Below are 144,179 nucleotides of genomic sequence, written 5' to 3'. Positions count from 1 at the left end.
CCGTCTTGGTGCATCCCGATGTTTCCTTACCTTTTATTGTTGAGGTGGATGCTTCCGAGGTGGGTGTGGGTGCGGTTTTGTCCCAGGGCCCTTCCCCTGCCAAGTGGCGACCCTATGCCTTTTTCTCAAAAAAACTCTCCCCGGCAGAGAGAAACTATGATGTGGGAGATAGGGAGTTGTTGGCCATCAAGTTGGCTTTCGAGGAATGGCGCCATTGGTTGGAGGGGGCCAGGCACCCTATCACCGTTTTTACCGACCATAAGAATCTGGCATACTTGGAGTCGGCCAGGCGTATGAATCCGAGACAGGCCAGATGGTCTCTGTTCTTCTCCAGATTCAATTTTGTTGTTACATTCCGACCTGGGATAAAAAATGTGAAGGCTGATGCTCTCTCTCGCTGTTTTCCGGGAGGAGGAAACTCCGAGGACCCGGGTCCCATTTTGGCGGAGGGGGTAGTTGTTTCTGCTCTTTATTCCGATTTGGAGGCCGAGGTCCAGGCTGCCCAGACTGAGACACCTGCCCGTTGTCCTTCTGGGAAGTTGTTCGTGCCTCCTGAGCTACGTCACAAACTCTTTAAGGAGCATCATGATACGGTTCTTGCTGGTCACCCCGGGAGTAGAGCCACGGTAGATCTCATTGCTCTGAGATTTTGGTGGCCGGCTCTTCGTAAGTCGGTGGAGGGTTTTGTGGCTGCTTGTGAGACGTGCGCTCGCGCTAAGGTCCCTCGTTCACGGCCTTCAAGTTCCCTTCTCCCGTTACCCATTCCTTCCCGTCCTTGGACACACCTGTCCATGGACTTTATCACGGATCTTCCTCGTTCCTCGGGGAAGTCGGTGATCCTGGTGGTGGTGGACCGTTTTAGCAAGATGGCTCATTTCGTACCTTTCCCTGGTTTACCCAATGCTAAAACGTTGGCGCAAGCTTTTGTCGACCATATTGTTAAATTGCACGGCATTCCCTCTGATATTGTTTCCGATAGAGGCACGCAGTTTGTGTCCAGGTTCTGGAAGGCTTTCTGTTCTCGCCTGGGGGTTCGGCTGTCCTTCTCTTCTGCTTTTCATCCGCAGTCGAATGGTCAGACTGAGCGCCTCAATCAGAATCTGGAGACATATTTGCGCTGTTTTGTGGCAGAGAACCAGGAGGATTGGTGTTAATTTCTCCCTCTTGCTGAGTTTGCTCTGAACAACCGTCGTCAGGAATCTTCTGATAAGTCACCATTCTTTGGTGCATATGGCTTCCATCCGCAGTTTGGGACATTCTCGGGAGGGGCTCTTTCTGGTTTACCTGAGGAGGAGAGATTTTCCTCGTCTTTGTCTACCATTTGGCAAAAGATTCAGAGTAATCTTAAAAAGATGAGTGAGAAGTATAAGCGTGTGGCTGATAAGAGACGTGTGCCTGGTCCGGACCTGAATGTGGGTGATCTGGTGTGGTTGTCTACTAGAAACATTAAGTTGAAGGTTCCCTCCTGGAAATTGGGTCCCAAGTTTATTGGGCCTTATAAAATCTTGTCAGTCATCAATCCTGTTGCCTTCCGTCTTGATCTTCCACGGGTTTGGAAGATACATAATGTATTTCACAGATCTCTCTTAAAACCATATGTCCAGCCCACGGTACCCTCCTCTTTGCCTCCTCCTCCGATTTTGGTTGATGGCAATCTGGAGTTTGAGGTTTCCAGAATTGTGGACTCTCGCATTGTCCGCGGTTCTCTTCAGTACCTCTTTCATTGGAAGGGTTATGGTCCTGAGGAGAGGATGTGGGTTCCGGTGTCGGACATTAAAGCCACTCGCCTCATCAGGGCATTTCATAGGGCTCATCCTGAGAAGGTGGGTCCTGGGTGTCCGGAGTCCACCCGTAGAGGGGGGGGTACTGTCACTACCAGAGCTTTGGGACGTTCTCACAGCTCTGTTTCTCCACCCCTGTGATGATGTCACTACTAGAGCTGGGAGGAGTTCTCACTGCTCTGTTTACTTTTGGTTTCTTTCACCACAGCTGTTCTTCATGTGTTTGATTTCCCTCTCTTTATATCACCCCTCCTCCTATGATAGGATATGGATTATAGTTCTCACTTCAGTTGTAGCTCTTGCTTTAGTTTCTTCACTTGTAGCTATCAGTTCACTGGACCTGTGTTCTGCTGCAGCTAGCACTCCGGATATTGCCAGCCTGTCCTTGGATCCGTCTTCTCTGTGGCTGCAACACCTTCAGCTAAGTCTGCAGACATTGTTGTGTTCCTGTTTGTTTTCTGACTGGATCTGAGGTGGCCACGGTTCCCTCCATATACTGAGTAGGGCACTGGTGGCCGTGCCCCTTCCACTATTGTAGGGGTTACAGTGGTCATTAGTCTTAGGCACGTGGGCATGCCTCGTTCCGCCATTGGGATCCGGGCATGTGCTTTAGCAGAATAGGGAGAGCGTTGAGGGTCGGACAGGGGTCACCCTTTATCCTCCCTAGTTCTGGGTCCAGTCAGTTGCTCTGTACTGTGTATTTCTATTGTTGCTCACATACAGCCGTGACAGCGTTTGATGAGGCTTTTTATAGAGCTGTGACATCAAAGGGGATGGCTATCTGCTGATTGGCTGGCTGCATGGCATTATGGGTCATATCGCGTTCCCGGACTTCTTACTTTCACTTTGTAACATGTGCAGCAGCCATTTTAGAAAAAATCGAATTCGTTACCACGAAGCGCAAGAAAATTTGGGTTAACGGTGAATCTAACTTTTCCTAAACTTTGGATCAAATTCAGCTTTGGATGCTTCAATTCGCTCAACACTAACAATCACCTACTGTGAATGGTGGATCCTTTCTTATCTGTCATTCTAATCTGCCTGTAAAGATCCTGCACCTCTGTGTATAGATCAGCAGGGAACTACAGTAAAGTGACCTATAATTCTTAGTGATCACTGGGAAAACTGCAGGATTTTATGGTTTTTGTTTAAATATAGATATTGATATAAATAATTAACCATAACATCAAAAGTTCTTTAAAAATATGTTAAACGTAAAAACGTGATTTAACGATAGGTCATTTTCTGATGACAAATTCCCTTTAAATTTTCCAGATTAAAAAAACTATGTTTAAAAATGTTACTAGTGCTGTATAAAATTAAAAAAGCAGTACTCACCACACGGATTTTAGTACAGAAACTATTGTAAGAAACCCAATGTAGTATATAAAGTTCTGTAATTCACCATAAAATCATATTTCTGGTGTAACTTTAAAAATTCCTTATATTTGGCCTTTTATCAAACTACTAAAATTTGTAATGTGGCTACAAAATCCTCTATCAATACCTCAACAAAGATTATTTTATATGAGGTGAGACATTTACATGTAATAAATATATTCATGCCTACCATAAAGTGGTGGTTGTCTATAAAGTTGAAGTCTTTGATGGTTGAACTGAGAACTTACTGTTACACAACCACAAACCCTGTAAACATGGGTGCAGAGTGTGAAATCTTGGCCTTTAAGTCCAGCAGGCTTTGCTATATAGTTATTTTTAGCCCATTTGTAGACTAGTGTAAGCCACACCTGGCAAACCACTTCGAAGCTAGTCAATCATTAGTCCTCCACCCTCCAGCCATGAGGTCACCTCACCAATACCACACACCTTCCATTGAATCGGTGTTCATGAAGTTATTTCTGTTTGATTTGGATGCCTCTTACACAGGCCCAGCCAGAATGGTGGTTTAGACTGGGCCTACCTGGTTTCATCTACCACCTCTCAGTGTAAATTTTTGCACCCTCAAAGTCCATTAGAGGTTTGAATATTGAGTGCGTCTAGACACAAAGTGAGCGTTTCAGGTCTTGTTTTTGCATGGTATTTATTCCAGCAAACTTGTTAGCCACAGACAGGTTGAGGAGAGAGAGGAGGAAAAGAAACAGTTTGGTTTAAGAGGAATTTTATATATTTGTACAAGAAGAGCCCCCTTGAAGTGTAACTGTCATATTAAGAAAAATATTTTTCTTGATATGTTTAGAATGTGCCATTGCGTACTGCTGGTAGCATTCTGTTGCACCCGGTAGCCTGTGTCCCATGGCCTGTTATAGGTGGGGCTTACAGCCTTATCATCTCTCCCACTACCTGAGTGATCTCACTATGGAGGTATGTGGGAGCTTGGCTGTAAGTTGTATCCTAGCACCTCTCAGACCGTGTTCACACACCATAGGTAGTCTAGTGGTAGGAACCCATGCCACACTGAGATACCTTGACGGTGGTGCAAAACGGCTCTGATGTGTTCCTGACAGGAATACATTGGCTAAAGTCTCAGTTCTTAACATCAGCCTGAGGGCTTAGCCAGTGTTGTCAGTTGCATATCATTATGGTGCACCTTTCGCAGTGATTTATATAACTGTCATATTAACTTAAAAATATGCATAGGGACAGTCATGTTAATAACTGTAATATACTTTATTATGGAAATATGTGTAATTGTGTTACAAAACATTGCCTCTAAAGCAGGGGTGCACAACCTGCGGCCCCCAGAGCCATGGTTTGCGGCCCCCGTCCTGCTGGGCAGAAACACAGCTGAGCGTGTTGCCAGAAGCCGCACAATTGCAGGATTACAGCTCCTGCTCCTGCACTGTAGAGACAGCAGGGGAGCCGAGGAGAAGTCAGAAGCAGTGTATCAGCGCTTCTGCCGTCTCCTCAAACAGGTGAGCAGCGCTCTGTGCAGTTTAGACCCCGCGATCACATGATCGCCGGGTGTCAGGGGCAGAGGACTGCAGAGCCTCACCTGTTGTGCCTTGTACAAAGCCTTGCCAGGAGGCTGGTTTTCCCTGTAACTGGGGCTCTTTTGGATGCTCCAGTTACAGTGGAAATAGTGCAAAAAAAAAAAGTCTGTGTCCCCAAAGGTCATTTATGTACCTTTTGGGGACAAATTATGTGGCAATATATATATATATATAAAGAAAAAATGTGGGGGGTTGAGCCCGCACAACCTGCCTGTAGGTGCAGACGACCTTGACGCGGTGAGTGGCTTAATACGCTTTGGCCAAAATGTACACCAATGTCTCATCCAGCATGGAGGGCAGAGTGCTGGATGTAGTGTGCGATCACATTTGCATTTTCCGTTTGTATATGTATTTCGCCATAGTGATCTGCACCTACAGGCAGGTTGTGCGGGCTCAACCCCCCACATTTTTTCTTTGTAGCATATATTGGAGGTGTGGCGATCTCCTTTGAGTCAAGCACACCTGACCAGTCAATCTGTCCTGGAGGCTGGTTTTAAAGTCAGTATAAAACTGAGTCTGCTTATAAAGAACCTACCATTAGCCATTTGGCTCCAGGAGAAGTATATGGTGGGCTCAGCATGCATGTTGGTACTTGCATCCCTGGATCCGATGAAAGCTGTAATGGCACCGGACGGGGTTAAAAGCAGAGTGTACTTGGCTTGCATGCTGACCTGCATTCCCTGGACTTTATGTGGCTGTCATGGCCCATAAACAGGTAGGAACAAGAGTTAGGGACCACTCAAATGAGACGACCTTGACGCGGTGAGTGGCTTAATACGCTTTGGCCAAAATGTACACCAATGTCTCATCCAGCATGGAGGGCAGAGTGCTGGATGTAGTGTGCGATCACATTTGCATTTTCCGTATAAAAGAAAATTTTAGCAGAAAGATGTAAAATAAATAAAATACAAGTAAAAGAAAACTATAAAAAGGAAAAAGTACAAAATAAACATGTTCACTGTCATATTATGTGGCAAAAATATATTTTGAAAGTAAATAATAAAGTGATAAAAAATACTAAATAAATAAAATAGAAATAAAAGGAAATAAAAGGAAAATGTGCAAAATAAGTCCCCCAAATGTCTTTTTGTAGCATAAATATATAAAAAAAAGAGTTTAAAAAAGGAAAAATATTAAAATGCATAAAAGAAAAAAATGCCCACACCAACCAAAACTATTACAATTATCACCCCATTCATGTGAAACTATACATATTGTATAATAAAACAATCCAACACATATTGGGAACTAATTATAATCATTTGCATATTTAAATAATGAGCTATAGTTTGAATAAAAATGACTTAAAAAAAAATGTGTACAGTTTCCCCCAAATAAAACTAAAAAATATATTTTAAAAAGCCCTGTGTTATGTAATAAAAAGCTGCAAAAGTTATTTTAGTAGTTAAAAAAAAAAAAAAGAAAGTTACATAAAAAGTGTGAACTAAATAAATAAAAAAGTGACTGGCCATTAAGGCCTTTTTAGGCCTGGTCATTAAAGGGTTAACCAATAAGTGCTTTGCCGGCTAGTAAGGCCTCATACACACGACCGTACCTTTTCTCTTGGTCTGCAGGACACCAGCCATGTGTGTTCTGCATTTTGCATGTGCTGTCCGCATCTTTTGCGGCCCCGTTGAAGTGAATGGGTCCACATCCAAGCCACATAAAAAAAAATGTGGCTCAGATGCGGACTAAAACAATAGCCGTATGCGTGAGCCCTCAGGGAAAGTGCTTACTGGTTATTGCAGGACACCTACAGTATATCTGGGGGTGCAGGAGGCGGTAATAACCAGTGAGCGACGTCCTCTGCAGTGAAGTAAAGAGCTCAATTGTAAATAGGAGGCAGGAAGGAAACATCGCCATTTAAAGGAGTTTCCTAGTTAAAATGATTTTTGACAAATTCCTGCAGCATGACCCATGATACAGAAGATTCCTATTTTCCTGCTCTGTGTTGCTCTCGCTGTCTCTATCCTCCTGTCTCGGAGCACCTCTCCAGCAAATGACTGACTTTAGCGGTGAAACGCTGCTTGTGGCCACATCACCACAAGGTACAAGTGACTATGGCCATATCCAACCGGATGTAAACAGCGCCAGAACCAGAAGATGGAGACAGCGGGAGTAGGAAAGTATGAATCTTCTGTTTCAGGCCCTTGCTGCAGGAACGTGTTAAAAATAATTTTTTACCAGGAAATCTCTAAGCGCCTGTTACCCGGCACAATATTTAGGACAATTACTAGGAACAAGTGTTCATAGGGACGCTCATTCCGGATATCTGGCAGTATAATCGTGCAAGGAATCACATTTTTGCCGGCTGATTTGCATATTTTATCAGAATTAAAGATGTACAATTATCGTCCTCACATCTCACCGTGTAATCAGGATTGTGCTACCGATAATCGATAGAAGTGAATGAGGGAGGAATGACTGTGGTAGTGATCATTCCTCCTCAGTCACTTTGCATTAGCCTGATTAACTGATTACCGTATTTTTCGCCCCATAAGACGCACTTTTTCCTCCCGAAGTGGGGGGAAAATTCCCCTACATACTAATGAAGCGCTTCCATTATGGAATAGCTTCATTAGTACTCACCGCTTCCTGGTCCTCGGCTTGGCTATCGGCTGTGCAGGGCTGCACAGTGGGTTTGTTTGTTTTTATTTGCGCTGGGGGCCGATGGCTGACATATAGGGGCTAATATATGGGGGCTGATGGCTGACATATAGGGGCTGCTGGCTGACATATGGGGGCTGATGGCTGACATATGGGGGATGATGGCTGACATATGGGGGCTGATATATGGGGTCTGATGGCTGACATATAGGGGCTGCTGGCTGACATATGGGGGCTGATGGCTGACATATGGGGGATGATGGCTGACATATTGGGGCTGATGGCTGACATATGGGGGCTGATAGATGGCTGACATATAGGGGCTGATAGATGGCTGAAGGTTGGGGAGTTGATCTGAGGCATTGGGGGGTCTGACCTGAGGTCTAATTGACAATTTGGGGTCTGATTAGGGCTGTAAGCTGAGGTCTGATTAAAATTGGGGGTCTGATTGCTGGTCTGACCTGAGGTGTAATGGAAAATATATTTTTCTTATTATCCTCCTCTAAAACCTTATGCGTCTTATAGGCCAGTGTGGCTTATAGGGTGAAAAATAAAGTAACTTTTTTTTTTGCGGCCCCTTGAAATGTGCGATGTGACAATGCGGCCCACAGACCAAAAAAGGTTGTGCACCCCTGCTCTAAAGTGTCCCTTTAGCAACACTTTCTTTAAGGCTACTTTCACACCAGCGTTTTTGCTGAATCCGTCATGGATCAGCAAAAACGCTTCTGTCGTGATATTACAACCGTCTGCTTCTGTTATCAACGGATCCGGTTGTATTATCTTTAAAATGGACAAGACGGATCCATCTTAAACACCATTAAAAGTCAATGGGGGACCGATCCGTTTTCTATTGTGTCCTAGAAAACTGATCCATCCCCATTGACTTACATTATGTGTCAGGACACATCCGTCTTACTCCGCACCACATAGTGGACAGAAAAACGTTGCTTGCAGCGTTATTCTCTCCGCAATGGGGAAGTAACCAAATGGAACGGAATGCATTCTGGTGCATTCCGTTTCGTTCAGTTCAGTTTTGTTCCAATTGACAATGAATGGGGACAAACGGAAGAGTTTTCCGCCAAATTGAGATCCTATGACGGATCTGTCATAGGATCTCAATAGCAGAAAGGGAAAGCAGAAGTGTGAATGTAGCCAAACTTAATATTGCTAAAAAGAATCCGTCCTCGGTGTTATACTGAACGATAAATACGGCTTACTGTATGATACAGAGGCAGGCTTCTCAGCCTGCCTCTGCACTCTTTGCCCCAACCACTACCCCCCCCCCCCCCCCTCTCTCTCTCTCTCTATAGATATATACAGTACAGACCAAAAGTTTGGACACACCTTCTCATTCAAAGAGTTTTCTTTATTTTCATGACTATGAAGGCATCAAAACTATGAATTAACACATGTGGAATTATATACATAACAAACAAGTGTGAAACAACTGAAAATATGTCATATTCTAGGTTCTTCAAAGTAGCCAACTTTTGCTTTGATTACTGCTTTGCACATTCTTGGCATTCTCTTGATGAGCTTCAAAAGGTAGTCCCCTGAAATGGTCTTCCAACAGTCTTGAAGGAGTTCCCAGAGATGCTTAGCACTTGTTGGCCCTTTTGCCTTTACTCTGCGGTCCAGCTCACCCCAAACCATCTCGATTGGGTTCAGGTCCGGTGACTGTGGAGGCCAGGTCATCTGGCGCAGCACCCCATCACTCTCCTTCATGGTCAAATAGCCCTTACTTTCAAAGTTTTCCCAATTTTTCGGCTGACTGACTGACCTTCATTTCTTAAAGTAATGATGGCCACTCGTTTTTCTTTACTTAGCTGCTTTTTTCTTGCCATAATACAAATTCTAACAGTCTATTCAGTAGGACTATCAGCTGTGTATCCACCTGACTTCTCATCAACGCCACTGATGGTCCTAACCCCATTTATAAGGCAAGAAATCCCACTTATTAAACCTGACAGGGCACACCTGTGAAGTGAAAACCATTTCAGGGGACTACCTCTTGAAGCTCATCAAGAGAATGCCAAGAGTGTGCAAAGCAGTAACCAAAGCAAAAGGTGGCTACTTTGAAGAACCTAGAATATGACATATTTTCAATTGTTTCACACTTGTTTGTTATGTATATAATTCGACATGTGTTAATTCATAGTTTTGATGCCTTCAGTGTGAATCTACAATTTTCATAGTCATGAAAATAAAGAAAACTCTTTGAATGAGAAGGTGTGTCCAAACTTTTGGTCTGTACTGTATATATATACACTAAGAGTCCCTTCCCTGTACAAGAGTTCCTGTCTGTATCCGGCTGCAGCCTTACTCCTTTTCTGAAACTGGGAAAATGCTGCAGCGATCAGCTCCACTCTTAGCAAAGGGAAGGGACTAAGAATTATAGATGACCTTACGGTTCACCCGGCGGTCGTTTCACGGCGAACTTTGCTCGTTCGCGATTCGCCAAACATGGGAAGATATGGCGATATTCACACGCACCATATTTTTTTGAATAGCGCCGAACTTTGACCCATGACACATCCATCAGGTGGGACAGGACAGCCAATTGAGATGGTTCAGCACATGGACACACCCCCTACCATATAAATAAACCCGATCAGGCAGCCATTTTACATTCTGTTTTTTGCCAGTGTAGGGAGAGGTTGCTGTGTGGGGCAGGGACAGACTGTTAGGGACACCAAACGCTAGCTAATAGGGCCACAAAAGTCCTTTTAAGGACTGGTATAGGTGTGCTATCGATAGGTGTGACATACTGAGGGGTGTGATATACTTATAATATACTTTCTAATAAAGAAAGTATATTATAGTGCATTTGTATTGTGCAGCAGTTGTGTGCTGTTCTGCTGAGATACTGCAGCTAGATAGAGGGACAAACGCTATTGGAATAACTAATTGCAACTGGTGTGATATACCTGTTGCCCCCCCCAAAAAAACTGATTGAGGGGTGTGATATACCTATAATATACTTTGTAACTTAGAAAGTATATTATAGTGCATTTGTATTGTGCAGCAGTTGTGTGCAGTTCTGTTAGATACCGCAGCTAGATAGAGGGACAAACAGTATTGGAATAACTAATTGTAACTGGTGTGATATACCTGTTGCCCCCCCCCCAAAAAAAATAACTGATTGAGAGGTGTGATATGCCTACTATATACCTTCTAACATAGAAAGTATATTATAGTGCATTTGTATTGTGCAGCAGTTGTGTGCGGTTCTGCTGAGATGTCGCAGCTAGATAGAGGGACAAACGCCATTGGAATAATTAATTGCAACTGGTGTGATATACCTGCTGCCCCCAAAAAAACTGATTAAGGGGTGCGATATACCTGCTTCCACAAAATACTGATTAAGGGGTGTGATACACCAGCTTCCACAAAATATTGATTGAGGGGTTTGATATACCAGTTTCCAGCAAATACTCATTAAGGGGTTCTATATACCTGTTTCCACAAAATACTGATAGAGGTGATAGATATACCAGCTTACACCAAATATTGATTGAGGTCTGTGATACACCAGCTTCCAACAAATATTCATTAAGGGGTTTGATATACCAGCTTCCAGCAAATACTCATTAAGGGGTTCTATATACCTGTTTCCACAAAATACTGCCAAGAATGCGCAGCCATTCTTGGCATCGGATCAGGAAGAGGAGGTAGCAACGGCTGCCACCCAGCGGTCTGACAACAGTACCCAGATCATCCCAAGGACGGAGGTCCCCGCTGTTGCTGCCTACTGCGAGATCTCTAATGTCAGGGGTGGTGAAGGTGACAATGATGACATGTCGATGGATGTCACGTGGGTGCCCACAATAGAGGAAGAGGAGTAGAGTTCAGAGGGAGAGACAGAACAGCAGATAGAGAGTATAAGGAGGAGAAGCAGGCAGAACTCGCAGTGCACAGGAGGCAAAAAGCAGACTGCAAATGTTTCTGGAGCGAGCCATCCACCATGCACAGTCACATCTGGCGCTCCCAGGACGCTGGCACATGACTCCGCAGTGTGTTTTTTTTTTTAACGTGTCAGCTGCTGACAATAGTGTTGCCATCTGTAGCCTGTGCTGTCAACACATAAGATGCGGTAAGCCCAACACTCACCTAAGGACGACCTCCTTAAGAAGGCACCTGGCCTCCCATCACCGAGCCCAGTGGTAGCAACACCATCAGAACCCACAAAGCCACACTCCCAGCGCTCCACGTCCTGCTTCTTCTCCTTCTCCTCCCATTTGTCCTCCACCTTCAACAATGCCGTTGTCGCGTTCATCTGGCAAAAGACAGGCTTCCGTGGCCCAAATGTTCGAACATAAAAAGTTGATGACACCGGATAACCCTATTGCCCAACGGCTGACCGCTGGTTTGTCGGAACTGCTAGCCCGCCAACTACTGCCATATAAACTGGTGGACTCGGAGGCCTTTAGAAAATTTGTGGCCATTGGCACACCGCAATGGAAGGTCCCCGGAAGGAAATATTTCTCCCAGAAGGGCATCCCAGAGCTATATGGCCACATTCAGTGGCAAGTGAATGTATCTCTGGCACACAGTGTCGGTGCCAAGATACATCTGACCACAGACACGTGGTCTAGCAAACACGGGCATGGAAGGTACATAACTTTTACTGCCCACTGGGTGAACCTTCTGGCGGCTGTCAAGCATGCAACCCGTGGCACCCGTGTGGATTTGGTGTTACTGCCACGGATTGCATGCAGGCCTGCCTCTTCTTCTCCTCCTCCTACTCCATCCTCTGTCTCCTCCTCGGCTGACTCCTCCTTTTCCACTGCTACCGCCTCTTCCACTGCACCCTCCAAGCTCCCCAGAATCTATTTGCTAGGTGAGACGTTGCCATGCTGTGCTGCGGCTGTTGTGCCTGGAAGACAAGAGCCACACCGGTCCTGCACTGCTTTCAGCTCTGTGGTCACAGGCCGATCAGTGGCTAACCCCGCTCAATTTGATAGTTGGTAAAGTGGTGTGCGACAACTGTGCCAATCTGCTGAGCTCGCTGAAACAGGGAAAAATGACACAAGTGCCATGCATGTCAAACGTCCTGAACTTAGTTGTGCAGTGATTCATTGCCAAATACCCCGGGGTCCAGGATGTCTTGCGGCAGGCCAGGAAAATCTCTGTCCATTTTAGAAGATCTTACATGGCCATGGCTCGCCTTGCTGACGTTCAGCTGCGACACCACCTGCCCATCAGACGTCTGATTTGTGTCAGCCTGATGCACTGGAACTCCACCTAGTATATGCTTGATAAGCTGCTCCAGCAGCGACGTGCCATTAACAACTACCTGTACAAACTCTGCAGCAGGACAGGTTCTGGGGAGCTTGGTTTCTTTCCACCGCGCCAGTGGCTGCTCATCCGCGACGCATGCAGACTTCTGCGGCCATTTGATGAGATCACCAAAATGGTCAGTCGCAGCCAGGGCACCATCAGTGACATTGGGCCATACGCCTTCTTTCTGGAGCGTGCATTGTGTCGTGTCATTGAGCAAGCCGTCGAGGAGCAAGAGCTGGAAGATGAGGAAGTCGCAATGCTGAATGAATTCCCAGGGGGCTACTCCATCTGAGACAAGTCAGCAGGAGTCTGAAGAGGAGTCAGAAGAGGATGGTGGCTTGGGGGAGAAGTAGGAGGAGGAGGAGAAAGAAGAGCAGGCTTTAAACTGGAATCCCTGGTGTTGTCCGTGGCTGGGGGAGGAGGCCGAGGACGACATTCTCCTGGGCGATGAGCAGGAGCCAGGGCTCCACCGCTTCCAATTTAGTGCAAATGGGGGCCTTCATGCTCCAGTGTTTGAAGAGGGACCCCCGTATAAAAAGCATAAAGGTCAAGGACCAGTACTGGGTGGCAACGTACTTAGACTGTACTTAGGGCTGTCAGAATGTAGCATTTCCAGGGCTTGCTGCAAGAGATGCTGCATTCTGCTGTTGCGGGCGCTGGCAGAGGAATTTCCACCCACAGAGAAACAGTTGCGGGTACCAATCCTACCGCGCATGCAAGAAGAGGGCGGTTTGAAGATGTGTTGGTCACTTCGGATATGAGATCATTCTTGCAACCAACCCATCGACAGCCGCCCTCCGGATTTAGCCTCAGGGAACGCCTAGACCGTCAGGTGTCCGGCTACATCGGGTTAACGGCCGATGTGGACACTCTGAGAAACGAGGAACCCCTGGACTACTGGGTGTGCAGGCTTGACCTGTGGCCAGAGCTGGTACAATTTGCCATGGAACTCTTGGCTTGCCCCTCGTCGAGTGTCCTGTCCGAATGGACGTTCAGCGCAGCAGGGGGGATCGTGACTGATAAGCGCACATTTTTAAAAATGAATGAGGCATGGATCTTGGAGGAATTCAACACCTGTGATGACCACGTTTAATTGAATTTCCTCATGCCAGCCCACACATATCCGCCACGACCCAGAACAAATCATGGTTTCTGTCTTATGTAAATACAGCGGCATAAAAGGCCTTTTCTGTCCGGTAAATGCCTAATGCTTGGGGCCTGTACTCCACTGGCCTGCAGTAAAATTGATATCCAATGACCATCTAATACAGTATACCTTCAGCCACATAATCACTTGATGTTTTCTGTCCGGTGAATGCCTAATGTTTGGGGCCTGTACTCCACTGGCCTGCAGTAAAATTGATATCCAATGACCGTCTTGTTGGGGCCTTGGAGGAATTCAACACCTGTGACGACCACGTGTTATCGAATTTCACCTATTATCATTTGGGGTTTATCAAGAGGGGGGATTTCGTTAGCCATGTTTTTAATCCAATTTTATATTTTTAGTTCCTTTAAACATATGTATTTGACATTATTTGTACTGGCCTGCAGTAAAATTGATATCCAATGACCGTCTAATATACCTCCAGCCACATAATCACTTGATCTTTTCTGTACGGTGAATGCTTAATGTTTGGGGCCTGTACTCCTGTGGGCTACACTATTAACATGAACACCTTCCCATTATTCTAAAATATACCTTTTAATAAACAATCATATAAAAACTGGCCTACGGCCGGACTCAGTACCAAGGGTCAAGACAACACATACAAATACTCACTATGCAGTTGTCCTCAGTATTAAAGATACTCAGTAATTACTCACGGTTAGCTGAAATCACGTCAGGTAGGGTGATTTTTGACCGAATGGAGGGATAGAGATGATGAACAAAAGATGGTCCAGGGATAAAGATGATACACAGGTCCTTTATAGATGGTGTCAGAGATTGAGAATTACCAATATTGTATTTGATATATTAAACACAATGAAAGACCTAAAATATTCCCTGTAAGTCCCTAAATAGGCTAAGCCCAGGGACACCTCTTGAAGGTAGGGGCTCCCTGTCCTCGTACCTAATCTAGTATACCCTAGATAACCCTATCCTATGGTAAGCTGAGCACAACAACATACAAAAAGGACATACTGAAAAATAAACAACACAAACAATTCCCAACGTTACGTTTCCCTAGCCATTATATACCACGACTGGTTCGTCAGGGGAAGAGGAGGGTGATACTCCAACAACAAGGTCCCACAATGGAGATTTTACGTTCAATGTCCCACATTCGAGACCCTCTAGGAACAGAAGTCTCAGGATGTAGGCTCAAGATGATCGGTGTCCCCATGTCTGTTCAAAAACTGGCGCCTTATAACAGGTCCACCCATGATTAGTCCCTCCCCCTTAATTAACCCCATCAATCGTACCTCCAATGTTAATCCCCAACTCATTCATATAGAGAGCCCACTCATCCATCAGCCATATAATATGTATAATCAGACCGAAATAAATGGGCTGCAGTAAAATTGTTATTCAGTGACCGCATAATGTACCTCGAGCCACATAATCACAATTGCTTTTATGTCAGGTGAATGCCTAATTTTTAGGGCCCGTACTCCCGTGGCCTAAAATAACATTTTTCTAGGCTCCAGCAGGGCACATTTTTGAGAAATTCACTTTAAGACGCATAAAAATGGCCCATGTTTAAAATACATATTTTTGGTGAGAATTTTTGTCATTGATCCCCCTCTAGTACAATATGTCACTGTTCATGTTGTGGGACTATTTGTACACTTCTAGTAAGTATTTGGTGGCTGCAAATATGACCTGAAGGTTTTTCAGGTTCGCCTGCCATTAAAGTGAATTGGGCCCGCCACGAGCTTGCGGTTCGCGAACATTTGATCTCGTTCACGCGATCGCGAATTGTCCCCGCCGATGTTCGTCCATCACTACTAACAATAGGTTAGTTAGACATAAAGAGGCAGTGGCTGGGGCAGAGAGAGCAGATAGAGGCTGAGAAGCGGGCCTTTGCATCTAATAGAGTTCTAAAGATGTATTCTTCTTAGCAACTTAGCTACCGGAACACTTTAGAGGCATTTTTTAAATAAAATTACACATATTTCCCTAATAAAGTATATTACAAAAGTTATTAACATGACTGTTCCTACACATTTTTTTGGTTGACATGACAGTTACACTAAATATATATATTTCATAAGAGCCATGTATGGAGAAGAAGGCTTCATGGCAGAAATCTTTAACCAACTCCCTTCTCCCTTATTTTCTGATGGTATGCCTGTAGTGAAAAGGAGCAGGTTTACATTGCCCTTGAAGGAATTAGGATGGGACTTTTCCTCTCAATTGGCCCCATATCAGTACACTAACTTGTGCACCAATATAGTATCCAAGTTTTTGGTAGGATATAGTTAAGTATGTTCTAATAACAGGTGATATGACCAGACAGTCCTGGTGTCCTTAAATGGATATTGATTACGAAACAAGGGTTCCCTGTGAAACAACCAAAGGTTCCCTGCTTCTGTCTTTGCCCTTGTAGAAATCAATCTTGATCACATTTGCTGCAAGCCCTGGAGGATCAAATGCTGGGAATGGTAGTGGCTCTGGCTGTAACAGTCAATTACAGTGGCAATCATCACACTGATGCTCCCTTGGGCCAGGGCAGTGTTAGTAGAGTGCACCCTTTTTTCCCTCAGGGAAAACCCTGATGTTGGGGCTTCTGTCTGATGGTAGTTGGGTTGCCCTTGATGTTATAAGTTGCTTGTGGGTGCACGGCAGGAGATGTAGGGTGCAATGGCCTGCGTATGGTGCAGGAGTCAGTAACCAGGCCAGATGCTGAAAATAAACATCTCTCTTTACTAAAGTTCAGAATGAGAGTTGTAGTGTATCCAACAATATAAAAACACAGTTCCAAATAGTTCAAAGAGCTTCCCAGGTAGCAATATATGGATTTGAGCAAGGACAGAAATTGGAGTACTTCTTTCTTTTATCTGTCACGGCCTTTGGTGTGCACTTATGGTGGCAGCATGTAGGTGCCTCCTCCTTCCTCCTGGGGCCTTCCCTGTCTGGTGCCGGAGGGGTTAATTATCTAGCTGGTGGGGATTTAGGTGTGTCCTAGGTGTGGCCACGAGGTTTATATTGCCTGTGGCCTGTTGGCTGGGTTCAGTGTTCCTCCAGCCTTGCTGTGTGCTGGAGCTGTGCTCCTGTCTGGCCTCTACCCTATGCCCAGTGCTTGAGGGCCACCTTGTGAAACATCAAGGTCTCTTCTATGTTTTCCCTGTGTCACCTTCCCTTCTCTACCCCTCTTATATGTGTGGTGTTGTCCTTATGGTGGGTGTTGTCTTGTCTAGTGTTGTTACATGTCTGGTCTATTGGTGTCTGTAGTCCAGCATGTTGCTAGACATTTTCCCTGAGTGTTGTGCCTCCGGAAGGGGGTCTCAGGGTTCCCCGGAGGAGGAACCACTAGTCAGTGTGCAGCTCTGCTGGGGACCGCCATACATCCTGTCTGCATGGGGTTCCGGTCATCGTTGTTTGCCGAGGCAGGTAAGTGCGAATTGTTTCTGGGCTCTTACCTGCCGATGCATTAGCTATGTACTGTCTTTCCTTTCCCTTGCTGCTAGGCCTGTGGGACTCCTGTTCATCTGTGTCATGGAAGAACAGGTCGTCTCTCCCCTGCTCCTATTCCAGGGATTATCAGGACGACTTAGGGTCCGAGGTTCCTGGGTATGAGCGGTCCTACCATCTGGGTCCGCTCATACTTTTAGGAGTCAAGGCGAGGATTAGGGAAGCTGTAGGAGGTGACCAGCTCCCTTTTCCCGGTGTCCAGACTTAGCTGCTTCCCCATTTTCCTACGGTATACGGTGGGAAGTTTTCCCCACTCCCCACCGTGACAGTATGTTTCACAAGGTGGCCCTCAAGCACTGGGCAGATGGTAGTGGCTGGACAGGAGCACTGCTCCAGCACACAGCAAGGCTGGAGGAACACTGAACCCAGCCAACAGGCCACAGGCAATATAAACCTCGTGGCCACACCCAGGACACACCTAAATACCCACCAGCTAGATAATTAACCCCTTCGTCACCAGACAGGGAAGGCCCCAGGAGAAAGGAGGAGTGTCACGGAACCATGAACCAGACGTACAACAAGGGATAAGTGAAAATAAGAAGGCTTTATTGAAAATAAAGCTGTAAAGCAAAAGTCCAAACGGATGGTGAAACCGAGCAGAGTCTTAGCGAAGCCAGAGGTCAGGAACCAGAAGGGTAGTCAGACGAAGCCAGGATCAGGAACCAGCAGGGTAGTCAGACGAAGCCAGGATCAGGAACCAGCAGGGTAGTCAGACGAAGCCAGGATCAGGAACCAGAAGCAGCAGCAGTCTTAGAAGCATGTGAACACAAGAGGACCAAGCAAGGAACTGAAGCCACAGACCTCCTATATATATGAGCTAGGCATCCAGCTCCTCCCAGTGGGAAGGAGGAGCCGCAGGGTGGAAGGCTACAAGAAACCCAGAAACCAAGATGGCCGCCAGCACATGTCAAACGAAGGAGAACAGCAAGAAGGTAAGACCATGACAGTACCTCCCCCTCAAGGGCCCCTCCTCCGCGGAGCACAAAACGGTTTCTGAGGGAAGCGTGCGTGGAAGGCTCGGAGCAAGGCAGGAGCATGGACATCTGCGGAGGGAACCCAGGAACGCTCCTCTGGACCATAACCACGCCAATGGACCAAAAACTGCAACCGACCGCGGACCAGGCGTGAGTCCAGGATATTGCTCACCTCATATTCCTCACGATTTCCCACTTGGACCGGACGAGGCCGAGGAACCGAGGAAGTGAAACGATTACACACCAGTGGCTTCAACAGGGAGACATGAAACACGTTGGAGATCCGCATGCCAGGAGGAAGCGCAAGGGCATAGGCTACCGGGTTTACCCTGCGAAGCACTCGGAAGGGACCAACAAAGCGAGGCGCCAGCTTGGGAGTGGGCACTCGAAGGTTGAGGTTGCGGGTGGACAACCATACACGGTCTCCGACCTGGTAGGAAAGAGCAGGCGCTCGTCTGCGATCAGCCTGGAGTCTCTGGCGCTGCGCAGAGACCTCAAGGGACTTCTGGATCTGTACCCAAGAAGCACGTAGGACGGAAAGGTGATCCTCCACAGCCGGAATATCCTGGGGAGAGAATACCTCCGGTAACACGGCAGGTTGGAACCCATAATTGGCCATGAAGGGAGACGTCCCAGAGGAAGAGTTCACCGCCGTGTTCCTGGCAAACTCAGCCCAAGGCAGGAGGTCAACCCAATTGTCTTGGTGATCGGAGACATAGCAACGAAGGAATTGCTCCAAGGCCTGATTGGATCGTTCTGCGGCCCCATTGGACTGAGGGTGGTAGGCCGAGGAGAAGGAGAGATGAATCCCCAACTGGGAGCAAAAGGCGCGCCAGAACCTGGACACAAACTGACTCCCCCGATCCGACACAATCTCCTTGGGCAAACCGTGCAACCGGAAGACCTCCCTGGCAAAAATCGTGGCCAACTCTTGTGCAGAGGGTAACTTCTTGAGAGGAACACAGTGGCACATTTTGGAAAACCGATCCACAATCATGAGAATGACCGTATGGCCTCGGGATGCAGGGAGGTCCACAATGAAATCCATCCCCAGGTGTGACCATGGGCGCTCCCCGGTGGCTATGGGTTGCAGAAGGCCCAACGGAAGGTGCCGAGGGGACTTACTCTGGGCACAAACGGAGCATGCCGCTACATATGCGGCGATGTCGGAACGTAGGGAAGGCCACCAGAACAGACGTGAAACAGCCCAGGACAGCTGATTCTTTCCAGGATGCCCCGCGGTCTTGGAGTTATGGTAGGTTCGCAACAACCGAGTGCGCAACTCCTCAGGCACAAAACATCTGCCGTTGGGTCTCCCAGAGGGAGCACCAGATTGAGCCCCTAAAATCTGCTCACCCAGGGGAGAGGTCAGGCTGGTGCGAACGGCGGCCAGGATCTGATTCGGAGGTATGACCGAAGTCGGAATCGACTCCTCCCTGGACAGCTCGGAGTACTGCCGTGATAAGGCATCCGCCCTGATGTTCTTGGAACCGGGTAGGTAGGAGACCACGTAATTAAAACGTGACAAGAACAGAGCCCATCTGGCCTGACGTGGTGTCAATCTTTTGGCCTCAGAAAGGTAGGTCAGATTCTTGTGGTCCGTCAGGATGAGAACCGGAACCACCGAACCCTCGAGCAAGTGCCTGCATTCTTTAAGGGCCTGCACGATGGCCAATAACTCCCTGTCACCAATCTGATAGTTGCACTCCGCGGAAGACAGTTTCCGGGAGTAAAACCCACAAGGAAGCAGAGGACCCTCTGGTGTTCTACGCTGAGACAGAAGGGCGCCTACTCCCGTCTCAGACGCGTCCACCTCGAGGACAAAGGGCAACCCAGGGTTGGGATGCGACAGAATCGGAGCCGACACAAAGGCGGACTTTAGGGCCTCAAAAGCTCGGATGGCCTCGAGCGGCCAGACCTGGGAATTACTGCCCTTCCTGGTCAGATCCGTGAGAGGCTTGGCCAGCATGGAAAAGTCCCTGATGAACTTCCGATAATAATTGGCGAAGCCCAAAAAGCGCTGCAGGGAACGAAGACCACTGGGCTGGGACCACTGTAAGACAGCCGAAACCTTCTCAGGATCCATGGAGAACCCCTCAGCGGAAATGATGTAACCTAAGAAGGTTACCTGGGATCGGTGAAATTCGCATTTCTCAAGCTTACCGAACAGCTTGTTCTCTCGTAACCGTTGCAACACTCGTCTGACATCCAGAATGTGGGCCTCCATGGATTCAGAATATACCAAGATGTCATCCAAATAGACCACCACACACTGCTGCAACAGGTCACGGAAAACATCGTTGATGAATTCCTGAAAGACTGCGGGCGCATTGCACAACCCAAAGGGCATAACCAAGGATTCGTAATGACCGGTCCTGGTGTTAAACGCGGTCTTCCACTCATCGCCCGCCTTGATCCTTACCAGGTTATATGCCGCCCTCAGGTCGAGTTTGGTAAAGACCGTGGCCCCTTTAAGGCGATCGAACAGCTCGGAAATCAAGGGTATCGGGTAAGCGTTCTTGATCGTGATGCGATTGAGACCCCTGTAATCGATGCAAGGCCTCAACTCACCGCCCTTCTTTTTCACAAAGAAAAATCCAGCCCCTGCCGGGGACGAAGATTTGCGAATGTGTCCGCGTGAAAGCGCCTCCCTCACGTACTCCTCCATGGCCTCATTCTCCGCTACCGACAGTGGATAGACTTTGCCACGAGGAGGAACGGCACCAGATTGTAACTCTATGGCACAATCGTATGGGCGGTGCGGAGGTAGGGCAACCGCGCGCACCTTATCGAATACATCCCGGTACTCCTCGTATTCAGGAGGCAACAGAGAGTCCGAGGAAGTACACAGCAACTTGACAGACCCATGGATGCAACTAGCCCCACACTGCGGTGACCACGAGAGGATCTCGACCGATCTCCAATCGAAAGTCGGATTATGCTTCTGGAGCCAGGGGTACCCCAAGACCACTGAGTAGTGTGGAGACGAAATAACCTGGAGGCAGACCGACTCTCTGTGAACGGCACCAATGGCTATCCCCACTGGAAGGGTCTCATGAGTCACGTGTGGCGGCAGAAGGGGTCTGCCGTCTATCGCCTCAAGAGCCAGTGGGGAACCTCGAGCCTGCAGAGGAATGGAATTGGCGGCAGCGAACACACTATCAATGAACAAACCACCAGCACCAGAGTCCACCAACGCCTGGGTCGTCACCGAGCCCCCGACCCAGGAGAGGACAACAGTGATCAGTGGTTTGTCAACACGGGAAACCGGGGACGAGGAGACTCCACCCAAGATCTGCCCCCGACAGGATCTCAGGGTACGAGCGTTTCCCGGACGGTTCGGACATGCCAACCGAAAATGCCCACCGAGACCACAGTACATGCATCGGCCCTCGCGTCTCCGGAGTGCCCTCTCCCCCTCTGACAGGCGAGCAAACCCCAGCTGCATGGGTTCGCCCCCAGACAAGTCATCCCCAGGAGGCGTGGGAGGAGAGGGAGGCACGGGTGGGACAGCAAACGTAGGCACCAATCTGTTAGAAGACCTCCTCAGGTTCTCCTTAAAGGAAGGTCTCTCCCTGAGTCTGGTGTCAATCAAAATCAGGAAAGAAATAAGAGACTCGAGCTCAACTGGTAGGTCCTTAGCTGCAACCTCATCCTTCAAGGCATCCGAGAGACCATGAGAGAAAGCAGCGACCAGAGCCTCATTATTCCAGCCCACCTCTGCTGCCAGGGTACGAAACTCAATGGCGTATTCAGCTACGGATCGTGAACCCTGTCTGATGGACCTAAGGAGCTTCGCAGCAGAGGCAGCACGAGCCGGCACATCGAATACCTTCCGAAGAGAAGCAACAAAACCGGAAAACTCGGCAACCACCGGATTGTTGTTCTCCCATAAAGGGCTGGCCCAGGCCAAGGCCTTGTCCGAGAGCAGCGAGATCAAGAAGCCCACCTTTGATCTCTCAGTAGGAAAGGCATGTGGCAGCAACTCAAAATAAATGCCCACCTGGTTAAGGAAACCTCGGCACTGAGTTGGCTCTCCCCCAAAGCGCTGTGGAAGAGGGGCAGAACCGGTCATACCCCGAAACACCGCAGGCGCAACAACAGGTGTCGGGGTAGACTCTGGCGCAACAACCGGAGCGGCAGTAGGAGCGAGCCCAGGAGCGACAACCGACCCATCGGCAACGGGAGCGAAATGAGCCGTGCGTTCAAGCAGGGTTTGCAACGCCACAGCGAACCGACCCAACAGGTGATCCTGCTGATCAAGTCTGGCAACCAGCGTGGGTAGCGAGGATGGCCCTGTACCGTCAGAATTCATGGCTTGGTCCTAATGTCACGGAACCATGAACCAGACGTACAACAAGGGATAAGTGTTTCTTCCCTCTTCCTGGCTAGGAAGGCTGTAGCATTGAGGTGGATGGCGGATAGAGTCCCCACAGTGAACCAATGGAAGACCTTGATGAACCATGCAATGAATATGGAAAAAGTAGTATACATACATAGAAAATGCCCAGGGAAATTTCAGAAAGTGTGGGGAGAGTGGTGCTCTTCAAATCATTCCTTGCAACCTGTGCACTTGCACTCTGTGTCGGAGGGTAGCATTGCATTAAATGTCTAAACACCAGAAAGTAGATATGCTGTATTGTTTGATGCCAAGTAGCGAAATATTGCTGAGAATCACCTGACACATTATGTATCACGTCTGTACTATGCGGAGCTGGAGACCCCCCTGCGTGGGGTGTCAATGCTCCAAAATATGCTGAACCATGCTTATTGTTAATTTTCAATAAAACGAGTTAAAAAAAAAAAAAAAACAAGGGATAAGTGAAAATAAGAAGGCTTTATTGAAAATAAAGCTGTAAAGCAAAAGTCCAAACGGATGGTGAAACCGAGCAGAGTCTTAGCGAAGCCAGAGGTCAGGAACCAGAAGGGTAGTCAGACGAAGCCAGGATCAGGAACCAGCAGGGTAGTCAGACGAAGCCAGGATCAGGAACCAGCAGGGTAGTCAGACGAAGCCAGGATCAGGAACCAGAAGCAGCAGCAGTCTTAGAAGCATGTGAACACAAGAGGACCAAGCAAGGAACTGAAGCCACAGACCTCCTATATATATGAGCTAGGCATCCAGCTCCTCCCAGTGGGAAGGAGGAGCCGCAGGGTGGAAGGCTACAAGAAACCCAGAAACCAAGATGGCCGCCAGCACATGTCAAACGAAGGAGAACAGCAAGAAGGTAAGACCATGACAAGGAGGCACCTACATGCTGCAACCACAACACGTTGCCGCTGGCAACAGCATGCACGGCAACCGTGTCACGGCGCAAAGGCCGTGACACTATCTCACCAAAATCTCATTCTACAGAATCTGTGGGATGGTAATATTAACCACCTCCGGACCGCCTAACGCAGGATTGCGTTCCGGAGGTGGCAGCGCTGCGCAGAGTCACGCATATACGCGTCATCTCGCGAGACGCGCAAAATTAAAAGAAGTATTTCGTCACCAGCCTGCCAGCAACGATCATTGGCTGGCAGGCTGGCGATTTTCAAAAAATCCAATCCAAAGTCATATAACAGATCATATTAGTAAATATGATCTGTTATATGGCTTGTCTGCTCCTGTGCTGGTCCTTTTCGTCGGTTGGATCCAGCACAGGAGCAGACTGAACTGTGAGTAGCACCAACACTACACCTTAGCCCCAGATCACCCACCTGCACCCCAATTAACCCTTTGATCACCCCTTTGATCGCCCCTGTCAATCACTAGTGAAAGGAAAAAAAGTGATCAGTGTAAACTGTCACTTTTTTTTTTTAACTGGTATTGGCTGTTAGGTTTTAGGGATAGTTTAGGACCCTTGGTTAGGTAGTTAGCGTCAGTTAGCGCCCACCCCACCGCACCGCAGTCACTTTTATTCGCTGTTTAGCGTATCGCTAATCAGCATTTGTACTTTTATAGTATCTGTAAGTGATCAAAACTGATCACGGTCAGATCTATAATAGTATTAGTGTCACTTTAGTTCGCCCTCCACCCAAAACGCAGTGTTTGCCCGATCAGGCCTGATCGGTCGCCCACACGTGCGTTCACCCACGCCCGCCCCACCGCAGTGACAAAAAAAATTCATTTTACACGCACTGCGGCGATAAAAAAATCAGTTTTGATATTTTTTATCAACCGCAGCGGCCTCCGGTACTTCGCTAGCCTCCCCTTTGTAAGACAGGTTTGCTTTTTTTCTTGGGTAGTCTCAGGGAATACCCCTAAATTTAGTAGTCCAAAATGTCAAACAGGGGGTATTCTTCTGAAGAGGCCTACAGGATTCTGACCCAGTCGGATGAGGAGTGGGAACCCTCATCTGACGAATCTAGCGGGTCAGAATATGAACCTGTGGAAAGCAGTGGCTCTCTGACCCAAAGTTCGGACGAGGAGGTGGAGGTCCCTGGCAGCACCAGGCGTACCCGGCCCCATGTCGCTAGACCACAGGTTACGCAGGATCCGCTTCAAGAGCAGCAGAGTGGGGCTGTCGCTGCCGGATCACGTGGTGAGGCATACACCAGCAGCGCAGCCCTTCCTGGACCTAGTACCAGCACTGCCGTACAACCTGGTGAAGTAGCGAGCACCAGAAGGGCAGTTGAAGCTGGTACGGTGGCACGTGCAATAGTTACCCCGTCGCAGCCACCGCACAGACAGGCCCGTAGAGCCCCTAGAGTCCCTGAGGTGCTGGCAAATCCTGATTGGCAGTCACCAACTTCAGTCGCACCAGTAGTTCCCCCTTTCACCGCCCAGTCTGGAGTTCGGGTTGAGACGGCTCAAATCGGTTCGGCCCTGGGATTTTTTGAGCTGTTCTTGACTGCGGAGCTCTTGGACTTAGTCGTGGCAGAGACCAACCAGTATGCCACACAATTTATAACCGCTAACCCGGGAAGCTATTATGCCCAGCCTTTCCGGTGGAAACCAGTCCAAGTTTCCGAACTTAAAATTTTTTTGGGCCTTCTCCTCAACATGGGCCTGACAAAAAAGCATGAATTGCGGTCATATTGGTCAACGCACCCAATTCATCACATGCCCATGTTCTCTGCTGCTATGTCCAGGACACGATTTGAGACCATCCTGCGTTTCCTGCACTTTAGCGACAACACCACCTCCCGTCCCAGAGGCCACCCTGCTTTTGACCGGCTCCACAAAATTCGGCCCCTCATAGACCATTTCAACCTGAAATTTGCAGATTTGTATACCCCTGAGCAAAACATCTGCGTAGACGAGTCCCTAATACATTTTACCGGGCGCCCTGGCTTCAAACAATACATCCCAAGCAAGCGTGCCCGGTATGGGGTCAAATTGTATAAGCTCTGTGAAAGGGCCACAGGCTATACCCACAAATTTCGGATCTATGACGGAAAAGATCAGACCCTGGAGCCGGTCGGTTGCCCTGACTACCTGGGGAGCAGTGGGAAGACAGTCTGGGACTTGGTGTCACCCTTATTCGGCAAGGGGTACCATCTTTATGTGGACAATTTCTACACAAGTGTGGCCCTCTTTAGGCATTTGTTTCTAGAACGGATTTGCGCCTGTGGCACCGCGCGAACTAGTCGCGTGGGCTTCCCCCAACGGCTTGTAACCACCCGTCTTGCAAGGGGGCAGAGGGCTGCCTTGTGTAACGAAGAACTGCTCGCGGTGAAATGGAGAGACAAGCGTGACGTTTACATGCTCTCCTCCATTCACGCAGACACGACAATCCAAATTGAGCGAGCAACCCGTGTCATTGAAAAGCCCCTCTGTGTCCACGACTATAATGCGCTCATGGGAGGGGTGGACTTCAATGACCAGATGTTGTCTCCGTATTTAGTTTCCCGCAGAACCAGACGCTGGTATAAGAAGGTGTCTGTATATTTAATTCAATTGGCGCTCTACAATAGTTTTGTTCTCTACAGTAAGGCTGGGAGAACAGGATCCTTCCTCAAATTCCAGGAAGAGATCATCGAGAACCTCCTTTACCCAGGAGGTTCCGTGGCCCCATCCACCAGTGTAGTTAGCCGTCTACACGAGCGACATTTCCCCAGTGTCGTTCCTGGTACCTCAACCCAACCGTCACCCCGAAAAAGATGTCGTGTCTGTAGCAGGAGTGGAATAAGGCGTGACACCCGCTATTTCTGTCCTGACTGTGCTGACCACCCTGCCCTATGCTATGGAGAGTGTTTCCGGAAGTACCACACACAGGTACACCTAGCATAGGGATCACATCTCACCAGGACAGGCACACAGGGCTATTAGGGCCCATTCACTCACAGCTGCTGCAAACCTCTCCTTTCACCTGGGATAAAGTGCATAACGTACTTCGCCACATCTTTGGGCGATTTGCGCTTTGCACATTGTCCCATGGGGAAGGAGAGGTTTGTTCTATAAAGGTAAAAAAAAACTAAACAAAAAAAAAAATACCGGTAAGTAAAAAAGTTAAACGTTCAGTTAAAAAAGTTTAAAAAAAGTTTCTATGTTCTGTTCAACAGTTAATAAAGTTATTGCTTTGCGGCCTGTTTTTTTTTTTTTTTTTTTTTTTTTTTTACCTTTCAGGTGGACCAACCGATCGACCAGCTGCAGCACTGATGTGCATTCGGACAGAAGCATTGCGCTGCTTTCAGATTACACGCAAGTCGGTGTATGCGGCGCTGCAAGACGAGATTTCTCCTCTGCAGTAAAAGATACGTTTGCCGAGGCATATGAGCTGAGGAGGTGGCGGTGTTCATATACTTTGGCAAACACTTTGTATATATAAAAAAAAAAATCCCGGCAATGATTTATTCATCCACATCGATTGATGTGAATGGAGAAATCTGGTTTGCCAGGGCATACGAGCTGAAGTGGGTATGGATGTTGGGCGGAGCTCCTATGTCCTGGCAGACGCCTTTCCCCTCCTTTTTCTTTTTTTGGCAGAGATTTTTTCATCCACATTGATCGATGCGAATGAAGAAATCTGTGCCGTTCATTTTTTTCTTTCAGCCCAGAGGCTGAACGGAAAAAAAAAATCTCATTACCCGTATGCTCAATATAAGGAGAATAGCAGAAACTCCTAATGCTGGGCATACATGTAATGATTGCGGAGACCCTCAAATGCCAGGGCAGTACAAACACCCCACAAATAACACCATTTTGGAAAGAAGACACCCCAAGGTATTCGCTGAGGGGCTTATTGAGTCCATGAAAGATTGAAATTTTTGTCCCAAGTTAGCGGAAAGGGAGACTTTGTGAGAAAAAAATCAAAAAAATCAATTTCTGCTAACTTGTGCCAAAAATTTTTTTTTTCAATGAACTCGCCATGCCCCTCATTGAATACCTTGGGGTGTCTTCTTTCCAAAATGGGGTCACATGTGGGGTATTTATACTGCCCTGGCATTTTAGGGCCCCCAAAGCGTGAGAAGAAGTCTGGTATCCAAATGTCTAAAAATGCCCTACTAAAAGGAATTTGGGCACCTTTGCCCACCTAGGCTGCAAAAAAGTGTCACACATGTGGTATCTCCGTATTCAGCAGAAGTTGGGGAATATGTTTTGGGGTGTCATTTTACATATACCCATGCTGGGTGAGATAAATATCTTGGTCAAATGCCAACTTAGTATAAAAAAAATGGGAAAAGTTGTCTTTTGCCAAGATATTTCTCTCACCCAGCATGGGTATATGTAAAATGACACCCCAAAACACATTCCCCACCTTCTCCTGAGTACGGAGATACCAGATGTGTGACACTTTTTTGCAGCCTAGGTGGGCAAAGGGGCCCACATTCCAAAGAGCACCTTTCGGATTTCACAGGTCATTTACCTACTTACCAGACATTAGGGCCCCTGGAAAATGCCAGGGCAGTATAACTACCCCACAAGTGACCCCATTTTGGAAAGAAGACACCCCAAGGTATTCCGTGAGGGGCATGGCGAGTTCCTCGAATATTTTATTTTTTGTCACAAGTTAGTGGAAAATGATGATTTTTTATTATTTTTTTTTTTTCATACAAAGTCTCATATTCCACTAACTTGTGACAAAAAATAAAAATTTCCATGAACTCACTATGCCCATCAGCGAATACCTTGGGGTCTCTTCTTTCCAAAATGGGGTCACTTGTGGGGTAGTTATACTGCCCTGGCATTCTAGGGACCCAAATGTGTGGTAAGGAGTTTGAAATCAAATTCTGTAAAAAATGACCTGTGAAATCCGAAAGGTGCTCTTTGGAATATGGGCCCCTTTGCCCACCTAGGCTGCAAAAAAGTGTCACACATCTGGTATCTCCGTACTCAGGAGAAGGTGGGGAATGTGTTTTGGGGTGTCATTTTACATATACCCATGCTGGGTGAGAGAAATATCTTGGCAAAAGACAACTTTTCCAATTTTTTTATACAAAGTTGGCATTTGACCAAGATATTTCTCTCACCCAGCATGGGTATATGTAAAAAGACACCCCAAAACACATTCCTCAACTTCTCCTGAGTACGGGGATACCAGATGTGTGACACTTTTTTGCAGCCTAGGTGGGCAAAGGGGCCCACATTCCAAAGAGCACCTTTCGGATTTCACAGGTCATTTTTTACTGAATTTGATTTCAAACTCCTTACCACACATTTGGGCCCCTAGAATGCCAGGGCAGTATAACTACCCCACAAGTGACCCCATTTTGGAAAGAAGAGACCCCAAGGTATTCGCTGATGGGCATAGTGAGTTCATGGAAGTTTTTATTTTTTGTCACAAGTTAGTGGAATATGAGACTTTGTATGAAAAAAAAAACAAAAAAAAAAAACATCATTTTCCACTAACTTGTGACAAAAAATTAAAAATTATAGGAACTCGCCATGCCCCTCACGGAATACCTTGGGGTGTCTTCTTTCCAAAATGGGGTCACTTGTGGGGTAGTTATACTGCCCTGGCATTCTAGGGGCCCAAATGTGTGGTAAGGAGTTTGAAATCAAATTCTGTAAAAAATGACCTGTGAAATCCGAAAGGTGCTCTTTGGAATATGGGCCCCTTTGCCCACCTAGGCTGCAAAAAAGTGTCACACATCTGGTATCTCCGTACTCAGGAGAAGGTGGGGAATGTGTTTTGGGGTGTCATTTTATATATACCCATACTGGGTGAGAGAAATATCTTGGCAAAAGACAACTTTTCCCATTTTTTTATACAAAGTTGGCATTTGACCAAGATATTTATCTCACCCAGCATGGGTATATGTAAAAAGACACCCCAAAACACATTCCTCAACTTCTCCTGAGTACGGGGATACCAGATGTGTGACACTTTTTTGCAGCCTAGGTGGGCAAAGGGGCCCACATTCCAAAGAGCACCTTTCGGATTTCACAGGTCAATTTTTACTGAATTTGATTTCAAACTCCTTACCACACATTTGGGCCCCTAGAATGCCAGGGCAGTATAACTACCCCACAAGTGACCCCATTTTGGAAAGAAGAGACCCCAAGGTATTCGCTGATGGGCATAGTGAGTTCATGGAAGTTTTTATTTTTTGTCACAAGTTAGTGGAAGATGAGACTTTGTATGAAAAAAATAAAAATAATAAAAATCATCATTTTCCACTAACTTGTGACAAAAAATAAAAAATTCTAGGAACTCGCCATGCCCCTCACGGAATACCTTGGGGTGTCTTCTTTACAAAATGGGGTCACTTGTGGGGTAGTTATACTGCCCTGGCATTCTAGGGGCCCAAATGTGTGGTAAGGAGTTTGAAATCAAATTCTGTAAAAAATGACCTGTGAAATCCGAAAGGTGCTCTTTGGAATATGGGCCCCTTTGCCCACCTAGGCTGCAAAAAAGTGTCACACATCTGGTATCTCCGTACTCAGGAGAAGGTGGGGAATGCGTTTTGGGGTGTCATTTTATATATACCCATACTGGGTGAGAGAAATATCTTGGCAAAAGACAACTTTTCCCATTTTTTTATACAAAGTTGGCATTTGACCAAGATATTTCTCTCACCCAGCATGGGTATATGTAAAAAGACACCCCAAAACACATTCCTCAACTTCTCCTGAGTACGGGGATACCAGATGTGTGACACTTTTTTGCAGCCTATGTGGGCAAAGGGGCCCACATTCCAAAGAGCACCTTTCGGATTTCACAGGTCATTTTTTACTGAATTTGATTTCAAACTCCTTACCACACATTTGGGCCCCTAGAATGCCAGGGCAGTATAACTACCCCACAAGTGACCCCATTTTGGAAAGAAGAGACCCCAAGGTATTCGCTGATGGGCATAGTGAGTTCATGGAAGTTTTTATTTTTTGTCACAAGTTAGTGGAATATGAGACTTTGTAAGAAAAAAAAAAAAAATCATCATTTTCCGCTAACTTGTGACAAAAAATAAAAAGTTCTATGAACTCACTATGCCCATCAGCGAATACCTTAGGGTGTGTACTTTCCGAAATGGGGTCATTTGTGGGGTGTTTGTACTGTCTGGGCATTGTAGAACCTCAGGAAACATGACAGGTGCTCAGAAAGTCAGAGCTGCTTCAAAAAGCGGAAATTCACATTTTTGTACCATAGTTTGTAAACGCTATAACTTTTACCCAAACCATTTTTTTTTTACCCAAACATTTTTTTTTTATCAAAGACATGTAGAACAATAAATTTAGAGCAAAATTTTTTTTGCAAAAAAATCGTTAAATTTCGATTAATAACAAAAAAAGTAAAAATGTCAGCAGCAAAGAAATACCACCAAATGAAAGCTCTATTAGTGAGAAGAAAAGGAGGTAAAATTCATTTGGGTGGTAAGTTGCATGACCGAGCAATAAATGGTGAAAGTAGTGTAGGTCAGAAGTGTAAAAAGTGGCCTGGTCTTTCAGGGTGTTTAAGCACTGGGGGCTGAAGTGGTTAAATTTGCAATGGTGACTATAATTCCCAGCGGAGGTATACAGGATCAAGATACAACTGGCCAGGACTTGTCCAAGTGTGAATTGTGTTTTAGCAATGTCTCTGTCACTGCAGTAAAGTCGGTAGGAGTCTTAAGCAGCAAAATACCTTACTGACTGACTCCAGTCCTCGGCCACACAGATTCTAGACCTTCTCGGTTCCTGGAGTACTGTAAAATAGGGATGGCTTGCTTTATGCAAATATCTGATTCCTCAGAGACAATAAATCTCTGAAACTATAGTACTGTGAGTGAGGTGTTGAGCACATATTACAGCTTTCATTTCCTCTGTAAATTGACTACACACTAGACTGAGCAAGGGACTTAAGCCCATACTTAACATCCTGCAGGAGCTGAGTCTATATTGTTAACCCCAACCGATCTATGCAAAAGCTATACTGGGTACATTACGAAGACATTAACAGATAAAACAACATTAAATACATACCTGCCAACAGTGGCGTTGCAAGGGGGGTGCGGGCCGCACTGGGTGACACCAGTCTGATGGGGTGTCACCCGCCCCCACCGGCAGCCGGACTGACTTACTGCAGTGCAATTTAAATGTGTTAAATTCATCACCTAGGTAGGTCTGGCTGGCGGCTGCTACAATGGGGTGTCACCCGTCCCCACCGGCCGCCGGACTGACTTACTGCAGTGCAATTTAAATGTGTTAAATAATTTATTTAATCACCTAGGTAGGTCTGGCTAGCGGCTGCTACTGTCTTGTCTGGCCAGTCTACGTGTGTGCCAAAAAATCCTTGCACCTGCCCTGGTCATGTCCACGTGACAGCAGTGACTCCCTCACACAGGCGGCCCGCCCAGTGTCTTCAGCTTGTCCTCCTCCTCCAGTGGCCAAATCCCGTGCCTGTGCCGAGGATCCGGATGTCCGCGCCTGCGCACTGGTTTGCCGATTACTGGCAGAAGCACCGGAGTATCCAGTGCGCAGGCGCAGGCCTGTACAGTGACACTCCTGCAGCGCCCCATCGGAGAGCTGTTCAGAGCTCCACGAAGAGGCGTGCCGTGCTGGAGCTGCCAGCCTGCCTACCTCATGACTTTGGCAATAGCAATATTTTTCACTGCACAGTACGTGTCCTATATATTTATATGTAATAAATAGAGTCCCACAGTACATAATGTGGGCAAAATATACCTAATTACATAACATTCCCAATAAATAAACTTATTTTTATGTGAGAAAGGGCTATTTTACATTTTTATTAGTGATACTCTTTGGTGCCAGGGGGTGTACCCTGGCATTTTTATTATGGTACACCACCTGGCACCAAAGTGTATCACTTTAAAAAAAAAAAAAAAATTGCCATTTTTCACATAAAAATAAGTTTATGTATTGGGACTGTTATGTAATTAGGTATATTTTGCCCACATTATGTACCACATTATATAACATATTTTTGGTTATATGACTAAAAAATTATTGCTTCAGGGGGGGGGGGGGGGGGTCTGACACCATTTTCCACCGCGCCGGGTGACACCAGCCCTAGCAATGCCACTGCCTGCCAACTGTCCTGTATCCGGCGGGACAGTCCCAGATTGTTGAGGTATGTTCCGCTTTCTGGCAGCTGTCCCTGCTTCAATAGGAAGCAGAGACAGTTGTCATCCGCTCCCTGCTTCATCAATCCTCCCCCCTGCAGGCTCTCCAGATCACTTGTCATGTGGGGGGCGGGGCCGGCCGGCAGTCAGCCTTCCCTCTGCCTCCTCCACAGTCAGAGCAGCCGATGTCCTGCTGCTGGGAACAAGGTAAGTATGTGGTGTTTCTTTTTTTAACTTTCTGTGAGGGACACATAACAAGGCATATTACTGGGGGCACATAACAGGGCATATTACTGGGGGAACATCTAGGCATATTACTGGGGGAACATAACTGGACATACTACTGGGGGCACAGCTGGGCATATTACTGGGGGCACATAACAGGGCATATTACTGGGGGCACAGCTGGGCATAATTCTGTGTGGGGGCACATAACTGAGCATATTACTGGGGGCACAGCTAGGCATAATTCTGTGAGGGGGTGCAAAGGGGGCATAAATACTGTTCGGTGGCATGAACAGGGAATAATTACTATGTGGGGACATTAAGAGGACTGGTTGGGATTAGGTGCATAGTTATATTTTGGGCGGAGTTAGAGGCGTGGCCTAGTGTGGAAGAAACTTGCTGCACGATGTGTCCCTCTTTGTTTATTTAGAAAGTTGAGAGGTACAGTATGTAAATAGCATTAATTAACAAGAACAGTTTGAGGGTACCATGGTCTGGGGTACAGCATTATCATACAAGGGGTTAAACAACTGAAACCAGGGGCTTCTCTGATCATCAATATTTATTAGAGTGGGGCCTTATGCCTAACTGCATATACATGGTTACAGTCACTGCCTGCCACTCATGATAAGCACACTCTGCTGAATCAAGACCTTCACATACTTCACTCTATCTTGTTATTATTGCATTTTGAGCAGAACATTTTGGAATCAATTTCCTAAACCCAAACATACAATCCACACCAATCGACTCCAGCACTATGATATAATTTTCTCAAAGTTTCCATATGCTTTAAAAAAAGTTTTGATATGTCATAGCAACAAATTAAAGGTTTTGATTGATTGAAATCCGAGCACTGAGACGATCTCTAGAACGAGAAGAAAGAAGCTCATTGCAGAAGATGGGTGTCACGGCGTAGTGTGGTAAATACACTCAACACTGAAGGGAAGAGAAAAGGTATTAGGCCTGGAACCTAAGGAAAGGGAAATGGTCACACCTAGTGAGTCCCTACGCTGAGCCCTGACTGCTATCAGTATGAACAGACCTTGATGGTAGGAATGTTCATACGCAGGAACTTAAGCCCAATCTAACCCTAACAGGGCCCTGCAGATAGTTTAAGGACACTGATGGCCTATTCCTTCCCAGATAAAAGAATAGGAGACCCCCTCAGGCCTAATATCAGGAGGTAGGGGAAAACAACAAAGAAGATACACTTAACTTCCAGAAGTATGCGGATGAGCAGGAACTCAGAGAGAACCAACACCGGGACTTCCACAAACAAGGAGCTATCAACCGCATAGCATGATGGGTGAGGCCAGACTAAATAGAGGAGAAGGAATGACCACTTAAGCTACACCTGAGACAAGAGGTGTGGTCCTCCCCAGCAACAACACAGAAAGGTGAAACCTCGATCTTCTAGTCCCTGTCAGAGGCGGGACTGTGACAATGGGCTTAATAGAAAATCTATGAGTCAGTGTCCAGTCCATCTCCTGGGTACTCTTTCTGAGCACTTATATCTAGTAATCAGTGGGGTTCTCAGCACTTGGACCCTCACTGATCAAACCCTTTGATGTGTCCCTATGACATATTAAACATTTTTTTTTAGGTCCACGGACACTTTAAGTCCTCCTGCCTGTCTGGGTCAGGGCTTTCTGTGTTTGTTTTCACTGGTTCCCTTTCATTGTATCACTCACATAATCGTATTTTATTGCAGTCACTTTTTGGCTGTCAGTGATTCTCGCTCTCTACAGATGCTGTGTGCTTTGGCAGACGTTCCAGTCTGGACTGCTGCACTGCAGGATATTACACCTGGCGGAAACACAAAGTCTACCAGTTCTTGGAATTCAGAATGACTGAGAGAGGGCTGATTAGGTGGACTTTCAGCATGCACCACATAACAATGTACTGGAATTGTGCACCAGCTTACGTTACAGTCAAAATCCCCAGCTCTGTGCAAAGCAGAACATCTGGATTTACATTAACACTTTAATCACCAGAAAAGAGTGTAGCTAAAGTCAGTGTAGATATACCAGTAACATCCAGGCCCTGGTGCTTTAAGGGCCCTGTACCCCACCAGTATTATAAATGGCACAGTGTAGGTAGGGACCCTATGACATATTTTACAGTACGTTGAGCTGCAAGTTTGAAAAATTATAAAAAATATATATATATTTTTTTTTTTATAACAAGTTCTTAATGGGTAGTCTGTCTGCAGTTTTGGCCGTACTAAACTGCTCACAGCACTAGGTAGGAGTGTTCTAGGGAAGACCTGGAAAAACATCTTTGTGTAGTTATTTTTTATCAGTAGTGTGAATACCTAGTTTTATTCTGCCAGATTCTTCTGCTCTTCATTGCTAATGTGGTTCACTGCTAATGTGATTTACTGTGCATTATATATATTATAGGGTTTCGCTCTGGTAGATAGGGTAAGCGAACGCAGTACAGAGGCAAAATACAAGTTCTTAACTCAAACTTCAGTGTTTATTCACACTTGCGGCAGTTGCACAAAACAACACGTCACTTTGCAGTCTTTGATGTTAATTCACACACAAACGGAAAGTTCAATTTGCACAGAACAACATGTCACTTTGCAGTCTTTGGTGTTAATTTACACACAAAGGAAAGTTCATATTGCACAAGTCACCTTGTTGGCAGTTCTGCCTCCAGTAGTCCCTGCACATGGCTCTCAGCCCTCCAGTCTGGCACAAAACCTCAGATCCCAACACAGAGACTCAGCTGCTGAGCCCAGCTGCCTATTTAAGGACAATCAGGTGCTGACCTCACCTGGCTGGAAATCAGCCCAGCAGCAAATGCTGGGAGGAAAATACCTGCCTTCCCAGACAAAACCCCTCACTGTGTCACTATATATATATATATATATATATATATATATATATATATATATATACAGTGCAGACCAAAATTTTGGACACACCTACTCATTTAAAGACTTTTCTTTATTTTCATGACTATGAAGACATCAAAACTATGAATTAACACATGTGGAATTATATACATAACAAACAAGTGTGAAATAACTGAAAATATGTCATATTCTAGGTTCTTCAAAGTAGCCACCTTTTGCTTTGATTACTGCTTTGCACACTCTTGGCATTCTCTTGATGAGCTTCAAGAGGTAGTCCCCTGAAATGGTTTTCACTTCACAGGTGTGCCCTGTCAGGTTTAATAAGTGGGATTTCTTGCCTTATAAATGGGGTTGGGACCATCAGTTGCGTTGAGGAGAAGTCAGGTGGATACACAGCTGATAGTTCTACTGAATAGACTGTTAGAATTTGTATTATGGAAAGAAAAAAGCAGCTAAGTAAAGAAAAACGAGTGGCCATCATTACTTTAAGAAATGAAGGTCAGTCAGTCAGCCGAAAAATTGGGAAAACTTTGAAAGTAAGGGCTATTTGACCATGAAGAGAGTGATGGGGTGCTGCGCCAGATGACCTGGCCTCCACAGTCACCGGACCTGAACCCAATCGAGATGGTTTGGGGTGAGCTGGACCGCAGAGTAAAGGCAAAAGGGCCAACAAGTGCTAAGCATCTCTGGGAACTCCTTCAAGGCTGTTGGAAGACCATTTCAGGGGACTACCTCTTGAAGCTCATCAAGAGAATGCCAAGAGTGTGCAAAGCAGTAATCAAAGCAAAAGGTGGCTACTTTGAAGAACACTTGTTTGTTATGTATATAATTCCACATGTGTTAATTCATAGTTTTGATGCCTTCATAGTCATGAAAATAAAGAAAACTCTTTGAATAAGAAGGTGTGTCCAAACTTTTGGTCTGTACTGTATATATATATATATATTATATATGGATTTATAGCTATATATGGAAGTAAGGGTTCATTTACCAGTCCTAGATGCAGTTGCTACCGTGGGCTTGTTTCACCCCTCTGATCTGGCAGCTGTAGTGAGAAACTACAGTGTGTTTGTGCCTGGAGGAGAAGTAGCAGACAGAGACACAGCAGCTCAGACCTAAACAAGTGTCAGCCTCTGAGGGACAGAAGCACTGAAACGTACAGAAGGTTGAGCTTTGTTTAAAGGGACATTATTACATGGACAAAAAGCCAATGAAGATAATGCATATAAGTGGGCTGTGGACTTCACTGCATTTGGTTGGGGTGAGGAACTTCAATTCCCTTACTATACTGTCACAGACATTCCTGCGACAGGTGGCAGGAGATCGGTGAGACTGGCAACACGTGGTTTGATCTGACATGTTTTCTGTTTGGATCAAATGACGTCTGTGTTGTTTTTGGTGCTTGCCACACCTTCTATCCCCAGGTGTGGCTATTATGGTCATTTAATCTTCTCTATTTATTGTTGTTTCTCCCACTATGCTATGCGGTTCATTGCTTCAATTTGAGTTGTGGATAGCTGGTGTGTGGATCTCGGCTGAGTTCCTGGTGCTGCCATAGCCACTTGAAGTTAAGTATTTTCTTTCCCTTTTGTATTTTGTTTGGATTATTTAGTGTTTTGCATTTCCCTGTCATATGTATTTAGGCCTGAGGGAGACTCCTGTTCGTCCTTCCTTTTGGAGGAACAGGTTGTCTCAGTCCTGACATTAGTACCAGGGTCCTATAGGGTGAGTTATGACATTAGGTATTCCTGTGTATGAACTCACCTACCTCTGGGGTCTGTTCATACTGGTAGTTAGTCAAGACTTTGATTAGGGTTTTACTAGGAGGTGTCCATCTCCTTTCCCTAGTCTCCAGGCCTTATTCCCTCACCCCTTTTCCTCCTATGTTCGGTGTAGTGTTTCCCTCCCACACCCGAACGTGACATTATAAACTGCCAAAACCGTCATTTTTTTTTTTTTGCTTGTTTCAGTACAGCCATGGATCCTACTGCGGCACTGGCCGGACAACTGCAGGAGCTGTCTTTGGAGGTAGCTGACCTCCGCACGACCATCTCGCAGATCCAGAGACCACAGGCTACTGTCCTAGTGGTGGTTACCAGGCCTGTCTCGAGCCTAGAGTTGCCCTCCCAGACAGATTCTCTGGGGGAAGTGATAATTTCATTTTGTTTAGGGAGGCGTGCAAATTGTATTTTAGGCTACGTCCACACTCATTTTGGGATGATATTCAGAGAGTTGGTGTGGTTATTTCGTTGCTTAAAGGGGATGCTCAGTCATGGGCTTTTTCTCTTCCGACCGGATCGCAGTCTCTCCGGTCGGTGGATGAATTTTTCAAAGCTCTGGGGCAAATCTATGATGACTCAGACCAAGCTACGTGGCCTTCGTCAGGGCAGGGAGAGAATTCTGCTGAGATATATTGAGTTTAAGAGGTGGGCTACGGACAGTGAGTGGAACTGGCTCTCCATAGTCAGTTTTGTCAGGGATTATCCGAGAGGCTGAAGGACACTTTGAGAATCCTGAGTCTCTGGAAGCCACTATGTCTCTTGCAGTACGCATTGATAGATGCCTGAGAGAGAGATCTTGGGGCCCCCACTCTCAGGACGTACTATCACATAACGTATCGTCTTCCTCTGACACTTTGGGTGAAGATACTCCTGGGTTTATGTCTGGGGACGAACCCATGCAATTAGTGAGAGCTACTCCTGGACCTGCTTTTAAGCGTATTAGTTATAGGAAGGGAGTGTTTTTTCTGTGGACAAAAGGGACATTTCATTGATGTATGTCCATGCATTCAGTGTCAAAAAGTAAAAAAAAAGGGGATGTCTAATTCCAATCTGACTCTTGAAAAGGTGAGTAGGGAGTCAGAGAACACCCGATTTCTCCTGACTGCCGAGGTGGCGCTAGAGTCCAAGACTGTGGGGATTGAGGTGTTTATCGACAGTGGGGCAGGGGTGAACCTGATTGATGCTCAGTTCGTCCGTATGCACGGGTTGTCTCCAAGTGCATTAGAGAAAAACATTTAAATTTTTGCTATTGATTCTGCACCTCTAACTCAGAAGTGTTTATCTCAGATGGTGCATGACATCCGATTAAGAGTGGGTGACTTTCATCAGGAATTCCTCTTGTATTTTGTGTTGGAGGGTCTCCCTGCTCCGTTGGTTCTGGGTTTACCGTGGTTAAGCAAGGATAATCCAACCATCGATTGCCAAGCTAGACAGATTCTGGATTGGGGTGATTTTTGAGTTGACAATTGTCTTAATACATCTTGTTCTGCTTTAACCACTAAAACATTACCCTCTTTTATATCTGATTTTACCGATGTATTTTCTGAAAGTAGGTGCCAAGATTTACCTCCGCATCGGGAATATGATTGTCCTATCAACCTTATTCCCGGAGCTAAATTGCCCAATCTAGGTTGTATAACCTTTCTGGACTCGAAAGAACAGCCATGAGAGAGTATATTACCGAGATTTTGGCTAAGGGACACAGAAGACCTTCCAAATCTCCAGTGGCAGCAAGATTTTTATTTTTTAAAAGAAAGGACGGAACTCTTAGGGCTGTTTCACACGAGCGAGTCCATTGCGGGAATCACGCTCCGTGTGTGAGTGTGACCCTCCGCTCTGGATTGCAGGAGCGCACGGCATTATCATGATTTATAATGCTATGTGTCTCTGCATGGCCTTTTTTCCACAGAATCATAGTGACATAAAGCTGTCAGTATGATTCTGTAGAAATAAGGTCAAGCAGAGGCACACAGCATTATAAATCATGATAATGCTGTGCGCTCCTGCAAGTCCAGAGCAGAGGATCACACTCACACACGGAGCGTGATTCCCGCAATGGACTCGCTCGTGTGAAACAGCCTTTAGACCATGTCTGTATTTCTGTGAGCTCAATCAGATTACTGTCTGTGACCCTTACCCCCTTCCTTTGATTTCAGATTTGTTTAACCAGATTGTTGATGCCAAGGTGTTTTCCAAGTTGGACTTTGTTGGATCAAGGAAGGGAATGAATGGAAGATGGCTTTTAATACCCCAGAGGGTCACTTTGAGAACCTGGTCATGCCTTTTGGGTTGACCAATGCTCCACCAGCATTTTGTGAATGACATTTTTCATCACCTGGTGTGGAGGTTAGTTGTCGTGTATTTGAATGACATACTAATTTATTCTCCAGACGTGGAGACTCATCAGGATCCCGTTAGACAGGTGTTACAGATCCTAAGAGATCATAAATTGTACACAAAATTGGAGAAGTGTGTTTTTGCTGTAATTGAGGTGCAATTCTTGGGCTACCTGCTGTCATCTTCAGGTTTTCGAATGGATCCAGAGAAAGTCCGTGCTGTATTGGACTGGGATCGACCCGAAAATCTGAAGGCTCTTATGCGGTTTTTGGGGTTCACCAACTATTACTGGAAATGTATTCAGAACTATTCGACAGTGGTAAATACCCTTAACTGACATGACTAAGAAAGGGACGGATGTTTCAGTGTGGTCTGATTCGCCGTTGCGAGCCTTTTCTGCGGTTAAGGAGTGCTTAGCTTCTTCCCCTATATTGGTACAGCCGGATGTATCACAGCCTTTCATTGTGGAAGTTGACGTGCCCGAGGTGGGGGTAGGAGCAGTCTTATCGCAGGGCCCGTCACCTGGTAAATGGCGCCCATGTGCATTTTTCTCTAAAAAACTCTCTGCCGCAGAGAGAAATTATGATGTGGGTAACAGAGAGTTGCTGGCCATTAAGTTGGCTTTTGAGGAGTGGTGTCATTGGTTGGAAGGGGCGATTCATCTGATCACGGTGTTCACAGATCACAAAAATCTGGCTTACCTGGAGTCGGCTAAACGACTGAACGCGAGGCAGGCCAGATGGTCTTTGTTTTTCACCAGATTCAATTTCATTGTCACTTATCGTTCTGCGGTTAGGAACATCAAGACAGATGCCTTGTCACGTAGTTTTCCTGGAGGTGGTGATTTTGAAAACCTGAGTCCGATACTCTCGGAGGGGGTGGTGATATCCGCTCTATACCCTGACCTAGAGGTGAAGGTGTTTGCCCCTCTGGGAAATTGTTTGTTTCATCAGAATTGCATATAAGGTGTTTGAGGAACATCACTGTATGGTTCTTATGGGACACCCTGGGAGTAGATCCACTGCTGACCTCATCTCTCGTATATTCTGGTGGCCGGGGTTGCATAAGTGTGTTGAGGACTATGTGTCGGCCTGTAGTATCTGTGCACGAGCTAAGGTGGCACATACTCGACCTTCTGGATCTCTGCTTCCATTGCCCATACCGTCCAGAGCATGGACTCACTTGTCTATGGATTTTATTACTGATCTGCCTAATTCGTCTGGAAAGACAGTTATTCTGGTAATAGTTGATCGTTTTAGTAAAATGGTGCACTTTATAGCATTGCCTGGCCTACCTAATGCTAAAACACTTGCGCAAGTGTTTGTTGACAACATTGTGAAACTTCATGGCATTCCCTCTGACGTGGTCTTGGATCATGGGACTCAGTTTCCAGATTCTGGAAGGCGTTCTGTACTCGGCTGGGGGTACATCTGTCTTTTTCTTCTGCTTTTTATCCTCAGACGAATGGACAGACAGAGCGCACTAATCAGAGTCTGGAGACTTACTTAAGATGTTTTGTCTCTGAGAACCAGGAGGAATGGTCCTCGTTTTTGTCTTTGGCAGAGTTTGCCATAAACAATCGTAGACAGGAGTCCACTGGTAAGTGACCATTTTTTGGGGCATATGGGTTTCACCTGCAATTTGGCACATTCTCTGGTTCAGATACTTCTGGTATCCCTAAGGAGGAACGTTTTTCGTCATCATTGTCTTCTATATGGCGGAAAATTCAAAATAACTTGATGAATATGGGCAACAAGTATAAACGTGTGGCTGACACGAAACGTGTGAATGGTCCGGACCTAAGTGTGGGTGATTTTGTGTGGCTGTCCACAAGAAATATTAAGTTGAAGGTACCTTCTTGGAAGTTAGGTCCAAGGTTTATTGGTCTATTTAAGATCACTGCCATTATTAATCCTGTAGCTTTTCATCTTGAACTTCCTCAGGCTCTGAAAATTCATAATGTGTTTCATAAATCTTTGTTGAATAGATATGTTGAAACTTTGGAGTCGCCCCCCTTGCCACCCGCTCCTAGTGGATGGCAGTTTGGAATTCCAGATCGCCAAGATTATTGACCGTAGATCTCTTCAGTATCTTGTTCACTGGAAGGGTTATGGACCAGAGGAGAGGATGTGGGTACCGGCATCTGACGGATAAGGTTAGTCCTGGGTGCCCGGAGGTCACCCGTAGAAGGGGGGGTACTGTCACGGACGTTCCCGCAACAGGTGGCAGGAGAACGGTGAGACTGACATGTTTTCTGTTTGGATCAAATGACGTATGTGTTGTTTCTGGTGCTTGCCACACCTTCTTTCCCCAGGTGTGGCTATTATGGTCATTTAATCTTCTCTATTTATTGATGTTTCTCCCACTATTCTATGCGGTTTGAGCTTCAGTTTAAGTTGTAGATAGCTGGTGTTTGGATCTCGGCTGAGTTCCTGGTGCTGCCATAGCCACTTGAAGTTAAGTGTTTTCTTTCCCTTTTGTATTTTGTTTGGGTTATTTTGTATTTTGCATCTCCCTGGCATTTGTATTTAGGCCTGAGGGAGACTCCTGTTCGTCCTTCCTTTTGGAGGAACGGTTGTCTCAGTCCTGACATTAGTACCAGGGTCCTATAGGGTGAGCTATGACATTAGGTATTCCTGTGTATGAACTCACCTACCTCTGGGGTCTGTTCATACTGGTAGTTAGTCAGGACTTTGATTAGGGTTTTACTAGGAGGTGTCCATCTCCTTTCCCTAGTTTCCAGGCCTTATTCCCTCACCCCTTTTCCTCCTATGTTCAGTGTGGTATTTCCCTTCCACATCCGAACGTGACAGGTACTTAGAGGACAGATTGGCCATCTGATAAAGGACTTCACCCAGCAGAGGGTATTGTAGAAATATGTATTGAATATAGAGCGAGAGGAATTGCACCCCTTGTCTGAAGTGGGAAGATTACTTAGACTAACCAGAAAATGACTTAGAGAACCACCTTATTACCCATTCCTTTAGTAAACTATCTATACTGTCTATACACCTTATAAAAACGGTGTCTATTTTTGCAAGTGGTTGTGTGTATCATCTCCCAAGTTGATCAGTAAAGTACAGTTGATTTGTTTTAACTTAAAACCGGCCTCATCATTGTGCTGCATCACACTGTGCTCTGCTACTACATTTAATCACCTTATACACCAAGGGTACTACACTCACCACCAGGCAGGAGACCTCAGACCAGGGTGTGCCCCGAGAAGACGGATGCATACCTCTCTTTACTGCATGGCCCAGGGAGCAGAAGAGCAAGGATTGCCACTGTGAGTACCACTACCACATTTTTGCCTCTACCACTACCCCATCCTCTCTCTTGCCCTCTCCTGGGCTCACTGTACATTGAAATTTAGAATGTAATAACAGATGTTACAGATAATAGGCAAGTAATAATTAAATTAACATAAGTAAGAAAGAGAAATGTACGTGCTTTTAAAATTACCTTTATTTATATATTATGGGTAACAGGACAAACCTGATGATAACCAAAATGTGAGAGATTGGCACTCGCCTAACAATAAAAATGTGTAAAATAGATAAGTTAACAGGGACAGTGCAGGTATTTAGAGGTATCTCTGGGGTGACAGAGGTTAGGAGACTGGGTAGATACAAAATCTATCCCTATCCAACCTTAACGGTAATCTCTGCCCAGGGATGCCCCCTGATGGTGGAGGCACCCTGTCCCCGTACCCAAACCCTGAACAATACCCTGTTAAAACCCTACATATAAGTACATAACCAAGGTGTATATACTACTTAACAAATTTAGATATACAGATAACCTGGAATATAGCGACCCCAACGCATTTAATCCGCAACTGGCGGTTCATCAGGGGGTGATCACTAAAGAAAATCGTAGGGATAAAACAATAGATAAGAGGTTACTTAGCTCCCTGAGGTCACTTCTGGAGTTTAAATGAAGCGCACCATGTCAGTGGATACATATAGTGGCATGGGTAACCCACAGCGCCTGGCACACCGATATTCGGGGGAGCTATTGTAGCTGTACATCAGGGGTGTCAAACTCAAATTCATCGGGGGCCGCATCAACAGTTTGGTCACCCTCAAAGGGCCGGTTGTATCTGTAGGACTTTGTGTCCACTCTTTATTATCATAAATTATTGTCACTGCATTCAATTGTTACTGTTTTTTGTAATAATGTAAGTAATAACTAGCTCTGAAAGCAGAAACATAGTCAGAATAATGGCAAGTAGATATTCAAATGTACAATTATTGTACAATTTATTGAAAAATGATTTTTGGTAACAGACAGTAATTATTTTTTTTTTAAACATCTGTGGATGACGGACACTGTTATGGGGGGATCTGTGGATGACGGACACTGTTATGGGGGGATCTGTGGATGACGGACACTGTTATGGGGGGATCTGTGGATGACAGACACTTATGGGGGGATCTGTGGATGACAGACACTTATGGGGGGATCTGTGGATGACAGACACTGTTACAGGGGGGGGATCTGTGGATGGCACTGTTACAGGGGGGGGATCTGTGGATGGCAGTGTTATATATGTGCCATCCACAGACCCCCCACCCCATAACAGTGCCATCCACAGACCCCCCCACCCCATAACAGTGCCATCCACAGACCCCCACCCCTTAACTGTGCCATCCACAGATTCCGTGTAACCCCCCCCCCCCCGCCGCCGCCCCCCCCCCCGTATACAAATATAAAATGTATTATTGAATTAAAAGTTATTAAACATGCCCCCCTCACTCCTAATTGTACCGTATATCCTAATTGCTTGTGTATAATGCCGGCAGGCAGGACGGGCGGCCGGCGCGTCACTCACTGACGTCACTTGCCTGCGCCGCCTGCTTCATTCATAAAGGAGGCGGTGCAGGCACGTGACATCAGGGAGTTACGCTGCCGTCCGCCCGGCCTGCCTGCATTCTACACAAGCAATTAGGATATACGGTACAATTATTTCCTGTGTAGAACGGCCGGCGCCGCTAGAGGGCAGACGACAAAAAAAGGTGAAGGCTGGCGGCCGGCAGCGGCTGCGCGGGCCACATGACGAGGTCTGGCGGGCCTTGTGTTTGACACCCGTGCTGTACATTGAGCTGCTTCACAGCTCCTCCCCTCTTCTCTGTGTGACAGCAGTAACATCCAACCAGGAGACCAGTATATCTGTCACCCAGAGCAGAAGGGAGGGGTTCTGAAGCAGCTCAATGGAGAAGACTTCACAGTAAAGCTCTATCTCCAGTGAGCTTGCAAGAGCAGAGTCTGGCAGAATTAAATTCCATATTCTCATTACTCCTTGTTAAAAAAAAATCCACAAAAGATGTAGTATGTTTGTACTGCTCTTCTCAGCCCCTTCCTAGTGTTGTCAACAGTTGGTCAAAACTGATAACAGACTCCGTTTAAATAGTATTGCAGGATTATGATAGGTCATCAATGTATCATTGCGGGACTCCTACCTCCGGGACCCCCCGATCAGCATAGCAATGGGGCAGCAACACTCACAGTAGCACCGCATACCACTTATTGTAGTATCTGACACATAGCCATTTATAATATTGATGTGTGTCTGGTACTGGAGTCATCTCTGTTTACTTTAAAGGGTTGCATTGAATTACTGAATACGGCAACATTTGTATGGACGTCAATATGTTGGCTATACTGGGTACGGCAGTGAAGGGGTTGCTGTGCTCCAGTGAGTGCCCCTTCCCTCTACTAATGAGAATGTTGCCCCCAACAATACATTCATGGCGCCAGAAAAACCATTTAAAGGCAATAACAATTTTACATGTAAGAGGGCCTAATAATTACAATATCTTTAGGATAGGCCATCAATATGAGATTGTGAGGGTTCAACTCTCAGCATCTCTACCAATTAGCAATTTATAGGGATTGCGGTGCTTGAATGACTGGTGCAGCCTCTTCATTGTTTACACTGTCTACTAAGTAGCAGTTGTGCAGGGTAATACAGCCTTTTCCTAATAACATGAATGGGACAAAGCTGCAATAACCTATAGATCTTCTGCTCGATATCTTCTTGAAAAAGGTGTTGGAATGGGGGGACTGAGGGCTACTGCATCAGTTGCTGTAAGTGGTGAACACAGAGATGATGGGGCATCATGGTGAAAAATATGGTAGCACCTCGTCTAATGCAAACATTAACAGACACACAAAAAAATCTCAAAGGTTTTTTTCTTCAAAGCTTTTTAGTAGACTGTCTATAAATTTATGGACAGGTGGGAACAGGCAGTTAGATTTTGCCATATTCTAAGGAATGGTTTGGCACCCATCCGTGGTTCAACATCTAGAAATGTATGAATGTATTGCCAGCAGCCTGCACTAGAGGTCCATCTGGGTGCTACTAGTTGGGGTTGAGTAGAGGAAAGGCACAATGTAAAGTTGTATGGAAAGATCTCCAGAATTGTTATTACATGGAGGATATAAGTAGTTACTGAAACAGTCATGCCAGGCCCTCTTTAAGTCTTCAGAGTCCCTTTAAATCCAACCCATAATTATAAAACATTTTCATGATAAAAAATTATTATATCTCCAGGTTTGCCAGCAGTGCCACCTGCTGTTTCTGTTGAACAGCTTTTGGTGTCCACCTCAGTACATGTGATGAAGTAGTCACACATGCTCAGTCTTGCTTCTTTCTCTGGTCTTTCATATAGAGGGATCTCTAGTGTGGATAATCCAGTTGCTTTTGAAGCTGCAATGTCTTCTCTGCTTGTCAGAGATGCTGAGTGAGAAGAGAAAGACAGCATTTCTGCAATTCCACTCATTCAGCGTTTGCTCTGACAAGCAGAGAAGACACTAGCAGAAGCTGCTAGCTCACCAGTTGCCTGCCCATTGGAGTAGAGGGAGAGACAAGACGGAGCATGTGTTCCTGCCTCAACACATTTATTGAGGGACACAGAAAGTTTGTTATAGAAATGCAGCAACAAGGCCGCATGTGTGTGAGTGACCGGATAGGTGTAGTAGTTGTACTCACGGTTCTGAAGCTCCCTGGGCTGGAGTTCACTGAAAAGGGAATATTGCCCATTAATACCATGTGCAAGTACATACAGTAAAGGCAATATACATATCAAAGCATATACATTTTGTTAACCCTTTCTTTTGCACTTTGCAGTGTACTGACACTTTGGAGCAGTGAACGCGATACTAACATTATCCCTGGACTATTTTGGGATATAATCATTATTTTTACCAGGTGTAAATACAAAAATGTTTATATTTATGGCCTGATTTAAGCCTAACCAATATTCTTCGTGGGGCAACCCTTTTAATGTTAACCTGGGGTGCATACCCTCAGTGAATGGGCCAAAAAGTAGCTATATGGGCTGTCTCTGTGGTATACACTCACCTAAAAAATTATTAGGAACACCTGTTCTATTTCTCATTAATGCAATTATCTAGTCAACCAATCACATGGCAGTTGCTTCAATGCATTTAGGGGTGTGCTCCTGGTCAAGACAATCTCCTGAACTCCAAACTGAATGTCAGAATGGGAAAGAAAGGTGATTTAAGCAATTTTGAGCGTGGCATGGTTGATGGTGCCAGACGGGCCGGTCTGAGTATTTCACAATCTGCTCAGTTACTGGGATTTTCACGCACAACCATTTCTAGGGTTTACAAAGAATGGTGTGAAAAGGGAAAAACATCCAGTATGCGGCAGTCCTGTGGGCAAAAATGCCTTGTGGATGCTAGAGGTCAGAGGAGAATGGGCCGACTGATTCAAGCTGATAGAAGAGCAACGTTGACTGAAATAACCACTCGTTACAACCGAGGTATGCAGCAAAGCATTTGTGAAGCCACAACACGCACAACTTTGAGGCGGATGGGCTACAACAGCAGAAGACCCCACCGGGTACCACTCATCTCCACTACAAATAGGAAAAAGAGGCTACAATTTGCACGAGCTCACCAAAATTGGACTGTTGAAGACTGGAAAAATGTTGCCTGGTCTGATGAGTCTCGATTTCTGTTGAGACATTCAAATGGTAGAGTCCGAATTTGGCGTACACAGAATGAGAACATGTATCCATCCTCTGATGGCTACTTCCAGCAGGATAATGCACCATGTCACAAAGCTCGAATCATTTCAAATTGGTTTCTTGAACATGACAATGAGTTCACTGTACTAAAATGGCCCCCACAGTCACCAGATCTCAACCCAATAGAGCATCTTTGGGATGTGGTGGAACGGGAGCTTCGTGCCCTGGATGTGCATCCCTCAAATCTCCATCAACTGCAAGATGCTATACTATCAATATGGGCCAACATTTCTAAAGAATGCTATCAGCACCTTGTTGAATCAATGCCACGTAGAAATAAAGCAGTTCTGAAGGCAAAAGGGGGTCCAACACCGTTTTAGTATGGTGTTCCTAATAATTCTTTAGGTGAGTGTATATGTCCTTGGTCTGTGGCTGAGTATGATTATTGATTGTTGAATTCTTGGGGCCCCAAGACATAGAACTGATTGCAACCTAGTCAGCCCTTATGGGCTATTTTTCTGTAACCCCTATTCATTTCAGCGATAAGTTACCATGCCTTTTCAGCCAGCCTCAATTGACAGGCCCCACAGGTCTATTAGCTGTACGGGACAGCGGCTACAAACTGTTCTTTCTCTCTGAAGGGTTCTGGTCATCCATGCCTGATTGGAGGTCAGGAAGGAATTTTTCCCCCTAAAATGAGGAAAATTGTCTTCTTGTTTTTTTTTGCTTTCCTCTGGATAGGTCTATCTTTTTAAACTTTACAAACTATTGGCGTCATTTATCAAACTGGTGTAAAGTACAACTGGCTTAGTTGCCCATAGTAACCAATCAGATTCCACCTTTCGTTTTGGACAGCTCCTTTGAAAAATGAAAGGTTGAATTGAATTGGTTGCTATGGGCAACTAAGCCAGCTCTACTTTACACCAGTTTGATAAATGACCCCATATGTTACTAATTTGGGTTCAGTCACAGATTACTGCCAATTGCTGCGGGTTTTAGCAGCAGGACCTCCTGCGATCTGCTTATTTTCAAGGAGGACAAGTGGACAACCCCTTTTAGAGTCTCTGCCTAACTACTCTAGTGGCCTCAATATTGATTGTGTTATATAATAAATTCCAGAGCCAAATATAATAGGCTATAACAAATTAATGAATTTAGCAGTTGGAAGATAATTGAAATATGAACTGGCAGTAATATTGGCCAGTTAAAAGATTGCTTCAAGGAGTCTAAAAGATGCAAGCATTGCCCAGTCATGAAACTGGCCACTGGGGACCATATAAAGTTAGACTTTCTGACTAAAAACATAATTTTTGTAAGTTGAGGAGGCTTCAAGGATTCCAAAATCAATCTATTATTTTCTAATCCATCATCGTCCAGTCAAGTCAACATTGTGAAGACCTCCGCCAAGACTGAGTTATTTTAGCTAAAAAAAAACTGTTGATTATCTGGCTCGAGGATCGTTATTTGGCCGTTGTATATTCTGAGAATTTTATTTGGACCTAGCCTAAGCTACTGTAGTTTGTAGGTATCTGCAGATACCATTTGTTGGCCTGGATATAGAACAAGAGCGCTTCTGGTAAAATGTTATATTTTGTTTCTTTTGACAAAAATTTTGAGGATGATCTCCCCCCGTCCCCCAGAAAAAAATTAATTTCCTTTTCATGAAATAATCTATAAAAATTTGAGTTTGAGCTGATCTGCCAAGGCTTTTCTAACCTATTTACATACTCTTCTGGTTCCATTTACGGGATATTTGGATATTTACAATGATGTTAGGGTCATTTAAGGGGAAATACAATCGTCATATAAAAAAAAAAAATTTGAAAGCCGTACAACAAAGGATTTAACTTCACTCTGGTGGAACATTACTGAATTTCTAATGAATCCCAGTCTGTGCTCTACACACTGGGCTTACTACAGCAGCAGAAGCATGCTCTGGATCTGTGTGCATAGATGTGTGTGTCACTGTTTGCTAACACTGAGCAGGCACTAAATCACCCACCCCATCTCCTCGCCAACTCCAAGACATTCCCTGGGGGGGAGAGTTAAGGTGTAGATTCAGTAGCAGATGCCATCAAAGACTTAAAGGATTTGCCGCAGTCACAGTTCTCTCTGCTTCTAGTGGATGAGCAGGTTACTTTCTAAGGTCAATCTTCCAGTTCTCCTGCTTCTTCTCAGCTGCTTCTGACTCAAGGATACAGGTATGTGGATGACTCTGCTGTACTGCGCCGATCTACAGCTCCTAATATTCTATATATTTTATGTACTATAATATATAGATGCATTGACTGCATGTAACCAGATTTTCTTGAAAGTAAAAATAAAATAATAATTTTATTATTTAAAAAAAACGTGTGAAATTATTCATTTATATAGTATGTATTTTAGGAGTCAAAAAATATTTATTGTTTTTTAATCAATTTAGTTTTATTCGTTTAATATTTTATTTCATTGGTTACATTTTTTTATTGCATGATGTAATTTTATTTTGAAGTTTGCTTTTCATCTTTATTGTATATTCTGTGTAGATGGTCATTACAACAGAAATTCGATATAATAGTAATATTTATATATATTTTAATGTTAGTATTATTACTAACAATCATAAACGTATACTACATTATATATATTATACATGTTCTATTATTAATAGTAATAATACAGCATCATATAATGCAAGTCAAAATTAAAAATATACATAATCTAGTAATAGTAAGAATGAAAAAGAACAGTACATTCTGTCATTCTTATTTGATGTTATTACTATATTTATAGCGTATCGTTATTATATTAATGTTACTACAATACTATAAAAATACTATACTATTGTTTATAACAATGATAGATAATACATAACAGCTGCTGTGACCATCATGTTTCCATAGAATTATAATTGCATGCATGGCCAATATTTGCCTAAGGGCTCATAACGAATTTTCTTTCCGTGTCCGTTCCGTTTTATTTGCGGACCCATCCAATAGGTCTGCAAAAAAAACAGAAGGTACCCCGTGTGCATTCCGTTTCCGTATCTCCGTTCCGCAAAAAATAGAACATGTCCTATTATTGTCCGCGTTATGGACAAGGATCCGACTGTTCTATTAGGGGCCAGCTGTTCCGTTCCGCAAAATATGGTATGCACACGGACGTCATCCGTATTTTTTGCGGATCCGTTTTTTGCGGACCACAAAATACATACGGTCGTGTGCATGAGCCCTAACCGTGTGACAGCCGCATCCCATACAGGTCCCTGCTATGAGTATGTGGCTTCTATGGAAACATGTAGGGTGAAAAAATATGATGCACTAGGTGACGCAGGTCACTGGCCCACATTTATTATATAGTTTATGACAAGACCAATTTGATGTAAAATTGCAACTTTGCTAAATTTGAAAAGTGACAACAAATGTAAGCATGGTCTCCAAGGGGGCGGAGTTTAGGCAACGGAAAGCAACACTGGTCAAAATGGCACAAATTTGGAGGAACATCTAAACCTGCATCAGTGCACCACGTCAGTGTTTTGGTCAGGGATTTCCATCAGTGATTGTGAGCCAAAACTAGGATTGGAGCCTCTACAGACATAAGGTATAAGATCTCATGCACACGAATGTATTTTCTTTCCACGTCTGTTCTGTTTTTTTTTGCGGACCGTATGCAGAACCATTCATTTCAATAGGTCCGCAAAAAAAACGGAAGGTACTCCGTGTGCATTCCGTTTCCGTATGTCCGTATTTCTGTTCCGCCAAAAAATAGAACATGTCCTATTAGGCTCCATTCACACATCCGTAATAATGGGCGGTGACCGTTCCGCAAATTGCAGAACAGGTGCGGACCCATTCATTCTCTGAGGGGTCGGAATGGATGCGGAGACTACACCATGTGCTCTCCGCATTCGCATTTCCGGGGCGCACCGCCGATCTTCCGGTCCGCGGCTCCGGAAAAAAATAGAACATGTCCTATTCTTGTCCGCAATTGCGGACAAGAATAGGCATTTCTATGGGGGTGCCGGCCGGGTGTATTGCGGATCCGCAATGCACTACGGATGTGTGAATGGACCCTTAGGCTACATTCACACGACCGTATGTGTTTTTCAGTCCGCAAAACACTGATCCGCAAAAAATAAACGGATAACGTCCTTTTGGCATCTGTATTGCATCCGTTTTTTTTGCGGATCCATTGTAACAATGCCTATACTTGTCCGCAAAATGGACAAGAATATGACATGCTCTATATTTTATGCGGGGCTACAGAACGGACATACAGATGCGGTCAGCACACAATGTGGTGTCAGCTTTTTTTGCGGACCCATTGAAATTAATGGGTCTTCATCCAATCCGCAAAAAAATGGAACAGACACAGAAACAAAATACTTTAGTGTGAATGTAGCTTTATTGTCCGCATTACAGACAAGGATAGTACTGTTCTATTAGGGGCCAGCTGTTGTGTTCCGCAAAATACGGAATGCACACAGACGGTATTTTTTGTTGATCCGTTTTTTGCGGACCGCAAAATACATACGGTCATGTGCATGAGCCCTAAGGCCCCTAGTATACGACTGTATGGCTTTTTCAGTATTTTGTGGTCCAGAAAAAACGGATCCGCAAAAATACGGATGATGTCCATGTGCATTCCGTTTTTTGCGGAACGGAACAGCTGGCCCCTGATAGAACAGTACTATCCTTGTCCGTTATGCGGACAATAATAAGACATGTTCTATCTTTGAATGGAAAAACGGAAATACGGAAACGGAAGGCATACGGAGTACCTTCCGTTTTTTTTGCGGATCCATTGAAATTAATGGTTCCGTATACGGTCTGTATATGGAATGCAAAAAACGGAAAGTAAACGGAACGGGAAACATCTGCACCTGTTCTGTGTTTAAAGCCGCACCTGGTTTTGGCTCACAATCACTGATGGAAATCACTGACCGAACACTGACGTGTTAATGAGGCCTTACTGTGGAGAGACGGATCCGGCATTTCAATGCATTTGTCATACGGATCAGGATCCAGCAGGTAGTTCCGGCGACGGAATCCTCTGCCGCAAGTGTGAAAGTACCCTTATAAAGTGCAGTATAATGGTACATTTCTGATTTCTAGGAAGAGGTCATCAGTTGCCGGAGAGTACAGACATGACACTGATCCACATGCATCCCTTCCTCCCTGGCTTGCTCCTGTGGATTATACAACTCTCCATTACTTTTGTGCTGGCCAGTGCTACTGAACTGCTGCATCCTTCCAACAGCCCCGACACTGACCTCATGATTGGCATTGGGATTCCTAGAAACAGGAGGAAACGTTACATATCTCCCAGAGACATGAGCGCCTTGTTGGACTATCATAACCGAGTGCGATCCAAAGTCTCCCCTCCAGCTGCTAACATGGAATATATGGTAGGTGCCGAGTCCAGAATAGGATACAAAAGATGTGCCGGTATAGCAGGGCTGAGTGTGTCCTTTGACAAATCTTATTGCAGCAAGACCAGGCGTTTTCTGTGTTTTGTGCCAGTTTTTGTTATATGGCAAATTTTGTTCTGCTATGTCTGTAATAATCTATCAATCGCGTATAAGTGGCTCTACATTAATGATTTTCTGGAATTAGAGAATTAGTTGACCTTTTCCCAGAAACAGCGCCACTCTTGTCCATGGGCTGAACTCCATTTACGGTAAGTTATGCAGTACCAGACACAGTCTATCGACAAGAGTGGCGCTGCTTCTGGAAAATGATCAGACCAAGACAACCTTTACCTTTAACACAAGTAACCTGCTGTCTATACGGAACATCCTGGATAGTAGCTAGCAGTTCCACTTCTGACCACAAGGTGGCAACGCACAAATTTCAGTGATTGAGTTCTTGATGAAGAACAACAACAAATACAAAATTAGTAATGTACTTTTTGGACAAGGGAGTTTTTGCGAATCTTAACACATACTTTATAAATTTTTAGGTTGTCCGGGACTTAAATATTGATGACTTATTCTCAGGATAGATCGTGCATAATAGAATGGTGGGGGTCTGACTCCAGGTACCCCCGTTCAGCAGCTGTTGGAAGAGGCTGCTGTTATCCGGCAAGTGCTACAGCCTCTTCTTTGACCTGTGACCTCACATCCATCAGTCGCATGACCTTTCTGAAGCTCGATCCCATTCAAGAGAGTTTGACTGAGCTGCAGTAACAAGCACAACCAACAGGGGCGCACACAAATTTAATTCTATGATGGAAAAAAAGGAACAAGTGCTTTAAAACTATGGTGCTTGTTCTCATTACCATATTTCTCTACCTATTTACACCAGACAATTGGCATAAATACATTGTTAAATCTCTTTACGGCTCTTTACGGCTATTAATCTGCTTCCTTTCAGTGCATGAATAAACTGGCTGATTGAAGCCACCAGTAGGTGGAGCGTAGTGCATTGGATCTTATAAAGTTACCAGGCTATAGCTACTAGAGAGGGGTCGTTGATCCAGGGAGTTATTCTTATTGCCTGATTGGAGTCGGGAAGGAATTTTTTATTCCCCTAAAGTGGAGAAAATTGGCTTCTACCTCACAGGGTTTTTGGCCTTCCTCTGTTTCAACTTGCAGGATAACAGGCCGAACTGGATGGACAAATTTCTTTTTTCGGCCTTATGTACTATGTTACTATGTTACTATGATTTGAATAAAATCTGTAAAAAATCTCTTTGCACTGAACTCCCCCTAGTGGCATCTGGAGCAAAATCCCGCGCATCGGCGCATGCGCGGGATTACGGACGGGAGGAGGGAGGTTAGAGCAGAGACTAAGGGCGGGCAGACGCGGCGGAGGGGGAGTGACTTCGTATGAAAATGACCCAGGGGCCTGGGCACCGGCTGTTCTAACGCCGCCCCTGGGCACCTTCACAGCCTCATTTGCATACAGATTAAAAGTGTTTTTCTGCACAACGATGCTAGCAAGGAACTAACGGTAAGCACAGTTTTAATAGGGGGTTGTCACTACTGTGACTGATCCAGACAGGTCTGGGAGGAGAAGGTCGCAGCGACTTGCTACTCGCGATAGCTTGTGAGTTTGCTCCGTGGTTCAGGGTATGTCATCTGGGTTTTGCCTTGTGAACCTTTTTGTCCTGACTGGGAGTTTGTAGGCATCCTTCTCAGGTGAGTCCTGTCTGCCACTCACAGCTACTATATTAGTTTCACTTTCACTTGCAGTCATTGCCAGATATAGTCCTTACTTCCAGTGCTACTCTGACCTTGGAAGGAGATCGTTTGATGGTGTTGCTGTGGAGCTCTTGTCCGGCGTGGACTGTCGTGTTTGGGATCGCCTTCTCTGCTTGTGACTGGATAAGTCTATCTCTGCTGTTGTTTGTTTGTTGCTGTCTTCCCCTGTTGTTTTCCTAGACATGAGTGATGGTGACTAGCGCTCCCATCGGCCTTTCCCCAGTCCAGTCTTGTTAGGGCGACTGAGGGTTTAGGCATCCTGCTCGCCGCACGGGTTCACACCCCGTCTAGGGTATCAGGGCAGACAGGTGCCAGCTTAGGGTTAGTCAGGGGTGGCCATTCTATTTCCCATCCGTAGATAAGGGTCCCCCTTCCCCTCCGTCTGGTGCGACACGACTGCTGCTGGGATAGCGGTCGTGACAGGGGGATGCCGTGGACATAACACTGTTATTAGGTTAATAGGGTGAATCTGCGTGAAAGACTCCCTTTAAAGGGTCATCCTATGAATCCTGTCGATAAAAAAGTCCCTAAAGGTTGTCAGTAGCCTTTTTAAAATAATATGCAACGTTTTTACCTCCCTTATTAAAATATAACTTTTATTGAATTCAAGCATTAAAAATGTCTTTTGAAAAAACCCTAACGATAATATAATCTTAGATCCTTAACAAATATTCAATATACCATCTATGTAGAGTCAATATCTCAGGCAGGTACAGTACAGACCAAAAGTTTGGACACACCTTCTCATTCAAAGAGTTTTCTTTATTTTCATGACTATGAAGGCATCAAAACTATGAATTAACACATGTGGAATTATATACATAACAAACAAGTGTGAAACAACTGAAAATATGTCATATTCTAGGTTCTTCAAAGTAGCCACCTTTTGCTTTGATTACTGCTTTGCACACTCTTGGCATTCTCTTGATGAGCTTCAAGAGGTAGTGACCTGAAATGGTCTTCCTACAGTCTTGAAGGAGTTCCCAGGGATGCTTAGCACTTGTTGGCCCTTTTGCCTTCACTCTGCGGTCCAGCTCACCCCAAACCACCTCGATTGGGTTCAGGTCCGGTGACTGTGGAGGCTAGGTCATCTGGCGCAGCACCCCATCACTCTCCTTCATGGTCAAATAGCCCTTACTTTCAAAGTTTTCCCAAATTTTCGGCTGACTGACTGACCTTAATTTCTTAAAGTAATGATGGCCACTCGTTTTTCTTTACTTAGCTGCTTTTTTCTTGCCATAATACAAATTCTAACAGTCTATTCAGTAGGACTATCAGCTGTGTATCCACCTGACTTCTCCTCAACGCAACTGATGGTCCCAACCCCATTTATAAGGCAAGAAATCCCACTTATTAAACCTGACAGGGCACACCTGTGAAGTGAAAACCATTTCAGGGGACTACCTCTTGAAGCTCATCAAGAGAATGCCAAGAGTGTGCAAAGCAGTAATCAAAGCAAAAGGTGGCTACTTTGAAGAACCTAGAATATGACATATTTTCAGTTGTTTCACACTTGTTTGTTATGTATATAATTCCACATGTGTTAATTCATAGTTTTGATGCCTTCAGTGTGAATCTACAATTTTCATAGTCATGAAAATAAAGAAAACTCTTTGAATGAGAAGGTGTGTCCAAACTTTTGGTCTGTACTGTATATCAAGAGGTGGGACAGTTAATGTCCTTCTTACTCACGATCTGTTGATAGAAGGTGGGACAGTTTGTGTACTTCTTGTTCACGGTTTACTGACATAACATATATCCCAAATAACTCCAGTCCAGGTTTGTGGGAATAAAACATCTATCCCTACTCTGTCCCTGGATCTCACTCTGCCTACAGGCAGAGCACCCGCCCTGAAAGGGGCGACCCCACCTCTCGGTGGCTAAACCCTTTTAAGCCCCTGCCCTTGCCCTCAAGATTGGTTGTTGTTTTTCCCAAAACAATATGTTGTTAAAAAAAAGTCCCAAAGAAAAATGTTGATGAAAACAGGTCCCAATGCTGCGTTTCCCCAGTATTGCCACTGCTTCTTCAGGGGACACTTGCAATATATGGGAGACCAACCGGTAATAATACGATGATTCTGTTCCCCAGCCTGGTATCTCCAAACAGAAGTCCCTATGGTTAGGGAATACGACCTCAGATGTGGGCTATCAGATCAATGACTTCTATGTACTATTCAAACTTAGCGCCTTAAAAAGGTTACATCCCTCCAGACTCCTCCCCTCCATTTCCTGCCTCTCCTCTCACCTTCCAAATCCAGAAATCCATACTTATTAATCATGAATCCCTTTTTACAGATGACGTCCATCATGGGAATTACTTGCCAGAGTAGTCGAGGCGACCACTTGGGGTGTCGTCTATATTCATCAGCTAGAAAATAGCGCAGACGGAGGCTAAAAGAACGTTTTTCATACTTCTGCCTCATCAGAATGCAGTAAGAAAATCATCATTAGAAACTCACTGCTGGCGGTTTGGGATGGCTTTTGCCGCTGACAGTTTCCTTTTAAAAGACACAGGGTTAATGATGTCAATAATCTCATAAGGGTCAATAAATCGAGGTGTAAATTTACCCGAAGGTACCTTAAGACGCAAATTCTTGGTGGATAACCATACCTTGTCTCCCAACCCAAAATCCACCCCTCTAGAGCGCCTTTTGTCAACATTAATCTTTTGAATCTCCTGGGCTTTTTTCAGGTTGGACTGAACCTGGGCCCAGACTGTGCACAGTTCTTTAACTACTAAATCCGCTTCAGGAATATGAGAGGAAGATGGCTAGAATGAGCTAAATCGCGGATGAAATCCAAGAATACAAAAGAAGGGGAGACATACCAGTAGACTAATTCACTTGATTTTTAATGGCGAATTCAGCCAACGACAAATGTTTCACCCAAAGATGTTGGTTGTCGGAGACGTAATACCTCAAATACGGTTCCAGAGACTGGTTTAAACGTTCAGTTTGACCGTTGGTTTCAGGATGAAAGGCCGAAGAAAAAGACTGAGAAATATTCAATTTATGACAAAAGACCCTCCAAAATTTGGAGACGAATGGAACACCTCTATCCGAAACCACATTCTCCAGAATTCCGTGTAGGCGTATTACATGGTCCACGAAAAGGGAAGCTAAAGTTTTAGCATTGGGTAATTTTGACAGAGGAATGAAAAGAACCATTTTGCTGAACCTGTCAATGGTTACCCACACAACCGACTTACCCTCCGAATCCGGTAGGTCGGTAATAAAATCCATGGAAATATGGGACCAAGGTCTACTAGGTATGGGCAGCGGTCATAACTCACCCATCAGATGGGACCTAGGAGTCTTGGACCTGGCACAAACCTCACAAGAGGATACATATAACTGGATATCTCTACACAAGGTGGGCCACCAGTAGAACCTGGAAACTAGTTCCTTGGTGGCATTAATGCCAAGATGGCCACTGAAAGCAGAATTGTGGCACTCACCTAACAGTCGGAGACGCCGATGACCAGGGACAAACAACTTATCTTTAGGGGATTGTACCGGAGCCAAGTGTTGTCCCGCAGTAATCTCGGTCATCAAATCGGAAGAGACCGCAGCCAGAATGATACCTGCCGGCAAAATAGGTTCTGGTGGAGTATCAGAAGACTGAAAGGCATAAAAACTCCGGGATAGTGCATCAGCTTTGACATTTTTACTTCCTGGCCTGAAAGTAATGCAAAAGTTAAAGCGTGTAAAGAACAATGCCCACCTAGCCTGTCTGGGATTCAAACATTTAGCAGACTCCAAAAACATTACATTTTTATGATCAGTAAGTACCGTAACACAACGTTGAGCCCCCTCTAAAAAATGACACCATTCCTCAAAGGCCCATTTAATAGCAAGTAACTCTCGATTACCAATATCATAATTTCTGTCAGTAGAAGAGAACTTACGAGAAAAGAAGGCGCAATGCCTCAGGTTCGTGAGAGTTGATGACCCTTGGGATCGTACTGCTCCTACCCCATCCTCGGAGGCATCAACCTCAATCACAAAAGGCCTTTCTTGATCTGGTTGAACCAACACTGGGGCGTTACCGAACCACTTCTTGAGTGTATCAATAGCTTCCATGGCCTCAGGCAACCAATTCACTAGATCTGCCCCTGCTTTGCAATAATATAATTTTTTTTTATAAACTTCCGGTAATAATTAGAAAAGCCCAGAAAGTGTTGTAATGCTTTAAGAGAGGAGGGTCTTACCCATTCCAAAATAGCCTGCACCTTCCCCGGATCCATCTTAAAGGAGTAGGGTGTGAGAATATATCCAAAAAATGAAATTTCCTGCACTCCAAATATTCACTTCTCACCCTTCGTGAATAATCGGTTCTCTCGAAGAATCTCCAGTACCTGTCACGAGGGTGTCAAGAACCACGCCTGACTCCGTTATACCCGGGGTCAGGAAGTCGCAGCGGTTGGCTGCGCGCTCTATGTAAGATAGGGCTGTTTCCTTATGGTAGCTTTCTGGGTTTGCTTTGCAACCCTTTTGGCTCACTCAGGGATCCGTAGCTCTTTCTCCTCAGCTGTTCCTTGTCCAGCACTCCCAACCTCCTTATATTCCCCTCTCACACTTCTCTGGTTGCCAGATATAGAGCTTCCTGCCTGGACATCTATTCGGACCCTCTGGAGCTGTGTTGCTGCGTTCTCTGGTTGTTGGTCCAGAACGCTACCCTCCGGATCCCTGTTGGACCTTTGTGGTCTGCTGTGGTCGCCCACCTGGGTGTATGTGTTTGTTTGTATTGTCTGTCCTCTCCCTGGTGTTTCCCTCTTAGTGTTAGTGGTGCGGACTAGCGATCCCACCGGCCCGTTCACTATCTAGGGCTCATTTTAGGGAAAGCCAGGGTTTAGGCACATGATCGCTGCACGGGTGAGGAACCCGTCTAGGGACGTCAGGGCCGTCAGGTGCCAGCCGCAAGGTGAGTCAGGGGTCACCACCTTTCCCTCTCCCTTGGGCAGGGCTTTCCCTTTTCCCTCCCTGTGCGTGACGCCGATCATTACATTATATCTGGCCCTTATTTTGTGTAGGTAAAAAAAAATATATATATATTTTTACCTACTTAGAATCCAGTATGGATCAAATTGCTGCTCTGACCAAACAATTTCATGGCCTGTCTTTGGAGGTGGCAGGATTGAAGGCGTCGGTCCTCCAGCAACAGCAGCAATTACAACAGACCGCAAGCCCAGCGGTTGCTACTGGTAACCAGGTTGTTGCGGAACCCAAGGTCCCTCTCCCTGACAGATTTTCTGGGGGAAGGGACAAGTTTTTGACATTCCGTGAGGCCTGTAAATTATATTTTAAACTGCGCCCTTACTCCTCTGGTAATGAAGAACAGCGGGTGGGGGTTGTTATTTCCCTGCTGCAGGGGGACCCGCAGTCCTGGGTGTTCTCTTTACCTACTGATTCCCAGGCTCTTCGGTCAGTGGATGAGTTTTTCGGGGCCTTGGGTCTCATATATGACGACCCTGACCGAGTCGCACTGGCTGAATCAAGATTACGGAGACTCCTACAAGGAGAGCGGCCGGTAGAGGAGTATTGCTCTGACTTCCGTAGGTGGGCTACGGATACCCAATGGAACGACCCGGCTCTCAGGAGTCAGTTCTGCTCTGGGTTATCCGAAAGGGTTAAGGATGCGCTTGCATTATATGAGACCCCCTTTTCCCTTGATGCGGTTATGTCCCTTTCTATCCGGAAAGATAGACGCCTTAGGGACAGGTTGAAAAAACTGGAGCAATTGGTAACCCCTCCCAAGCAGCAGTTAGTCTGTACGGACCTAGACGAGCCTATGCAGCTAGGAGGAACTACTCGTCATGTCCGTCCTCCTGAGGCTCGCCGTAGGCGTGGGGTTTGTTTTTTTTGTGGGGAGAGGGGTCATTTCATTAATGTCTGTCCTTCTTTCCTCAGAAACAAAAGACCGTCGGAAAACTACTAACCCCAGGCTGTGTGGAGGATGTCAGCCGGGGGGTATACGTTTCCTCCATACGTACATCGCAATTTGTGTTGCCAGCGGTTATTGTTTTTGGTGATAAGACTGAGACTATTTCTTTCTTTCTAGACAGTGGAGCAGGGGTAAATTTGATAGATGCCCATTTTGCCCGCACTATGGGTTTGTCTCTCTGTACGCTACAGAGACCTATTCCCATATTCGCTATTGATTCTGCTCCTCTGTCTCAGAGAAACCTCACCCACATTGTTCATAATTTACACCTTCGGGTAGGGGACCACCATAACGAGATGCTTTCATGTTATGTTCTGGAGGGGCTTCCCACTCCGGTAGTGCTGGGTCTTCCCTGGTTGGTAGCGCACAATCCAGTGGTGGATTGGCAGGCCAGGGAGATATTGGAGTGGAATTGCTTAGTCGCCTCCATAACTACCCTACCTACATTTATTTCGGATTTTGAGGACGTTTTTTCTGAAAAGGGTTGTCAGAAGTTACCACCTCATCGTCCTTATGATTGCCCGGTTAACCTTATTCCCGGCACAAAATTACCCAAGACCAGGTTATATAATCTTTCAGGTCCAGAGAGACAAGCCATGAAAGATTATATCTCCGAGAGCTTGGCTAAGGGACACATCAGACCCTCTTCTTCACCCGTGGCTGCAGGGTTTTTCTTCGTTAAAAAGAAAGATGGGGGACTGCGTCCTTGCCTAGATTTTCGCGAATTAAATCGGATAACCATCCGAGACCCATACCCTCTTCCTCTCATTCCTGACCTGTTTAACCAGATTGCGGGTGCTAGGTGGTTCTCCAAACTTGATCTTCGGGGGGCCTACAATCTGATTCGTATTAAGGAGGGGGATGAGTGGAAAACAGCTTTTAACACCCCTGAGGGGCATTATGAAAATCTAGTTATGCCTTTCGGTCTGACCAATGCTCCTGCCGTCTTTCAACATTTCGTTAATGACATTTTTAGTCATCTAATCGGCAGGTTTGTGGTAATATACCTAGATGATATTTTAATTTATTCGTCTGATCTGAGAACACATGAGGTGCATGTCAGACAAGTACTGCAGGTCCTACGGACGAATAAATTATATGCTAAAATTGAAAAATGTGTCTTCGCCGTTCAGGAGATACAATTCCTAGGTTATTTTTTATCTGCTTCAGGTTTCCGTATGGATCCTAGGAAGGTCCAGGCAATTTTAGATTGGGATCTTCCTGAGAACCTCAAAGCACTGCAACGGTTCTTGGGCTTTGCGAATTTCTATAGGAAATTCATTAAAAATTATTCACTTATTGTAAAACCCCTTACTGACATGACTAGGAAGGGGACTGATTTTTCTAAATGGTCTGACGCCGCTAAAGTTGCTTTTTCCTCTCTAAAAGAGAGGTTTACCTCAGCACCTGTACTAGTCCAACCTGATGTCTCTCAGCCTTTTATTGTTGAAGTCGATGCGTCAGAGGTGGCAGTGGGGGCGGTGCTGTCTCAGGGTCTGTCTCCTGGCAAATGGCGTCCTTGTGCTTTTTTTTCTAAAAAACTATCTGCAGCAGAAAAGAACTACGATATTGGCAATAGGGAACTATTAGCTATTAAACTAGCGTTTGAAGAATGGCATCAATTTTTTAGAGGGGGCAGTCCACCCGTCACTGTGATTACGGACCACAAAAATCTTCTGTACCTCTAATCAGCTAAGCGTCTCACCCCTAGACAAGCTAGGTGGTCGCTATTTTTTACCAGGTTTAACTTTGTGATTACCTATCGTCCTGGGGCAAAGAATACCAAGGCTGATGCACTATCTCGTTGTTTCCCTGGAGGGGGTAATGTGAGTGATCCGGTGCCCATTCTTCAAAGAGGAGTGGTTGTTTCTGCGGTACACTCTGTTCTGGAGGGGAAGGTGTTAGAGGCCCAGGGGGACGCCCCGGTCTCTTGCCCCTCAGAGAAATTGTTTGTACCGTTGAACCTGCGTTTCGAATTATTAAAGGAACATCATAATTCGGCACTTGCTGGGCACCCGGGTAGTAAAGCAACCTTGGAGCTATTGTCTCGTCGTTTTTGGTGGCCAAGGTTGCGTCAGGATGTATTGGATTTTGTGTCTTCTTGTTCTACCTGTGCGCGCGCAAAAGTTTCACATACACGTCCTGCAGGGTCTCTATTACCACTCGTCATTCCCAATAGACCATGGACACATCTGTCAATGGATTTTATCACTGACTTACCTTTGTCGGTTATTTTGGTAGTAGTGGACAGGTTTAGCAAAATAGTACACTTCATTGCGTTTCCCGCACTACCTAATGCTAAGACTCTTGCTCAGGTATTCGTCAGTGAAATCGTGAAGCTTCATGGGGTCCCCTCCGATGTTGTTTTGGATCGGGGTACCCAGTTTATTTCTAAATTTTGGAAAGCTTTTTGTTCCCGTTTGGGGGTACACTTGTCCTTTTCCTCAGCTTTCCATCCTCAGTCGAATGGACAGACTGAGCGTACCAACCAAAACCTGGAGACATATCTAAGATGTTTTGTGTCTGAAAACCAAGAGTTGTGGTCATCATATTTACCGTTAGCTGAGTTTGCCATAAATAATCGTCGTCAGGAATCCACTGGCAAGTCACCATTTCTTGGTGCATATGGTTTTCATCCCCAATTCTGTACTTTCAAAGAGGGGGGGTCTTCTAGGGTTCCCGAAGAGGAACGGTTTTCGTCATCTCTTTCATCGGTATGGCAGAAGGTGCAAGCTAACTTGAAAAATATGGGAGGTAAATACAAATGCATGGCTGATAAGAGACGGTCGCCAGGTCCGGACCTAGGAGTGAATGACTATGTGTGGTTGTCTACTAGGAATATTAAATTGAAGGTTCCCTCTTGGAAACTGGGTCCTAGGTTTATTGGTCCTTACAAAATTGTAGCCATCATCAACCCCGTGGCTTTTCGCCTGGAGTTACCTCAGACTTTTAAAATCCATAATGTTTTTCATAAGTTGTTACTCAAAAAATATGTTCCACCTCTAGAACTGTCACCGCTGCCACCCCCTCCTGTTGTTGTGGATGGTAATATAGAATTTCAGATATCCAAAATTGTTAATTCTCGTCGGGTCCGCCTCTCTCTTCAATATCTGGTGCATTGGAGAGGTTACGGTCCCGAGGAAAGAATGTGGGTTCCTGCGTCTGAGGTAAACGCCGACAGGCTAGTTCGGGTTTTTCATGCCTCTCATCCTGAGAGACCTGGTCCTGAGTGTCCGGAGGCCCCTCGTAGAGAGGGGGGTACTGTCACGAGGGTGTCAAGAACCACGCCTGACTCCGTTATACCCGGGGTCAGGAAGTCGCAGCGGTTGGCTGCGCGCTCTATGTAAGATAGGGCTGTTTCCTTATGGTAGCTTTCTGGGTTTGCTTTGCAACCCTTTTGGCTCACTCAGGGATCCGTAGCTCTTATTCCTCAGCTGTTCCTTGTCCAGCACTCCCAACCTCCTTATATTCCCCTCTCACACTTCTCTGGTTGCCAGATATAGAGCTTCCTGCCGGGACATCTATTCTGACCCTCTGGAGCTGTGTTGCTGCGTTCTCTGGTTGTTGGTCCAGAACGCTACCCTCCGGATCCCTGTTGGACCTTTGTGGTCTGCTGTGGTCGCCCACCTGGGTGTATGTGTTTGTCTGTATTGTCTGTCCTCTCCCTGGTGTTTCCCTCTTAGTGTTAGTGGTGCGGACTAGCGATCCCACCGGCCCGTTCACTATCTAGGGCTCATTTTAGGGAAAGCCAGGGTTTAGGCACGTGATCGCCGCACGGGTGAGGAACCCGTCTAGGGACGTCAGGGCAGTCAGGTGCCAGCCGCAAGGTGAGTCAGGGGTCACCACCTTTCCCTCTCCCTTGGGCAGGGCTTTCCCTTTTCCCTCCCTGTGTGTGACGCCGGTCATTACAGTACCTGTCTAGTGTGAATAACGTGAGAATCCCACTCATCCCCCTCCTTAATTCAAATAAGATTATAGGCCCCCCTGAGATCAAGTTTAGTGAACCAGCGAGCTCCCATAACTTGATTTAACAGGTCTGGGATTAAAGGCAAAGAGTACTGGTTCTTAACAGTAATCTTATTTAACTCTCTATAATCAATACATGGTCTCAATCTACCATCCCTTTTTCCCACGAAGAAAAATCCTGCCCCCATAGGAGACACCGAGGGTCTAATATGTCCATTTTATAAGCTCTCCTTCAAGTAATCCCTCATAGACTTCCGTTCCGGACCGGACAGATTATAAATACGACCCTTAGGGTACTTAGATCCCTGAACAAGATTGATGGCACAATCATTTGGTCTATGAGGGGGAAGGAAATCAGCATTGGACATGGAAAAAACATCAGCAAAGTCAGTGATATACGTGGGAAGAGTTTTCGACTCCGTAGTGACTCCAGCCTGAATAATAGGTAGACAGCATGAATCACATTTTAACCCCCATTTCTCTTATTCACTGTTGATGACTGGGTTATGAACCTGGAGCCAAGGCATGCCAAGAACTACCTCCACAGGTAAATTCTTTAAAATCAAAAAAGAACGAAACTCTGTATGAAGAGCCCCCACAGTTCCAGCCAGAGAGAACATACCATTTCTGGAATTTGGTGCAGTATTCCTCCACAGGTCTGTCTCCCTGGCTAAGAGACTTTAATTGAGACTCTGCCGCAGCCGAACTATCGGGTTCATCATAGAGTACACTTAAAGCCTGAAAAAATGCTTTAACAGTAGCTAGGCAAGGGGAATCTGTGGGGAGAGAGTAAGCCCATTCTTGTGGGTCTCCCTGAAACAAAGAGATAATAATGCCTACTCTCTGTTGTTCGGAACCCGAAGAGTGTGGGCGTAGACGAAAATAAAGCTTACAGCTCTCCTTAAATGTCAGAAATTGCTGCTTACGATCCTCTGAGAAATGAACCGGCAACTTAACATGAGGTTCAAGATTCTGAAAGGAAGAGGCCGCTATAAGTGGGGTCTGAAGTAACTCCTGCTGCTGTAGTCTCTCTGCCGTTTCCTGCCCCATTTGGGCGAGATTATGTACTTGATCCATAAGGACTCACGTAGGGTCCATTTTTAGGTAAGGCCTGTGATTCTGTCACGAAAGCTAGGTGTGAAGAAATCCCCCTTTTTCTAAAGTGACCGGCAAAAACACCCAAACTTATGGAACTATTTTGGGCAGCACACCCAGGGTGAACTGGTCACAGAAGACTTCCATGTCTCTTTGAGAACCCCTAAACCGATCTGGGTGAAATTTGAATATGTTGATCACCCAGATCGGGGCTATCAGGGGACATATGATTCGTGGGGATACCTCATGTATAAAGGGGTGTTCCAGATATTGGGGAAAACTGTGACTTTTCTGCCTAGAGATAATCAAGTTGTTACTTTATCAGACTTGATTATCTCCAGGACTAGGGGAAGGCATTGTATGTTTATGCTGGAAGGGTTTTATGTTTCCATTGTACTTGATTGGCTATACTGTGTCCCTCCCTGTGGGATATCCCCTTGCATGGGGACTTGCATAAAAGCCTGTGTGCGATAATTAAAGCGTGTTCTATTTATACCCTTCTTCTTGACTTCGGCTGATGTTTGGGTATTCGTATGCTTTATCAAGGGAATCATCTAATAAAGTTATTGGCATTTCATATGGAATTCGTCTACTTCAACTGCCGAACGGAGCGTTATATTCACCAGGCGCGGGCGGTTCGGGAGGAAACTACCGAATGTGGTTTTAAATATACTTGGTTTCCTTACAACTGGTGGCAAGCAGAGGGATTCGAATCCCGAATGGACGTCCTGAACCAAGCAAGGGAATGAATGGCTCAGCAATACCAGCTACAGTACTTAAGAGGACCACGCTAAAGGATTTACTGGAAGCTTGAGGCGTATTGGCAAGTAACAAGACAAAAGCCACGTTAATTGCAGAATTAATACAGAGCGACGGAACCAGCAATACAGAAATGGAGCACGAGGAAGAAACCGCAATGCAGAAGGATATCAGATGGATGCTCAGTGTATTGGGACCCAATCCATCAACAGAGGCGGTTCTGCAGGTCATGGCACAAGCCAGGCAATCGCAAAAATAGCTAGAGGACCGAGACAGACCGACACAGGGACATTTGCTTCACTCCCCGGGAAGTACCAATGACCTACCAAAGAAGGTAAATTACGCAGCGTTTAAAACTTTTAATGACAATGAAATGGAAATTGACAGTTATTTGCAAGACTTTGAACGTCAATGTGAGCCGGAGGGATTAGACTCCACAAAATGGGCTGCAGTACTTAGCAGCAAGTTGTCAGGAAGAGCAGCAGAGGCGTTGCGAGCAGTACCTGATGGGGACATACATAATTATGTCCAGATAAAAGACATTTTGTTAGCCAGATATGCGGTAACCCCGGAGGCATACCAGAATAAGTTTCGGGAACTTCGGAAGACCGGGAGAGATTCACACACTGAATGGGCTTTTCGGCTACACAGGGCAGCCTGTAATTGGATACAGGGCTGCAAAGCAACTACCCTGGAGGATGCCTTACAGCTCCTGCTATTGGAGCAATTTTTCAATCACACTGCAGAAGATATAAAAGATTGGGTAAAGGACAGAAAGCCTAAAACGGTGGAGGAAGCCGCCAGACTAGCAGATGAATACCAGGACAACAGGAGGAGGGAACAGGGGGTGAGCAGACCAACTTTTAAGCCCAACTACCCGGCTCCAACAACATCTGCAGCCCCTAGGGCCTCCATAAACCACCCGCCGCCGGGCTCCACAGCAACCCCTCGACCCCCTGCAGTGTGCCATTATTGTAAGCAGCCGGGACATTACAAACACCAGTGCCCTCGTTTGAACCGGGGAGGCTGGGAAAGGCAACCACCACAACAACCCAGGGCAGCCGCTCATTGTGTCCAGCAAGAAAGTACAACCTACGTCCCTAATCAAGAAGAGCAGTGGAGTGTACTACACGAGGTTAATCCAGTGCAAGCGGGAGGTGACAACCGAGACCACCACCGGCAATGGATTACAGTGGATGGCATGGGGACACGAGCTATGAGAGACTCTGGGGCCACACTAACCATGGTACAACCACACACGGTCAAGGCCCAAGCTTGCACCGGTCACACCATAGCTGTAAGGGTAGCTGGGGGCACTATACACAAGTTACCTACAGCCAGTGTCCTTGTGGACTGGGGTTCTGGATCCAAACAGTTGGAGGTTGGCATTATGCAGGAACTGCCGGCAGAAGTCCTACTGGGCAATGATGTAGGCTGTTTAACCTCCCAACTATCACGGGACACCACTTCAAAAGCATACCCGGTTACCACCCGGGCTCAAGCCAGACTGGAAGCACCGCTGCACTCTGAGGAAAGCCAGGTAGGAGTTGAAATACCCCCTTTACCCGACCACCCATCCCCTTTCTGGGATACGCCACAGGGTTTTGAACAGGAACAGAGAACCGACCCCACACTAGAAGGGTATAGAAAGGCAGTAGACGTTACCCGGGGGGAAAGCACCCACGAAAGATTTGAATGGCATAAGGGGCTATTGTACCGAGTGACAGGAGGGGTGAGACACGGGGTTATTAAAACTCAGTCATGACATCCCCCTAGCAGGACATCTAGGGGTTAAAAAGACAAGGGATCGGTTGACACAAACATTCTTTTGGCCTAGGGTCACGCAAGATCTGAAGTATTATTGTAGGACGTGTGACATATGTCAAAAGGTAGGGAAAAGGGGTGACCACCAGGTGTCTAATATACAGAATCCCTGTTATCCCTATCGAAGGCTGAAAATTATAAAGATCTAATCCAACCAAATAAAAAATATATAAATTGTTAATTAATAATGGATTAGCATATCTGTACAGGGGAGGGAGAAAGAGTGGGTGGGGAGTAAAAACAGGTCCAAGGGCTATTCTTTTATTGCCCTCTCAAAATAGGAGTATCCAAAAGATATGCCCAAATATTATTATGGGCCAATTTCATAATGATAGATAATATATCCTTCACTGAACCTATTATGGTCCGATGTGTATGGGCTGCTGGTACATGATATTATTATTAACTCAAAACAGAAAAATGGCTAAAGAAAACAAAATCAAAATATAGAGAAGATTAGTATATCTCAAAGTAAACAACTGAAGGAAAGCTGTTCGTTTAAACCTTCTGGGTGTATTGTTTTTAAATAATAGATTCATTTGGTTTCCCTTTGTAGGATCTTTTTGATCCAATCCCCTTTCCGGGGAGGGAAGTTGATCACCTCAATTACCTGGAATTTTAAGTCATGTGGATTGCCCTTATGGACCCGTAACACATGATTGGCTATTGGGTATCTCTCTTATGTTTAATATCACCTAGATGGTCCCCAATCCTTCTCCTCAGTTCACGCTTTGTTTTTCCCACATAGTTATACGGGCAGCTACATGTAATCAAATACACTACCCCAGATGTTTTGCAATTGGAGTAGTCTCACATCTTGTATGACTTTCCTGTTGTAACACTATTAAAGGTCTTAGAGACATTGATAAAGCGACACACTATACAGCCTCCACATTTATAAGTCCCCAACGGTTTTCGGTCAAGCCATGTCCCTAAGGGTTGTTGTTTCATGTACATGCTATGAACTAAATGGTCCCTAAGTGATTTTCCTCTCCGAAAAGTAACTGCTGGGTATGGAGTCAGGATATCTACCAGATCTTGGTCCGAGCAGAGGATGTTCCAATGTCTCCTAAGAATCTCGAAAATTTTACCATGTGCATTATCAAACGTTCCTATTATCCTTATGGGATTCTTTGAATCAATCACTTTTTGGGGTTTTAAATGTTCTCTCCTATCCATAGTTAGTGAATGTTTAAAAGCCTCTTTCAGTATTCTTTCTGGATAGCCCCTTTCGAGAAATATGTTCTTAAGGTCCCTTGATTGTTGAAGGAACATTGGAACATCGGAACAGTTTCTCCGAATTCGAATATATTGCCCCTTTGGTATTCCCTTTTTAAGGGTTGGGGATGATGACTCTCCCAGTGGAGCAGACTATTCCTGGCTATAGTTTTTCGGAACGTTTCAGTGTGCAACATGCCTCGTTTCTTCGAGATCCTTAGATCCAGGAGAGATATCACATCTTTATTGGCTTCCCATGTAAAATGCAAGTCTATAGGGTTTACATTGAGGATTTCTACAAAAGCTTTAAAAGAATCCACTGGGCCATCCCACAATGCCAAGCAGGGCTGTCTTTAATGCGGGCAAAAGGGGCAGCTGCCCCGGGCCCAGTTGCTCCTGGGGGGCCCAAGGCAGCTGCCTCTTGAACCCTGCTGGCCACTACCCCAAATTCAATGACTGTACTAGTACACAACTCACTATCAAAGTAGCGCAGCAGGCAGGCCGGCCCGGATGGCAGCATAATGTCGCTCACTTCGTCATGTGCCTGCTCCGCCTGCTTCATTAATAAAGTGGGAGGAGCAGGCACGTGACGCCGTGAGTGAAGTTACGCTGCCGTCCGGCCGGCCTGCCTGCTACGCTACTTTGATAGTGAGTACTAGTACAAAGCCGGTACTGGGAGGCTCCCCCATTTGCAGACGATCGCAGCTCAGCAGACACTTGGTCCTTTCAATCACCGCCTCATCTAGTTGGGCCCCTTGAAGCCCACATTGATCCCCGCATCTCAGCTGGTCTCCACGGAAATCCTGGAGGCTCTGCAGCGCCCCCCAAAGTTTATCCCGGGCCTCCGATCACTGTCCGCGGGAAAAGAGAGAGACCCCATCCCAGAGCAACTCATCAGGGGGCTGCAGGGTGAGGGAGTGGATGAGCCCCAGGCTGAGGAGCAGCAGAGGGGCCTGCAGGCTGGGGGGCTGCCGGGGAAGCATGCGGGACAGGCCCCGCCAAATATGACATCCCAGGCAGAGGAGGAGGAGAGGTAGGGCGCAGGTAGGTCGGCAAATGTGGACGAGGGGAACACAGAGAGCCCAAATCTGCCATACAATGCCGTATACAATGTAACAATCTACAGGTCAGAGAAGACTGCAGGACACTGTTATGGGGGGGATCTGTGGATGACACATATATATGTGTCATCCCCAGATCCCCTCAATAACAGTGTCATCCACAGATGCCCCCATAACAGTGCGTCATCCACAGATGCCCCCATAACAGTGCGTCATCCACAGATGCCCCCATGACAGTGTCATCAACAGTTGCCCCCATAACAGTGCGTCATTCACAGTTACCCCCATAACAGTGTGTAAGTATTTACAGAAATTCACTGTAAGCTATATTATATATATTACTTGTTTTATGTGACTAAGGGTGCTGGGTGGTTGGAGAAGGGGGGGGGGGGGTTGTGGTGGAGGGCGTGATTGCATGCTAGGGTGTGGGAAGGCGGGATCCAGGGGGCCCAAGTAAATTCTTGCCCAGGGTCCAATCAATATTGAAGACGGCCCTGATGCCAAGATATCATCAATATATCTTCCCCAAAAGAGAATGTGGGTGGTCCAGTGGTCCTCCTCCTCCACAAAGATAATCCTGTCCTCTCACCAGCCCAGGAGCAAATTTGCTTAAGTGGGTGCACATGGGCTACCCATAGCGGTGCCCCTGAGCTGGTGGTAGAACTTTGATCTAAAGAGGAAGTAATTGTGCATTAGAATAAATCTAAGTCGATTTATTACAAACTCATTATGTGGACGAAAGTTAATGCCTCTGGTATCCAGAAAATATTAAACGGCTTTTAAACCCCACTCATGAGGTATACTGCTGTAGAGGGCCTCCACATCAATTGATGCCAGCAAGGTCTGTTCCTCCACAGCAATATCCTGAATTTTGAGTATAAGATCCGTTGTATCCCTGTTGTAGGATGGTAAAGAGGTAAAAAACAAACCCAAAACCCTATCCACATAGATGCTAATATTCTAAAATAGAGAATACACCCCTGAAACTATCGGTCTACCCTTCAAAGGGGTAGATCCTTTGTGTATTTTGGGTAATGAGTAAAAAGCCTGGATCTGTGGGTTATTTGGGGTCATAAATTTTATTTCGTCCTTTGATATTAATTTGCACTCAAATGCTTCCACAAGAATAGATGTGATTTCCTCAATATAAATATCTGTAGGATCAAATTGTAACACCTCATAACAGGAACAATCATCCAGTAATGAGTGACACATTTTCAAATAAGTATCATGATCTAAAAGTACTATATTCCTGCCTTCATCAGACAGTTTTACAATTATCTCTTTAACCCTTTTCAAAGGTGGATAATGCTTCTCTTTCCTCCAATGTTAGATTAAACAATTGGTCTCTACTAGTGTTGGGTGAGCATGCTCGGCCGAACACTAATTTTACTCGAGCATCGCGATGCTCAGCACATCGTGGTGTTCAGCCGAATACCGCGTGTGCTCGAGCACGATGCTCAAGTCTCCGCCCCGCACGTTTTGTTGGCTGCTACGCTGCCAATTAATGTGCAGGTGAGTACTGGCGCTCACTGTAATGTCGTAGCCATGTTGGCTACTGGCATTACAGTGATTGGCTGGCCGGAACGCGTCATCGGGTGCTATATAGCACCCGATGACACATGTTTGGCTCAGTCTTAGTCAGGGAGAGCTGGAGAGCAGAAGGGAGAGATAGTGTAGGGAGTGAAATAGGAATATTTTAGCTTTTATACTTGTTATAGACCCAAAAGTCCTTTTAAGGACTATTGTTGTGTGTGGCAGCGATATATATTTTTTGTGCAACCTGCACTAAATTGCTAAAACTTGTTAGAGACCCAAAAGTCCTTTTAAGGACTATAGTTGTATCTGGCAGCAATATATATTTTTAGCGCAACCTGCGCTAAATAGCTTGCAATTGTTTGGCCGCTGCAGACAGCGACATTATCTGCACTACATCTCCTGTCTAACGTGTGCGCAGCCTAAAAATATTTGACATCCAGTGTACTTTTTCCATAGACGGTGTCCGCTGTGGACAGTTACATTACCTGCGCTACATCTCCTGTATAACGTTTGCGTATCCGAAATATCAGTGACATTCAGTAAAAAAAAATTTGCTGCTGGTGGCAGCGACATTACCTGCGCTACATCTCCAGTATAACGTTAGCGCATCTGAAATATCAGTGACATTCAGTGTAATTTTTTTCGGCGCTGCAGACAGCAACATTATCTGCGCTACATCTCCTGTGTAACATGTGCGCAGCCTAAAAATATCTGTGACATCCAGTGTACTTTTTCTGTAGACGGTGTCCGCTGCGGACAGTTACATTACCTGCGCTACATCTCCTGTATATCGTTTGCATATCCGAAATATCAGTGACATTCAGTCAAATTTTTTTGCTGCTGGTGGCAGCGACATTACCTGCGCTACATCTCCTGTATAACATTTGCCCATCCTAAATATCAGTGACATTAATTCAGTGTAATTTTTTATTAGCCGCTGGCGACAGCGACATTACTTGCGCTACACCTCCTGTATAACGTTTGTGCATCCTAAATATCAGTGACATTCATTCAGTGTAATTTTTTATTAGGCGGTGGTGACAGCGACATTATGTGCGCTATACCTCCTGTGTAACGTGTGCGCATGCTAAAAATATCTGTGACATTCTGTGTACTTTATTTGCGCATACACTTACAAAACCTGCGCTACTGTACGTGTGACATACTTGCAAGCATATATACCATTTAATATGCGCAAGGCGAGCAGTAAGGGACAGGGAGGTGGCCGTGCTGCTGATGGTGCACGCAGAGGCCGTGGCCCTGGGCGCAGTGAAACTGTGCCTGCTGCCAGAGCACAAGAAACACACTCATCCACTATACCTAGCTTCATGTCGCAGTTTGCAGGGCGGCGCAGGACACCAGGACCAGTGCGACCAGGTGGTCGGTTGGATTGCAGCAGATAATGCTTCCAGTCGGTTAAGCACCACCCTGTCTTCCACAAAGTCTAGTCTCAGTAGCCAAGAGTCTGGTCAACAGAATCCTCACCCTGATACTCCTTCCACCCACCATGGAGAGTTTTGGCAAACAAGTGATCCCACACTTGGATATTCCGAGAAGCTGTTTTCATCACCATTCCTTAATTTGGGCCTCTTGCCAAGCCTTGAAGAGGGACATGAGATCTTGTGCCCTGATTCCCAAACTCTGGAGCATCCACAGTCAGAAGAAGATGACGGTGGGGAATGGCAATTAGTGTTTCACGAGGTGGATGATGATGATGATGATGAGTCACAGTGGCCAATAAGTCGATCGCAATTAGTGTCTCAAGAGGTTCATGATGAGGATGAGACACAGTTGTCAATAACCGAGGTTGTTGTTAGGTCAACGAGTCAGGAGAATGACCAGAGTGAGGAAGTGGAAGAGGAGGTGCTGGACGATGAAGTCACTGACCCAACCTGGGAAGGTGGCAAGCCGAGCGAGGACAGCAGTACAGAGGGGGAGGGATCCGCAGCACCGCAACAGGCTGGAAGAGGCAGTGGGGTGGCAAACGGGAGAAGGCGGGCCACATTAAACAGGCCCGCAACTGTTCCCCGGCGAACCCCCTTGCGGCAATCTCCCTTGCCAATGGGTAGGTGTTCTGCAGTCTGGCGCTTTTTTGAGGAAAGTGCGGACGATAAAATAATTGTCATTTGCAACCTGTGCCGTGCCGAAATTAGCAGGGGCGTGAACACTAGCAACCTCACCACCACCAGCATGATCCGCCACATGGCATCAAAGCACCCTAATAGGTGGGCCGAACGCCTGGGTCCACAACCAGTGTCTGCGGGTCACACCACTGCCTCCTCTTCCCCTGTGTTACGTGCTGGGCAACCCCTGTCCAAGACGCAGGCCCGGATGCCTCCCGCCATGCACCTGGACCTTCGCAAGCACCATCAGCTAGCACATCCACTTCTGTGTCCCAGAGCAGTGTACAGATGTCTATACCCCAGGCCTTTGAACGAAACCGCAAATAACCATCCACCCACCCACAGACCATAGCACTAAATGTGCACCTTTTCAAATTGCTGGCCCTGGAACTGTTGCCATTTAGGCTTGTGGACACTGAGGCTTTCCGCAGCCTGATGACGGCGGCTGTCCCGCGAAACTCTGTCCACAGCCGCCAATATTTTTCACGGTGTGCCGTCCCAGCCTTAAACCAGCATGCGTACCTTAACATCACCCGTGCCCTGACCAATGCAGTTATTGGGAAGGTTCACTTAACGACTGACACATGGACAAGTGCTTTTGGCCAGGGACGCTACATTTCCCTGACGGCACACTGGGTGAACCCTGTGGAGGCCGGGAGCGAGTCGTACCCTGGGATGGCACAGGTACTACCGACGCCAAGGATTGCAGGCCCTGCTTTCATTAGGGTTTCCGCCGCCACCTACGTTAGTGGCTGCAACCCCTCTGTCTCCTCCTCCGCTTCCTCCTCCACTTCCACCTCTGAATTATCATCTTGCAGCACCAGTCAGCCATAAGTCAGTAGCTGGAAGCAGTGTAGCACTGCAGTGGGGAAGCGGCAACAGTCTGTGCTTAAACTGATCTGCTTAGGTGACAAACAGCACACCGCCGCAGAGCTGTGGCAGGGGATAAGGGACCAGACTGAGCTGTGGCTCTCGCCACTCAACCTACAACCAGGCATGTTTTGTGTCTGATAATGGCCGTAACTTGGTGGCAGCTTTGGAGCTTGGCAAGCTCACACACATACCATGCCTAGCCCACGTGTTCAACCTAGTGGTTCAGTGGTTTCTCAAAACCTACCCCAATTTTGCCTAAGCTACTGGTGAAGGTGCGGCGCGTGTGTGCCCATTTCCGCAAGTTATCGTCAGCTTCCGCCGGTCTGGCAACGCTGCAGCAGCGCTTGCAATTGCCAGCTCACCGACTGTTGTGCGACGTGAGCACGCGCTGTAACTCTGCGTTCCACATGTTGGCCAGGCTTTGTGAGTAGCAGAGGGCAGTAGTGGAATACCAGCTGCAACATGGTCGTCGCCTTTCCAGTCAGCTTCCGCTCTTCACAAGCACGAGTGTGCATTGATGTCTGACCTCTGTGAGGTTTTACGCAACTTTGAGGAATCAACACAGATGGTGAGCAGCGATAACGCTAATATCAGCGTAACCATCCCACTTCTGTGTCTACTCAAACGCTCGCTGCTCACAATTAAGGCGGACGCTTTTCATGTGGAAGAGGTGGAAATGGGGGAAGAAAACAAACAGGATGATAACCAGACCACCCTCAGTTCGTCTTCTCAGCGCGAATTGGATGAGGAGGAGGAGCAGGAGACGGTTGCCTCCGCAACAGAGGGTATTACCCATGGAAGTTTTATTCCATCTGTTCAGCGTGGATGGGTAGAAGAGGAGGAAGAGGATGAGGACAGCGAAGTCTTCTCTGTTGGGACTCTGGCACACATGGCTGACTTTATGTTAGGCTGCCTTTCCCGTGACCCTCGCGTTGTACGCATTTTGGCCAACACCGATTACTGGTTGCTCCTCCTTCTCGACCCCTGCTACAAAAAGAACTTCTCATCTCTCATTCCTGTGGTGGAGAGGACGAGCAAAATGGTGCAATACCAGAAGGTCCTTGTGGAAAAATTGCTCCAAAAATTTCCAGCTCACAATGCTGGCTGCAGAGTACGTAGTTCCTTGGCCAGCCAAGGAGGGGAGACGAGGGGAAAACACAGCAGTTCCAACAGAGGCAGGGCAACACTCTCCAAAGCCTGGGACAGTTTTATGACACCCCGCCAGCACCCTCCACCTGATGCGCGGCCTAGTGTCACAAGGAGGGAAACATTTTGGAAGATGGTGAAGGAGTACGTAGCAGACCGTGTCAGCGTCCTCAGTGATCCGTGTGTGCCTTACAACTATTGGGTATCCAAGCTGGACACATGGCACGAACTGGCGCACTGCGCCTTGGAGATTCTGGCCTGCCCCACTGCCAGCGTTTTGTCAGAGCGTGTATTTAGTGCTGCTGGGGGCATAATATCTGATAAGCGCATCCGGCTGTCAACTGAAAATGCTGACTGGTTAACTCTTATAAAAATGAAAAAGGCCTGAATTGCCCCTGACTTCTCTACTCCACCAGAGGAAAGCGGCTGAACATAAAGGCACTCTAAATGTGGCTTTTATGGTGTATTGTATACACTGTATTCCCATGCACCCCTTCTACCACTTAAAAGGGTATATGGTTCAAGCTCCCTTTTCTCGTCCTCCTCCTCCTCCATCATATCAACATGCTTATTAGGCTGCCCTCGCTCCTAATGTTTTAGAGGGTCAGCTCAGCAGCGGGCCCTCACCCATAATGTTTTAGAGGGTCACCAGCAGGCCCTCACCCATAATGTTTTTGAGGGTCACCAGCTGGCCCTCAACCATAATGTTTTAGAGGGTCAGCTCAGCAGCAGACCCTCACCCCTAAATTTTTAGATGGTCAGCTCAGCAGCAGGCCCCCGCCCACAAAATGTTTTAGATGGTCAGATCGGCAGCAGGCCTTCGCCCATAAACTTTTTTATATGGTCAGCTCGGCAGCAGGCCCTCGCCCACAAAATGTTTTAGATGGTCAGCTCGGCAGCAGGCCCTCGCCCACAAAATATTTTAGATGGTCAGCTCGGCAGCAGGCCCTCGCCCCTAATGTTTTAGAGGGTCACCAGCAGGCCCTTGCTCCTAATGTTTTTGAGGGTCACCAGCAGGCCCTTGCTCCAAATGTTTTTGAGGGTCACCAGCAGGCCATCAATAATAATTTTTCAAGGGTGTGTATGATGCTCTCCTTTATGTGTAATAAAGGGTGTATTGGAGTGCCGGTTCCTTGTAATTTTTGGCAGCCCTTTCCCTTAGTGCATAGGCTTTATGAGTGTAGGAGTCCCACTACCTGAACAATTGTACCACAATGTGAATGAGGCCCTCCTTTATGTGATATACAGGTTGTATCGGAGTGCCTCTTCCTTGTAATTTTTGGCAGCACTTGCACTTTATATACAACTAAATATACAGGAAAGAATGTTTCCTAACTATTTTTCCTCTAAAATCGATTTTATCTTCGGTTTGGTGCGTATTATTGTCAGTGGCGTACTACTCAGACAATATTGTTCTCAGCAGCGACCTGGAAGTCCAAGATGCATCCAGAAATCCTCCCCATGCTGTTCCCGAACCATTTCAGTGGTGTTTCCATCAATTTCTGACCTTTTACTCTGATCCAGACACTCTCCCCTCTTCAGAGCAGGGGGTGCCTGGTTTAATGCTCGGGTTCTCCCATTGACTTCCATTGTGCTCGGGTGCTCGATAAAACACCCAAGCATCCCAAGGTGTTCTACTCGAGCACCCGAGCACTTTGGTGCTTGACCAACACTAGTCTCTTTTCGTCACCAACCTACAAAATATGTCAATAGCGGAAGTATCATGTTGTGGTGACATTCTTTTACTTTTCATGCTTAAATCAGTAAACGGGTCCTGTCCTACAACTCTCTGTTCTTCCCTCATTAATAATTCAAAAATTCTGGTACCTTCCAAACAATCTAGGGGGATGCCCAATTTGGCATATTCTTATCTGTCATTATTCTTATAGAATTTATACCACTTTAACCTGCGTACAAATAAATTAATATCCTTCACCCAGGAGAAAGTGTCAAAGTTGACAGTTGGAACAAAAGATAAGCCCTTGGAGAGTACTCATTGGAGGAAAGAGTTTTCCTTGTAAGATTAACCACTTGATTTTCATAAATTTTTGTTTTGTCTTCTCGTTGTTGAATATCCCTGTTCCTTAGGTAGTAAGGTGAACCTGCCTGATTCCCCCCTTCTCTTGATAAAAAATTGGAAGAGGAGCCACCCAATGAGGATCCATTTGAGGCTTTTGAGGTTTCTCCATGTAATCTCCCTTGATTTCGATTGGGCCATTTTCCACCCCTATTGCCCCTATTACGTCCTCTACTTGGGGGTTTACTGTTAGTGCTCCTATCAGTATCAGATGAGTCTGTCAGTGGTGGAATAATCCTTGTTTTCTACAGTGAATTTTTTATCCTCCTTAAGGAAATCAAATGCTCTTTTTCACGGAAGGTAGTGAGATCCCTAATAAACTGTTTATGTTTCCGTTCCTTGAGTGTCATTTGGAAACGTTCAACAGATGTTTGTAAGATTGTTTCCCTTCTATTGAAATCTAGGTCACCCCTATATGTCAAGGCTAGTTCAATCTGACTATTTAGTTTTTCACAGGTATTCTTGAGGATCTCTTTTTCTTCCTCCAGTAACAATTGCATAAATCGAATTGAGCTGTCCACAAGGTCCTTTTCCCACTTCTTTAGGAGTTTTTTGTGACTGAGATCTTGCAGCAGGAATAACTCGCAACCTCAAACTTTTTGGTACTATTCTGTGCTTAATATAGTTTTCCAGGGTGCGTGTTTCCCACCAAGATTTCAGGTTCTTGTAACTATCATAGAGCTCCTTATATATAATACCACCTTCAATGTTGGAGTGTTACCCCCAAATTCAACATCTTCCTTCTCTGAAAAAACCTCCTCCCCTTCCTCTAGCCAATGGTCTGCACTTATTGGTCCCTTCAAAAAAAACAGCCATAACCCTCTACTAAAACTTCAAAACCAAAAAAAATAAAAAATATTGAATAATCATCAGGAGTATTAAACCACAAAAACTAAAGTATTTACCTCCATTATTAAAATATACCTTTTATTGAATTCAAGCATTAAAATGTCTTTTGAAAAACCCCTAAAGATAATATAATCTTAGATCCTTAACAAATATTCAATACACCATCTACGTAGAGTCAATATCTCAGGCAGGTATATCAAGAGGTGGTACAGTTAATGTCCTTCTTCGCGGTCTCTGGTTTATAGATGCTACAATACTGAGAAAGCGGCGGACTGTAATTATTTGATGATATAGAGGTCCCTCCTCTTTTTAATGCAGACCTAATAAAGATTTTGGAGTTTTACTTCTTATTCAACGTTTCTAACTACCGTGAGCTCCATTATGTTCTACACTGTAGTTCTGCTGCTGGGAACTGTACCCTGCACAGTACAACAAACCTAAAGCTGCTCCCAAAACAGGGATCATTTTTTTGACAGCTTTTGTAAAAAGCCATTGCTTCTTCATTTTTGACATATTTGACAAAATATATTTTGTCAAAATAATCTGTTGCTACTTTCCAAAAATTGGATAATTTTTAGACCATTTGTTAACACCAGCCATTGCTTCTTTTCATACTCTTGTGTGTGTATAAATACCAGCCAAGGTATTTTGGCTGTTAAGGCTATTTGTTACCACCAGCAAACATGTGTTTACCCATAGCCATATATGTCACTTTGACATTACTTGGCATGAACGTGTTTGAAAAGAGTTGGATACAATCCAAGGAAACCCCATAGTATAATACACAGCTTTTTATGGCAACCTGAGCACTTTTGATACAGGCCACATTTTTTCTTTGGTGTGGGTTATGTTCAGGGTCTATTGTATGTCTAGTTGTTGTTCCATGTCTGGACTGTCATTGGTGTATATTATCCTGCATGGATGCTAGGTGTTCCCTGTCTGTCTGTGCCTTCGGTGAGAGGGCTCTTGGGTTCCCTGGAGTGGGAACTACAAGTCAGTGAGCAGCTCTGCCTGGTGCCATCATGTATCCGGTTCGCATGGGGGTCCAGGCAGTTTCTGGTGTGTTACTGCGGCAGGTAAGTGCTAGTTGTTCTGGGTTGTTTTTCACTGTCTTCCCCTTTCCTTGCAGCTAGGCCAGTGGGAGACATCTGGTTCATCCGTGTTTTGGAGGAACAGGTTGTCTCTGGTCCTGACTATTCTAGGGATCTTAAGGGTTTGTAGGGCTCGAGGTTCCTGTGTATGAGCCCTCCTACCATCTGGGTCCGCTCATACAGTTAGGAGTCAAGGCGAGGTTTAGGGATGCATTAGGAGGTTCCCAGCTCCCTTTCCTCTGTGACCTGGCCTAGTTGCTATTCCCATTTTCCTTGCGGTGTTTGGTGGGGAGTTTTTCCCCACTCCCCATTGAGACAGTATGTCAAACTAGGTGGTGTCATGGTCTTACCTGCTTGCTGCTCTCCTTCGTTTGACATGTGCTGGCGGCCATCTTGGGTTCTGGGTTTCTTGTAGCCTTCCACCCTGCGGCTCCTCCTTCCCCTGGGAGGAGCTGGATGCCTAGCTCATATATATAGGAGGTCTGTGGCTTCAGTTCCTTGCTTGGTCCTCCTGTGTTCACATGCTTCTAGACTGCTGCTGCTTCTGGTTCCTGATCCTGGCTTCGTCTGACTACCCTGCTGGTTCCTCATCCTGGCTTCGTCTGACTACCCTGCTGGTTCCTGATCCTGGCTTCGTCTGACTACCCTGCTGGTTCCTGATCCTGGCTTCGTCTGACTACCCTTCTGGTTCCTGACCTCTGGCTTCGCAAAGACTCTGCTCGGTTTCACCATCCGTTTGGACTTTTGCTTTACAGCTTTATTTTCAATAAAGCCTTCTTATTTTCACTTATCTCTTGTTGTACGTCTGGTTCATGGTTCCGTGTCATTAGGACCAAGCCATGAATTCTGACGGTACAGGGCCATCCTCGCTACCCACGCTGGTTGCCAGACTTGATCAGCAGGATCACCTGTTGGGTCGGTTCGCTGTGGCGTTGCAAACCCTGCTTGAACGCACGGCTCATTTCGCTCCCGTTGCCGATGGGTCGGTTGTCGCTCCTGGGCTCGCTCCTACTGCCGCTCCGGTTGTTGCGCCAGAGTCTACCCCGACACCTGTTGTTGCGCCTGCGGTGTTTCGGGGTATGACCGGTTCTGCCCCTCTTCCACAGCGCTTTGGGGGAGAGCCAACTCAGTGCCGAGGTTTCCTTAACCAGGTGGGCATTTATTTCGAGTTGATGCCACATGCCTTTCCTACTGAGAGATCAAAGGTGGGCTTCTTGATCTCGCTGCTCTCGGACAAGGCCTTGGCCTGGGCCAGCCCTTTATGGGAGAACAACAATCCGGTGGTTGCCGAGTTTTCCGGTTTTGTTGCTTCTCTTCGGAAGGTATTCGATGTGCCGGCTCGTGCTGCCTCTGCTGCGAAGCTCCTTATGTCCATCAGACAGGGTTCACGATCCGTAGCTGAATACGCCATTGAGTTTCGTACCCTGGCAGCAGAGGTGGGCTGGAATAATGAGGCTCTGGTCGCTGCTTTCTCTCATGGTCTCTCGGATGCCTTGAAGGATGAGGTTGCAGCTAAGGACCTACCAGTTGAGCTCGAGTCTCTTATTTCTTTCCTGATTTTGATTGACACCAGACTCAGGGAGAGACCTTCCTTTAAGGAGAACCTGCGGAGGTCTTCTAACAGATTGGTGCCTACGTTTGCTGTCCCACCCGTGCCTCCCTCTCCTCCCACGCCTCCTGGGGATGACTTGTCTGGGGGTGAACCCATGCAGCTGGGGTTTGCTCGCCTGTCCGAGGGGGAGAGGGCACTCCGGAGACGCGAGGGCCGATGCATGTACTGTGGTCTCGGTGGGCATTTTCGGTTGGCATGTCCGAACCGTCCGGGGAACGCTCGTACCCTGAGATCCTGTCGGGGGCAGATCTTGGGTGGAGTCTCCTCGTCCCCGGTTTCCCGTGTTGACAAACCACTGATCACTGTTGTCCTCTCCTGGGTCGGGGGCTCGGTGACGACCCAGGCGTTGGTGGACTCTGGTGCTGGTGGTTTGTTCATTGATAGTGTGTTCGCTGCCGCCAATTCCATTCCTCTGCAGGCTCGAGGTTCCCCACTGGCTCTTGAGGCGATAGACGGCAGACCCCTTCTGCCGCCACACGTGACTCATGAGACCCTTCCAGTGGGGATAGCCATTGGTGCCGTTCACAGAGAGTCGGTCTGCCTCCAGGTTATTTCGTCTCCACACTACTCGGTGGTCTTGGGGTACCCCTGGCTCCAGAAGCATAATCCGACTTTCGATTGGAGATCGGTCGAGATCCTCTCGTGGTCACCGCAGTGTGGGGCTAGTTGCATCCATGGGTCTGTCAAGTCGCTGTGTACTTCCTCGGACTCTCTGTTGCCTCCTGAATACGAGGAGTACCGGGATGTATTCGATAAGGTGCGCGCGGTTGCCCTACCTCCGCACCGCCCATACGATTGTGCCATAGAGTTACAATCTGGTGCCGTTCCTCCTCGTGGCAAAGTCTATCCACTGTCGGTAGCGGAGAATGAGGCCATGGAGGAGTACGTGAGGGAGGCGCTTTCACGCGGACACATTCGCAAGTCTTCGTCCCCGGCAGGGGCTGGATTTTTCTTTGTGAAAAAGAAGGGCGGTGAGTTGAGGCCTTGCATCGATTACAGGGGTCTCAATCGCATCACGATCAAGAACGCTTACCCGATACCCTTGATTTCCGAGCTGTTCGATCGCCTTAAAGGGGCCACGGTCTTTACCAAACTCGACCTGAGGGCGGCATATAACCTGGTAAGGATCAAGGCGGGCGATGAGTGGAAGACCGCGTTTAACACCAGGACCGGTCATTACGAATCCTTGGTTATGCCCTTTGGGTTGTGCAATGCGCCCGCAGTCTTTCAGGAATTCATCAACGATGTTTTCCGTGACCTGTTGCAGCAGTGTGTGGTAGTCTATTTGGATGACATCTTGGTATATTCTGAATCCATGGAGGCCCACATTCTGGATGTCAGACGAGTGTTGCAACGGTTACGAGAGAACAAGCTGTTCGGTAAGCTTGAGAAATGCGAATTTCACCGATCCCAGGTAACCTTCTTAGGTTACATCATTTCCGCTGAGGGGTTCTCCATGGATCCTGAGAAGGTTTCGGCTGTCTTACAGTGGCCCCAGCCCAGTGGTCTTCGTTCCCTGCAGCGCTTTTTGGGCTTCGCCAATTATTATCGGAAGTTCATCAGGGACTTTTCCATGCTGGCCAAGCCTCTCACGGATCTGACCAGGAAGGGCAGTAATTCCCAGGTCTGGCCGCTCGAGGCCATCCGAGCTTTTGAGGCCCTAAAGTCCGCCTTTGTGTCGGCTCCGATTCTGTCGCATCCCAACCCTGGGTTGCCCTTTGTCCTCGAGGTGGACGCGTCTGAGACGGGAGTAGGCGCCCTTCTGTCTCAGCGTAGAACACCAGAGGGTCCTCTGCTTCCTTGTGGGTTTTACTCTCGGAAACTGTCTTCCGCGGAGTGCAACTATCAGATTGGTGACAGGGAGTTATTGGCCATCGTGCAGGCCCTTAAAGAATGGAGGCACTTGCTCGAGGGTTCGGTGGTTCCGGTTCTCATCCTGACGGACCACAAGAATCTGACCTACCTTTCTGAGGCCAAGAGATTGACACCACGTCAGGCCAGATGGGCTCTGTTCTTGTCACGTTTTAATTACGTGGTCTCCTACCTACCCGGTTCCAAGAACATCAGGGCGGATGCCTTATCACGGCAGTACTCCGAGCTGTCCAGGGAGGAGTCGATTCCGACTTCGGTCATACCTCCGAATCAGATCCTGGCCGCCATTCGCACCAGCCTGACCTCTCCCCTGGGTGAGCAGATTTTGGCGGCTCAATCTGGTGCTCCCTCTGGGAGACCCAACGGCAGATGTTTTGTGCCTGAGGAGTTGCGCACTCGGTTGTTGCGAACCTACCATAACTCCAAGACCGCGGGGCATCCTGGAAAGAATCAGCTGTCCTGGGCTGTTTCACGTCTGTTCTGGTGGCCTTCCCTACGTTCCGACATCGCCGCATATGTAGCGGCATGCTCCGTTTGTGCCCAGAGTAAGTCCCCTCGGCACCTTCCGTTGGGCCTTCTGCAACCCATAGCCACCGGGGAGCGCCCATGGTCACACCTGGGGATGGATTTCATTGTGGACCTCCCTGCATCCCGAGGCCATACGGTCATTCTCATGATTGTGGATCGGTTTTCCAAAATGTGCCACTGTGTTCCTCTCAAGAAGTTACCCTCTGCACAAGAGTTGGCCACGATTTTTGCCAGGGAGGTCTTCCGGTTGCACGGTTTGCCTAAGGAGATTGTGTCGGATCGGGGGAGTCAGTTTGTGTCCAGGTTCTGGCGCGCCTTTTGCTCCCAGTTGGGGATTCATCTCTCCTTCTCCTCGGCCTACCACCCTCAGTCCAATGGGGCCGCAGAACGATCCAATCAGGCCTTGGAGCAATTCCTTCGTTGCTATGTCTCCGATCACCAAGACAATTGGGTTGACCTCCTGCCTTGGGCTGAGTTTGCCAGGAACACGGCGGTGAACTCTTCCTCTGGGACGTCTCCCTTCATGGCCAATTATGGGTTCCAACCTGCCGTGTTACCGGAGGTATTCTCTCCCCAGGATATTCCGGCTGTGGAGGATCACCTTTCCGTCCTACGTGCTTCTTGGGTACAGATCCAGAAGTCCCTTGAGGTCTCTGCGCAGCGCCAGAGACTCCAGGCTGATCGCAGACGAGCGCCTGCTCCTTCCTACCAGGTCGGAGACCGTGTATGGTTGTCCACCCGCAACCTCAACCTTCGAGTGCCCACTCCCAAGCTGGCGCCTCGCTTTGTTGGTCCCTTCCGAGTGCTTCGCAGGGTAAACCCGGTAGCCTATGCCCTTGCGCTTCCTCCTGGCATGCGGATCTCCAACGTGTTTCATGTCTCCCTGTTGAAGCCACTGGTGTGTAATCGTTTCACTTCCTCGGTTCCTCGGCCTCGTCCGGTCCAAGTGGGCAATCGTGAGGAATATGAGGTGAGCAATATCCTGGACTCACGCCTGGTCCGCGGTCGGTTGCAGTTTTTGGTCCATTGGCGTGGTTATGGTCCAGAGGAGCGTTCCAAGGGTTCCCTCCGCAGATGTCCATGCTCCTGCCTTGCTCCGAGCCTTCCACGCACGCTTCCCTCAGAAACCGTTTTGTGCTCCGCGGAGGAGGGGCCCTTGAGGGGGAGGTACTGTCATGGTCTTACCTGCTTGCTGCTCTCCTTCGTTTGACATGTGCTGGCGGCCATCTTGGGTTCTGGGTTTCTTGTAGCCTTCCACCCTGCGGCTCCTCCTTCCCCTGGGAGGAGCTGGATGCCTAGCTCATATATATAGGAGGTCTGTGGCTTCAGTTCCTTGCTTGGTCCTCCTGTGTTCACATGCTTCTAGACTGCTGCTGCTTCTGGTTCCTGATCCTGGCTTCGTCTGACTACCCTGCTGGTTCCTCATCCTGGCTTCGTCTGACTACCCTGCTGGTTCCTGATCCTGGCTTCGTCTGACTACCCTGCTGGTTCCTGATCCTGGCTTCGTCTGACTACCCTTCTGGTTCCTGACCTCTGGCTTCGCAAAGACTCTGCTCGGTTTCACCATCCGTTTGGACTTTTGCTTTACAGCTTTATTTTCAATAAAGCCTTCTTATTTTCACTTATCTCTTGTTGTACGTCTGGTTCATGGTTCCGTGACAGGTGGCCCTCACACTGGACAGATGGAATATCCAGGAAAGAAGCAAGGCTCCAACACCAACCAAGGCTGGAATACAACTGACCTCACACTCACAGCAACAGGACAAGTAGAGCCATGAGACCACACCCAGATTCACACCTTAACCGCATAACCACCAGATTGGGGAAAGGCCAGGAAACAGGAGCAGTGCACACACATGCAGAAACAACACGTTGCCCTAAGCAACTGCATGCACGGCTGACGTGTCACGGCAAACTACATCAGGACCAAGACACAGCCGTGACAGAAAGTGAAATGAGCATGTGTGTCCACCAGCACCAAGCTCAGTGGATGAGCACATTGCTTTACACCAGTTGACGCCGTACTATGTACATAACTGTCATAACTTTTCATAGGATCATGCCTTAACAGCATAACACTGTTCATTATTTATGAATCTTAGTACAGTGTCTACAGCAGGCATGTCAAACTCATGGCACCCCAGCTGTTGCAAAACTACAACTTCAATCATGTTCGGACAGCCTGCAGTTATCAGGGTTGACATGAGGTTGACATGCCTAGTCTACAATGTCTACAGTGGCATAACTTCCAGGGAGGTAGTCCATGCCACTATTATGGTGAACCGGGGAGAGGAGGGCCGAGTGTTGAACGCCCTTCTGTTCCTGAAATAAAAACACTGTATTGTCCTGCAGCCACAACAATGGAGAGCGTGGTGCCAAGAGATTATCCAGTTTCAATGGTAACTGTATAAATTCCTGTGCACTGAGCTCCCTCTAGTGGTGCCCTCAGGCAGACAGTTTTATAATATACTGCATGAATAAAGCTGAAAACTTAGAGATGTATTTATGCCTGTTGTCTGGTGTAAATGCATTGCGAAATATGGTATTCAGAATAAGTGCTGTATTTATGAATCCCATACTAAGTTTATGGGGCCCTTTGATATCTGTGTACACCCCTAATACTGAGAATATGATATCTAATTGTTGGATAACCCCTTTAATGATAATGTGACATTTGAAGATCATGGAATAATGACACACTGACTATAGACATGTGGGGCAGGTCTTCTACTTGAGTCCACCCTCTATGAGCCTTTGTGGAAAATTACAAATTTCATGGAAGGCATCTCATGAAATCTGCAGCAAACCCCAACTTCCCCCTGCAAAATCAGCTATTTACTGTTGATCCCGGGAGGCTGCGTAGGCTCCCATAGAAAAGGTTGTGTTCAAAATAATAGCAGTCAGACATCACTAACCTGATCAACCACTGTTTTTGGTAGAAATAATATTTCTACGTGGCAAATAATTTACTAGCAGGTGTAGTAGAGTAATAGAAACCCAACAGACCCAACAGTCATGACATGCATGCTTCTGATTCTCTGTAATCCAATCACTTATTTAAAGGGGCATGTTAAAAATAATAGCAGTGTGGAGTTCAATAGAGATGGCCCGAACTATCCGACGGCGAACAGTTCCCGGCGAACATAGCTTGTTCGCGTTCGCCTCTGCCGGGCGAACACATGCGATGTTCGGTCCGCCCCCTATACATCATCATTGAGCAAACTTTGACCCTGTACCTCACAGTCAGCAGACACATTCCAGCCAATCAGCAGCATACCCTCCCTCCCAGACCCTCCCACCTCCTGCACAGCATCCATTTTAGATTCATTCTGAAGCTGCAGTCTTAGTGAGAGGAGGGAGACTGTAACTGCTGCTGATTTAATTGGGAAATCGATAGCTAGGCTAGTGAATTCAGTGTCCACTCCAGTCCTGAAAGACTCATCTGATCTCTGCTGTAAGGACAGCGTCCTGACAGCACCCCAAAAAGCCCTTTTTAGGGCTGCAACATTAGTCTGCTTTTTTTTTTTCCTTTATATACATATTGCAGTTGCCTGGCCTGCCTGTGTGTGAGGAGCTGCAGGCCCACAGACTGTAGTGTGCCCACTGCCAGTGCTCACCCCTGTCATTCCGTGTGGCACAGGACTTTGCTTAAAAAAAGGCACTTAATTTTTACACTTTAATCTAAGGTTAGTTGCCTGCCAGTGTGTGTCAGGCTGACTTCCACTGACTGTAGTGTGCCCACTGCCAGTGCCCACCACTCATACCGGCTGGCACAGGACTTTGCATAAAAAAGGCATTTAATTTTTACACTTTAGTGTAATTTCAGCTGCTTGCCTGCTGCTAGTGTGTGTCAGGCCGACTTCAACTGACTGTAGTGTGCCCACTGCCAGTGCCCACCCCTGTCATACCGAGTGGCACAGGACTTTGCTTAAAAAATAGGCACTTAATTTTTACACTTTAATCTAAGGTTAGTTGCCTGCCAGTGTGTGTCAGGCTGACTTCCACTGACTGTAGTGTGCCCACTGCCAGTGCCCACCACTCATACCGGCTGGCACAGGACTTTGCTTAAAAAAGGCATTTAATTTTTACACTTTAATGTAATTTCAGCTGCTTGCCTGCTGCTAGTGTGTGTCAGGCCGACTTCAACTGACTGTAGTGTGCCCACTGCCAGTGCCCACCCCTGTCATACCGAGTGGCACAGGACTTTGCTTAAAAAATAGGCACTTAATTTTTACACTTTAATCTAAGGTTAGTTGCCTGCCAGTGTGTGTCAGGCTGACTTCCACTGACTGTAGTGTGCCCACTGCCAGTGCCCACCACTCATACCGGCTGGCACAGGACTTTGCATAAAAAAGGCATTTAATTTTTACACTTTAGTGTAATTTCAGCTGCTTGCCTGCTGCTAGTGTGTGTCAGGCCGACTTCAACTGACTGTAGTGTGCCCACTGCCAGTGCCCACCCCTGTCATACCGAGTGGCACAGGACTTTGCTTAAAAAATAGGCACTTAATTTTTACACTTTAATCTAAGGTTAGTTGCCTGCCAGTGTGTGTCAGGCTGACTTCCACTGACTGTAGTGTGCCCACTGCCAGTGCCCACCACTCATACCGGCTGGCACAGGACTTTGCATAAAAAAGGCATTTAATTTTTACACTTTAGTGTAATTTCAGCTGCTTGCCTGCTGCTAGTGTGTGTCAGGCCGACTTCAACTGACTGTAGTGTGCCCACTGCCAGTGCCAACCACTGATACCGGGTGGCACAGTAGCTTGCCGATAAATAAGGCATTTAATTTTTAGACAGTAGTCTAAATTCAGTTGCTTGCCTGCTGCCAGTGTGTGTCAGGCCCGCTTCCACTGACTGTAGTGTGCCCACTGCCAGTGCCAACCACTGATACCGGGTGGCACAGTAGCTTGCCGATAAATAAGGCATTTAATTTTTAGACAGTAGTCTAAATTCAGTTGCTTGCCTGCTGCCAGTGTGTGTCAGGCCCTCTTCCACTGACTGTAGTGTGCCCACTGCCAGTGCCAACCACTCATACCGGGTGGCACAGTAGCTTGCCGATAAATAAGGCATTTAATTTTTACACTTTAGTGTAATTTCAGTTGCTTGCCTGCTGCCAGTGTGTGTCAGGCCCGCTTCCACTGACTGTAGTGTGCCCACTGCCAGTGCCAACCACTGATACCGGGTGGCACAGTAGCTTGCCGATAAATAAGGCATTTAATTTTTAGACAGTAGTCTAAATTCAGTTGCTTGCCTGCTGCCAGTCAGTGTGTCAGGCCCTCTTCCACTGACTGTAGTGTGCCCACTGCCAGTGCCAACCACTCATACCGGGTGGCACAGTAGCTTGCCGATAAATAAGGCATTTAATTTTTACACTTTAGTGTAATTTCAGTTGCTTGCCTGCTGCCAGTGTGTGTCAGGCCCGCTTCTACTGACTGTAGTGTGCCCACTGCCAGTGCCAACCACTGATACCGGGTGGCACAGTAGCTTGCCGATAAATAAGGCATTTAATTTTTAGACAGTAGTCTAAATTCAGTTGCTTGCCTGCTGCCAGTGTGTGTCAGGCCCGCTTCCACTGACTGTAGTGTGCCCACTGCCAGTGCCAACCACTGATACCGGGTGGCACAGTAGCTTGCCGATAAATAAGGCATTTAATTTTTAGACAGTAGTCTAAATTCAGTTGCTTGCCTGCTGCCAGTCAGTGTGTCAGGCCCTCTTCCACTGACTGTAGTGTGCCCACTGCCAGTGCCAACATCATACCTGATCGTATACACACACTGGATGTTTTAAAGCACGTTATTCCAAACAATTTAGGAATGTTAGTTGATTTATGCCCTTTATGGATTAAAACCCGACTCTGCGTCCACTACGTAATTTTCCATGGGAGTTTTGCCATAGATCCCCCTCCGGCATGCCACAGTCCAGGTGTTAGACCCCTTGAAACAACTTTCTCATCACTATTGTGGCCAGAAAGAGTCCCTGTGGGTTTTAAAATTCGCCTGTCTATTGAAGTCTATGGCGGTTCGCCCGGTTCGCCAGTTCGCGAACATTTGCGGAAGTTCGCGTTCGCTGTTCGCGAACTGAAAATTTTATGTTCGCGACATCACTAGAGTTCAATGAGTGAGGTCATTCATTCTTTGAAAAACAGGTGACAATTATTGCCCTTATTTAAAGGGGTTATCCAAGTTATATTTATTGATGACCTATCCTCAGGATAGGTCATCAATATCAGATCGGTGGGGGTCCGACACCCGGCACCCCCTCCGATCAGCTGTTTGAATAGAAGGCATGTGCGGTGTCAGCGCTGCCTCCTCTTCACTGTTTACCTTCTAGCCGTTGCATCTGCAGTGGTGAGCAGGTGTAATTACACCCAAGCCTTCCTATTGAAATGAATGGGACGGCTTGGGTGTAATTACACCTGCTCACCACTGCAGATGCAACGGCTAGAAGGTAAACAGTGAAGAGGAGGCAGCGCTGACACCGCACATGCCTTCTATTCAAACAGCTGATCGGAGGGGGTGTCGGGTGTCGGACCCCCGCCGATCTGATATTGATGACCTATCCTGAGGATAGGTCATCAATAAATATAACTTGGATAACCCCTTTAAGGAAGGAAGGCAGCAAATGTTGTACATGCTGGTTACAGTGCATTTCTCTCTGAAATTCTGAGGAAAATGTGTCGTTCCAGACATTGTTCAGAAGGACAGCGTACCTTGATTAAAAAGTTGATTGGAGAGGGTAAAACATGGGCCTATTTATCGCATACCAGGGATCATGGATCAGTTTGAATAGATCAGAATACTTGAAGAGGTCATGCTGCCTTATGCCGAAGAGGAAATGCCCTTGAAATGGGTGTTCTAACAAGACAATGACCCCAAACACACCAGTAAACATGCAACATCTTGATTCCAGACCAACAAGATTGACGTTATGGAGTGGTTAGCCCAATCCCCAGATCTTAATCCAATAAAAAACTTGTGGGGTGACATCAAAAATGCAGTTTATGGGGGCGTGTCTGGACACCGCAGGAGATGGCCGCTTGAAAGACCGGCTCCTGCCCGCACCGCAATTAACTGGCCTGCAGCTCTCCAACACCGGCCCACATGGGGAAGAAAACTGGACCCAGGAGAACCCCTCTCCCTCCTCGGTCCCCCTCACCTGCCAGGACCATCCATCAGTGCTGGGAGCGAGCGCCCAGATCGGCGCTCCCGCCGCGCCACACCAGGACACAGAGGGCCTCCCGCCATTCCTCCCTCCCTCCTCCTGTCTCCCGCGCTTCAGACAGTGAGCGCAGATCAGTACAGCAGTGGTCCTCTGCTAGTTTTACACAGGAGTCTGAAGCCTCACCCGCGGCTCCCCCGTGTGGAATATCGGCTCTGCAGCTCCCCCCTGCTGCCCTGGAGTCTCTGCCGCCCGCCGATAACAGCGTGGACACTATCATGGCGACCCCTGGATCCGTTCCGCATAAAGAGGCGCAGGTACCGGGTCTTCCCTTAGGGTTTGGGATCCTACCCCTGTGGCCCACACACCTAGCCATATTGGGGCTCCCCTGCAAAAACCCCGGCCTGACAAGCCTCCTATGTCCCCCCCTGTGCTGGATCAAGGTGATAGCAGCTCCCCTCTGCCCTCTGACATGTGGGCCAGATCACCAAGCCCTCCACCACTCAATGTTACGGGCCCATCAACCTCACCTGAGCCCCCACAACCTTGGGCGAGCTACTTTAGCCGTTTCCCTACAAAGGAGGATTTTCGGGCCCTTATCTCTGAAGTTACAGAAGCCTGCAGGGCCGAGATTGCAGCGGTCCGCACTGATATCAAACTAGTGGTGGATCGGATGGACTCTCTGGAAAATGCCCATGATGACACCAGGAAGTACGTTTCTGCTCTTCATGAATCTATCTCTGCCCAAACAGCTGTAGTTCGGGGCATGGGACGGCACTTGGAGGACTTAGATAACCGGGGCCGTCGCAATAATATCAGGATACGCGGCCTACCAGAAGCATCCGGAGAGGAAGACCTCTTTGCCACGCTAGAAGCCATGTTTAATATGGTCTTGGGGCACCCACCCTCGCATAAGATCAAGCTGGACAGGGCGCACAGGGCACTCAAGCCCAAGGGCTCTGCTGCCCACCCCAGGGACGTAATTTGCTGCGTCCACGACTTTGCCGTTAAAGAAGCCATCATGGCTAAAGCACGATCCCTACGCAACCTTGACTTTTATGGCGCTCCTGTGCAGCTGTTTCCTGACCTATCCTGGTTTACGCTCCAGAAAAGGAGACACCTTCAACCTCTTCTTGCATCACTCAGGAACCACCAGATTGCCTATTGCTGGGGATTCCCATTTGCCCTGGTGGTCCGTCATCAGGGAAGAACAGAGACTCTCCATTCCTTCACGGATCTTCACCCTTTTTGCAAGTCGCTGGGAATCCCTATACCTGACATCTCTGATTGGGAGTTTGAGTCCCCAGCGCCTCCGCCACCACGCACTTGGTCACCTGTCGCCAGGAAAAGAAAACCAGGTTCAAGTGCGTCCTCTTCCCCGCGGTCTCCTCTGTCATCAGGACAACGTCCGCCTGCCTGACCGCTCCTTGCCTGGAGGAAATGGTTGTCCTGAGCCATGCTCTTACCCCCTCTAGGTTCACAGGGACATTGGACTGATGAATCAGTATATGGGTCTTCTATCAGTATTGTTTGGCCAGTTGCTGACTACTTTTTTCTGCTCCTTTACGGTGCGGGCTCTCCGTAGGGCCCTTATAGTTCTTCGTTTATTATATACGTTTTCTGAGATTTACTCTCTGACCGGCCTTGACCTGCTGGTCTCCGACACTCTTACCCCCTGAGGGGATTTTTGTTTTCCCCTGGCAGGGACTCCCTCCCTGGGAATAGTTATTTACAGTTACTTATTTGGCTGATTTTGTGTTGTCTTGTCCTGTCTCCCTCCCCCTCCTTCTTGTTCCTTCCATTTTTCTCCTATTATAGGTGCCTGAACTCCTTTGTCTGTGGGGATCGTACACCTCAATTTAACCCGTGACCTGTTGCTCCATTAGTGCGACACCGTTGACGCACACGGATTATTCTGGTGAGCTGTATCTTGCATTTAATATATACCATCACATATCCTCATGTTGAAGTGCGTAACTCTCAATGTCAAGGGGCTCAACTCCAATGCCAAGAGGAAGCTCTTGCTTTTGGAACTGAAATCCCTTAAAGCAGACGTTGTGTTCCTGCAGGAAACACACTTTGATGGCGGCTCCTCCTTCCGTTTTGCCTCTCACTTGTACCCTATTGCTTACTCGGATACTCATTGCCGTAGGAAGGCGGGGGTCGCCATCTTGATATCCACGCAGTGTCCCCTCAGAGTTGAATCCTCAACGCTGGACCCCCAGGGGCGTTATATTATTCTCCGTGGTCACTTAGCAGATAAACCCATCACTTTATGTAACATTTATGCCCCAAATACTTTGCAGATCCGCTATCTCGGCTGAATTTTCCGCAAGGTTTTTGTTGAAGGAGTGGACTCTCCGGAGCCTTTGGTACTTCTGGGCGGGGACTTTAATGCCGTTTTCTCTGATTCAATGGATCGCCTGGCTTTACCGGGTAGGCCTATGCACGCGACACAGCAGCGCTTGGCTAGGGACTTTCGTAAATTAGTGCGGAAGTATTCCCTGTATGACCTCTGGCGTCTCTCCCACCCAACTAACATATCCTTCTCCGTTTGTTCTGCCCCACACGGATCCCACACCCGTATCAACTATCTTTTTGGTACAATCTCGACCCTCCGGTTATTGGAGGGGCGGATATGGGCCAAATCACCTGGTCCGATCACGCCCCAGTAATGATCAACATTAGTAGTAGATCGGGTCATGTTCGCCAATGCCACTGGAGACTTAATGACTCCCTTTTGAAGCAGCCCATTACTAGGGAGGAACTTTGCGAACATTTGAAGTCCTACTTTGCTTTGAATGAGGGGTCAGTGGTAGATGTTCGTCCTCTGTGGGAGGCCCATAAGGCGGTCATGAGGGGTCATTGTATTGGGATAAGCTCTAGACTAAAGAGGGACTCAGTTGCCCTGGTCAAGACTCTTACCTCCTGCCTGCGAACCCTAGAGGGCAAGATGGCTGCTTGTCCCTCGCGCTCCACACTCAGACGAATTGTCGACACTAGAGCCCAACTAAAGAGTCTAGCTTTAGGTCGTGTCAACAAGCTATTGCTTTACACGCGACAGCGTTACTATGCCTGGGGGAACAAACCACACATGCTACTGGCCAGACAACTCAGGAACCGCACTCCCCAAACGAGTCTGAGTGCTATTAGGGGGCAGATGGAACAATTCACTATGACCCTGTTACGGATGAGAGTTGGGGAAACCCTCATCCGTGTGATGTTAAGGAATAAGTAGGCTGCTTGACCAGGACAACAGAATTAGGGAGCAGGTCACCTCCTAACACATCCCTAAATCTGACCCTGACTCCTAGCTGTATGAGCCAACCCTGAAGGTAGGTAGGAGGACTCATACTCAGACAACCTGTTCCTCCTTGACACGGACGAACAGGAGACTAAACTGGCCAAACTGCAAGGAAGGGGAAACATAAACAGCCTATGGATATGGCAGGTGAGTAAAACCACTTCCACCCCTACCTGCCACAGACACACTGACTGGATCCCGTGCTTAAATGCTGACGTCCACACCAAACATAGAAAGGACACAACACACAAACAAAAACGCACAGGAACCCAGATCCATAGCTGCAGTAAGAATAAACACCACACACACTAAAATAACATCGTGACATAATATTTATGACCACAAGGGTGGCCCTCACTGGCAGATGGTATAAGAGACCAGGAGGATGACTCCAGCTTACTGCAAGGCTGGAGTACCCCTCAGCTACAGGTCTCAGCAGAGGCTAAATAGCCCAAGTGGCCACACCCACACAAACACACACTGGAAAGGGAATTAATCCCTCCAAGGCCAGACAGGGTAGTGAAGCCACTTAAAGGGAAAAACACACATAAACACCACACTCCACCTGTTACCACCAGCAACGGCATGGGTGGCAACCATGTGCTGGGGAACAGCCAGCAGGCTGAGACACTGCCACCACATGCACACAACACCACACGTTGCCGCGGACAACCGCAAGTGAAGGGAAGTGTCACAGTGCACACATACATAAACCTCATGCACCACAAACAGGGAAAGTGCACACATACAAAAACAGATTGTCAGGTGGAAACCGCATGCTCATAACAGCAAGCTGCCCAGCAACAGCTCAGGCCGCTATACTGTGAAAAACATCATGTTGCCAGCGGCAACCACACGTGAGGCCACATACTTCAGCCCTCACCTGTGATTGATAAGAAGACCAGACCGCGGCAACAGCATGCGGGTCCAGGAGTCACGACCATGAGCATGGTCGTGACAGACCCTAGGGTGATAGCGGAGAGGTTCTCAACCTACTACACTGCCCTGTACAATCTACCCTCCAACCTCCCCTCCGATGAGGGACTCAGGGACAGTACACTCCAGTCGTACCTAGCCTCCTGTCACTTTCCTACCCTGACAGCCTCCGATCTCTCCATCCTTAATGGTCTGGTCACTCCTGAAGAGATAGGGGAAATAGTAGACCAATTGCCTGAAGGTAAATCCCCAGGACCTGATGGCTTTTCATATAAATACTATAAGACTTTCAAGACCGAACTAACCCCTCACTTAGTGACCCTTTTTGACCATTTCCTAGCCGGCAATGCAGTACCTGCGCCGATGTCCCACTCTTATCTTACAATGATCCCGAAACCTGGGAAAGATCCCCACGAATGCCAAAATTACAGGCCCATTGCCCTGTTTAACTCAGACCTTAAGCTCTATACCAAAGTCCTGGCCTCCCGACTAAATGTTTTCCTCCCCGCCCTGATCCATAAAGACCGAGGCCGCCAGGGAGCTGATAAAACCAGCAGAAGCATTGACCTGATAGATGTTGTATCTCGCTCGGGGGAGGAGGCGCTACTTCTTAGTTTAGACGCCGAAAAGGCGTTTGACCGTTTAAGCTGGCCATTCCTCTTTGCTACACTGCAAGCATATGGTCTTTCTGGCCCCTTCGTTCATGCAATACATAGCTTATACTCCTCCCCCACAGCGACAATCAAACTCTCTCATGCTCAGTCTCGCCCCATACGCATTGCCAACGGGACGAGACAAGGGTGCCCCTTGTCTCCTCTATTATTTGCTATGTGTATCGAGCCCCTGGCGGCCAAAATCAGATCCTGCCCGGATGTCAGAGGGGTTCAGTTTAGAGACAAGGAATTAAAATTGTCTCTATACGCGGATGACATCCTCCTTACCCTTACCAAACTTCATGTTTCCCTACCAAATCTCCACTCCATTCTACAGGAATTCGGTCGGCTATCAGGGTATAAGGTCAACACCCATAAAACAGAGGCCCTCCCCCTCAATGTTCCTTAGGCAGTCCTGAACTCTCTTAAGATGAACTTCCCATTCCAATGGAAGAGGGATTCCTTGCAATACTTGGGTGTTGATCTTACGCCCCGATATGGGGATCTTTATAAAGCAAACTTCCCACACATATATGCAGAAATCAGGGGTCTACTGGATAAGTGGCACTCTCTCCCGCTGTCTCTCCTTGGATGCATTGGCGCGACTAAAATGACAATATTGCCCAAGCTACTATACCTCTTTGAAACTATTCCGATTGCTGTTCCCCCTTAGGGACCTGAGATCCACCCAATCTCAGCTCCTTAGATTCATATGGGCGGGGAAACGTCATAGAATCCCAAGGTCAGCCCTCCTATCAAGTAAGCACCAGGGTGGGTTAGGGGTACCGGACCTGTCCAAATATTATTGGGCAGCCCAATTGCGCTATGTCACGACCTGGGCTTCTCTGCACCCGTACTCTGTCTGGGTCCAGATAGAAAGACTCTGGCTACCCCCGATTCATCCCAACTCTATGCTATGGTCAGGATCTCATGGCGCCCTGCCAAATAGGGATCTTTTAGGGCCCATGGCCTGCACTAGATCCATATGGCAGCTATGTAGTGGTCGGTTCCCTCTAGTGTCTATCCACTCCACCATGACCTCCTTTCTATATCACCCTAAGCTCCCCGCGATTCTTACCGCATCCACGACGAGACCATGGTTTCAACGAGGGGTGTTCAGGTTTGCAGATATTGTAGACCCCTTCACTAGGGACCTTTTGCCGTTTCCAACCCTCCAGACCAAATATGATCTCCCCTCCTCCTCCAATTACTTTTATATCCAAATTAGTCACTTTGCCCGGTCTATTTTCTCGGTGGTTACAGTCTCCCTCCCGAATGCCTTTGAATGCCTTTGTAGGGAAGGGGTACACACGAAGGGTCTGATTTCTGAAATCTATTCCATATTACTGACCCCCTTTCCTGATCGGGTCCAACAGCACTCCTACATGGTACGGTGGGAGGAATACCTGGGGAAGACTCTGCCGGACACACTGTGGCGCCTTATATGGAGGAGGGCAGCGAAATCCTCAATGGCGGTACTACATCAGGAGAACCAATATAAAATTTTGATGCATTGGTATCACACTTCTGACCTCCTCCATAGAATGAATCCCGTAGTTCCGAGAGAGTGCTGGAGGTGCGGGTTACATAGGGGTACACTGCTTCATATCTATTGGGACTGTCCCAAGATACGCCCCTACTGGACTGGAGTAGGCACCCTTCTAAGTGACATTTTTGCAGTGGAGATCCAGCCTGACCCTATGTCCTTCCTGCTTAATGTGGTACCTCGTCAAGTTAAAAAACACTCACTTAAGTTACTACTAATGATATTTACAGCAGCCCGTTGTCTAATACCTCGATGTTGGAAAAGCCCTGAACCACCAAGGGTCTCTGATTTGTATGCTAGGGTGACGGAAGTCCGAACCCTGGAATACTCCATAGCTATGTTTCAGGACAAAATTGCTCTCTTCAATGCCATATGGGATCCCTGGGACGATTACTGGGCTAGGAGACATCCTTAGAGAGCTGGCGAGAATGGTGTATCTCCCCCCCCCCCCCCCCTCCCTATTGTGTTTTTGTCTTTGTCGTTTGTCTTGTCTCGTTGTTATTCAATGGTCCTATAATGGACTGATTAAAGACAGGCATAGTTTACCTTTCTTCTGTGCACTTTATTGTCATATTAATGCTTGACATTCCTCTTTCTGTTATAGAATATTACTGAATGTTATTAATGCCTAGTTACTGTGAATACGATGCTTTACATGTTATACCTCATACTTTGTACTAATGTGCATAGATCTGTTGTGGATATGCTTCGTCATTTCTTCACTCTTTAATAAATATACAATTATTTAAAAAAAAAATACAGTTTATGAGGCAAAACCAAGAAATAGAGAAGATCTGTGGAATGTAGTCCAATCATCCTGGGCTGGAATACCTGTTCACAGGTGCCAGAAGTTGGTTGACTCCATGCAACACAGATGTACAGCAGTTCTCAGAAACAGTGGTTATACAACTAAATATTAGTTAAGTGATTCAAAGGAAAGCAAAATCTTCAAACGTTTTTCAGTTTATAAAGTGCATGTTTCGCTTTGTAAAGAAGAATACAAACACTGCTATTTATTTGAACAGTCTAATATTCACTTTTCTTCCATTTTTTTAGAGGAACAACACAAATGTGTATGGAAATAAAAGCTATTAGAAGGATTTTGAGTTTTTTTCACTTTTTTAAACACACTGCTATTATTTTGAACACAACTGTATAACATCTGTTGTTAACCAATGTGTGTTCTAATTTATTTCCTTCAAAAAGGTGTGGGATGAACGATTAGCCAAGTCTGCTGAGTCATGGGCCAACCAGTGCAAATGGGACCACGGACCTAACCAGCTCATGCGCTATGTGGGTCAGAATCTCTCCATTCATTCTGGAAGGTAGTTCATTTTCCACATAGATAAACATAGGAGTCCAGTCATATAACTTTTTGGAAATAGCCAGAAGTGTGACCAATTGATGCCCCTGTGCACACTACAATATATGTGAAGGTTTCTCCCACCTACCATATGCCATTTATAATACTGGTGTCTTCTTATGTATAGACACCATTCCCCTGCTGCGGGAGCTAACTCTACACCCCTATTGATACAGCTCTGGAAATTGTGTATCAATTGGAAATGATGTATCAATAGCTCCCCAATAGTTAGGAATATTAATGCAATGGTGGATACATGAAATAAGAGGATAAACAGTGACAAGGGTTAACCATACTTGCCAAGATATCTCCAGGAGAGAGTGGTGTCAGGAGAGAGTGGTGTGCATCACGTAAAATTTTTGGGGCTAGACATGCCCCTTTCTCCAAGCCATGCCCATTTAATTTCCTGAAATACCCCTATATGACCCCAACCCTTTGGCCTTTGTAGCCCTTGCTTGTTATTTGCCCCAGTGCCACACCCAGCTAGGGGCAAATCTTTGGTAGGTGTCAGTAGTCTTCTCTGTCACTTGGAAGATTTGCCAACTCTTCCAGGAATCCATGAGGTCTCTCCTTTTTCCGAGAGCCTCACGGACATTCTTGGAGAGTTGACAAGTGTGGAGTTAACCAACATTCATGGCCATTTAAAGGCTCTGAACAGGTACCCAGATCGGTGATAATGGTTTCTTTCCTTCTTAAAATCACCGACCCATCAGATCAATGAAAGAGAAAGTGCCATGACTGGCAATTAATGTTTACCTCAGTGATTTGTAGGACTACTGTGACAACTGCTCTAAACACCATCTTAGGCTACTTTCACACTTGCGTTCGGTGCGGATCCGTCTGGTATCTGCACAGATGGATCCGCACCTATAATGCAAACTATGGTATCCGTTCAGAACGGATCCGTCTGCATTCTATGTAAAAAAAAGTCTAAGTCTAATTGTTAGTCAGACGGATTCGTCCTGACTTTACATTGAAAGTCAATGGGGGACGGATCCGTTTGCAATCGCACCATATTGTGTCAACGTCAAACGGATCCGTCCCCATTGACTTGCATTGTAAGTCAGGACGGATCCGTTTGGCTCCGCACGGCCATGCAAGCAGCGTTTTGGTGTCCGCTTACAGAGCGGAATGGAGGCGGAACGGAGCCAAACTGATGCATTCTGAACGGATCCTTATCCATTCAGAATGCATTGGGGATGAAACGGATCTCACAAGCGGAACCCCAAACGCAAGTGTGAAAGTAGCACTTCACTGCCCAAATCATCAGTTGTCACTTCCTACACCCATCGATTAAAGAGACACGGGAGGCCAAATTTATCAAAGCCATCTCATAGAAAAACTACCTTGTTGCCCATAGCAGAAATGGGCTTACATTATGGAACTAAGCAACATTTTAATGAAAATTTTTATTTTATGAAATTTGTATTCTATTAATCCATATCCTTTGGACTGAGGATAAGTTTAAAGGGGTTATCCAGGAATTTGATATTGATGACCTATCATCAGAATCGGCTGTTTGAAGAGGACACTACACTCACAGAAGCTCAGGTGAGCGATGCATCCTCCTCACTGCTTACAAAGGGACTGAGCTGTGCCTAGGCCACGTGACCGATGTACAGTGACATCACTGGACTAGGAAGAGACCTAAGCGCTCACAGACTGCCGCAGCCTCTTTATAAAGCTGTTCAGTGGGGGTGCCGGGAGTCAGACCTCTACCGATCTAATATTGATAACCTATCAATATCAAATTCCCGGATAAACCCATTTAACTTTTGGGACAACCCCTTTAAATCCACCATCAGATCGCACCTGTGACTATCAGTGTTCCAGCTTGTCCTCCCTGTATAAGTAAATAGAGGAAAGCAAATAGTGATGCAGTCAGAGTGGCGGATGTAAGACCAGAATTCTGCAGCTATCCTCAGAAAGACCTCAGAGCAGGCGGATGATGAGGGTTTTCAGTCTTATTCTGAGAGTCAATTCACCCCACACTACTTTCCCATGGAACCTGTGGCTCTCCAGCTGTTATGAAACTACAACTCCCTGCGTGCCTTGACAACGGCAGTCTGTTGGATGTTGGGAGTTGACAGTTCAAAACAGATGAGGCTTATTGTGTATTCCAGTCTTTAAGGTTTCTACCTATAGAGGGTGCAGTGATAGCTGTAGCACCCAGAGTCTCAAGTGAATCCTCTTCCATCTTGTATGAATTTGTCTTGCAGGTATAGATCTGTAGTAGATTTGGTAAAAGCATGGCACGACGAGAGGCAGCATTACTCCTTTCCTTACCCGCGAGAATGTAATCCCAGCTGTCCTAGTAAATGCAGCGGCTCCGTCTGCACCCACTATACACAGGTATGTTACACATATGTTACATTGTTTCACTGGTTTTCTTGATGCCCCTTTTAATGGGATGCCCCTTAAGAGTATATGCACACGGTGCATATTACTTGAGGAATTTCAGCGCAGATTTTGTTAAGGAAATCCCCAGCATAATACAGTACCAGCTAAGTAGATAAGATTTAAAAAATCTCATGAACACTGTTCGGAAATTGTCCTGCGGTATGGAGTTTGAAATTTGCAGCAGGTCACCAGATTTTGCAATGCAAAGGGTGACACTGGTAGGCTCAGACTGGCCCAAAGGAGTACAAATAATTCCCCAGGTGGGCACCAAGCAAGTGTGGGCCTCCGGTTCTCCACCACTTGCACATGTGGTACATAGAATGACTGCAATACTTATGAATAGGCAGCCTACAGACTCTCACAAAGTCAGTGGGAGATGTAAGGTCCTTAAAAACGATTTTAGGAAACTAGGTGAGAAGCTCAAGTCCAGGACCTCCAAGCTGGTGTTTTCAGAAATACTACCAGTGCAAGGAGCGTCACCAGAGAGACAACGGGATCTTAAAGAGATAAATAAGTGGCTCAGAAGCTGGTGCAGGAAGCAGGGGTTTGGGTTCATGGAGAACTGGGACGACTTCTCGGTCGGTTACGGGCTCTACAGTAGGGACGGGCTGCACCTTAATGGGTAGGGTACAACTGCCCTAGGGGAAAAAATGGTTAGATGGCTGGAGGAGCTTTTAAACTAGGATCTGGGGGGGGAGGTGGGAGGTCATACTAATAAGGGGGTAGATAGTGTAGATCAGGGATGGCCAACCTGTGGCTCTCCAGCTGTTGCAAAACTACAACTCCCTGCATGCCCAGACTGCCTACAGCTATAAGCCTACAGCAGGGCATGGTGGGAATTGTAGTTTTACAACAGCTGGAGAGCCACAGGTTGGCCATTTCCGGTGTAGATAGAGAGTGGGTTATAGAAGGGGACAGTGGGGATTCAGTGGGGGCTGGGGTTAGCGAGGAAAATAGGGAGAAGACTGGGCAGAACTATACATTTCTAAAAAAAAAAATAGAACTTCTGGTAACAAGAACCTGTTACATACAAAAATCAACCAAGGTAACCCAAAAAATCCCGGATATTCACTTTACAGGTAATAGTAATTTAAAATGTATTTTCACAAATGCCAGAAGTCTAGCTAGAAAAATGGAGCAGCTGGAGGCTATGGTACTAGAAGAACACATAGATGTAGTTGGTGTGGCTGAGACATGGTTGGACTCTTCGCATGACTGGGCTGTAAATATTGGGGGTTTTACACTATTTAGGAAAGACCGGGTCAATAGAAATGTTGGTGGTGTGTGCCTGTATGTGAGGAGTGATCTGAAGACAAGTGTGAAAGAGGCAATTGTGGGTGAGGATGGTGAGGATGTGGAAACTTTAGAGGTGAAAGTTCAAAGGGATATAAACACTGAAAAAATAATACTTGGTGTAATCTATAGACCCCCTAACATCACAGAGGAGATAGAAACGCAACTGTATAACCAAATAGAGCGGGCGGCACAGGCTGGTACAGTGGTCATAATGGGAGATTTTAACTTCCCAGATATTGACTGGGGACATGATTCTGCCTCAACTGCAAAGAAGAGAAAACTCCTCAACTTGCTGCAGGACCATTTTATTGGCCAGTTTGTAGAAGCTCCCACTAGGGGCGATGCTCTGTTGGATCTGGCAATTTCTAATGATGCAGAGCTTGTTGGAAATGTTACCGTTCGAGAAACACTAGGTAATAGTGACCACACTATAATTATATTCCCCCTAAACTATAAGAAGCAAACTCTGTCAGGCAGAGCAAAGACACTAAATTGCAAACAGGCTAATTTCCCTGGGTTGAGGGCAGCATTTCAGGGCATAGACTGGGAGCAGCTACTGTACTGAGGATAAATGGGAGAGCTTCAAATCCACATTGAGTAATTGCACAAAAAAATGTATCCCTGGGTGGGTTATTCGGTGCACTCCGTCTTCTCCTCGCATTCCAGGGGGGTTAGTATCCTGGTCCATAAAAATATTATATTTGAATGCCTTAGGGTATGTGTGGATGAAGAGGGAAGGTTTATAGGAGTGCATTGTGTGGTCCAAGGGTTGAGAACGGTGTTGGTGAAGATCTATATACCCCCACCATTTTCCTCGGTGCCTTTAAGAAAGCTTATGGAGTTTATGGCAGAGTTTTCTGAGCTTCCAATGCTAATAGTGGGAGATTTTAATAATGTGCTCGACAGCTCGCTTGATAGATGCCAGGTCACATCTAGTGATAGTAATACGGGTGAAACTCCGTTTGCAAGGCTACTGAGGGAAGTAGGACTGACGGACATATGGAGGGAGACCCACCCCTTAGACAGGAAGTACTCGTGTTGCTCCTCGACTTATGGCTCCCTGTCACGCATAGATTTGGGTTTGGTGAATGCTCACATGTTTCCTCTTATATGGAACTTAGAGTATCTTGCCAGGACCTTGTCGGACCACTCCATATTTAGTGTCGTCCTTCACATTTCTGAGACAGCCAGACCGGGGGTTAAATACTGGCGTTTGAACGCTTTCTGGCTAACACTGATGGGTGATATGTCTGATACGCTTCAATCCCTTAGGGAATATTTTCGCATAAATGAGGGGACTGCATCACCGATAGTTGTTTGGGAAGCGATGAAGGCCTTCCTCAGGGGCTCCCTAATTAAAACAGTCAGTCGGATTAAATCTAAATCTAGAGAGCTTGATATACAGAAACATAATAATATGAAGCTAGCGGAGGAAGCCTTTGTGCTGAACCCATCTAACCTAACAAGCAATGCTTTAAAGACTAGGCAGGAGGAGCTGAGATGTCACCTCTTGGAGGTAGCGGAGAGGAAACGGCTGTTTTACAAGCAACAGTTTTTTACAGAAGGGGAGAGTGTAGGTCATATGCTCTCGATTATAGCGAAAGCTCAGCAAGGTTCGCAATGTATTACTGGCCTGATAGATTCCAATGGCGTCTTGAGGCGTGATACTGAAAACATCTTAAATATACTAAATAATTTTTATTCCTCTCTGTATACTTCTAAGGTGTCATGTTAAGATGAGGAGATCGACGCCTTTTTGAATACATTGAATCTCCCTAAGCTGTCAAGGGAAGATAGTATGCGGTTAGAGGAGCCGATTGAGTTAGAAGAAATGAGGGCGGCACTGGGTGCGATGGCTAACGACAAGGCGCCAGGTTTAGATGGGCTTCTGGCGGAAGTATATAAGACCTTTGCGGAAGTGCTGCTCCCGGAACTTTTGAGGGTATTCATTTATTCTAGAGAGGGGGGGTGTTGCCTCCGTCTATGCAGGAGGCGCTCATTGTCGTCATTCCTAAGCCGGACAAGGATCACTCTCTCCCGGACTCATATAGACCGATCTCTTTGCTCTCCACTGATGTTAAGTTGCTTGCGAAGGTATTGGCCACGCATCTGTCTAAAGTGATTTTGTCTATCATACACTCTGATCAGACTGGCTTCATGCCTCAGAAATCTACGTCAATCAATGTAAGAAGAGTGTTTGCCAGTATTCAACTCCCAGCTGAAAATGTTGGAGATAGAGCTATCCTTTCTTTAGACGCGGCCAAGGCCTTTGACAGCATCGAGTGGCGATTCCTGTGGAGAGTTATGGCGCATATGGGATTTGGAGATGAGTACATATCCTGGGTCCGAGTATTGTATTCTAGTCCCAAAGCATGTATTAGGGCGAATGGTGGGGTGTCCCCCAAATTCTGTCTGGGCCGGGGCACTAGACAGGGGTGCCTGTTGTCGCCTCTGTTATTTGCAGTTGCGATTGAGCCGTTGGCTGCAGCGATTCGCAGGTCGTTAGACATTCGGGGGTTCCAATATCGAACAGTTAACAATAAAGTGGCGATGTATGCGGACGATACTTTGCTTTTTCTAGGGGACACTGGTCCATCCCTGGCAGCGGCTATGACAATTATTGACCGCTTTGGTGCCTTGTTGGGTTTGACTATAAATTGGGGTAAATCGGCAATTATGCTGCTTGACGGGCAAGTGCAGTCGCAGACAGTGCGAGAAAGAAATATCCCATGCGTAGCAACCTTTAAGTACTTGGGTATTCATGTATCCCCTAGAATTCGGGACTTTGAGCGCCTTAACTTTGACCCGCTGGTTATTAAATTTCGGAATAAAGTCAAGGCATGGTGTAAACTGTACCTGTCGGTGGCGGGAAGAGCGAATCTTATTAAAATGGTGTTGATGCCCCAGCTACTCCATGTTTTACACAATTCCCCGGTCTGGCTGTCGAAGTCTAAATTTGATCAGATTAATGCTACCTTCAGGGAGCTCATATGGCGCAAGGGGTAACCGAGAATTAAACTTGAAACGTTGCAATATCCTAAAACGGAAGGGGGCCTTGCAGTGCCGAACCCCTGGGTGTACTTCCTGGCTGCACAATGCCAACACTTTAAAGGGTGGATAGACCCGGAGCCGAGTGAGGTGACATGTCAGCTGTTTGCTCATTGCTTGTCGTCTAGTGACCTAATGTTGCTCCTGGAGACTAGGGGTGCCGGGAAAAGTGGTCCGATGGGGGATCTGGGATACTTGATGCAGTCCGCATGGAATAGGGTTAAGCAGCTAAGAGGTGTTGTCGGCAATACGGAATACACTCCACTGTGGGACAATCCCGTGCTGCCGGAGTTCATCTCTTTGTCTGATTTTGGAGCATGGAAAAGGAAGGGTATCCTGAGATTAGGCCACCTTCTGGAAGATAAAAATGTCATGTCCTTCGCCAGGCTGCAAGAAGTATATGAGTTGCCTAGGACCCACTTCTATAAGTACCTTCAGGTGAGACACGCATACAACTCCACATTTAGGGGTCCGACTGTGGTGGCAGGGAGGGATATCGCATTGCACCAGATTCTGTCCAAAGGGGCGAAGAGAGGTATGATCTCCTGTATATACAAGCTGCTGCTCGATAAGTTTTTACTATTACATCCGCTGGCGGCTAGGGGTAAGTGGGAAAAAGATGTAGGCAAACTAACAGATGACCAATGGTCTGACATACTGGAGGCGATACCTCTCTCTTCCTTGAGTGAAGGACGTAAACTCTCGCAGCTGTTTATTGTCCACAATTTGAGTGCTAATTACTGTTTGGTAACCTGTCTGCTGTCAGCCTTATGAAAGCTATGTCTGTGTATCATATCTGCTTATGATCTGTACAACAGTGTATTTACATTGTAAATGCTCAATAAAAAAGATCTGATTAAAAAAAAAAAAAAATGTATCCCTTTAGGTAACAAGTATAAACGGCTAAAATTAAACCCCCCATGGCTTACAGCTACTGTAAAAAGGGTAATAAAAGACAAAAAGAGAGCATTTAAAAAATACTAATCTAAAGGGGTCAGCTGTAGCGTTTGAAGATTACAAAGGGCTTAATAAAATCTGTAAAAATGAGATAAAATTAGCATAAATACAAAACGAACAGCAGGTAGCAAAAGACAAATCCCAAAACATTCTTTAAATATATAAATGCTAAAAATCCTAGATCTGTGCTGGTAGGTCCACTAAATAATGGTAAAGGGGGGGTAGCCACTAAAGATAAGGAAAAGGCAGAGTTACTAAATGGTTTTTTTTAGCTCTGTATATACAAAAAAAGAGAAAGGAGATGATATCTGTGGCACCGGGGCTGTTAGTACATCCAGTAATATACCGTATTTTTCGCCCTATAAGACGCACCGGCCCATAAGACGCACCTAGGTTTTTGAGGAGGAAAATAAGAAAAAAAATTTTTTTTACCAAAAGGTGTGCTTTTGGTGGGTTTGAACTAATGGCGGTCTGTGCATGACACTATTATGGGGGATCTGTGGATGATGCACTGTTATGGGGTGGGGGATTTGTGGATGGCACTGTTATGTGGTGGATCTGTGGATGGCACTGTTATGGGGGGAGCTGTGGATGGCATTATGATGGGGGGGTCTGTGGATGGCATTATGATGGTGGGGGGGATCTGTGGATAGCATTATGATGGTGGGGAGGATCTGTGGATGGCATTATGATGGGGGGGATCTGTGGATGGCACTGTTATGGGGTGGTGGATCTGTGGATGACACTGCTATATGTGTCATCCACAGATCCCCCCATAACAGTCCCATCCACAGATCCCCCCATCATAATGCCATCCACAGACCCCCCCCCCCTCCCCATCATTATCCCATTCACAGATTCCTAGGGAGGGACTGTAGTAGGCGGGGGGAGCGGCGGAGCCGTGCATGCACTGTACTCTGGCCCCGCAGCTCAGTATGTACTGTATTATACGTAGTGTTAATCATCAGATCTAAACTAAATAATGATGCGCTCCCCCTGCTCCCCATGGGCTTACCGGTACATGTCACGCTCCTGTAGTAAGCACTATCAGCTAGCAGGCAGGCCGGGCGGACGTAACTCACTGAGGTCACGTGCCTGCTCCGACTACTTCATTCATAAAGTAGGAGGAGCAGGCACATGACCTCAGTGAGTTACGGCCGCCCGGCCTGCCTGCTAGCTAATAGTGCTTACTACAGGAGCGTGACATGTACCGGTAAGCACATGGGGAGCAGGGGGAGCGCATCATTATTTAGTTTAGATCTGATGATTAACACTACGTATAATACAGTACATACTGAACTGCGGGGCCAGATGACAGTGCCTGCACGGCTCCGCCTCTCTCCCCGCCTACTACAGTCCCTCCTCCCTCCTCACTAATACATTGCAGTCTGCGATGCTGCAGCATCGTAGACTGCGATGTAAATTGCCAGCATTCGCCCCATAAGACGCAGGGGCACTTTCCCCCCACTTTTGGGGGGGAAAAAGTGCATCTTATGGGGCAAAAAATCTATTGGCTAACTGTAGATATGGTCCAAGAGAAGTTAAATAGGGTAAATGTGAACAAAGCTCCGGGTCCAGATGGATTACACCCAAGAGTGCTTAAAGAACTCAGTTCAGTCATTGCTGTGCCCCTGTCGCAAGGCAAACGTGGTGCCCATATTCAAAAAAAGATCAAGGTCCTCCACAGGTTATTATAGACCAGTTAGTTTAACTTCTGTTGTGGAAAAAATGTTTGAAGGACTCTTAAGGGACTATATACAGGAGTATATGACTGTAAATAATATTATAAGTGATAACTAACATGGGTTTACCAAGGACAGAAGATGTCAGACTAACCTGATCTGTTTTTATGAGGAGGTGAGTAGTAGCTTGGACAGAGGGGCGGCTGTGGATGTAGTGTTTCTGGATTTTGCAAAGGCTTTTGATACTGTCCCTCATACTGTAGACGCTTAATAGGTAATGTAAGGTCTATAGGCTTGGAAAGTATAGTTTGTATTTGGAGTGAAAACTGGCTGAAGGACCGTGTCCAGAGAGTTGTGGTCAATGATTCCTATTCAGAATGGTCCCAGGTTATAAGTGGTGTACCCCAAGGTTCAGTGCTGGGCACTTTATTATTAAATTTATTTATTAATGATATTGAGGAGGGGATTAATAGCACCATATCTATTTTTGCAGATGACACTAAACTGTGTAGAACTGTACAGTGTATGGAAAATGTCCAAAAACTACAAGCTGACTTTGAACACTCTGAGTGATTGGGCATCAACTTGGCAAATGAGGTTCAATGTGGACAAATGTAAAGTTATGCATCTTGGTAGTAATAATCTCCGTGCTTCATATCTCCTAGGTGATGTAGCACTGGGAGAGTCACTTATAGAGAAGGTAGATTAAATTATAGTATACAATGTCAATCAGCTGATTCTAAGGCCACCAGGATATTGTGAATCTGTGGAATAGACTTCCTCAGGACGTGGTCACAGCAGGAACAGTGGACAGTTTTAAAAAGGGCTTAGATGTAAAAGGGACTATATACAGGAGTATATGACTGTAAATAATATTATAAGTGATAACTAACATGGGTTTACCAAGGACAGAAGATGTCAGACTAACCTGATCTGTTTTTATGAGGAGGTGAGTAGTAGCTTGGACAGAGGGGCGGCTGTGGATGTAGTGTTTCTGGATTTTGCAAAGGCTTTTGATACTGTCCCTCATACTGTAGACGCTTAATAGGTAATGTAAGGTCTATAGGCTTGGAAAGTATAGTTTGTATTTGGAGTGAAAACTGGCTGAAGGACCGTGTCCAGAGAGTTGTGGTCAATGATTCCTATTCAGAATGGTCCCAGGTTATAAGTGGTGTACCCCAAGGTTCAGTGCTGGGCACTTTATTATTAAATTTATTTATTAATGATATTGAGGAGGGGATTAATAGCACCATATCTATTTTTGCAGATGACACTAAACTGTGTAGAACTGTACAGTGTATGGAAAATGTCCAAAAACTACAAGCTGACTTTGAACACTCTGAGTGATTGGGCATCAACTTGGCAAATGAGGTTCAATGTGGACAAATGTAAAGTTATGCATCTTGGTAGTAATAATCTCCGTGCTTCATATCTCCTAGGTGATGTAGCACTGGGAGAGTCACTTATAGAGAAGGTAGATTAAATTATAGTATACAATGTCAATCAGCTGATTCTAAGGCCACCAGGATATTGTCATGCATTAAACGAGGCATGGACTCGAGGGGCAGGAATGTAATATTACCACTTTACAAAGCGTTGGTGCGGCCTCATCTGGAATATGCAGATCAGTTCTGGGCACCAGTCCATAGAAAGGAAGCTCTGCAGCTGGAAAAAGTACAGAGGAGAGCAACTAAACTGATAAGGGGCATGGAGGGTCTTAGTTATGAAAAAAATATTAAAAGAATTGAATTTATTTAGTCTTGAGAAGAGACGTCTAAGGGGGGACATGATTAACCTGTACAAATATATAAATGGGCCATACAAAAAATACTGTGAAAAGCTGTTCCATGTAAAATGCGCTCAAAAAGGGCTCAGTCTCCGGAAAAAGTTCAGTCTCCGGAAGCATCAAAGCTTCTTTACTGTAAGAACTGTGAATCTGTGGAATAGACTTCCTCAGGACGTGGTCACAGCAGGAACAGTGGACAGTTTTAAAAAGGGCTTAGATGTAAAATTAAAAGTAAATTACATTAATGCTTATGAAAACGCGTTGAAATCTGAGTCTCACTTCCTTCTGGGATTCACATCCCCACCTATCCCTTGGTTGAACTTGATGGACGTATGTCTTTTTTCAACCGTATTAACTATTTAACTATGTAACCGGCCTATGAAAACAAGTTAGATTATTTAAGACACTACCACATTTATAAATGCATTGGGTGGTGGAGAAGACTTCTAGAGAGACGGGCCAGCCAGTATCCTCTTTTCTCAAAGACCTACCTTCTCAAAGATGCTGCAGATATAATCAGAATCAGAAGGAATACTACAAAGGGTTATTTACTATTGAGAGAGTTAATGCAATTTTTTTTAGTTAAATGTTGTGATTTGTTATGTAGATGCACTTAAAGGGGTTGTCCTGGTTCAGAGCTGAATCCGGACATAAGCTCCCCTTTACACATTTAGCCTGTATCAGTGCAGCATCGAAGCATTTCTTGTTCTGATGCTCCCCCTTGCCCAGCGCTGCAAGGGCTGTTTGTTTTCTGCCGATGACATACCTGGCATTTTTTCAGTATGCTAGGCAGAGGCTTGCATCTAGCAGTGATCCCGTTGACGTCACGGCACTAATAGGCGGTCTTTAGCGCTGCCCCACCCTGTAAAACAGCCAGTGGTAGTGCTAAAGACTGCCCATTTGTGCCGGTGACGTCACCGGGCTTACTGCTAGGTGGAAGCCCCTGCTTAGCATGCCCATGAAAAGCCTGGAAACATCACCGATAGTGAAGAAAAAGCCCTTGTCCTGTGCTGTGAAGCAGAGGGCAAGGGCGAGCATCGAAGCTAGAAATTCTCCAATGCTATACTGATATAGGCTAAATGTTTGAAGGGGATCTTATGTCCGGGTTCAGCTCTGAACCAGGACAACCTCTTTAATGGCATTAAATGAACTAGATTTGGTTAACAACTTAGCAAAGTTTGTTTAGTTGTAAGGAGATGGACTAAGTTCGCTCCCTGACTAGTTAGTGTTGAGGCAGTCAAGTCTGAGCAGCCTGGGGGGAAGACATGTCTGTTCAACCTGCTGCACAACTAGAGCCAAGTTCAGAGAACATTAATCTGTGACGCTTCAACTGTGCAAAAAGAGGCCATACTATCAAGGTACTCCTGAGAGAGACCAAACATCTGAGAAGGTCTAGAACTCACAAGGCTATACATTGGACTTAGACAGCAAAGTATTGTGCTTGTTTATGGCACCAAGGCTTTGCTGCTGTGGAAGGAACTATTGCTAAGACTACTTTCACACTAGTGGCAAGGAACTCCGGCAGGCGTGCTGCCGCTAGTGCATGTGTGCCCCCGGACTACCGCTCTGGCCCCATTGACTTTTGCAGAACCATGGCAAACATGCCGAGAGGCGGCCGGAATAATACTACGACATGTCATAGTTTTATTCCGGCCCCCTCTCGGCATGTTTGCCGTGTTGCCGCCTGAACTCCGGCCCGCCCCCATTATTGTCAATGGGGCCGGAGCAGTAGTCCGGGGGCACGCATGCACTGGTGGCAGCACGGATCCGACAGGCTGTTCACCCGCCGGAACAGCCTGCCAGAGCTCCTTGCTGCTAGTGTGAAAGTAGCCGGATTCGCCTCCCGTATCTCAGAGAACCCTATTGCATGCTTGTGATTCTGCTGAGAGACTACAAAGTGTTTTTAGGGAGAGGGAGTACTATAATCACCATCAAATGCTGTCCAAACACTGCTATTGAGAGAATATTACACTGTGACATATTGTGTGGTATTTGTACTATAACTTCTATAAATAACTTATAAAGAGAGATATTATTTATTACAAACAATGGGCCTGATCACTGTCTACACTATCCATTAGTTCTGCTTTGCACCCCGCAAATCATCCAAAATCAAGGGCACCCCTATCTACACAGTAAAGGTCCCCAATACTAGGGTATGCCCAGAGGGGAGAAAGAATGTGCTCTCCAGTGACTGCACAGCTCTAGGGAGCATAAGTGTGGATATCACTACCGTGATCTGCGAGTACAACCTCCATCCTCAGAGCCACAACTATCACTCCCATTCTCCACGCACTCCCCAGCAGTCCGCTGCCCAGGGACCCCATAATCAATCTTCCTGAGTGTCTTGTTGCTGTCTGCCGCTGTGTGAGAAGGAAGTATTTGCATGTTTGCTGTACATTGGGCCCCTGGAATGAATTTTACTGGTAGGCCCGAGGGACCTCAGTCTGACATTGGAGACTGGGGCAAATCTGCTTCAAAATCCCAGACAAAATCCACTAATAACACATGTGGAGTTTATTGTGGATTTGGAGAGGAAACGCAATGGAAACTGCATTAAAATCCATGCAGAAAATCTGCATAAAGTACACTGCTTTGTGCATATAGCACATATAGCCTTACTGTACGGCACGTCAATTGTTTGGGAGGTCTCTACATAAAGAAAAACATCTGGGACTGCAATATTTGGGCAGGAGGAGGTCTCATTTTTGGTATTCTTCTTAGTTGTCAATTGGGGAAATCACACCTTCAGGTATCTCTATTAGATGGTAAGGGCATACCTCCCAACAGTCCCAGATCCAGTGGGACAGTCCCATAATTTGGCACCTGTGCCAGGAGGACGCAGATACAGTTGAATGCAGTAATGAAGCAGGGAGCCGAAAGGCATGATGCGGTGCCATTTGATCTGTGCAGGAGAGTGCACAGGCCGGTACACTCTCCTAGTCAGCTCAGTAGGCATGATGATGTCACAGCATCATGGGGGGACCATGATGTTCTCTGTTCATCTGGTCAACAGGGTAGGTGAGTATTACTTTTTTATTTTTATTAACGCTACAGGGGCTTCACTATTTTAAGGGGTCACTTAAGGGACAACAGCACTAAAGGGGCAGCACTACTGTAAGTGGGGCATAACTACTGTGTGGGGCCATAAGAGGTATAACTACTGTGTGGGGGCACATAGCAGAATTCTACTGTGTTGGGGCACTGTGCTGTTCCTTTCATATTGAATTTCTGCACTGTATTATTTCTTGTTTTACCTATGTTGTTTAAGTCTATTGTTCTCTGCTGCCATCTGCTGGCCGGAATTTGTATGCTGCACGCTTCGTTCGTTGTCTATAAAGTTTATGTCTGGGCGTGGTTTTAGCAGCCTTGGGCCTGGTCACTTCCTGTAGCCTTTTTCAGTGCTGCATCCTTTGTGACTGGAGACACACACCTCGGCTTGTGAAGGCATCAGTTTTTGACCAGCAGTTGCCTCAGCAGTTGCCTCAGCAGTTAGCCTCAGAAAAGACATCCACATGACAGCATCTACTGCATTCCTGTATTGTATCACCGTATGTCACTGCTCTGGATCAAATAAACCCACGTTTGATTGCATCCTCATGTCCACGTCTGGATCCATCTAACCTGAGCATCTGCCGGTCCGGTCTGCTCCACTGCTTGGATACGAAGGTAGGCCAGTCACAAAGTCATTATCATTTACACCTTCAATCGCCTTCATGTGGGGACAGAACAGTCAAAAACTGCCTTAAAGCCTTATACCCCAGTCAATATCCGTCTGAATGTCCAATGCCCGGCTACAGGTTCCCTCAGAACCCAGCGCCACACTCAGGAACCTCCCCTGCAACAGGCCCACTCCCAGCAAATCTGCCCGGCAACAGTGCACGTCCCATAAGCCTAAGGGGAAGCACGGCGTGTCCGCAGTAGATATATTCTCGCCTGGAAGTCCTCCACTACTCGCCAAGCCACTTTCTACATCCGATGTTAACCCTTGCTCGCATGATATAAGAACTGTTCATGCACGCGGGGCCTCCCTTATACCAAAACCCCGCAATTCACTAAAAGGACTTTGGGAAACTCATCAGGGTGCCTCATCTGAGCCGCACTGCAATTTTCAGCCCCCAATTCAAAAGTTCGATTTCTTAAAGAGACAGCGCACCTTAAATCAAAATGGCCGAAAAGGACCTCGTACAGTTCCCCAGTGATGAAACAAAGCAAATGCAACCCGATACTGATCATTATGAAGAGCTGGAGGTAGAAACCACACTTCCAGCAGACCAAGTCACGCGACCAACGCGCTCTCTCAAACCAACTATAAAGATCACAGAAAATTATCACACCAGGAAAGATGAGCTATGTGACAACCTGGAAGAGCTATGGGAACGAGTTTCCTCCCTCATATCAGGATTTAAGTCCTCCTCAGGCGATGCCACCAGTTTACAAGTTGCCGTCGGGCGGCTGAACGCAGCCCATGAAAGATACAAGAGACTGTCCACAAGGTATATAACCTTTCTAAAAGACTCTAATATTGAAGAAGCCCCGTCAGAATTGTGCAAGGCAGAATCAATAGACAGACAAAGAGACGCCATGGTGCTGGATGCTAAAGATAAAGTGGAACTCCGTATATCTCATTTGCAAGAAACTAGATCACACAGATCGCATTCATCCAAACATTCCTCGCGGTCCTACAGATCATCATTCTCTAGAAGCTCCACCCTGAGCGAAAGATTACTAGAGGCCCGCATAAATGCAGAGCAATCCAAAGTGAGGCGTTCCTTCACCGAAAAAGAAGTCCTTGCGAGGGCAGAGGCACAGACGGCGGCCAAGAGGGCTGAAGCGGAGGCAGAAGCCAAGAGGGCAGAAGCAGAGGCGGCGGCCAAGAGGGCTGAAGCGGAGGCAGAAGCCAAGAGGGCAGAAGCAGAGGCGGCGGCCAAGAGGGCTGAAGCGGAGGCGGCGGCCAAGAGGGCTGAAGCGGAGGCAGAAGCCAAGAGGGCAGAAGCAGAAGCCAAGAGGGCAGAAGCACAGATGGCGGCCAAGAGGGCTGAAGCAGAGGCGGCGGCCAAGAGGGCTGAAGCGGAGGCAGAAGCCAAGAGGGCTGAAGCGGAGGCAGAAGCAAAGAGGGCTGAAGCGGAGGCGGCAGCTAAGAGGGCAGAGGCAGAAGCTAAGAGGGCAGAAGCGGAGGCGGCGGCCAAGAGGGCTGAAGCAGAGGCAGAAGCCAAGAGGGCAGAAGCGGAGGCAGAAGCCAAGAGGGCAGAAGCAGAGGCTCGAATAAAGATCCTTGAATCAGAGAGGGAAGAGGAAATAGCATTAGCAAAAGTAAGACTACTTGAGCAAGCATTGAGCCAAGGCCTTGATTCAGTCTGCTTACCACCAGAGGAGATAGACGATCCAGCTGATCGCACCAGCGACTATGTACTGAAACAGTTATCTGCACCATCCCCAGTGTGCTGTACTGTCCAAGCCAACAACACTGAAACCTCCAAGTCAGCTCTACCTGCAGGGCCAGTGATACCCACAGCACCCGAGCAATCCAATAACAGTCGCCCAGACGCGCCCTCTCAAGGACAGTTATTACAGCAAGATGGCTACCAGGTGTTTCCTGGCCTACCTCCACAGCTCAAGCAGCAGTCATCAGAATCTACAGAGGCTAGACCACAGCTCAACCCTGCAGCAACATCATTCTACCCGGAAGCATCTCACCCTTTCACGCCACGCAGCCTATACGCCCCAGGGGCATCACAAGTTGTCATGGCAACAAGCAGTGAGAAATCAGATATGTCTGAGTTTGCCAGGTTTATGGTGAGCAGAGAGCTAATTAACACCAGTCTCTCAAAATTTGATGACCATGCGGAGAGCTACAGAGCCTGGAAGGCAACCTTCAAAGCCGCCATCGCCAACCTCAACCTAACCGCAGAGCAGGAGCTCGACCTCTTGATCAACTGGCTGGGCCCAGGCTCCACAAATCGCATCAAGAGCCTTAGAACTGTCTATGTGGGACAAGCAGAAGCAGGTCTCGCTGCAGCCTGGCAGAGACTCGAACGCACCTTTGGCAGTGCAGAAGCAATAGAGAAGGCACTATTCAGGAGACTGCAGAACGTCCCCAAGATCAGTCTCAAAGATGTCCATAAGCTTCAGGATTTAAGTGATTTGCTCATGTAACTGGAGCTTGCCAAAAGAGACCCTCGTCTGTCCGGGCTGTGCTACCTGGATACAGCCCATGGGGTGAACCCAATTGTCGTGAAGTTACCATACAGCCTGCAAGAGAAGTGGGCGGCATCAGTCTCAAGGTACAAAAGAGTGCATGACGTCACTTTTCCCCCATTTATTCATTTCTGCAGATTCATCGATGAACAGTCCCAGATGAGGAATGACCCCAGCCTCGACTTCCTGGAGTTCAATACTACAGCCTCAGTGACACCATCATCAAGGTATGAAAGTATTGTACATAAACACAGAGACTTTAAGAGCAGCGTGAATGTTAGAAAGACTAACCTACCATCATCTGCAGTACCCACTGGTAGACAGTACACTACCTCATCAGGAGACAAGGCCTTCAATCGTGAATGTCCCATTCATAAAAAACCACACTCACTGAACAAATGCAGAGGATTTAGATCCAAAACAATACAGGAGCGCAGGAAAGTCCTGACCGAGCTTGGGGTATGTTTCAAGTGCTGCGCTTCATTGGAGCACATGGCTAAGGACTGCAAATCCATTATCAAGTGTGAGGAGTGTCATAGTGATAGACATGCCTCAGCTATGCACCCAACTCCACTCACAAGGGATTCCCCTGCTGCCGTCACCACCAGTCCTGCTCCAAGTCATGGCGGGGAGCCCCAGAACCACGCTAACACAGCCACTGCTGTTTCCTGCTCATGCTTGGACGTATGTGGGGAGGGCCAGAGTGAGAAATGTTGTGCCCGCATATGCCTAATCAAGGTCTACCCGGAGGGGCTACCAGAAAAGGCAGTAAAAATGTATGCCATCATTGACGACCAAAGCAACCGCTCCCTAGCAGGACCTAAATTCTTTGAAGCCTTTGGTATAAAGGGACCGTCAGAACCCTACATCTTAAACACCTGCTCGGGCCGCATAGAGACTAGCGGCAGGAGGGCACAAGGATTCATCGCTTGTTCCGTCAGTGGAAATACGGAAATACCTCTACCGACTCTGATCGAATGCGATCAAATACCCAACCATAGGGATGAGATTCCTACCCCGGAAGCTGCATTTCACCATCCACACCTAAGGCACCTATCCAACGTTATCCCACCTATGGACAACAACGCTGAGATTCTACTCCTGCTTGGCAGAGACAATCTAAGGGTACACAAGGTGCGTCAACAGTGTAATGGTCCCGACTATGCACCATATGCCCAGAGACTGGACTTGGGATGGGTAGTCATAGGAAATATATGCTTGGATCAACCAAAAATCCGCTCATTCAAAACGTACGTGCGTGGAGATGGACGCACAACTTGCATTAAGCCTTGCCCTCATCACTATGAGGTGAAAGAGAAGCCTCCAGACCTCATACAACCACCTGACGACATTCCTCCCTTTGCTGACAACTTGGGAAGATTAGTCTTTCACACAAGCAAGGACGATGATAAAGTAGCTTTGTCAGTAGAGGACAGAGAATTTATCAAGATAATGGACAATGAGTTCCTTAAAGACGAAACCAATCACTGGGTTTCTCCATTACCCTTCCGAGCTACCAGGGTGAGACTCCCGAACAATAGGGAACAAGCTCTGTCTAGATTTAACTCTCTTCAGCGTACCATGAACAGTAAGCCTGAGATGAGAGAACACATCGTTGCCTTTATCGACAAAATATTCCGCAACAACCATGCAGAACCAGCTCCATCCTTAGGGAAGAATGACGAGTGCTGGCACTTGCCTTCATTTGGAGTGTATCACCCACGGAAACCTAATCAAATTAGGGTTGTTTTCGACTCAAGTGCCAAACATCAAGGTGTATCGCTTAATGATGTCCTTCTCACAGGTCCTAATCTGACGAATAACCTAGTTGGAGTGCTGATGAGGTTCAGAAAAGAGCTTGTTGCCATCACCGCCGACATTGAACAGATGTTCCACTGTTTCGTAGTCAGAGAGGACCACCAGAATTTCCTCAGGTTTCTGTGGTACAAGAATAACGACACCAACGCAGAGATGGCAGAATATCGTATGAGGGTACACGTATTTGGAAACAGCCCTTCACCTGCCGTGGCAACTTACGGCCTTCGGCGAACTGCATTAGAGGGAGAATCCGAGTACGGTAAAGACGCCAGAGACTTTGTAGAAAAGGACTTCTACGTAGACGATGGACTCAAATCACTACCGACTGAAGAAGCGGCTATCGATCTGCTCAAAAGGACTCAAAGTATATTGTACCAAGCTAAACTTAGACTACACAAAATTGCTTCAAACAGCCTGGCCGTTATGAGGGCCTTCGAATCAGGCGATCATGCACCAGGATTCAAGGACATTAACTTGGGACTGGACAGTCCACCTGTGCAGAGGAGCTTGGGCCTCAGATGGGATCTCTCGGCTGACTCCTTCGGTTTTCAGATAAGTTGTGCAGACAAGCCATTCACAAAGCGAGGCGTCCTATCAGTGGTAAACAGCCTATTTGATCCGCTGGGATTTGTAGCGCCCATTACCATACAAGGTAAATCTCTACTGAGACAGTTTTCTGAAACAGTCAAGGATTGGGATACCCCACTTCCCTCCGAGAAAGAGCAAAAATGGGAAGCCTGGAAGCGATCTTTGTGTGCCTTGGATGAGATCCACATCCCGAGATGCTATATTAAAACCTCACTTTCCTCTAGCATAAAGAAAGAACTCCACGTGTTCTCAGACGCTTCCACGGAGGCCATTGCAGCGGTTGCCTATCTGAAGGTGACAGAACCCAACAACCAAAACCACGTTGGATTCGTCTTTGGTAAGGCTAAGTTAGCCCCCAAGCCCGATCATACTATTCCCAGACTCGAACTTTGTGGGACCGTGTTGGCAGTCGAGATTGCGGATTTCATACAACAAGAACTGGCTGTCGACATAGCTGAAGTCCAGTATTACACCGACAGTAAGGTCGTTTTAGGTTACATCCACAATCGGACCAAGCGATTTTATGTGTACGTTAGTAACCGCATAGAGAGAATCAGGAGGTCCTCCAAACCTGAACAATGGCACTACGTACCATCCGAACTTAATCCGGCAGATCATGCCACTAGGCCTATGTCTATAGGTTCCTTTATTAACTCTACTTGGCTTACAGGTCCAGAGTTTCTGCTTGAAGAGGCGGACGAATGTGTACAGGAAGTTTTCAGCATCCAGGACCCGGATAATGATCCAGAAATCCGCGCTGAAGTTAGTGCATTAGTCACTGGAACAAAGCAAACCGCCAGCTTCGGTTGTCAGCGCTTTGAACGTTTCTCCAGCTGGATGAGACTCGTCAGAACTATTGCAAGGTTAGTGCACATTGCAAGATGTTATCATAATACTCACCAAGATAAAGATTGTCATGGTTGGCATGCCTGTCATAAACCCTTCTCTGCTGAGAACATCTCTCATAGTGAGTACCTCATAATACGTCACGTCCAGCAGGAAAATTTCAACATAGAATGGAAGTGCTTGCACAACAAACAGCAGATTCCTTTAAAAAGTCCTCTTGCCAACTTAAATCCAGTTATGCCAACTTAAATCCAGTTATCGACAGTTTTGGCCTGCTGAGAGTTGGTGGTCGTTTGAATCAAGCCCACCTGGGAATTGCAGAACAAAATCCTCTCATCATTCCCAACAAACATCATATCACCGTCTTGCTAATCCGACACTACCACGAAAGGGCCGAACACCAAGGCAGGCAAATTACTGAGGGCAAATTACGGTCTGCAGGCCTTTGGATTATAGGTATGAAAAAACGTGTGGCCCAAGTACTGCATGAATGTGTGCACTGTCGTAAAGCAAGAGGAAAACAACTACACCAACAAATGGCCGACTTGCCTGCGGATAGACTATGTACAGAGCCGCCTTTCACCTATGTTGGCCTAGATGTCTTTGGGCCATGGATGGTATCCGCACGCAGGACTCGCGGCGGTCACGCAAACAGTAAGCGTTGGGCTGTACTATTTACTTGCATGAGTGTGCGAGCAGTTCACATAGAGGTGATAGAATCTATGGACACATCCAGCCTTATCAATGCCTTAAGACGGTTCTTCGCAATCAGAGGACCAGTAAAACAATTGAGGTCTGACCAGGGAAGCAACTTCATCGGAGCTTGTAGAGAACTTAACATCGACACCAAGTCCATTCAAGATCAGTTGGCGGAAAAAGGTTGCACCTGGATTTTCAACCCTCCTCATAGTTCCCACATGGGAGGCTCCTGGGAGAGAATGATCGGCATCTCACGCAACATCTTAAATTCTATGCTGATGGATGTAAACTCGTCAAGACTCACACATGAGACTCTTGTCACCCTTCTTGCCGAAGTTTCAGCCATTATCAACTCAAGACCCCTTGTGCCAGTGTCTATGGATCCTGAAACACCAGCCATACTGACTCCGGCTATTCTACTTACCCAAAAAACTGAGAGTACGCTAATACCTAGTGGAGAATTTACTCATGCCAACATCTATCAAAAACACTGGAAACGTGTACAATACCTAGCAGATTACTTCTGGAACAGGTGTCGAAAGGAGTACCTCAGTATTCTTCAAGGAAGAAGAAAATGGCAACACAACAAACCAAACTTGAAGGAAGGAGACCTTGTATTGATGAAAGAGCAACAAACCGAAAGGATTGACTGGCCTATCGGACTAATTTCAAAGGTTTTCCCTAGCAAGGATGGCAAGGTCCGGAAGGTGGAGTTGAAGATCTTCAGGAAAGGCGAGCTTAAAACGTTCTCAAGACCAATCAACGAACTCATTTTAATATTACCCATCGAGAACGTCCCTGCTGGGTGAACAGGACTGTATCTAGCTTCGCAGATCTTCTCCATTCCAAGTTGGAAAACAGGACTAATCTATGTTTGCATTCTAACATGTTTTCTTTTACAGGTTGTTTATATTTTATGGACATTCGTCATAGTGAAATCCCCAAAGTGAATTTCAGACGGGGAGTGTGCTGTTCCTTTCATATTGAATTTCTGCACTGTATTTCTTGTTTTACCTATGTTGTTTAAGTCTATTGTTCTCTGCTGCCATCTGCTGGCCGGAATTTGTATGCTGCACGCTTCGTTCGTTGTCTATAAAGTTTATGTCTGGGCGTGGTTTTAGCAGCCTTGGGCCTGGTCACTTCCTGTAGCCTTTTTCAGTGCTGCATCCTTTGTGACTGGAGACACACAGCTCGGCTTGTGAAGGCATCAGTTTTTGACCAGCAGTTGCCTCAGCAGTTGCCTCAGCAGTTAGCCTCAGAAAAGACATCCACATCACAGCATCTACTGCATTCCTGTATTGTATCACCGTATGTCACTGCTCTGGATCAAATAAACCCACGTTTGATTGCATCCTCATGTCTACGTCTGGATCCATCTAACCTGAGCATCTGCCGGTCCGGTCTGCTCCACTGCTTGGATACGAAGGTAGGCCAGTCACAAAGTCATTATCATTTACACCTTCATTCGCCTTCATGTGGGGACAGAACAGGCACTAAGGGGACATTTTACTGTGAAGGGGGCACTAAGGGTGCATAACTACTGTGTGGAGCACTAAGAGGGCATAACTACTATGTGGGGGCACTAAGGGGGTAAAAATACTGTGAGAGGGCACTAAGGGTGGCATAACTACTATGTGGGTACTAAGGGGGCATGAGTACAGTGCTTGAAAAAGACTCTGAAGTCAAAACATCGCACAGTTGGTGAATAAACTATACATGACTGAAGACAGAGAGTGCTGCGGTAATTATTTTCTTTTATGGATTACTGAGGACCCGTCGGGCTTGGACGTAACACTGCTGGCACCGCCACCATTGGGACAGATTTTTTTGAATACATCCAGTGAGTAGTGCTGTTTTCTTCTCTAACTAATATACAGTGAGGGGGCACTACGGGGCATTTTACAGTGTAGGGGCAGTAAAGGGGAACAACTGCTGTGTGGGGCACAAAGAGGGCATAACTACTTTGAAGGGGCACTAAGGGAGTATTCTACAGTGTGGGGATGTTAAGTGAGAAAAACTACTGCTGATGTCCCTCCATGGGATTTTCAAAAGTTGGAAGGTACTGTATGAACAAGGCTAGTTTCACACTAGTGTTTGGGAGATCTGGCAGGCTGCCAGAACAACCTGCCCGATATCCCAAACACTAGTGTGAAACTAGCCTAAGAGTAGTAGTACAAACTACCTACAAATTCATTCATACAGAAATATTAGGCATTCTACTACCCCAAAAATGCACATGGGATACAGAAACGTAAGAAATAGTAGTATACACCACAATCTAGCTACTGGTCACATTATACCTTTTAGAATGTGGCAGTGCAAAGAAAAGAAAAAAAATCATTGAATCCTGGAATAGTACAACAGATAAAGCAAAAATTTCAGAATGTTTGCAATTGCAAAAATTACACTTTCTCTTTCTATACCTAGAATCATCCAAAATTCCCTGTAACATTCTTCCCACTTTGGCAGAGAAGTCTGCCAATACTTTCTAGTAACTTCACTGCTCACCGCCCTCCCCTGTCTTAGCACCTCACCGTCCATCTGCAGGCAGTTAAATATTTTTCCATAAACGGTTTTCTTGTGTCCGATCTTAGATATTTTTTTTCTAGGGAAGAATGGCTTCCTCTCACATTTCACTTTCCCTTCAGCAGAGAAGTGTTAAGTGACAGCTGGCAATTCTTCTAGAAATACAGATGTTTTTTAGTGGTCGGCCCGGAGTCTGTTGCGTCCTGTGATTCTGCTGAAGGAGTTTGCAGATGGTGGAATTGGAGATGTAAAAAACACACATCTGCAGTGATGTGATTCAGTTGAATAAAAATACATCTTAAACCACAGTGTGGCAGGACACTTGGACATTCTATATTAAGGGTACTTTCTCACTAGCGTTATTCTTTTCCGGCATTGAGTTCCATCCTAGGGGCTCAATACCGGAAAAGAACTGATCAGTTTTATCCTAATGCATTCTGAATGGAGAGCAATCCGTTCAGGATGTCTTCAGTTCAGTCTCTTTGACTTTTCAGGACGGAGATTATACCGCAGCATGCTGCGGTTTTATCTCCGTCCAAAATACCGGAATACTTGGTAAAAATTCCGGAATACTTGGATCTGGCATTTTTTCCCATTGAAATGCATTAATGCCGAGTGTTTCGGCAAAACGGATCCGGCATTGCGGTCTGCGCATGCTCAGACCGCAAAAAAAAAAGAAAAAAATGCCGGATCCGTTTTTCCGGATGACACCGGAGAGACGGATCCAGTATTTCAATGCATTTGTCATACGGATCAGGATCCTGATCCGTCTGACAAATGCCATCAGTTTGCATACGTTTTGGCGGATCCGGCAGGCAGTTCTGGCGACGGAACTGCCTGCCGGAATCCTCTACCGCAAGTGTGAAAGTACCCTAAAAAGGTTTTATTTTTTCAGGATTAGTTAAGAATAAAAATGTCAGATATTTCCCAGAAACAACGCCATCCTATTTTTTATTTTTAATGGACTGTGTAGGGTCAGACACTGCATTCAGTTGTTCCTTGTGCCCACTAGACAAAATTATTCTATATCTTGAATAAGTTTTAAAAAAGGAAGACATAGGGTCTAGTGCCAAGTGATTTTATACTGAACCTTTGTGGCCTACTATTGAATCAGAGCCTGGGTCCACCGGAGGATACTCTGGTACGCTGGTGAGCCAGTCTGATTCTAACTGCCTTGCATCCAGAGGAAAACGTAAAGGTAGGAGCCTGAGAGGATAGAGCAGGGACTTTCTATGATGCCTAGGTGACACTGTGACAAAAATTTAGCTCCATCTCTGTTGAAAAAACGTCTGCTGTGTGGTGGACCCAACTAAAGGTATAGAGAAGAATATAAGATGGTAGGAGTAGAAGAAACCTCAGTTCCGACTTACCGTTATAAAATAATCCCCATATGCCTAAAGTGATACGTTTTTAAAAGCAGACATATTGCAGCGTCCCACTCAGGACACGTGGGAACTGCAAAATTACTGTGAAACGGCATTATCATATTTTATGTCATTTTGTATTACAACACCTGTTGTATCCCTGTTCATAGGCTGGTCTGGTGAATTTATGCATCCCACCACTAGATGGGGATAGCACTTAGGTTATATAAATACTTAGGTCAGGCCTAGTGGGAGAAGTTAGAGAAGGTTTGGGAGATTAGTAGAGAAGGAGAAGGTAGAGGAGCAGAGCCAGTTGGTTAAGCTGAGGCTACACACCACGGAGTAGTGGGTGAAACCAGCTGCAGAAATGAGGTAGAGCCAAGGTATGAGGCACAGGAGAGCGTTTTCCTTCTGTGATCCTCTTAGTTCCTACAATCAGAGGATAGTGTTTTCGTCCCGGGAAGAAGACCAAGCTAAAGAGAGACATCGGTGATAACAGCCACTACTTAAGGCTTATTGGGCACCTTTGCACATGGTGGAGGACAATCTAGCTACAGGAAGCCTCACCATATATTGAAGACTACAGATTAGCTACCTGTTTAAGGGCTTGGAATATACAGAAATAATAGGACTAAGCATACCAAATAAGTATTACAGGCAACCTCACCAAATTCTACTGGTTTAAACAAGGGCCTTCAAGCTAAGTTAAACCCAGCCAAACCTATTAACAGTGGATCAACAGAATTCCTCTAAATTGCAAGAGACTGTATTCTGTCCGGATGTATATGCCACAATTGGAACCAACCTCAGTAAAAGTTGTGAGTTGTATCCTACCACTGTCTACTTCATTCTTCAATACTTCTACAACTGGTCGTACCACCATTAACGGTACTGGCGTCACGACAAATAACACCAAGGGACCCAGCCGTCACAAGCACCCTAAACACCACTGCCATCAAGGGCACCTCAACCTCCATCTAGGCTGGTGCTTCCCTACCACAGAGTGTGCCCCAGAGGATTTTGTGCTGTCTTCCTCAAGACTGTGCTGCCCGCCCAGGGAGGCTTTCTGCTAACCGTGAGTATACCGATGAACTGTGTTATTATTTGGCCCCTCATCGGTCCACCGTGCACCTCACGTGTTGCCCCTGCGGTTCTGGTTGGCTGCAATATCAGTCTGGTTCAACCATTTATTCCACTGGCTAATAAATCCCAATAAGACCTCCACCAATTCCTATTTTGAAAATGCTGCGGCGCTCTCAAAAGTGCTCTTCTCCTTTGGCTCTCCTTAAATTTGCATGACTTTAACCTGAGCTATTACTAATTGAGTCCCTTCCACTTAAAAAAAAGTCCTATTGTGCCAGTGAGGAGCACTGAATGAATTCACATTTTGGTATTTGTTGCTCATTACACTTAAAGCAAGTGAGGAGTCTAGGTGCTTCTAGTAGGCCTATAGGACCTACTGTTATTCAAGATCATATACGATTTAATTTTCAGGGTTCATTTATTAGGACTTTACAGGTTTTCATGGCTCTGCCTAGCGACAAGTTCCTTTAAACACAATTGTGATATTTTGTTAAGGTTGGCTACTCGTCCTCTCGGAAGTCATCAAAATCCAACACTTTTTCAAGCAGCTAATTTTTCAGCAATTCTTCCCATGAACCTAAAAAGGAATAGAAAACATTTGCTTTGGCTCCTGGAAAGAAATCGTCTTGTAGGAATTATAAAACATTATTATTTTTGAGCAGTCAGATTTTCTGTTTTTAGTTCATTTCTGGGGATCAAATATTTTAACAGCAGGTTGAAAAAAACACAATTACAACATGAAATCAGCAAGTACAGTTCTTGACGCATAAGTCTTGGGTCGAAGTTCTGTGTTAGGTTTCACATTGATGTATCTATTGCAATATTTGTGTTGGACCCTGTCCTTTAACCAACAGCTGGATCTTCTGACTTTTACCTCTTGACTAACTGTTCCACTTCTCCAGAGCTGCTCTTCAAACTGACCTCTTGCTCAGTGAAGCCAAACCGACAATTAGACTTGATGGACTTGTTAACGTCAGTGGAGATCAGGTTCTGTTTTTGTGTAGGAAACCAACCACGGTGGTTAGAGTCAGAGTGACAGATATCTGCTTATATAATATCCAGTAAAATTTCAAGGGGAATTTGTCAGATCAGAGGCATAAATTGAAGCTCTTCGGCCCCAAAAGCTATCCCCCAGAGTTAGGAGTAATTAAAGGGAAAAAGGATAGAGAGAGAAATGGAAATTAGACCAGCTCTGAACTTTCTAGAGAACTATCCTCAACCATGGCCAAGTCTTCAATTAACTTTTTGTAATCTTTTTAGCTGCTACAAAAGTGAATGGCATGTACATTTCACTACAATGCACCCCAACAGTGTCAGGATGTAACAACACCCACTTAATCACTTCCCAAACTCCTGATCAGTGGGCCAAAGTGGCCAACATGTTGGGTAAATTTCATCGAAAACCCTGGCCAGTAAGCAATTTTGTAGGTAAATTTTGTCTTATCTGACATTCAAGGGACATGTTCTATAATTTGACATACGAATCTGCAAAATCCTTTGTGGGTCCACAAAAAATGTGGATGGCACATGGATGGTATCTGTATTTTGCAGGTCTGCAGTTTATGGACCGCAGAATACATATGGTTGTGTTCATGAGACCTAGCTGGGGAAACTCATTGAAAAAAATACTGTGAAGGTAATCCTTTTACTAATACTAGTCACACTAGTTTTTCAATGTTGGCAAAGTGTATTATGATATTATATGAACATATCAAAGGACTGTCATAAGTTTATTTTTGAAACCACTAAAAACTGAGTGTCCTCTTTTGCAGATGGTGTGGGCCTCATCCAATAAAATTGGCTGTGCCGTCAACACTTGCAATAACATCAAAGTGTGGGGAAGTACATGGAGACAAGCTGTCCTTCTGGTTTGCAATTATTCCATAAAGTAAGTGGAAATTTCTCCAGGGTTTGACTATTTTCCATTTAATCTGGAGGAAATCAAAAGTCCACATAAACCAATCATAACAGGACAGTGTTTAGCCCTACTACATGGAGTGATGGCCAACAAGGCCCACGTCATTCATTACTGCAGTCAGAAAAGGAGGAATCCGGCATCCATGGTATCACGGTTTATATAAAAATTCTTCAGATGCATAACTTTGTCCATAGGATGCAGTATTGTAGTAGTTATAGTCTTGTAGAAAGGAGGTAGTATTATATTAGTTATATTCTTGTACATAGAGTGTCGTATTATAGTAGTTACATTCTTGCACATAAGGGCAGTATTGTGAAAGTCTTATTATTGTACATAGGATGCAGCGTCATAGTAGTTATATTCCTGTACATAGGGGCAATATTATAATAGTTATATTTTTGTAGATAGGAAGCAGTATTGTAGTAGTTTTATTCTTGTACATAGGGGCAGTATCATAGTAGTTATATTCTTGTACATAGTGTAAGGGATCGCTCTTTCACAGGGGGTCGTAATCACAGACTTCTCCTCTGACAACAGGGTTCAAGTCCAAATGGTGCTTTATTTTGGCACTTCAGCACCAGCACAAACATAATGAAATAAACCCCTGCCACTAGGTGTTTATTAGGCACTAGGTAATACAGAGGTCTTCTCCCTGACTCACCTCTAAAGCACAGTTCACACACGGAATTAGATCCGGCTTTCCTCAGCCAAACAGTCCAGCAGCCTCCAGGCTGTGACCACACCAGTACCTTTAGGCGATTATGGTCCAGAAGTCCTCGCAACTCTGACCATGCGACCCTCTTTCCACAGGCATCGCTGGGCCCCCAAACTTCAGGCTTTCACACAGCTGGCTGAGACCACACAGAGCCTCTGCAGGCTTCCTTCCAAGTCCTCTCTCTGCCATATACAGAGGGTTGTTTTATCCCTACGTGATTACAACAGCAGGCCTCACTTGTGATCTTCTCAGCTAAAGGTAATACAGGTGCTGGAAGGGTGTCGACTGTCAGATCCCACTACCAAACCTATCCACCAGACCAAATAAAATCCAGCCCAGAACAAACTTTAGACAAAACTGTCTCAGCAAACTACACTTTGCTGAAACCACTGCAGCTTTCTGGATTTTAGTTATCTCACCCAGCTGAGGTATCTGGGTGGGATATACACGCCTTCCAGCACTGTACACATTACCACAATAGGGAACAATATTATAGTAGTTTTATTCCTGTAAATATGAGCAATATTATAGTAGTTATAAATTTTTGTACATAGGATCAGTATTATAGTATTTATATTTTGTACATAGGAGCAGTATTATAGTAGTTATATTTTGTATATAGGAGCAGTATTATAGTAGTTGTGTTATTGTACATAAGAAGCAGTAATATAGTAGTCATATTCTACTACTTACTATTCCTACATAGGAAGCAGTGTTATAGTGGTGATAATACTGTACATAGGAGGTGGTATTTTAGTAGTTATAAACTTGTAGTGGTATTCTTGAAGCAGAATTATATTCTTGTACATAGAGGGAAGTATTATGGTAGTTACGGTATATTCTTATACATTAGAGGTAGTATTATATTTTAATATTAATGATATTATTATCTAAAATATAATATGTTTATATATATATATATATATATATATATATATATATATATATATATATATATATATGTTCTGACACAGTGAGAGGTTTAGTCTGGAAAAACAGGTATTTTCCTCCCAGCATGTGCTGCTGGGCTTATTTACAGCCAGGTGAGGTCAAATACCAGACCGGATTTTAAATGACGGTCCAGGTTTTGGCAGCACCTGGCTGTCCTTAAATAGGCAGCTGGGCTCAGAAGCCATGTCTCTGTGTACGGATCTGGGAGCCTTGTGTCTGGATGAAGGCTTGCTACCTGTTTGGCGTGAAAACAGGTTGGTGCTGCTATCAGCAAGGATTCTTTGAGGCAGAATTGCCGCATGGTGTGAATTAGCACCAACACCGCAAGGTGACTTTTTGTTTGAATATGACTGCTTGTTTTGTCACTTGCCTAAAGTGTGAATAAAACACTGAACTGTTTGATCCAAAGAACTTGTTGTTGTCTCTATACTGCGTCCGCTAATCCTGTCTACCAGAGCGAGTCCCCACAATATATATATTGTGGGGGATTAGCTCTCTTTCGGGGGTCATTCTCACAGGTATCTTTGCCAGACACCAAGTTTAAGGTCCAAACACTGTGCTTTATTGCGGCATACCCGCGTAAACATAAACAATTATACAAAATAATAAACACTCGCCCGGCTGGGCTCTAACTAAACATAACATATCCCTGACTCACCTAAAGCACCGTTTACACACAGTCATAACATGCGGCTTTCCCAGCCTAATGCCCATCAGCCTCCTGGCTGTACAGAGCACCGTTCACACACGGTCTCAAGTCCAGTACCTTTATGGGGGAGTGTGACCCAGTAGTCCTCCCGACTCCGGCCTCGTGACCCTTGCGCCCAGGCGTCACGGCGTCCCCCAATGTTCCAGCTAGCACCTAGCCCCGTGGCCCCTCAGCCAGCCCGGCTGAGACCACTCGTACAGAGCCTCCAGCAGGACTCTGTTTCACAAAGACTCTCTCTCTTTGACTGACAGTCTGGGCTAGGCTCTTATCCCAGACTGATTGTGTCACCTTGTGCTGCCTCAGACCTGATGACTGACGGGGAAGAGACAGAAACTCCTGCCATGAATCTCGCCTAGCAGTTATGAGGCCTTCTTCTTTAAGAGGCTACTCTGTCCTCCCTTTGGAGGGAGTTGAAAGTCTGTGTTGCCCAACGACAGCCCCAAAACATCACTGCTCTAGAGGAGATCTGCATGGAGAAATGGGCCAAAATACCAGCAACAGTGTGTGAAAACCTTGTGAAGACTTACAGAAAACGTTGCCAACAAAGGGTATATAACAAAGTATTGAGCTGAACTTGTGTTATTGACCAAATACTTATTTTCCACCATAATTTGAAAAATGCATTTTTTTAAAATAAGACAATGTGATCTTCTGGATTTTTTTTTTCTCATTATGTCTCTCATAGTTGAGGTATACCTATGATGAAAATTACAGGCCTCTCTCATCTTTTTAAGTGGGAGACCTTGCACAATTGGTGGCTGACTAAATACTTTTTTGCCCCACTTTGTATATATATATATATATATATATATATATATATATATATATATATACAGTACAGACCAAAAGTTTGGACACACCTTCTCATTCAAAGAGTTTTCTTTATTTTCATGACTATGAAAATTGTAGATTCACACTGAAGGCATCAAAACTATGAATTAACACATGTGGAATTATATACATAACAAACAAGTGTGAAACAACTGAAAATATGTCATATTCTAGGTTCTTCAAAGTAGCCACCTTTTGCTTTGATTACTGCTTTGCACACTCTTGGCATTCTCTTGATGAGCTTCAAGAGGTAGTTCCCTGAAATGGTTTTCACTTCACAGGTGTGCCCTGTCAGGTTTAATAAGTGGGATTTCTTGCCTTATAAATGGGGTTGGGACCATCAGTTGCATTGAGGAGAAGTCAGGTGGATACACAGCTGATAGTCCTACTGAATAGACTGTTAGAATTTGTATTATGGCAAGAAAAAAGCAGCTAAGTAAAGAAAAACGAGTGGCCATCATTACTTTAAGAAATCAAGGTCAGTCAATCAGCCGAAAAATTGGGAAAACTTTGAAAGTAAGGGCTATTTGACCATGAAGGAGAGTGATGGGGTGCTGCGCCTGATGACCTGGCCTCCACAGTCACCGGACCTGAATCCAATCGAGATGGTTTTGGGTGAGCTGGACCGCAGAGTGAAGGCAAAAGGGCCAACAAGTGCTAAGCATCTCTGGGAACTCCTTCAAGACTGTTGGAAGACCATTTCAGGGGACTACCTCTTGAAGCTCATCAAGAGAATGCCAAGAGTGTGCAAAGCAGTAATCAAAGCAAAAGGTGACTACTTTGAAGAACCTAGAATATGACATATTTTCAGTTGTTTCACACTTGTTTGTTATGTATATAATTCCACATGTGTTAATTCATAGTTTTGATGCCTTCATAGTCATGAAAATAAAGAAAACTTTGAATGAGAAGGTGTGTCCAAACTTTTGGTCTGTACTGTATATATATATATATATATGTGTATTCTTGTACATAGTAGCAGTATTAGTATTAATAGTTATACAGTATTATTGTACATAGGAGGTAGTATTCCACTAATTATATCATTGTACAAAGAGGACAGAGTTTATGTTATATAATTGTACAAATGAGACATTATTACAGTAATTTTATTCTTGCTCATAGGAGACAGTAATATAGTAGTTATAATTTTGCAGATAGGGAACAATATTATAGTAGTTATATACTTGTACAAAGGAGGCACTATTACAGATGTTACATTCTTGCACATAGGGAACAGTATTATAGTAACTGTAGTCTTATACATAGAGGTTAGTATTGTATTCTTGTTTATTTGGCCGATGGTATACAGGCTGCATTATTGTTCGTGGGGGCATTATTATAGTTCTTTATGTCTGAGTGGTACAGTGCCTCAGCAAACACCAGATTAACCCTTCACTGGCATTTTGTAGATGCCCTGCTTTAAAGTGCACCTATCTGTGATACGTATTTTTAAAGTGCATGCATATTAATATAATATATAAAATTGTATCTAATAATAATCCCCTCATTTTCTGTTTCTAGGGGTAATTGGATAGGAGAAGCTCCTTACAAATTGGGAAGACCGTGCTCTGCTTGTCCCCCTAGCTATGGAGGCATATGCAGCAATAACATGTGCTTTTCTGGTGTGAAGTCTAATAAACTCAGCTGGTTTTAGATCTGTGATTGCAGAAGCGCCATAGCTGTTTTATTGACAAATGTCTTATATATGATTGGTGAAGAGTAAGTTGGTTGGCATTGGCTTACAGATGGCCAGACACGTCTTTACTAAAAACACAGTACGCAAAGGGTGGTATGGGCCCATTTTATACCCATCAGCTGCTCTGCCAGCTCACTGGCACGGGTCCATACATATTTGAGTATAAAGTCATCAAACAACTTTCCACAGGACCTTATTACTATGATCAATAAGCTTACAGATCACTACTTGCGGCACTATGATGTAATCAGTACCCATTTAACTGCCCAGAACTGTTCCCATCGGTAAGAGGTCAGTGCCAATATATTCAATAATATTCCTTTAATCCGGCACTAAGGTAAAATAAAGGCAAAATGTATGGCTACTGTCCCATAATGTTTTTTGCCAGTGCTTGTGTGTCATTTTGCCAGTGATCATGGTCCTATCAAGGTGTCTGCAAGGTCTGTTTTCTGTGGCAACGCCATTCCTGTCCATGACCGTTCCTGGGATTGCACCCAATTATTTTATTTTTCTGTTGCTTGTATAGGGCTAACCTATTTTGCAGCAGTGTACACAGACTGCTATCATTCACATCAGTCCCTGTCCCCGGTGGGACTCGCATTCTAATTTTCCTACATATACAGACTAAGACCAAATTCAAAGGAACCAGTTGGCCATCGTGGACAAGAGTGGTGCTCTTTTTGTAAAAAAATAAAAATAGACTTTTTATATTAATATCATACAATTCTGTCACTTAAACCAACCCACTGTTTATATGTGTAGTTTTTTTTTTATCTTAAAAGCTATAGTGTCTAAATGGTTGTGTCACCATATCCTCTGATGGTCATATAGACAAATGTATGTTTTCATGAGATATCAAAAGATGAATTATGGTGTAAGATAATGATATTCAAAACATAATCTTAGAATTTTTTTTGTTTCTACCCTTTGTTTAACACATTTTCAGTGTCAGGTTAGTATTTGTTTTGTACTTATGGCTATCGAGTGTGGTTTTGGTGAATCAGAGCCTGGGTGTATCAAGGATTGGACAGTTTTTATTTTTTATTTTTATGTAAACTAAAAGGCAATGATGTCACCGGGTCAATGTAAATTGTCAAAATCATCTGTATTATCACTGATATACACTGAACAAAAATATAAATGCAACACTTTCGGTTTTGCTCCCATTTTGCATGAGCTGAACTCAAAGATCTGAAACATTTTCTACATACACAAAAGACCCATTACTCTCAAATATGGTTCACAAATTTGTCTAAATCTGTGTTAGTGAGCACTTCTCCTTTGCCGATATAAGCCATCCCACCTCACAGGTGTGGTATATCAAGGTGCTAATTAGACAGCATGAATATTGCACAAGTGTGCCTTAGACTGCCCACAATAAAAGGCCGATTGTTGTGCCATTCATCCACGACCATCACCTCATGTTGCAGCATGATAATGCACGGCCCCATATTGCAAGGATCTGTACACAATCCATGGAAGCTGAAAACATCCCAGTTCTTGCATAGCCAGCAGACTCACCAGACATGTCACCTATTGAGCATGTTTGGGATGCTCTGGATATGACGGCATATTCCAGTTCCTGCCAATATTCTGCAACTTCGCACAGCTATTGAAGAGGAGTGGACCATCATTCCACAGGCCACAATCAACAACCTGATCAACTCTATGTGACGGAGATGTGCTGCACTGGGTGAGGCAAATGGTGGTCACACCAGATACTGACTGGTTTTCTGACCCCCCCCCCCCCCCCCCCCCCCAGGCACACCTATTCAATATTCATGCTGTCTAATCAGCACCTTGATATGCCACACCTGTGAGGTGGGATGGTTTTCTTGGCAAAGGAGAAGTGCTCACTAACACAGATTTAGACAGATTTGTGAACAATATTTGAGAGTAATGGGTCTTTTGTGTATGTAGAAAATGTTTGAGATCTTTGAGTTCAGCTCATGCAAAATGGGAGCAAAACCGAAAGTGTTACGTTTATATTTTTGTTCAGTGTATGTATAAATATCACTAGTATATGTATAAATTGATTGAATATGTTATCCAAGATGCTGTTGGTGCTATTGGTTCTGTGCAGATCAATTGCATTATCACTGGTGTCACTGCTTATATCACTGTCTTGTAAATGGACTGGATGCATCATCAGTGACGTAAGTTGTTCAATGTAAACCAACTGATTGTATTGTCAGTGATGTCACTGCCTTGTGACTTGGTTGTATAATCAGTGATGTCACTGCCTAGTAAATTGATTGGTTGTATGGACAGTGAAGTCACTGCTTCCCGTTAAATTAATTGGTTGCATCATTAGAGATATCAATTCTTCCATGTACATTGACAAGGTTAGGATTAGTATTGTTAGTCATGTCACTACCTTGTTAATCAACTTGTTATATTTTCAGTGATATCACTGCATTGTAATGCTAACTTCACACTTGCTTTGTTAATTCCAGTATTGAGATCCAGCAGAGGATCTCAAAACCGGAATTAAACAGATCCGTTTTGATTTTGAAGGATGCATCCTTTCCATTAGGATGCGGTTGTGTGAAATCAAAACCGAAAAAAACGGATCCGTCACTAAATACATCGAAAGTCAATGGATGATGGATCTGTTTTTTTTAAGCTCCATAAAAAATGGATCTGTCACCAATGACAACATTGTTTTCGGTGCTGGATCCGTTTTTTTTCGGTTTTTTATTTATTCGGTAATTGAATACCAACTTTTTGTACGGTCCAATAGGGACAGCTATGGTTCATTGTGTGAAAGTCCATTTTTCCTATATCCTTATAAACTTTAATCGTTTTCTTAGCGCACAATACCGCAAAAGTCTCTGAATATAGACATTTCTATAATCCAAATTGCATCAAATAATGAAATAATATGCAAAGTGGGGTCTGATATACAGATAGGAACCAGACAAACACTTTATGGATCAATATTGTAGATGTAATAATTAAATTCTATACCTCAGATCAAAAGAGGGACAGAGGGATTTGGGTCCAAAATAAGGACTGTCCCTCCAAAAGAGGGACACTTGGGAGGTCTGGGTAATTGGTTGACCAGACCTTAACTAGGGGTCTCAAACAAAAGGGGTGAATTCATATGCACTCACAACTTTTCAGTTTTTACTTAAACTATTATACTTTACTATTCATTTTTTAATCATGAATTCTTTTTCATTCCACTGTAACGGTGACTATTTTGTCACATCCATCACATAAAATCCATTTTCATTTCAGGCTATAATGCAACAAAACAGGAAAAACACCAAGGAAGGTGAATATTTTTGCAACGTACAGTATGCCCAATATGCTCTCCCTGCGTATTTCTACAGGCTTACAAAAACACAGTAGTGGTAATTTATCAAAGACCAGAAGTTTACGCCGGTCTTTGATATCCCCAGAGGATGCACTTAATTTATGACAAGGTGCCATACGTCCTCCGGCAGCTCAAGCACCTAGACTGAAATCTACTCCAGCCCCTAAAATTGTCATTTATGCCAGGAGAATGCAAAAAATGTTACTAAATTTGGCTCCACCTCATCACACATCCAGCCTGCCCTTATTACCACTGGGGAGTGGCGGGTGTGGTGGGACCATCAGCCATGGCAAATTCAGAAGTCTACTCCAGCTAGGGGCTGGGGTAGACTTCAATCTAGGTGTATACAAATGCTACGTATGCCTAAATTTAGGTGCAGTGACGTTTAAAATGTCACAAGCTGGGGGTTTGCAACTTTTTGGCGTATGGGGTCATAATAAATAACTCCCAGTGACTTTGTAAAAAAAAAAAATCTACAGTGTCTGCTGCCGCACCTGTTAACTGAATCCTTAAGCTGTGTATGACCATCTGAGAATGTCCGAAATAGTAAAAAACACGGTTAGATGAAGCAAAGAGTCTTTGAAGCAGTTTAAATAGTTTATTGATAGATAATATGCATTACACTTTGGCACTAGTACTTCAGTTAGTACCTGGCACCTGACCTGTAGTTTTTTTTTAATGATCTTTAACCATGGAGACACCTAGGTCTGTCTAGGAGCTGGAGACAAAACGGCAGGATATTTTTAATCAAGACTATTTACAAAGTGTCATGATTTTTTTTATTTTAAATGCATTGGTATACATAATTCTTAGTTTACATATGTTGTCTAGTAATTGTGCTATAATCAAATTGCTGGTTTCTGGTGAACTGCCTGGTTCCATGACCTCACACCTCCTTGCTGTCATCGCTGGTTCATTTCCTATACAGGGCATGCTCTGTTGTGTTGTATTGTGTGTGGTGTAGTGTACCGCACTGCACAAGTAATCTCAATAAAGGGGCTTTCATCAGACCATCCATTGGCCAGATCTGCGGAGGGAAGCATGCTTACCTGCTCCCCTACTGTCATCAGGTTTGACACCGCTGCAGCGGCCAATGACTGGCTGCAGCAGTAACCTGGCCCTCATGTCAGCAGCGGCGGGGAATTGAAGGAGCTGGGACCCAGCGGCCGGGAGCAGGTTAGTATGCTTCCATCCCAGGTGCAACTACGAGGGGTAGTCTGTAACCCCTTTAATACGGTGAATTCAGGTCACTTCATTGGTGTTCTTATCTATAAGTGTTTTGAGGAATGTGCTAGCATCCAATAAGATCCGTGCCTGACCATAAAGCACAAATTACACCTATGGTGAATGTAAAGTTTACAGTTCTCATTATTTGTATATATAAGGTTATGTTCACATGGCAGACTTTTGCCATGGATTTCAGCACGGATTTTGCATCTGTGATGAAACCACCTCCCATTTTTTCCATGGGAATTCATTGTTCACGCAACCGTGGATAATTTACTTGTGGTTTTCCAGAAGGTCCATTCTTGACACGGTTTCTGAGCTGACACCACTGGAAACCACTGAAGTAGACTGCCCATGGTTTAGCTCCATTTAATGGGGTTAAACCACAAGCGCATTAAAATTGAAAATTGGATTCTGCTGTGGAATATGCTAACATTTCTTCTGTATATGAACCTTATGAAATATTTGATAATAAGTGTGTCTAAAAATCTGAGTTATATGACTAAAAATAATCACACCATGGAATCTAGGATTTATTTGTTGTAACATGGTTGGTGAATATATATGGAAAATAAAATAATGAATTAATACATCTGTCTACCTGAATTTATTGCAACTAACGCTGTAGCTATACCCCCGAACAGGCCTGTTTTTCACATTACTTTTTTATGGGTGAATTCCCAGGAAGAATGGGGACAGTTCTTAAAATATCCCGTGACTTGAGATTCAAATACAATGCCTTAAAAAAGCAATTATACCCTGTGAGCTTTATCACATTTTTTCACATTACACCCACAAACTTAAATGTATTTTATTGGGATTTAGGGACAAAGCAGCAAGTATGTTTGAAATCAAAAGTAAATGATACATGCTTTTTAAAAATTTTAATAAATAAAAATCTGAAAAGTGTGGCATTTGTATTCAGCCCCCTGTACTATGATACCTCTAAATAAAATCCAGTGTGGCCAATTGCCTTCAGAAGTCGCCTACCTAAGTGTAATTTCTTCTCATTATAACTACAACTGTTCTGTGAAGACCTCAGAGGTTTCTTAGAGAACATTAGCAATCAAACAGTATCATGAAAACCAAGGAACACACCATACAGGTCAGGGATAAATATGTGGGAAACTGTAAAGCAGGGTTAGGTTATAAAAAATATCACAAGTTCTGAAAATCCATCATCCAAAAATGGAAGGAGTATGGCACAACTGTAAACCTACCAAGACATGGCCGTCCACCTAAACTGACAGCCCAGGCAAGGAGAGTACTAATTAGAGAAGCATGGTTTTAAATCATGCATTGCACGGAAGGTTCCCCTGCTCAAGTCATCACATGTCCAGGCCAGTGTGACATTTGCCAATGACAGTCTGGATGATCCAGAGGAGGCATGGGAGAAAGTCATGTGGTCAGATGAGACCAAAGAAGAACTTTTTGGTCTAAACTTCACTCGTGTTTGGAGGAAAAAGAAGGATGAGTTGCATCCCAAGAACACCATCCGTACTGTGAAGCATGGGGTGGTAACATCATGCTTTGGGGGTGGTTGTCTGCGAAGGGGACAGGACGACTGCACTGTATTAAGGAAAGAATGAATGGGGCCATTTATTGTGAGATTTTGAGCAACAATCTCCTTCCCTCAGTCAGCGCATTGAAGATGGGTCGTAGCTGGGTCTTCCAACATGACAACGACCCGAAGCACACAGCCAGGATAACCAAGGAGTGGCATATCAAGGTTCTGAAGTGGCCTAGCCAGTCTCCAGACCTAAATCCAATAGAACATCTTTGGAGGGAGCTGAAACTCTGTGTTGCTCAGCGACAGCCCCGAAACCTGACAGATATAGAGGAGATCTGTGTGGAGGAGTGGGCCAAAATCCCTGTTGGAGTGTGTGCAAACCTGGTCAAGAACTACAGGAAATGTTTGACCTCTGTAATTGCAAACAAAGGCTTCTGTACCAAATATTAACAATGGTTTTCTTAGGTGTTCAAATACTTATGTTCAGCAGTGCAAGACAAATACATTCTTTAAAAATCATACTATGTGATTTCCTTTTTTTTATTTTTTATTCTGTCTCTCAGTGGGAATGCACCTACAATGTGAATTTCAGACCCCTCTATGTTTTGGGAGTGGGAGAACTTGCAAAATCGCAGGGTGTTCAAATACTTCTGTTCCTCACTGTATTTAATCTGGTACTTTTGGGGTACTCTCATGGTGTGTGGAGGGTTGTTAATATTATTGAAGATAAGAAACTTAGAAAAAATTTGTCTTCCTGCACTTATCACTTACTCTCAACTGACTGATAAAATCTGTACACAGTAAATCAGATTACAGTTGTTGCCCATAGACGTCTATGGATAGAGGAGGGTAGGAGGAGCGAGAGAGAGACACAGAGAGGCTGCTGCTTCTAGTAAGTCTTCTATTTCACCCACTCCTGGATTCATAGCAAACAATGTTCAGAAATAGAAAGAATGGCTCCAGCACTCAAAATAAATTTGCATTGTTGCAATGTTTAGTACCACAGTATAAAGTCCTTCAAGCTGCTTCTTCTGAGGGGGTCGTTTCAGAAGGATAGAGGAGCGGAATCTCCTCTTCTCTATGTGTGCCGTGTATGAGAGACATCTAACATCTAGTCGTCACCCACTCTGGATCTCACTAGAGTTGTCATCTCAGGTCAAATAATAGCCAGATGTCATGTTATTCCTCAAGTACACACAAGGAAGTTTATTCAAGAAATCCCCTTGAAACAAAAAGTACGCATGCCTCCCAAGTGTCCCTCTTTTGGAGGGACATTCCCACTTTTTGACCCAAGTCTCTTTTTTTGCTACTTAAAGAGGACCTTTCACTAAAATAAAAAATCTAAACTAAGTATACAGACATGGAGAGCGGCACCCAGGGATCTCCCTGCATTTACTATTATCCCTGGGCGCCGCTCCGTTCTCCCGGTATAGGCTCCGGTATCTTCATATGTTCGGCTCAACTGGGTGGAGCCTGCCGGCGTCTCCTTCTCCCAGGCTGGAGCGCTGGCCAATCGCAGCGCTCAGCTCATAGCCTGAGAGAAAAAAAAACTCAGGCTATGAGCTGAGCGCTGCGATTGGCCAGCGCTCCAGCCTGGGAGAAGGAGACGCCGGCAGGCTCCACCCAGTTGAGCCGAACATATGAAGATACCGGAGCCTATACCGGGAGAACGGAGCGGCGCCCAGGGATAATAGTGAGTGCAGGGAGATCCCTGGGAGCCGCTCTCCATGTCTGTCTGCTTAATTAAAAAATTTTATTCTAGTGAAAGGTCCTCTTTAAAGGTGTTGTTCGGGTTCAGAACTGAACTCGGACATAACCCCTACTTCTGTAACGCCCCACAAGGGGGGCATTACCACTCTTTTCACCCCATCTCTATCCTATGGTGTACCCTGCGTCATCCTGCATACTTATTGCCATGTCCTGCAAAATGTGTATAGTTATTTTCCTTGCAAATGACTGTTTAAGAGTAATGTACCTGGTCTACCAGTGCAATGAGCAGGACCGTTGTACGGTGGCCAATAATGCAGTGGGCCAGAGCTTGTGTATATAGGTCTATGGTTTGTTCGTGACGCCAATTGCAGCGTGCGCAGGGTACTGTTGCAGGGCCCTTTAAGATGATGTAACTCACGTACCAGGTGAGGAATGCCAGAGTGGGGATAATGTCTCTGCGTAGTGTCAACGGTGTCTCCTACCTTGGTACGGCTGGACTCCTGGATCCTGGCTCACTTGCAATAAATTGAGTGTTGTTAGTAGGAGTAATTGAGGAACTTTGGTAACAGTAAATGAGATCCAGACTGGTAATATAATCCAACTTGTCTTTACTGAATGCAGCATAAATCCGTATGAGATACAGCATTAGTCTTTAGGTCCCAGCAGGTTTCTGGTAATGTATGGCAGAGATCAATATCTCTTCTGCTTTTATACTATATGCCTGGAGAATATGGCAGGAATTTGTCTTCTGCTCTATCTTCTGCTTGGTGTGGGCCTGACTAGCTGAGGAGGAATTTGGCTTCTCCTGGTCTCTGGATAAGTTACTCACAGTTCTGCTCGCAGGGAATGTTTAGTCTTGGAGATCTGTAGTTCTGGAGGAGCTGCTTGCTTGTCAACCAGCTGAGGCTGAGGGCTCAGTCTGGGAAGGGTGATCTTTGGTCTCAGCCGAGACAGATCCTGGTCTGGGATCCCTATTTCTGCCAGCTCCTACCAACACAGCCTTCCCCAAGCAGGGGTGGCTGGTACACTAACTATACTTCCTTTCCTCCCCATGAGACAGGACATGGGCCAGCCCACTTCTGCTCAAAGAGGGGGGAGTTAGACTGGAATTAACTATTCCAGTCTAGATATACTAAACTGAACTAAGACCTGCTGAATACTTTGCTGCCACCTGCTGGTGAACATGAAAATTACAGCAAATTATATACTGTATAACAGGCTTGGATAATGCACATTATTGAGAAAGTGATATAAATTACACAGGATGACATTATACATACACATAACAGGATGTAGCGGGGAGAAAGAGTTTAGTAACATAACTCTGGGATGTTACATTAGCAGATGGCGGTAGTATTGGCAGAGCTAGTTTCCCTGGAGTGGAACCTTCTAGTCTATTCCAGCCCTCTCTAGAGAGGGAGGAGTTTTAGTTAGTGAGTAAGGTCAGAGTAGCTTACCCCCTGTAAGAGGAAGCAGCAGGCCCTCGTGCCTCCTGGACGAGCCTGCAGAAGTGAGTCTACCTTATCCCATCTTGGGGAGAGGTTGTGTCCAGCTTAGCCCCTGTAAGGGGATGGCTGTGTGCTAGCCAGCAGAGCACTGTCTGCTCTACTGGGCCAAAGAGAGAGAAGTAAAGAGCTTCAGAGTCAGGAGGAAAGATTCCCTGGGTAAAGATAAAGATAAAAGATATAGATCAAGATAAAGATAAAGCCAAACTGCAGAAAGCTAAGTTCAGCATAAGAGAGGAAGTTTATATTTGACCCAGCTAATATAGCAGAGCTGAAGAGTACAGATGTAGCAGTGCTGATTGTGTTTGCCAGCCAAAACTTATGCCAAAACCTGCTGATAACCAAGATAAAGTTTGGAAGATTGTTCCTTGATGAAAGTTTACTCAAGTAAAGCTGTGTTCAACTACAATAAAAGTCTGGACTCAATATTTCACCCTCTTCCTTCACCACCTAACCATTTCATTTGCACCGCTGAGGACGACCACGCTTGGGGTTCCGGATATCCAGGTAGGAGCACCGTGACAAGTGCAAAAGCCGCACCTCAAGGGACACTATAGGCAATCCTTACACCACTCTGGCATTCCTACACCTGGGTACCACCAGTGCCAACTACTTAGTGAGATCTAGTCCCTCCTTGCTGAAATGCAACTGGCGTCACAACAAAAACTTTTAAGCACTTATAACATCTTAAAGGGACCCACTGGCTGACGTCGGTCCCAGCTGCGCGCTGCACTTCACCCCTCCAGTCCCTCTGAGATGAGCATCAGAACATTTCATGCTCTCCCTTGCCCTGTGCTGAATCAAGCAGGACAAGGACTTTTTTGCTTACATTTTTACACTACAAGGTGGAGGGTTCCGCGTAGCAGTGTTGCCGGTGACGTCACCGGCACAAATGGGCGGGCTTTAAGGCTGCCTTAGCCATTTTACAGGTGCAAGCCCCCACCTAGCAGAGACCCGGTACGTCACCGAATCTGCTGAAAAAGTCCATGAAATGTTCCGATGCTTGTCTCACTTGAGCAAATGGCATTTATTATGTAGAGAAAGTTAATACAAGCCACTTACTAATGTATTGTTATTATCCATATTGCTTCCTTTGCTGGCTGGATTCCTTTTTCCATCACATTATACACTGCTCGTATCCTTGGTTTCAAACACCCTGCAATCCATCAGTGGTGGTCGTGCTTGCACACTATAGGAAAAAGAACCAGCTTATGTGCACTGCCACAGTCCCGGCCACCAGAGAGGTCGGCACTTTTTCCTATAGTGTGCAACCACGACCACCACTGATGGATTGCAGGGTGGTCGTAACCAAAGAAACGATCAGTGTATGATGTGATGGAAAAAAGAATCCAGCCAGAAATGAAAGCTATATGGTAAATAACAATACATTAGTAAGTGGCTTGTATTAACATGATCAATGCCACTTGCTGAAGTGAGACAACCGATTAAGCATCAGAGCATTTCATGGACTTTTAACTCAGAGGAGCTGCCTGGGTGAAGAAGGGGTTATGTCCAGGTTCAGATCTGAACCGGGAGAACCCCTTTAAATGTCCGTCTTTTAGACCTGGGTAATAAACTTACTAAACTGCTCACCAATCTGTCTGGCTCCTACCTAGAGATTACACCTCAACTTATATATGTCATCATTATTTGGGCGATTGTGGACCTTACAATGTCTATATTAGATGATTTTTGTGCTGGGGTATTCCAGCAATGGGGCTGCACATGCTGTAAAAAAAATAGCGGAAGTTATACCGCTTTACCGATTCTCCAGTGCTGCAGTTATAATGGTTACGGGTCCCTGAGGCCCCCCCACTCCTTGCTACTGTCTCGACATGGCAGGAAATGTCTGTGGTTCCTCAGTCAATCACTAGCCGCAGCCATGACCTGCCTCAGCCAGCGATTGGATCTAAGTTATACACAATGAGCCATAAGTGTCCCTCTTTGACTGGCCAAAAGGTGGGGTGATATGAGTACACTTTAATGTTATGGCTGATCAGTGTATACATTATCTGCTGCAGAGAAAGGTACAGTGGATATAAAAAGTCTACACACCCCTGTTAAAATGTCAGGTTTCTGTGATGTAAAAAAAATGAGACAAAGATAAATCATTTCAGAACTTTTTCCACCTTTTAATGTGACCTATAAACTGTACAACTCAATTGAAAAACAAACTGAAATCTTTTAGGTGGAGGGAAG

General features: G+C 45.8%; 1 protein-coding gene across 1 annotated transcript; it reads left to right on the top strand.

Moving 5' to 3' along the window:
• Positions 1 to 52,996: 52,996 nt before the first annotated feature.
• On the top strand, positions 52,997 to 132,664 carry R3HDML (R3H domain containing like). The gene is made up of 5 exons (XM_040436604.1): positions 52,997 to 53,257; positions 99,436 to 99,554; positions 101,812 to 101,944; positions 127,656 to 127,771; positions 132,532 to 132,664. The coding sequence occupies exons 1-5, from the start codon at positions 52,997 to 52,999 to the stop codon at positions 132,662 to 132,664; spliced, it is 762 nt and encodes a 253-aa protein (XP_040292538.1).
• Positions 132,665 to 144,179: the final 11,515 nt, after the last annotated feature.

The sequence above is a fragment of the Bufo bufo genome, chromosome 6 (assembly GCF_905171765.1).
Source record: "Bufo bufo chromosome 6, aBufBuf1.1, whole genome shotgun sequence".
NCBI lineage: Eukaryota > Metazoa > Chordata > Amphibia > Anura > Bufonidae > Bufo > Bufo bufo.
The sequence above is the reverse complement of the archived record's forward strand: the minus strand, read 5'-3'. Positions and strand labels throughout refer to the sequence as shown.

What these genes read in the sequence shown, in the direction of transcription:
- R3HDML (XM_040436604.1), top strand. Translation starts at nt 52,997, where the DNA reads ATGACACTGATCCACATGCATCCCTTCCTCCCTGGCTTGCTCCTGTGG. An exon ending in TCTGCACCCACTATACACAG is followed by an intron (nt 101,945 to 127,655) that starts GTATGTTACACA and finishes CCTCTTTTGCAG; the next exon opens with ATGGTGTGGGCCTCATCCAA. An exon ending in GTTTGCAATTATTCCATAAA is followed by an intron (nt 127,772 to 132,531) that starts GTAAGTGGAAAT and finishes TTCTGTTTCTAG; the next exon opens with GGGTAATTGGATAGGAGAAG.